This window comes from Toxotes jaculatrix, chromosome 18 (assembly GCF_017976425.1).
Source record: "Toxotes jaculatrix isolate fToxJac2 chromosome 18, fToxJac2.pri, whole genome shotgun sequence".
Classification (NCBI taxonomy): domain Eukaryota; kingdom Metazoa; phylum Chordata; class Actinopteri; family Toxotidae; genus Toxotes; species Toxotes jaculatrix.
The window spans coordinates 19,616,970-19,754,467 of NC_054411.1; the positions used below are offsets into that span (position 1 = coordinate 19,616,970).

Consider the following 137,498-nt stretch of genomic DNA (forward strand, 5'->3'; position numbering starts at 1 on the left):
GAAAGAGAAAGAGAGAGAGACAGAGAGAGAGAGGGGTCTCACATCCTGGTGTTCATTTTATTATCACCAGCCAAACACCAGCCTCTCCAGGTTTGTGAAGGATGGTTCCTTAACTTTGAATGGAGCCAACAACAACAAAAAACATCCAGAGAGCAGCTGTTCTGCTGATAAACAGCTTGTTGATGAGAGAGGTCAGAGGAGACTGGTCAGACTGGTTGGAGCACGCTAACTCAGATTCAGGTGCAGGGATGTTTTCTTGGCAGGTTTTCATACCTATCATCTATCAGATCAGCAAAAAAACATTTTCAGAAAAGACTTTTCTCCATTTACACACAAAACTAAAACCTCGCTCTGAGCTGCTTCAAGGACAAACAGCTTTAACCCCGGAATAAACTCAGAGACATGTTTTTAAAGGCTTTAGCTCCCAGGAGAAGCAGCATCATTGTGCACATACGGTCCTATTTTATGCATTAGGACAGTTTCATGTATTTTTGCTCTTCAGGTTCAACACATTCACTTTAAAGTACTGGATTCCATATTAAAGTGTCATGTCTCAGCTTTAATTTAAGTAGGTTTATATAAAAGAAGTGTGTGAGAGACACAGGCCCTTTAACACACAGTGTCCAAACTGTTCACAAGTAACTGATGTAAAACTACTCCACTTAAAGCTAAGAGCTGGCACTTTAATGTAGTATCCATTACTTAATTTCAAACTGAATTGAGTCTGAAGAAAAAAAAAAAAAAAAACTGTGTAAGAACAATGTGATACTGTTTCTCTTCCCAGCAAATGACAAGTAGAAACCACAACTCATTGTTTTTACACTCTGTTTCTTTGCACAAATTCAACAAATGGGAGATAATGTGTTAATCACCGAGCTGCAGAGGTGCTGGGAGCTGGAATTTATCTCCTTTGGACAGAAGCCGGCAGCTTTTAGCGACTGCTAACGCTGGCTTCATGTGCAGAGTGGTATGATATTCTTACGGCTCTTGGAAAGAAAGCAAATTTACCAAAATGTCAAAATACTCATTAATATTGTGATAGGTCTTCTTTTGTTAAATTAAAAAAAAAAAAAAAGGATATTGTAGAAAAACATGTCTATATCTCAAAGCAAGGTGGCAAAACTCAGGTGTCTGCACTCATATTGAAATATGTTAAACACTACTCAGCACAGGAATTATCTTGTTTTACCTCCAAAATGAAAAGATAAATAATAATAATAAAAGAATCAATCAGGATGGCCTCTGTCATTGTGCTATGTAATGTGCTACAGATAATAACCTTTCTCATGGTGTTATCATCATGTTTTGATTAGCTCAGTGGTTTGCTAATCTAACCTCATTCCCATCCCATCCCCTCAGCTGTGCCGGCTTCCTGCTGAACCATAGAGACCATGGAAAACATTATCTTCTATACATTATCACAACATGTCCTTCAAAAGCAGCTAGCATGACCGTAGCGTCTTCAGCTATGTCCCAGATCCATACTACGCATTACACACTACGCATAGAGCTTTTACTAACAGGAAATTACATAATACATGTGACATTGGCATGTCTCCACCAATAAAATGTCACAAATAGGCATCAAAATGTTTTTTCCTAAGATTTAATTGGAATTTTTTCCACATTTTAATTATTTTTTTTTCCAGCTGTAGGCTGAGTGACCAGAACCCAGCACTCACTCTGACGGTGCTTGCAGACGTCCTCCGCAGAGACGGGGGGGACCTGCTGGACCATCTGACGGTTCACCTTTCAGCACGACAATGACGTGAAGCACACAGCCATGATAGTGCTGGACTGGCTTTCGGGGGGGACCGGTCTCTGACCTTGAGTGGCCCAGAACTAAAGCCCATAGGACATCTGTGGAGAGACCTGAAGATGATAGTTCACAGACACGTTGCATCCAATCTGACAGGACTTGAAAGGACGTGAGAGGAAGAATGAGGTTCAACAGTATGGGTGATGACAGAGAACAGGAAGACACTGAACAGAGGCTGAAACCAGAGGTGTGTGTGTGTGTGTTATAAATTAAAAATATAACTTTTGTGTCGTCTCTAATCCCAGTTGAGGACAGACTTTCTCTGACTGTGTGTGGAGCAGAAGAGTCGATGTCAGACAGTGAGAAAGGTGTTATTACTGCTTTTTCAACACAGAAGTAACAGAACATGACACAATCTTCCTAATACACTTTTCCAATGATAAAGGATGGAGGCCGCTATGGACTACACAGAGCAATGATTCCAAGACAAAAGGGAGACACCGTGGCTATAGGCTACCACATGGTAAACATCTGGCGTGTCCACAGTCTATTTCATGAACCCGGAGGAAACAAATTAAAATACTACAACACCTGATTCCAGGATGAGTTTTGGAACATCTCCACCACATTTAATTTGCTCTTCTTTTTTTTTTTTTTTTTTTTTGTAATTGTTGTTTTTTTTTTGTGACAGAAAAAAAAACAAAACAAATAAAGACAACAACAAAAAGAAAGGTTAATCCTACAAAGAGACTTATTTTTTTTCAGCTCTCTTAAAACTTTCTAACTCATAAATTCCAAATGAACCAAGCCCAGAAGTTGTGACACTGGAAGCAATGCACGTGTCAGTCTTTCTCTATTTGACTAATAAAAGGGGGACAAGGGCATCGGGGTGTGTTGGGGGTAATGATATGCTGGCGGTCATATATAGTGAAGGGACGAGGAGGGAGGTGGCTGGACAGGCCCAGTCTCCCGTGCCTCGCCGATGAAGTGTCTTTGCGACAGTCTCACAGTCTCAAAGGAGGGTTGGGAGGGAAAGCAGGGGAAGAAAGAGAGGATGTGAACTAGGATGCTGCTGATGCTTCCAGCTCCGCTTCTCTCACTCCAGCAGCCAGAGGGGCTGCCCACCCCCCTGCCCAGGTTATTGGTCCTTAACAGGCTCGTTCTCCAAATCCAGATCTTCTTCCCCCAACTGCTGGAGTAATCTGGATCTACAAGTGACTGGCCGCGGAGGAGCTGCTGCAATGTCCTCTCTCCTTTTAAAAGAAAAAAAAAAAAACGGATACGAAGCAAAGATGGCGGGAGATGGGCGCTGCAGCAGCAGCAGGCTTGTTTCAGGTTTATAGGACTAAAGTGTTCTAGCGTGAGACAACGACAGCAAGGGTTTGGGAGACTTTCTCACCGGGCATCTTCCATGGAAAGACGGGTCTGAACTTGTCTCTCAAGGTCTCATTCTTTGTAAATTCTCACAGCTACGACTGACACTTTCTGCATAGGACCAGAGTCTGACAGCTATAGACACTTTTCCCTTTAAATGCAAATCTTACAACACGTTTGAGTCATTTTATGAAATATGCTCGTTTGCTATCAAATCCAAACCCAGTCAGGTGTTTAAAAGACCCATTACTTATATTTCAGCGAGTCCAGCACAGATATAGACCAGAAAGTTAGTCTAGATCTGTCAAAAGACAGACAACATACACCTTCCAGGAAGTCCTTTTTTAATTGGTTATAAGAGATAATAAAAAGCGTCACCTGTTTATTTATTTATTTTTTTCCCCCACTTTGGACAGTGCTCAAACCTGGCAACCCCAATACATGTACGATTAAGATGTAAATATATAAAGATATAAACTATGACAGCCTTGAAGTTTTTGGATAGAAACAGGGAGCTAAGCTAGGCTAACCACCTCACAGGTCTGGATGTACAAGTGCATGTAAAGCTGCACTGATCAATATTTCTATATTAGCAGTGGATCAAATGACTATGTGCTCTATAGCAGGTGTTTTTCTACTGCAGACACACACACACACGATGGTGGTGCCTGTTTATCTCCTCACTAAACATGGAAGGTGGCCAGCGTTCTCCCAAAACCTTGATGTATGTGTGAACCTTAGTACAACTACACACTGGGTAATGAGAAGAACTGAGATTAGTTAGTTTGTCCGAGTCACACAAAAAAAAAAAAATTAAAACAATTTCCACAGACTCCTCAGGGTTCCTGTTCCTGTGTGTAGATAGCTTCAGCTTTTCTGATATATCTGCTGCTGCCTAAAAAACAAATGATCTACATGGAGCAAACACGGAAATATGTTTTGTGATTTGTGTGAACTTTAAAAAGGAACCACTTTGTCTGTCTCTTGAGAGAAATGCTGAGACGCTTTGAAGTTTTGTATCCGATATGAAAAAAAGCCAAGATGGTATCTCAGAGATGAGTGTTGATGATGATAATAGTGTCTACTATACAAATGAAAAGCTTCGGTGTAGGTCTGATGCAGAGGTGAGGAGAATTGTGGGAACGGACTGATGCTGGTATCTGGCAACAAGTAGATTCTTAGGGAAGAAAGGGTTTGGGGAAAACTTTGGGGTCGTCATGACATTAAAAAAAAAAAAAAAAAAAGTAGGGGAGGTGGAGAGGTCGGGACAGCAGGAAGGGAACCGATGATAATGGCTGTGCATCTCAGCTGTGCATATGTTGCAGCCCAAATCCAAGAAGGAGGAAAGGAAAAGGAGGTTTCGGCTGTTAGCAAGACAAGAGTCTGGACGGATACGAGAGCGTTTGACCGTTCATATCGTTCATATAGTGAAGGACTTAACAGGAGCAGAAAGTGGGTGACGGACAAAGGGGACAAGGAAGTGCCAGCACAGCACTGGTTTTGGTATATTGGTTTTGGCTGCGGATGGTGGATCAGTCAGGGTCGCAGGGTGGAGGGGTGGTGGAGTGAGGGGCTCCACTGGGAGGGGCTGGGAATCTCTTGTCATGCGGGGGCTAGGAGGTCGAAGAGGTCTTTGCGGAGTCCTCGTCTTAACTGCCGTAATGCATGGTGTTGCTGGGGATGACCATCGGCGAGGCCATGGAGATGGCAGCGCCCCCCATGGTGAACTGGTTGGTGACGGGATAGTAAGTACCGCTGCTGCTTGGGCCAGACTGGCCCGTAGTGGCTCCTGCAATGGAAGAACAAATCGTTACACTCAACATTCCCCAAAACTTCCGTTAAGCTGCACGATTCACTGATTAACATCGTTCGTCTCTGTACAGGTGGACGTACCCTGGACAATTCCTGTGCTCATGATGGAGCCCATCCTGGAGTGGGTGTGGTTTACGATCCCTGTGTTCACTGTGACCAGTCACAGAGGAGAGAGCACAGTTAATGATACAACACATTTTAGCCTGTCGCCCTCTGTTTGTAACTACAAAATACAACCAATCAGATCACAGAGAGAGGCAGAGAGGGAGTCTTTTCTGAAGGAAATGTAAATGTGCGAGCTGCTGGAAACATTATATTCAGATACTGACAGAAGTTGAAATGAAAGTGCTGAAAGAGTTGCAGTTTCAGTTTAAGGGTTTAAGGACTGGATAAAACTGAAGCGTCAGCTGAAATGAAAGAACTGAAAGGGCTTGAGGATTGGGTTAAAGTTCAAGCCCGGAAAGGTGCTGAAATATCAACTGCTGATAAACTGAGCTGAAAGTGTCCTGGAATACATGAGAGCCAGGTATACAGCTGATAACATCTATAAAAGCTCAGAGTAAGGCTGTATGCCCAAATATGTCAATAGATTTGTCAGCCTATTGATTTTAAATTTTAAAAAAATCAATACATGAGGTGATTCTTTTCACTGTTTTTTTTAACTACGGAGTGCTTCCTTTTATTCTTGACTTTGTTCTGGAGGATATAGACAATGTGTCATTTCAAAGGCAGAGAGACCAGCTGTACTTCAACTACTATTTCCTCTTATGAAGTGAGCTGTCATTTGAAGAGTGAGACATGAAAGCAGCAGAAACGTCAGTAAAAGTACAACTATACACTGTCACACTTCCACATAATTGCCTCTTTACAGTTTAACCTATATTTTAGCTCGTCACGTATGAGTTCATGTCATGTCCCAGCTGTCTGCTTCTGGTACAGAATATATTGTTTCAGCCTCGTGATAGTGAAAACATCTCATCATTTTCTCCACATCATACAGTCCAAGCACTGCTCACTACAGACTTGAACAGCATTTCTGTGCTGTTTTCATCCACACCTGGTACTTTAGGCTGCACTGCAGAGTTTGTCTGTCGCTCTGCTATTTCTTTCCCACGGGATGAAGAGAAGTCAGGAGGAGTGTGATTCGTACCTAGGGGGATGAGGTTGTTGTGAGACACAGACGGGCCGCTGCCAATGACTGTACTGAGGTCATAAGCTGCAGGCATCCCTGTAGGGTAGACACACACAAAAAAACAAAAAACAAAGCAATAAACATTTACCCCCCAGATTTAAAAAAAGTGTGGACACGTGAGGCTTTATGAAATACACCTGCCTCACAATAACATTAGCCTGTAAGCCGAGTGAGGCGGTGGAGGCACCATGAACACAACCAGCTTATATTTTACAACACAGTTTAGTGTTAGGCTATGTAGCTTGTGTCTAAAATAATTAGGAAACACGTTACATGTGTTTTCATTAAAACTTGTTTGTACTTTTTTTTTCTGGTTCACACAGCAACACACAGCAAGTACAGTTTTCTAGTTTGGTTCTATTTATTTACTTTGGCAAACAAATGACATGTGACACTTCCTGCATGTATTTTTAAATGTGGAAGTAGTGGTTGGACTTAAAAAAAGTAAAACTGGACATGTGTGGTTGGTAAAGAAAAAGCAGAACCATGTTCAGGTGACGTGGTTTCGTGTAGGTATGCTGAAGACATTCGTTATATATTCGGCCTTTGTGGACACAAAGGGGACAGTGAATTGTGACACTGGCTCTGATCACCGCTGCTCACAGCAGCTCAGCACTGTTTGTCAGGACAGTAACCTCAGTGCTCCTACCACAGCTCATGCAATGTAGTGAGAAATTCCAGAAACCTTTGGATAGAATTCGATATAATTCATGATGCACACATAGAAAATGTACAATCAATACTCGGTGTTACCCCAATACCTCGAGTCTCTTAAATCTCTGTAATATTCAGGAGATTCTCTAACAGCTGGAACATCTCAAGCTGATACCCTCTGAAAAACACATGGAGGATATGTTTCATCTACCGGTGTTTATATGTGTGTTCACCTGATACAGCCATCCCCTGACTCATGCTGTAGGCTGCGCCCGTGTTCCACATATTCTCAGATGGGGAGGTGTAGTGTGAGCCAGGAGGAGGGTTGGGGGTGGTGCCTGTGTACCTGCAGATACATACACACACGACATTAGAGAGGCAGACAGTGATCCCCACCTCGACGCTGACGCAGTGCCGTCTGCATACAGGTGTGTTTACTGGGGGGAGAGAGGGGGGCGGGTCAAGAGGCCAACTCACCTGAAAAAGGGGTTCTTCAAGTCCAGGAGGTTGCTGGACTTTGATCCTGTCTGGTCCACCTGGGCAACAATACTGATGTCGTAGCTTTGTCTGTCAGGGAGGAGATGAGCTTCATATTATTTGATGAATTCATACAAATCACATAATGTGAAATGCTGACTCAGCGATACAGCAGGGTGCCTTCAAGGAGCACTTGAGAAATACACTTATTTGCTCTCAAGTTGAGAGTTAAATGTGAAGACAGATACCGCTATCATGTCTTTGTGTTAAATATGAAGCTACAGCCAGCAGCTTGTTAGCTTAGCTTTGCATAAAAGCTGGAAACAGGACAACTAGCTAGCCCGGCTCCACCTACAAGCACCTCTAAAGCTGAGAAGCTAACATGTCGCATCTCACTGTGTAATACCAACAGAAAAACCAAAACATGAAAATAGGGGAGTTTTCACATTAAAAAAAAAACTTTGTTAGGTTGCTCCTTTTCTTTTTGCACAATTTCATAAATTGGATTTCTTTCATTTCCATTTCCTCTTTTCTATTCCTTTTCTCTCTAAAGCTGCCAGTTATGCACTTCCTATTTTTTAAGTTTCCCTTACTTTTGTTTCTGTGACAGAAGAGCTGCTCTTTGCCTTTGATTTCGGGGTCATTGCTGAATTTTTAAGCATTTAAGCGAGAAACTGGCACAAAGTGGACAACAGTGCCAGAGAGAACTAAATTATGTTTAGAGTACACACAGCTATCATACCTCTTGTTTGCCACCAGCAGTGCGGTGCCAGACAGTGTATCCCCAGCCTTGGTGAAGAGGGGAGACTGCAGCAGACAGCGCACCTGGTACCAGTGGGTGAGAGGCTCTGTGGGTGCTGTGGACAGCCATACTGTCATCCTGCAGGAGGGGGCCGAGAGGGGTTGCGGTGTGAGGTTTGAGTCAGTTGTGTGGGAATAAATAAACACATTTCTTAAGATTCAGCACATGTCAAGTGTCCACGTTACACGGTGACTTACACTGATCCCATGAATGCCACATCAAACCAGAAAGCTAGGCCATGAACCAGGCCAGAGTGCATCATGTGGAACTTAAAGGGAATCTCTATCCTGTGGTCCAAAAGAAAAGGTAGGAGAGAGACATGTTCATTACACTGGGGAAGACACATTCATTTAATTTACTCACTCATATACACACAAACAACCACGCACAGACACACACACACACACACACCTGTAAAGATCCTCTTCTTTGGCCTCCAGGAAGTTGACTGTGTATTTGACCGATTTGGCCATCAGAATACGGATATCGAATGTGTCCTGTGGAGGGATATCTGAGCTCATGATACAATTTCACACACCTAACAGGAGCATAAACTTCTGTGTATTTGTGAGGTGGGTTACGTACCACAATTGGCTGGCGGAAATACTCATCCACAGCTGCCCCCCGCAGGGCAGAGAGGTCTACACCATGGAAGGAGGGCTGGTACCTGAGGGCCAGAAGATCAGAGTTACATTTAATTGCTCCTCCTTCAACAGCTAAGATCAATGTTGAAAATATAACTAAAACCACATTTTTTGGCACAATCTCAGAATAATGCTTTTGAATGCAGACAAGAAAACATTTTGAACCAAGATGAAGTTGATTCTCTGCACTGGGGGAAAACTGTGAAGCCTCTTCCGTTAAAGAAAATAATGAAAGAGCCAAACCTGCTGTAACGAATGTTACTTGTTACTGACTCAAACAGAAACCAAACCTTATTTGTGCTGCTGATGTTTCATGTAAATCACTGAAACCACAACTGTTATTTCTGCAGAAAGACTGACAGACTGACTGACTGACTGTTAGGGATGTGCCAGTGTTTATCCCAATAATCAGACACTTTCCTGAAACACTTCACACCATGTTTCCATCAGCGGACACAGCTGACTGCAAATGACTTTGACTGCAGTGTCAGTAACCCCTTTTATCCAGCCCGTTCAAGGCGGGAATATTACACCCTTCTGTACATTCTGTATAAAAGGTACAAACACGGAACGGGGGTCGAGGGCACTGTCGTTCCACCTTAAAACATGCGGCAGAGGAAGTCACAGAGAATCACATGGCGGGAGAGAGACGCCAACACTGCTGTGTTACACGTCACGCCTCTGATTGCAGAACGCTGGCATGATACCTGAAATCACACACTGTGGCAGCACTATGCCAGCTTTGTTTGGTTCCGTGTAAACAAGCAAAGACGGCACAATGAGGGGTCTTCTGTACCCCTTCCCAGTGTTATGTAACAGTGACGAATCACGGCGCTGCACTGCGCCTAGTCTGCCCGCAAAGAAGATTTGCCGCAGGCTTTACTGTCATCAGCCTGCGCCAGTGGATTGTCTGGAAAACAACAGAGCCCGTACTGCTCTGTTTGGAAACAAAGGAACGGCAAAAGGCGCTGCACACGATGGAGGAGGAGGAGGAGCTGGTAAAAAGGACCGGTGCAGCTGAGCCGAAAACAATCACAGCAGTTTTTTCTATTTACTATTGCACTTTTGACAATTACCGTTCTTAAAATACCTGTAACCTCTGAAATAATAATACAGTGACGAGCACAGTCATAGCTTCCTTGCAGTTGCCAGTGCTGTGCCCAGTACATGACCCCTTCACAAGCATTTATATTGAAATTTTAAGAAAAACTAATACACCCTGATATATACATGTCTGTTTCAAATTATACTGTGATATTAATTTTCCACGCTGCACCTGCAGAGCCTGCAGCCTTGCAGCGGACCGCTCCCACAGTCTGTTGTCCATCCTGCTGTCTGGGAAGAGGTACAAGAGCGTCCACGCCAACACCGCCAGGCTGCGCAACAGCTTCTTCCCCCAAGGCTGGCAGAATTATGAACACACTGTCCCCACAAGCAAGCCCACCCCCTTCACACACACGCCTGACCACCTCCCTCGTTCTTTTTAAATAACTCGTCGATGTCACCTCAGGACAAATCTGTTCATATAAGTGGTTGTTGGGAGAGGCCCATTTGTGCAGTGGAGCAAACCGAAAGACTATGAAATGGTTCAGGCTCCATTTTAGACACAGCGAATGACCAGGCCCCAAACACCAGACGGGGTTCTTAAAAAGTTCAGGTTCCAGCCCCCCTTTCCCTCCTCACCAGAAGTTGGCCTTGGTGAACTGCTCCATGTAGAGCTGCTCATCTGTGAAGGGGGCCAGGTGGACATCACCGATGGTGGGGAACATTTTACCTGAAACAAACACACACACACACACACACACACACACAGAAGAGGTGAGTGAACAAAACGAATGCACAGCCAGCAACTTACAACACAAACTGAGATTTCGAAGTTTCTAAAAATGAATAGTTTGGACAGGTGGCATCTCTTTGTACAGCTCAACAGCACCATCAGCTGTAGCTGCCAAAATGATCACCCAGTTGAATCAACACCACCAGTTTCAGTGAAGACTGAACATTAAGATTCACATGAAGCTTTATTACAGGACTGTTGTATTAGACTTCATTAGTTTTAGGCAGGTGTTCCTAATAAACTGAGTTTATTTTCCCCATTATCCTGTGCTGAAAGCCTCCTCACCACTGGGTTTGAGGAACTTCTTGGCATGCAGGTAGCTCTCCAACATGCGCTCATTGAACAGCATGTAGCCCATCGGCTCTGATATGATGATGTCGACCTGCTCCGGCAGCGTCACCTCCTCCACCTTCCCTGGGATGACGACCACACGCTCCCCTAAACGGTTACTGTTCACCAGCACCTGTAAGGCAGAGGACACCTTTACTAAGGCTGGAAGTGCGATTACAATGGTGTGTGCGTGTGTGTGTGTTTGTGTTTGTGTGTGTGTGTCTGTGTGTGTGTGTGGACCTCGGCATGCTGAGCCATGGTGCTGGCCTCCACAGCATAGACCTTCCTGGCTCCAGCTTGAGCTGCAAAGAAAGAGAGGATGCCCGAGCCACAACCAACATCCAGAACCACCTGGAGGAAAAAGAGAACAGGAAACACGGCGTCAGCGGCAGCTCCAGCTACATTTCCACTCAAATGCTGAGCAAAGGTTACAGAAAGTTTGGAGGGATGGACAGACTTCAGTCTGAAGGAAGTAAGCAAATACATTTCCTCAAAAAAACAAAAAAAATACAATGAGATCAGCGGCTCACCAGTCCACCACTACATGATGAAATGATATCAGCAGGACTTTGTACTAAAGAACAAACCCAGTGTGTGTGTGTGTGTGTGTTCTACTGCTTGTTTGCATGGTTCCACAACCTTTATGCTGCAGCATGTAGACAAACAAGAAGGTTTTGTCCAAACCTCCCTGTTTCCTTTAAACGTGATTTGAAATTGGTAAAATACTTTTGAAACTGCAGCTACTGATTATGGTTGGAGTCTAATGGGGGTCATTGTGGTTCAACCAAATTTTTTTTTTTAACTTCTGGAAACCACCTCACATAATGACTGGCCTGGTGAGTATGCAAGTCACCAGAGTTTGAACTTCTCTCCCGAGCTCTTTTTTTTTTTATCCTGAATACCGTAAAGTCCAGACGTAAATACCTGGACAGGTGCAGACTTTATGTGCTTCAGGAGCTTCAGCACATTAAATTGGAAATAAAATAATTGACACTATATAAAAGTCCAAAGTCTCAACTTTAATTTAAGTAGGTTTATATCAATATTTAAAGAACTGCGAGCAAGATGTAGCTCTATTAAAAAATCATCATATTTAATATTTTGTGGTAAATCCTTTGCAGTTAGTGGCTGACTCATATATTGAGCCTGAAGAACAAAAAAAAAAAAAAGTGTAAGTGTCCAAATACTTATGGTCTGGACTGTGGATGTCTTCAAAGAGAGTTTGTGTGCCTTGTCAACATTTAATGAGAACTAGCTGATTTCAAACGTACGCATCTATCCAGTGGTATAAGCTTACCTTGTCCTTGAAGTCAGTGTGGTTTTGGAGAATAGCCCGTTGGTAGGTCCCTGTCCGAACGTAGTCCTGCATCATGTTCTGTTGCTGGGAGAGGTAGCCATAAAACTGCAGAAAGAAAAATATATCAATACACGTCAGTGTTGTACAAGTCAAATCAGTAAGGACACAAACAAACAAAAAAAACCTTAACATTGTGCAAAAAATTTGATTAAGAATGTGTTGTTAATAATTCTAAATAATACCAATAATACTTTAATAAATATTCTTAATAAAAGAGGGAAAACACATCCTGTTCTCCAACAGGGATCTGTAACTCTGTAGGTCTTACAAACCAAAGACAGACAGGATTTTCTTTGCAGTGGTGTTGAAGCATATGGACCAATCCAGCTGGCATGTGAACCAACCGGCATTTCCAGGCACAGATTAGCTTTTAAGCTTTCCCGTGTGCTACAGCGGACTATCTCATTACCGATATAGTCTGTAATATGACATTAGCGAGGGCTCTGTTTGTTTGTTTGGTAGCTCCTTCAGCAAGACGAGCTGCAGGACAAGATGTGTCCATGTTTGTGAGAAGCAGGAGACATTAGCAAGAAAAGCTAATGCGTGTTGTGTGTAAAGTCTGAGGCTCTTCCTGTGCAGCCTGTGATAAAGCGGTGAAGTTCCTGCGTTATGCAAATACAGCTGAAAATAGAAATGATCTGAAATGATGACACTGGTACGCCCACAGGCACGGGATGTCTTCTGAGACCAAAACATACATTACTTCTAGGGTTCTAATTTCTTTCCTCAAAAGAGAACAGACACATACAGAGCTGGTCTGTTTGCTGTGCCCTCTGCCTTCCCAAAAAAAGTTTAGCTGGATTTCTTTTATTCCTTCATGGAACTGATTGTGGCTTCTTTTGAAAACAGAGATCATTTAAAATAAAATGGTTCCACAAACAGGGTTTGTTTTTTTTTTCCTGGCTGAATGTTTCTCATGAAAATTGTGAAACTATAAATAGTCAGTGAAATACAACGTCAGCATAGTAATTAATGGACAACTGCTCTGTGTTTGAAGCTGCAGACTGGATTCAAACCTGTCATTAAACGATGAAACACAGAGACTTAAAACGTTTTCATGTTGGAGACAGCCTGATGTCTACTGTACACACTTCCATCGTTTCTCCATCCTTTTTTTGGGAGTCCACAGAGTCTGTGTCTGTCTGTGTGTGTGTGTTCCTCTCACCTGGAAGTACTGTACAGCAGAGGACTCCTCTGTTCTGTCGCTGAAGACTGAGTGCTCACTAAGATGGCCACGACAGTTCTTCAGGAGATTATAAAAGGACTGAAAGTCTGAAGCAGAAACACACAAGCATGAACAATTAGGTCATGAGGTACCTACATGAGGCCTCCACAGGACGAGGACAAACTACGATTGCAATAATAAGACAAATAGTGTGCATATTAGCTATACAGTTCCTACGTCTTTCAGCTTTTATAGGCATGCTGCTAACACAGCCCCCCAAACACTGAAAGGCCTATGCCAGCTGAATGAAGAAACGAAATATATATATATATATATGAACATGAGGTCATGGTGACCTTGACCTTTGACCACCAAATTCAAATCAGTTCATCCTTGAGTCCAAGTGGACGTTTGTGCCAGACGTAATGAAATTCCCTCCAGGAGTTCCTGAGGACAACGCTGGCGCCAAAAATAGTGTATTCACTGTCCTATATTTTCACAGAGATACATAAATTAAGTAATGTATGCTCCTACATTTAAGGGTATAGGTGCCTTCTTCCATTTAGGCCACTGATCATGGTTCTGTGATGTTTACATGAGAAGTTATTAACCATTAAATTGAGATATCTAAAATCAGAAATAAAACCCAAAACAGCTACTGCAGGAAGTGGTTAAACGTGCACATGTTGGCTACATATCATACTCAGACACTGACACTAAATCTAACACGTCTCAAGAAGAAGTCAGGATCCTCTCCAGTTTATGAGATATGTCGGATGTGGGCATAAAGAAACAGTATTATTCTTGTTACTCTTGAATTGTGCCGTAGAGCCAGTTAATCCTAGTGCTTTCAGTGAGAAAAAAAGGAAAACAAAACTGGCTTATTTCTGTTTAAAAGAACCATTTGCCTGCTTCGTTTACACACTTGGGACATGCAAGACAGCTGTTTGATTTATGCTTTATTGTTTGGATTTTCAAACAGCACTGCTCACTTTCAACATGACAAAAGAAACTCTCATCCTCTAAGGAAGAGGATTTACTGATTACTTCAAGTTAACACTGCTTCCCCAAAACCAGAGACAGACCTGTTTACGTTACCCTAAACTCAGGTAAGATCCAGGACTGGAGAGCAGGGGAATACAGCGCAGCTCTTAAAAGTAACCTGTAATCCCACAAAGTAACGCACTGCAGTAATCATGTGACAGTTACCACTGTAGGTAGTAAGAAACTTAGCCAGACATGCTAATATTTACAGCTTATGGCCTGCTTGGCTTGTTATAGTTAATAGGCTATAATTGGACAATTAGGATTCAGGGGATTCATTGGGAAAGGGGGTGTATGTCAGGGTGAAGTGAGTCTCATTAAACCTGCTCCACACACTGTGGACGTTTGCACCAGGTGTGTAGGAAACACATTCTCACTGCTTACATAACAAACTTTTTAACACTGACTCACCCTGAGGTTATAAACAGACACAAAGCAAAGCCAACATGATGCTAGAGAGGGGTATTTTAAAGTAGGCACTGAGGAGGAACACATCTCTTTAGATACCTAAATTCTTCACTAATAATATATTTATATTATTCTTTCATTTTTCCAGTGCATGTTTGGTTACTTCTTCACTGTTAGTTGCTTATTTAGCATATTTGCACCTAAAATCCTGCAGGCGAAGGAATTCTGGCTCATGCATTGTGTTGTGTTGTGTTGTGTTACTCATGTACAGTGTGTGACAGTCGTATTGTATTGGGGAATTTTCTGTGTACCTGCGGGTGAGGAGAACTGCAGCAAGACGCTGTTGCAGCCCAGTGTGATGATGAATGACTGCTTCCCCACGCGGCTGCACTCGGTCTCCCTGGAAACCGAACACTTGAACACACTCGCCTCCTCTCCTGGAATGAAATGGAGAGGATGGAAAGAGTTAGGACAACATGAAACATACTTGCATACAGCTACTCAAATTCCCAAAAGACCTGTGCGATGTACAGTACTGCCGCTTAAACTTTACTTTGTTTGGATAAATGATCTCACAATGTCTGTTATCGTTTTTAAGGTGTCCATTTTTTTGTTCTGCATTTTGCATGAAGTGCAAAGAGACTGTGTTCTTGCTGCTAGTCACACATTTAACATTTAACACAACCCGTTCCTGTGTGGGAGAGCCGAACACAATGCAGCCTCAGCCTCTTTCATCTCCTTCCACTGCTCACACATTACTGTAGGACACGCACAATTCCTGAAATTTGGTCTTTTTTTAAAAGCTTGAAAAAAGGGCAAATCAACAGGAATCCATATGCAATTATAAGACTCAGATAATTCATTTTTAAAATGTAATGCATATGTCTAGGTGAGATTTTCCCACACCTACTGATGATATCAGTGTCTTCTGTTTCAGGATTTACATTTACATTTGCATAGATTTCTGTCTACACAAAACAGCAGGGATTCACGGCTGAATGCACTATGGGTAAATGGATGCAGCCCATGTTCTTCTGTATTTTTATAACTGCCAAAAATCCCATGAAAAGCACAAAACCAGTAACGTTAGTGAGGTTCAGTCGTTTCCAAAAATAGCTGGACTCTGTAGGTTTTAGTAAAGGTTTCTCAGAAAGGAGAAAACAGAAGTGTTTCTTCTATATATACATGGCACCGCTGAAATTTCACAACTCATGAGATTCACAGCAAAATGCGTCCAGCACAACTTCTGCTTTCTACAACACACGACGCTGACTGGGGCTCGTACGAAATGAAAGAGACCCTACCACACAACAACCACAAACACACACAAGTACGCACACACACGTATGTCACTGTTTCACAGTTCACCATAGGCTGTCATGGGTATGTGTGCAGCAGCTGGCCAGTTCACTTGGAAGAGGCAACATACTGTGACAACGTAGACCTGCCTACCTAACATTTAGGGGTAATAACTTGAGAAATGCACAAAAATGCACATGTGCAAATGAATGAGTCACCACTTTGATGCCATCTGGGTGTCAATGTGGTGCTGAAGCCTGTTTAATTCCACAAAAACAGTGCAAGCAAAACTCATTTTGCCTGCACAAAAAAAAAATTAGATCTCTCTAACTCTGACTGTAATGATCGTTGGTGTCGCAGTCTGTTTTGAGTGTTTCTGAAAATGCTGATCTCCTGGGATTTTCATGCACAAGTGGCCAGGGTTGACACAGAATGGTGTGAAAAACCATGAAATTTTCAGTGGACGGCAGTCCTCTGGAAGTGCCTTGTTGATAAAAGACATCAGAGCAGAATGGCCAGACTGGTTCAAACTGACAGGAAGGCTACAGTGACTCAGAGAGCCGCTCTTTACAACCGCAGTGAACAGAAAAGCACCTCAAACCATGAGGTGGATGGACTACAACAGCAGAAGACCACATCAGGTTCCACTGCACTCAGGTGCACCAAAACAGAACAACTGAAAGCCTGGAAAAACGTAGCCTGGTCTGATGACTCTGTATTTCCGCTCAGGATTTGGCATCAACAGAATCAATCCATGGACCCAACCTGCCTTGTGTCAGCAGCTCAAGTTCCTTAAAAATACATGCTACATGTATACCACAAGAATTTTAACCATATACTTGTTACTTAAAGTCTGTTATGTCAAACCTAAATTTAAAATCTATGGCATGCTTAATAAAGATGGCCTAAATAACATGACACTGACACGCAACAAAAGTTTACACATTTTGACTAATTACTTCCTGAAGTTCCTTCTCATGCCTGTCAGGTAACTGACAGTAAACACGATGTAATGTAAAGCTGACACTGATGTGAAAGCATGTGACACCCTTGCAGTAAAACACTGACAGAAGAGAGCATTTGAGAGTTTAGTGCTATGACATATTTCACTCTAGAAGCTGGTTTTCATACTGTGCAAGAATGACTGTGTGCTGACTGGAACAAACTCATCAATGTTATTATTGCAGTCATCTTTTCCTGTCATCACATACTTGGAGACCCTGCAAATACCTCCTGGACATACAGCAGGCCCAGTGTGGACTAATCATATAGGTCAAGATAGCTGACATAACAAAATTCAAAATCAATAAAGCTGGGAAAAGGACATTTAGGACAGGAAAATAATTGATTATATAAATATGAAAACATGGGGATTCCAATGGGCAGCATTTTATTAAGTGCTTCAATGTGTTCTATGTGTGGTGTAAGCTGGAAAAACAGATCCTAAGTTTCCCATCATGCAACTATTAATATCTTTTCATCTGAGCCTTCCTGCCTCATAAATGCCCACATCTTCCAAACTCCACCCCGGCAGTTCGGGACAGAGGTTTTCTGCTCTACGTTTGGAGTCTCATCCCAAGCTGAGACAAGCCGGTGGCGTTACTGCGGCATCATCAGGACATTACCGTGTCAAGTCTGACAAAGCTCCTCCAGAGCCGCAGAAGACGTTATACAACTGTTTCCACAAGCTGAGTAGTTCTGACTAGGATTTAACTGACTTAAAGTATATGAGCCAAATCAGAGCGCTTCTCCTTTAATGACTGAGCAGGATATTTCCTCTTAAAGTAGATCCACTTCTGATGAACACACCTCTGTTAAATGAAATGAGACAAAGCCAGTTCTTCAGCTTTCACACATCATCCCTCTGACGTTTACTTTCCTCCCTGTATTTCTGCAAGTCGGTGAGAGAAACGAGCCTTCTGTCCTGACAATATTTTGAACCTTGATCAAATGAGTCAGTGCAGCTGTTGTCTTTGAACAGAATCAGCTCTGCTTATTTTTCACAGTATGCTGTTTCCTCTTCACTGCTGTTCTTGCTGACTCAACCACACTGTTGGTGGTTTGTTCTGCTGCTCTGCATCATGGATAGATGTACCCAATTGGACAGGACGCAGCAACAAACTGACTACATGCTAGTCTGCTGCTGACAACGCAACATCAGTGAGAATAAACAGCTGTAGACTTGTGCTTGAGTGTGAGAAATGAGCCTGAGAATATGCAGCTAAATAGCCTAAATGTATATATAAGAATTAATTCTAGCAACAAAAAATGGAAACTGATGTAAAAATGTAGCTGTAGCCTGATGTACATCCCCCTGGAAAAGTAAGTACAAGCAGCAACGCAGAGCATAACAACTGCGATTGGTCCAGATGGTAGAATGTCTCTCAGTTTCAGTTGGAACTGTCTGAGGTACATGAAGAAACTCAACACAGTGGCATAGAAACCCCACCAACAACTAGTATTTTGGTTGCGTTATTATAGAGCGACACAGACACCAGTGCATATATGTGCATATAAATGTTGACAACAACACAGACACACTTGCAAATGCTATGCATTAATTCAACCCAGAAGTATAAAGCAGCCTTTCAAGGCACCCACATTATGAAGCACTTATCGTCACTGAGTGTCAGTAAAAGCACGGCAGCCCGGGAAAGGCTGGGTCCAACTGTAAAATGACAGCAACGTGATAAATAATTTAGCACAGCACTCTCACCAGGACTGGTTAATTAAGCCTGGTTAAACTAAAGAAAAAATGGCCTGCATGATAAATCAGCAATCACATTTTATTGTGTTGTAGGCTTAATTGTAAATGGATTCAATAGCCATGTTTACCCAATCAATCCACACTGAATTACCCATGATGACAAAGGAAAAATATGTTTTTAGAAATGTATTAAAAATCAAAAACTCTCACTCTCTCATTTACAAGTGTTGAGAGTCAGTGCGTTGTAGGAGCACCGTTGGCAGCAATTACAGCTTTGAGTCTTCTTGATCTTTACAGGCTTTGCACACCTGGATCTGGACATATTATCTCATTCTTCCTGGCAGATCCTCTCAAGCTCCCTCCAATTGGATGAGAGGCACCTGTGAACTGCCATCTTCAAGACTCTCCACAGATGTTCTATGGGGCTTAAGTCTGAGCTTTGGCTGGGCCACTCAAGGACAGTCAGAGACGAGTCGTGAAGCCACTCCAGTCATTGTCTTGGCTATATGCTTCAGGTCATTGTCATTCTGAAAGGTGAACTGTCGCCCCAGTTGCAAGTCAGATGCACTCTGGAACAAGTTTTCTTCAGAGGCCACCTGCCACAGCCTAATGCTTCCACTGCCACACTTCACTGTAGGGATGAGCTGCGACTGGTGTTTACCACAGACATAGTGTTTGGAGGTTCAATTTTTGCCTCTTCAGACCAGCGAATTTCTTCCCTCAGGCTCTCAGAGTCCTTTAAATGCCATTTGGCAAACTCCTGTCAACCCAGAACAGGAATCTGAGGCTGCAGGGGACACTGAGTATTGTTGCTGACCATTTTCATCCCTTTATGGCGACAGTTCATCTTCTAATGGCTACTTCCAGCAGGATAATGCTCCATGTCACAAAGCTAAAGTCGTCTCACACTGGTTTCATCAACATGACACTGAGTTCAGTTAACTTGTGGCCTCCCCAGCCCTGAATCCAGTAGTAGTAACACCTTTGGGATGTGGTAGAACACAAGGTTGGCAGCTTGAATATGCAGCTGATAAATCTGCAGAAATGATGCGATGAATCATGCCAATATGGAGCAGAATCTCAGAGGAAGGTTTCCAACATCTTGTAGAATCAATGTCAAGAAGAACTGAGGCTAGGTTTGAGAGTAAAGGAAACCCAGTATCTGTATGATGTTCTAGTTAAAGTTCTGGCTCGGAGGTAACAGTAGCCCTCAAACTTTGGCACACCTTATTTCCCAACAGCTACTTGGTCCAAATACAGGAGATCTTAATTCATAACTAAAAGTTAATTCACTCAATTTAATAATATGATATAAATGAAAATTTAAGAATCTGCCTGTGGAAAATGAAAAAAAAATTAACTAACTAACCTTTTCTACAGCTACTCTTGCAAGTTTGATACACATCTGATCTGTGTACTGCCTCCAGGAAATAGCCATGTGCGCACACTCTAACGTGTAACATGACACAAGCTTTCATCGGCTCTGCTTTTATATATTACCACATCGGCTGCTGCTGATACCGGCTCTTGTACGTATGGTTGCAGCCCTCAATACTTCAAGTACATGCCAAAGTGCATTTGCAAAATATGATTCCTCACACTGAAATCTGACACATTTCCTCACAACTCTGTAAACTGGAATGATATAACAATTTGCTAAATATGCTTCCTGCATGCTGGAAACTGAAAAACTGTTTCTTTTTGTACCTGCTGCCAAACTGCAGTACGCCAAAAGAATAGGAAGAGACCTCATGGGAGCTTGTTTGTTATATTCCTGGCTGCTTGCAGACTTTGTCAAGATATTTTGCTGCAGTTTGGTTGAGAATTAGACAATTTTCGGTTGCACATGTGACACGACATTCATATAAGTTGATAGATATTTGTTATTTTAACACACACACAGCATTGACACAAATATCACTGAAAGTTCAGTAAAAAAAACACTTAAAAAAAACTCAAAATACTCCAAACATTTGGAGGTCCAGACCTCATATATACGGGGGAACATAACACTTGAAGACCTAGGCATTACTCCTCACTGAGCTGGAATTGTTAAAACTACAGAAACATTCATTACATTCTGATTTTACAGCTGTGTTACAGAGTGATGCTTCTTTGGCTGAGTTGTGTCACAAGTTTCATTATCACAAGTCATTAAGTTATGGAATTAATGTTAGTTATCAGCAGATGCTACGACCTGCTGTTTGTCATCAGCACTGGCTTAAAGTGTGAAGACCCCACCTTTATGTGTTGTACACTGACCTTTACTTATGAGTGAGTCAGATCTCAAAAGTCATTTGCACTGGTGCACCCAAATAATTTGTCCCTCTGGCACATTATAAGTGCCAGAGTTGAGCCTGAGCTCACTCATTTCTAGTTCTACACCCCCAGATTTTTTATTTTATTTAGCTTTTAAAACATTTAGCCTTCAGACCCAACCCATGCCAACTCAAGTGACATCCTTGAGGCAATTTGTCAGACTTCACACCTTTCTCTCCTGAGACACAAAAGGTTTTACACAAGGCTTGTCACATTTGCAGTAGTACTATCCAACACATGGAAATAGACTTTGATGTGTAAATTCAATGGAGTATGGCTTTAATGCAAATATGTAGAGTGATATATTTAGAGACTTTTCATACTAGATGTTATTACGATTCTGTGGACTCCACAGCTGAGGCAACAAAGTACTACCCGAATGATAGCTTAATTAGGCACAGCTAAGATTAAGAAATTTGCATATCAGTGTCATTTTCAGCAGCATACCAGTGGACTTTTTCAGACAACCATGTCCAATTCCTTAACATCCAGTCTCTGGCGTGGTTCCACGCCTCAGCATTTCTAATGCATCACAGATGCCTAACGTTGCATTCGCGTACCCATTTTCTACATGCGTTTTCTGTTTTAAATCACATTGTTTAAAATTTTCAAGGGCCTAAATTTCCACATGTAGAAGTTAAACTTCTTTTTTTCTTTTGTGCTGCAGGGGCTGAGTGGCGCTGCCTCGGCACCTCAAACTAAAACTTAATGCAGAACTGCTTAAAGATCTACAATGAAATTCTTTGTAAAAATAAATGTGCGCTTTTCTTTAACTTGAGCATCACAGCAGTGGAGGCCGGCCGCGCCACAGTTTCTTTTCAGCGGGACATCCCACTGAGTAACAAAGGCTGCGGAGGAGCGAAGTGGCTCTGATCCTGCGTCCGCACAGGAGGGAAGAAGGCGACGGGGAAGCGTCTATTGTTCCGATGAGAACAAAGATGAATGCATAAGTAATGAGGGCCCGGTCTCCCTACGCCACCCAAAAAAAAGAAAAAAAAATCGCCAAGACCGTTTTCCCCCAAAAAGTAAAAGCTTAAAAAGTTTTATGTTAACCGCTCTGAGATAAAAACGAGCTATTGACTAAACGCAGTGCTATAGCAGCGGCAACCGCCTGGACCACAGCGGCGAGCCAGGAGTGATGCCCTCTGCTCTCGGCTCCAAAACAATCCAGATAAGCTAATTCACGAGCTAGATAGTTAAGCACCACTACACTGGTCTATTGGGGACCAAACCGAGTAAGTCCACGTAAAAACACACACTGAGCCAATTTATGTGAGAAAATAAACGTTAGTGAGCCCTCAAGGGCAAAAGACGTTAGATGCGAGGGGCTCTGATGCACGCTAGCGCATCACTGCTGAAGCCAGGCTGGTGGCTTTGTCTAAGTAGCATTAAACTACATATTACTTAGCTGCGTTGTGTGTGTTGCGCTATATTTTTTGCCGAGGCCCCCAAGGCGATGAACTTATGTGGGAGCCCAGAGACTAAAGTTAACAAACCCCAAGACCCCAACGGACATCGGGAAATTTAGAGTTTTATGGGCTCCCTCGTGACAAACAGGGGGAGGCGACGTGGTCTCTCAAGAAGGGTTAGCTTCTTGGTGGCTAGCGCTAGGTATGGCCAGATTAGCCGTATAAGCATTAGCGCGGCATAGCATTAGCAATGGCAGTTAAAACAGGCCGACCAACCGAAGAGCAGCGGCGGAAAAGGTCAACTCACCATTGGAGAGATTGATGAGGGCAGCATCTTGTGTGGTTTTGACTTCTAACCGCAGGGGCTGCTGCTCTGAGTGTCGCTGTATGTCTCCATTCGCGTCTCCGATGGAGAGGAGCCGCACGCCGGGGAACACCGAGACCGCCATCTTCGATCTGGAAGTCGAGACAGGTCGGTGGCGCTCACATCCAACCACGCACTGCTCTCTGCTGGAGGCTGCCTGGGCATCAACATAACGAGCCGCGCCAATAGCGCCACCCGGAGGGCTAAACCCGCTATTGTGTAAACACATGTGCCATGACTTCATACCATCCCGAGGGCTCTCCAAGATTTTCAGTTTCAGTACATTTTGATTAATTCCTGTTTGGTTTTTTTGGTTTTTTTTGTTTTTCAAATGCTGTGAGCGCCACAAATGAAATTCACCACCATTATAATCGAGTCGGTGAATTAACACAAAAGGGAAACACCAAAACAATACACATATGATAAAGCAAAATGGATGCAATATGATAAAGCAGTCAGTCAAAAACAAATTGCATAGAGCAATTCAGTGCAACAGCAATATTGCAACGGCAATATTTAGCACCACAAAGTCAACATGAGAAAATAAACTTAAATCCTAATCCTAATAAACATCCCACCATATGTCACTGCCAAATACTGAGAACACCAGTATGAACAGGATACAGATATATATACACACAGGTATGTATATATGTATAAATACAAATGTATACATCTATGTATACATTTGCAATATATATATAATATATATAATATATATTTTACTGATCTTTTGATTGTATTGTCTGTTAGAGCACTTCAAATTCCTACTAAAGAGATTATTTATGAGCTGTTACTCTAACAGAACACCAGAAACACAAGCATCCTTTTGACCCATTTTCATCTATGAAGCTTGCTACATTTAATATAGATGATATTTGTTAAAAACTAAGATGCAAAATTCATGGCAAATACAGCTTCAGTCACAGATGACAAAGACAAACAGATGGTAACTTTTAATGGTGAATAATAAAACTGAGACAAAATTGCACATAACAAGAGACAAGCCAGCCATAGTGTAGACCACTGAAAATGTGGGAGCAGTAGGAAAACACTGGAAAATAAAATTTTAAAAGTGCACCCCCTGATTTTGTTATGGTGGCCAAAAACTCACATATTTTCTTTTTTTTTTTTTATCTTTAATATCCAGTATTAAAAACATCCATAATTAACTGGGAGAAACTTGGAGGGACTATCTATAACAAACTCTGGGGGTGTAACTAAAATATTAAATCGCTGTGATGATTTCATCAAGGTTATCTCATTTTAATGGAATGTTATAACATTAAATGAGGTGATGCCCTGAAAAGAGCAAAAAAAAATGAAAGAAGTACTTTGCATTATTCATGAACAGACACACACATACTGCCAAATTAAGTACAAGGCACTACTACATTTTTCAGCTGAAACTGTCAGCATCATTCTGTAGCTGGCACAGTGAAAGTCTATGTGTGTGTGTGTGTGTGTGTGTGTGTGTGTGTGTGTGTGTGTGTGTGTGTGTGTGTGTGTGTGTGTGTGTGTGTGTGTGTGTGTGTGTGTGTGTGTGCGTGTGTGTGTGTGAGTGTGAGTGTGTGTGCACATGAGTGTATGTATGGTCTTGACTTCTTTATCTTCAGAGGCAGTGGGTCACATGACGGTAATCCACATCGGAATGATCAGGCATCTGTTTGAGCGTTCTGCACTTCTTCACTGTCCTAACAAGACAAGAAATAAATTTTTGCTTTAAGGGATGTGTCTTGTGCTCTAAAAGACAGCATGCTCATTGTTCAGCAGTCGCAAGAAGTACAGTAGAAAAAGTATCAGAGCAGTAGAAAAGAGAATAATTTTAGAATTAGAAGAAAAAAAAAACTACTGGTCAATTCAGGCAAAGAGAATAGAGGAGCACTCACACCTCAGAGGAGGACACATGACTTGGGAGGCCTGAAAGGGTTGTCACTGGAGGGCACCCCAGTGAGGAGAGGGTCCTTGTGGGCATTTTGCAAACAGAAGGTCTTCAGTTCTGCAGCAGCCTGAGAAACCTGAATAATATTCAGCATGTCAGGATATTTTTAAGGATATTACTTTATTCAAATATTATTTAAGGATATTATATCAACACATCAAGAGCCTGGTAATGCTTATTTATTTATTTAAGGTGCGCTCCCTGATTCTGTCATAGTATCCAGTACTGAAATACCAGCAGTTAATTGGGAGAAATTTGGGGGCACTCTTGGCACACTACAACAAAATCTGGGGGTGTAACCAACTGTGATCACAGGTGACAATAGTGGGATCATGGTTAATGCTAAAATGTAGTGTAACAATATCTCAAGTAGATAAAATACATTAAGTCAGTTATAACTAATGTCAGTCACAAAGATACAGTTCAAGTCTCAAGTGGTTGTTTGAAAATACACCAGTTTGGAGTGTTACTAATTGCAATAATCTGTGGACTGTGGAGTTTAATTCATCTGTGATTTATTTATTCTGGGAGCCCCTCCCCTACATCTTAGTGTTGGGGTGGTTAAAACACACACACACACACACACACACACACAAACTTGAGACTTGTCTAGAGTTTTGTTCTAAAATAAGTAGCCGCCCAACAATCACACCAGTCACACAGCAGCACAATCAACAAAGCTATCACTGTTCTGTACAAGCAGAGGAAAGTCTGTTTGCTACCATTTCACTGCACACCAGGAAATAGGTGAAGTTTTTTGGGAGTTAGAGACCCTGACATTTTAAGTTAGTTTGTAGTAACAGAAAAGACACCAGACACGCTGCTTTTTTTTTTTTTTTACAAGGAACATAGTGGGTAACTTTTCCTAAACTTTACAGTTATTTTACCCAATCACAGTGCTACTGCACAATTCTTGACAACACATTTTAGACCTACTGAAATTAAATAAAAATTTCTTTTAGCTTAACTAAACTCTTGGCAAGAAATAGCCGAAGATACATTCAAGAAAACGTACATTCAAAATATTTAGAAGGCTCCATAAGAAAATGTTGTCCGCTCGACTGTAGGTTTACTTTTTCTTACACTGTAATGGGTTTTACCTTGACTTCCAATTTATGAAATACCAAAGTTTGAACAGTAATTAACAGTGAGTGACAGACTAATTAGTTGCAGCACGCGCTATATTACGAGTCACACTGCGCCTCAGAGCGGAGTATCACGCGCACAGGAGCGGTCAGATGTAAAGTTTAATAGAAGTGCTGAGCTGTGTAAACTCACCTTTATCCTGTGGACACTGGCCTCTAGACGAAGCTGCTTCACTGCCTTCTGGGCGATGACTAAACTGCTATTGGCGGCGCTGTTGTTTGACATGACTGAGTCCAAATAACAGGGAAAGTGACCATGCAATCAGTTACACTAATCGTTCACTTCTAGGCTGTAATAAAACATATCTTCCGGTCAAAACTTTCAAAATAAAAAGCCTATTCACTCACTTAAAAAAAAGAGTATTTTCAGGAATGCTAATGTTTAATTAGTTGGTCAAAAGTCAAAAAGGTCTTTTTTCAGTTGCCACCAATCAACTGATTAGTTTTCTTATTTTGGGGGATCTTGTCACTTTTAATCACTTATTTATTGCCTATTTTCTCCATGCCATATTCCTATTTACCAAAAGAATAAAGTTTTGTGTATGGTTTGATACTCCATATAATGTTTTGTTTTGTTTTGTTTTGTTTGTTTTAGTTTTTAGTATCCTGTTATTTATTGATGTAGTCCTACATCTTTATGTATTTGACTTGGGCAGTTAGCTTTTACTGTACTGGGGCCCCACAGAAATCAGCCAGGACCTAAAAGGCTGACAGAATAATAACAAGAAATAAGACTGGACACACAAAATTGAATGACACTATTAGAAGCATCCATTGGTTTTCTTTATCACAATAAGTCCTCATTTACACACTCTGCAAAACAGATTTGCAGGTTAAATTGGTTAAATTGACATTCCTCCCAATTTCCGATGATGGCGATATAGTTTAGAGGTCAGTCTCCAAAACCCTCTTCCATAAGCTGGATGTTATTTACCACTCTGCTATCCGCTTTGTGACTGGGGCTCCATTTAACACTCACTGGTGAACTGGCCCTCACTCCACTCCCGCAGACAGATACACTGGTTTCTATTCATTTAGAAAAACTTCATTGGTAAAACCCCTTCATACCTATGCTCTTTGGTTAATATTCATAAGTCGCAGTCTTCATTCCAGCAGCTTCAAAACTCAGCTCATTCATACCACTCTCCTCTTTTAAGAATTCAATACAAACCATAATCCAAGATTGTTGCACTTGTTTTTGGCCATTCACCATATAAGATATGTCACTGTACATATATATACATATATCTGTTGTACATATTACATATTACATTCTCATTTTGATTGATATATATGGAAATTGTTTGATTTATTGTGATGTTTTTCTTGTAGTCCTTTGTGTTAATTACTGTTTTGTATCTGCCCTTCATGCTGCCTCTTGGCCAGGTCGTCATTGTAAATGAGAATTGGTTCTCAGTTGACTGGTTAAATAAAGGTTAAATAAAATAAACAAGAGGAGCATACATCCTGTTTTGTTTATACAACACAATACATTAGGTTCTAATTGCCTGGCGATTAGCTAATGTGTAGTAGTAGTATAATTACCAGCCTATCTCTATGGGCCATAGGTTAATTATATGTTGCAGTATTTAATAGGGAAACTGATAATAAGAACAAAGACACCCCGAACTGTTAGCTAGGTGGCGCTAATGAAATAAATCAGACGACTATCGCCAAGAAGAAGGCGGTTCAAAGGTCAAAGTGAAACTGGTTCCGGAGTATCTGAGGGGGTCAGACAGAGGGGGAGTGAAGTCTGAAAGGTCTGAAAATGCTGTTACGGGTGAGTACTACCATCAGTTTTTTCATGAACCCTCCTGTCAGCGTGTGTCTCACTGTAAAAATGGCAGTAAATGAAATCTGCGGTGACTGTTGTGACTGGTGTTTGTTGTCGTTGACCGAGTTAGCCGGTTGTGTAATGTTGCTTCATGGCATCACCTCTAAACCTGTCAGCTCCACACTGTGGTGTTACTGAGTGTTACGGAAAGGGTTTCTGCGGTGCTTTCACACCGGGGGGGGGGTAAAAAAAAAAAAAGGCAACACAAAAACGACGAGTCAAAAATAAATTTGTGGGGTTTTATTTTCATTTGTTGTTGCCTTTTTGATAATATAACAGCTGTGGTCGTGGTGACAGGCATGTGTCTGTGTGTAGCTACGTTGTGTACATAATGGTAACCTGAAGTTATCATCACAGTTGTTGTTGTTGTTTTTCCCCCTTCACATCTGTCTTTTAATTACTTTTTTTAAAAACGTTCTTAATCTATTTATGATCTTTTGATGTATATATTGCTCCTATATGTTTCTACACTTCTTGCTCTTGTGAAGTTGTCACAAAGACATGTATTCCTTTGTCTTACATGGCTAATATGCTGTTGATTGTTTAATGAGGTTTTTTTATTTTTGCAAATTTTTTTTTCTGCATGTCTGCCTTTCAGAGGGCGTTGCACATCGGAGGGTTGACACTGAAACACAGCAGGTCCATCCACCACAGTCCTGTATGGAGGAATCCTCTTATACCTATAGTTGTGGAGCAGACGGTGAGTGAAATGACTTAAACTGCTCAGCTGTGTCTGTTAATGCTGCACTGTGCACAACCTCTATACAAACATATGCCCAAAAAGCATCCTCACTCAAAGAGACCTGCTTAAAATAAATTCCTGATAACACTAGGGAAATCAGAGTAGGAAATCAATCAAAAAACTTAACAGGTTACTATTCTTGCACAATGCAGCTTTTTATTTTGGTTGGTGTTATTTAAGATTTTAAAACTTTGACTTTTTTTTTTTTTCAGGGGAGAGGAGAACGAGCATACGACATCTATTCTCGCCTTCTGAGGGAGAGAATCATTTGTGTAATGGGTCCTGTAAGTGTCCTCCTGAGTGTTGAGATTGATCAAGACTAAACATTAGATTAAACTGGATTCTATGAGATTTTTTAAAAATATGTTTTCTCTCTCTCTTCTGCTCAGATTGATGATTCTGTAGCCAGTCTGGTTATCGCCCAGCTGCTCTTCCTACAGTCAGAAAGCAACAACAAACCCATCCATATGTACATTAACAGTCCTGGTAAGAGCATCACTGAAGACAGAAGGGTTCAGGGTTAAATAAAATATATAAAAATATATAAATACTAATTACAGCCTGATCATCCTGAGTATTACAGTACAATAATAATTTGGATTCTATGTAAATAAATCAAATTAAAGTAGGAGACCTTAAAATGAGTAAACTCATTCAGCCTCTCTTATCTTTGCTCTCCCCTCCCAGGCGGTGTCGTGACAGCAGGTCTGGCCATTTACGACACCATGCAGTACATCCTTAATCCCATCTCCACCTGGTGCGTTGGCCAGGCAGCCAGCATGGGCAGCTTGCTCCTGGCAGCAGGAACGTCGGGAATGAGGCATTCACTGCCCAATGCCCGCATCATGGTTCACCAGCCATCAGGAGGCGCCAGGGTAAGGTGATCTCCCTCTGTCCATTAAGGCTGATCTGAAATCAAGCCTATAAAGGTGATTTATTTTCACTGAAACGGGGAAATAACATTCATAGTGTGCTGTGTGTTCAGGGTCAGGCCACAGATATCGCCATCCAGGCTGAGGAGATCCTGAAACTGAAGAGACAGATCAACAACATCTATGCCAAACACACGGGGCAGCCGCTGGAAACCATTGGTAGGTTGTTTACAGCTGTTTACTTACAACCCTGAAGATTGTTTGAAGAATTTCAGTGGCAGAGGGTCGAGTGCAGGCAGAGCAGAGTGCTGCTCACACTGCATGCAGCCTGTGACTCTGACACATGTAATGAATGGGATGTTTTCAGGAGTCTCAAATCTCAACACAGTGCAATGACCCAGTTCTGCTTTGGACAAATGAATATGGTGCTGATGTGTTGAGGTCAGATCTTAAACTGACTGTGGATTAGCAGATTCTATAAAAGCTCTAACATTTAAAACATGGAACTAAATGACACAAAGCTACAAAACTCAATGACGGAAGAAAAGTTATTATAGTGATTTTAAACCTGCTCAGTATGATCCAGGATTCAACCAGTGGGTTGTAAGAGGAACAGAACCATGGAGTACTGCTGGAAGGGATGGAGAACTTGAGAATTTCCAGAATATAAAAGAAAAAAAAACTGATCTTGGTAAGCATGATTTTTTTTTACATATCTTCAGCTTTGTTTCCTCTTCTTCTGCTTTTTTAGAGAGCGTGATGGAAAGGGATCGCTACATGAGTCCCATGGAGGCGCAGGACTTTGGCCTCATAGACCGGGTTCTGGTCCACCCTCCTCAGGCAGGCCAGGATGAGCCTGAGCTGGTGCAGAAAGAGCCGCCAGCAGCAGCCAGTTCCTCTCCAACTCCAGAGTCTCCAGGTCCTGAGCTGGCATCCCCAGGGACAAATCCCCCATCCTCATACAAACCTGAACCATGAACCCACCACGGCAGAGCTGTCTGAGTTCTGCAAGTACCTCCTTCAGGATTCAGTGCCTGACAGTTCCTGAGAACAAGGCCCATCCTCCATGGTGGGTTTCTCTTGTCTTAAATAGCTTCTTTCTTCCCCCCCCGACACACGTGCAGGCACCACGCCAGCCTCCTGCACAGGGACCAGAAGGTAACGTGAAGTGAATTCATCATTGGAGACCGTTTAGTTTTGAATCATTTATGAGACATTGATTACTTTATAACAGCAGCAGTAATCTGTATTTTTTGACTCCACATACACATTGTTCATTATTCAGTCCTGAAGGAAAGTGTAGTGTTTCAGTTGAGTAGATCTTAGTGCTTGGAAGCTAAAGGAGATACTCTACACAGGTTTGTTTTTTTTGGGGGGGGGGGGGGGGGCTGTTAAGACTATGGAGCCATCTTGTTCTGTACCTCCTTGCTGCAGAGACATCCACAGGACCTTGTATGACCTGTATTTGAATATTCGTATTTGTAATAAATATGAGAATTTTGACCACAATTCACAAAACGGCTTGGACTGCTTGTTTTTGAACCATAATAGTTCTTCACTCTTCACTCTGGTGTCCAAAGTATGTTAAGTTTTCAAACAGTGACAATTCAAAGGCTATGGTTTCGAATGTTTAAATTTTATTTGATTTGATAACAGGAATCAAACTTCCAAAATAGATGCCCTTCATGCAAGTGGTATTTTATATTGAACTCCTCCTAAATCTGCAGGCATCAGCACCCTGAGCCTTTAGATTAGTGAAGACCAAAACCTGCTGTGAATATAGCATGGTCCTAAATGGATTTTAGAACTAGAACAAATTACTTTCCTCTTTGACACAAATACCCACAGATATTTCTGTACTACGATACAGAACCAGTCAAAAGCTACACGTGCAACAAGGAGTGTAAACACACTGGACAAAGCCTATAGCAACATCCAATAAGGCTATGGAGCAAGCCCTCTACCACATCTGGGTCTGTCAGATCACATGTCCATGCTGCTGCTTCCTGTATGCAGCACCCCCGTCAGGAGGAGAGCCTCCCCCAGCCTCAAAGATCGTGAAAACATGGCCGGAGAGTGCATTACACCAGCTGCAGGATTGTTTTGAGAACACAGACTGGAGTATGTTATGTATGTATGTATGGAGTATGAACATCAGGACCTGGAGGAGCACACCACATCTGTGCTCTCCTACATCAACTTCTGTGTCGACAGCCTCACTGTGGACAAAGGTCTCCGGGTGTATCCCAACCGGAGACACTGGATGACTAAAGACGTCCAGCCAAAGTTCAAACAGCAGACTGCAGCAACTCCAGTCTCATGGTGCAGGAGCATGAGGTGAGGCACACACTGAGGGCAGTGAAACCCAGGACGGCCGCAGGACCAGACGGTCCTCAGGGAGTGCACAGACCAGCTGGTCAGGTAGCTCTGCTACGATACTCTCAGACAGACTGACAGCAAAACTACTGGATGTTGGACTCCAACCTGCTGCTGGATCAGAGACTTTCTATCTGACCTGGTACAGAGAGTCAGAGAGGGTCCCCATCTCTCCACAGCCCTCAGCCCCAACACCGGCTCACCCACAAGGATGTGTGCTCAGTCCTCTACTGTACACTCTGTACACATATGACTATGTCAGCATCCACCCAGACAACGCCGTCATTAAGTTTGCCGGCAATACCACTGTGGTGGGGCTCATCTCTGGTAGCAATGAGACAGCAACAACAACTTGGTCCTCAACATCTCGAAGACCAAAGAACTGATCACTGACTTCAGGAGGAGGAAGCTCGACCTGCAGCCCATCTGCATCTACAGGGAATGTGCAGAGAGGGTGCCCAGCTTTAAGCTCTAGCACACAGATGCAGACCTCCAATGGAGCTCTAACACCTCGGATACTGCTGCTCCATTGAGACTGTGCTGACATATTGCATCTGTGTCTTTCTCAAGCTGTACCGCGGCACACAAGAAGCCACTACAAATGGTCATTAACACTGCCCAGAAAATCATTGGCCATCCCCTTCCCTCCCCGAAGGACCTCTACAGCACCCGCTGTCTCAAGAGGGCACGCAGGGATTGCACACACACACCCAGGACACTGGGTGTTTAAGCTGCTGCCCTCTGGAAGGAGATTCAGGGGGCTGAGGGCAAGGACAAACAAACTCAGGGACAATAGCCCTAATCAATGCCAACACTTAGCCTGACCTCACTTGATTAGCCATGTTTCTGACAGCGGGCCATGTGCAATAAACAATGTACACTGTTTCTTTATATACTCTGTATACACAGTATTTTCATCCTGAATATATTTTATTTTATTTTGCTATACTGTGAATGGCAATTTTCCAACAAATCTGTTTGGCAATAAAAGTTAAATTTCAAATTTATTTACAGTATTTCATGAAAATCAATATTAAAAGACAGACAACAACAAATCTGAATCTGCAGATATAGAAAACATACTAATTAACAAACGAGCTACCAAAATTATATAATAAATTCTCAATGACACTCAAATGAAGTTGTTAAAACACTGTGACACCATTCTCACCAAGTAAGGATTTCAGTGCAAGAACATTAAAATAAGCAGGCAGTTAAATCCCTGGAATATAAAGATATGTGAGCCAGTGTAAAGGGTTTTAGCAATTAAAAAAAACTCACCACTGAGCTTTTCTCCTCTAAACTGTGCAAAGCAGGAAACATGAGCCCAGAAAGTAAAGTATGTGGCATAAAGAGCGCAGTGAGAACAGGTAGGAATGTCTCCAGTCAGGAGAAAACACAGGACAGAATATATTCTAAAAACACTGTAGATACAAAATGACATTAAAAAGTTCCACTGCCTGTCATCACATGAGCGAGCAGCTGTTCTTGGCCGAGGTGGTCCAGCGCAGCCAGCTGAGTTTGTCCTCACTGTAAGGTGGGTAACGCAGACTGTTGAGTCTCTCCAAAGCCCAGCCTCGCAGCATGCAGGCCCGGCGGTGGCTGAACGTCTCAAAGCCCCAGCGGCCGTGGTAACTTCCCCAACCGCTGGCCCCTGAACGGCGTAATAGAACCACAATATCAGTCAGAAAACATGCACACTGTACAGATACAAAGCAGACAACCTGCACATTCCAGTCTCTCTTCAAAATATAAAAAAAAATCAGACAGTAAATGACCGAGAAACCATGATTTCAAGGGGAAGATTCTCTGACATGATTATATGGACTAAGAATCTCCATCCATGGTATTGGCTCTGTGTGGCTGTAAGCTGGGCTAAATGCTAACATCCTTCAGAGGCGGAGGGATAACTTCATGTCAGATGGCCTAATACTCACAGTCTGAAGAGCCTTGCTCAGAGACTGCACACACACAGAACCTTTATTCCATGGTTGCACCTACCTACACCTCCAAAAGGTAGGCTGGGCAAGGTCATGTGGACAATCCCGTCATTAGAGCAGAATCCTCCGCTGCTGGTCTTTTCCAGCACTGTATTTACCACCTTCAAAAAAGGAAAGACAATGTGACGTGAACTCTAAGACAACACGTCTACAGCTACGAGGTAGGAGGCTGCAGAATCCTGCGTACTTACAGATGATTCGTCAGAGAAAACATAGAGAGCCAGCGGCTTCTCTTTACGGTTGATCAAGTCGATGCCTTTCTCCAGAGAGTCCACGGTCAGGATGGGCAAGATGGGGCCGAAAATCTCCTCCTCCATTAGGGCATCGTCTTCAGCCACGTCCACAACCACTGTGGGAGCTGAGGAGAGCACAGTGACAGAAGCCGTTACAGTATGTGTGTATTACTACACACATACTTTTCTTTTTTAAATGGTGCTGCCAACATGCTTAAATACAGAAATGATGACAGAATGACATTCACGATGGATGACGGGCAGATTCATCAAACGTATAGGAAACGCTACTGCTATATTTTAGGTTTAATGTTAGTTTGAGCATAACGCTGCTTGTTTGGAGGAGCAGCTAACGTGTACTTCACATGAAGCTTTGAGTTCAGTAGAAAACATTTCTTTGTGTCCACTGTGACTGATGTGTTCATTAATATATAGCACAGCTTACTGGTAGTTAAATATGAAAAGTTGTGTGCAAAGTGAAAAGAAACTCTTAACAGCATGTGATTGTACCCACTCTGGGAACACGGAGAGATTTAAGAGAAATGCTCTTAGAAAACTGTAAGTTATACGTTCTTTGGCACGATAGTCTTAAAAACATACAGGAAGGCCCTCTGTAATGCCAGATCAGCCTATTACTCATCATTAATAAAGCAAAAACAACCCCTGGTTTCTTTTCTTCAGTGACAGCATAATGTAAATGATTCTTCTTTCTTTAAGTATTATGAACTTGTCCTTGTTATTATTACGTCACCCAACCTCATTTGTTTGAGTTGGTTACACAACATGGAAGCTGAGGCATCCCAGATGCACCACCAGGTGTCATGCACTATAATACTGTGTGAGATAAAACAATCAGTTGTTGCATACGGTCCTGACATCCTTTGTCCGCCGTGCTGGGCTCTTACTGGGTTTATATAAAGTGATCTGAACTTTCCCTGGCTGAGAATATACTTATCAAAACTAGAAGCTGACCAGAAGCACGTTCACGTATTGATTGTCAACTGTGACCTTTCACCCCTGACTTTGGTCGTCTCTGATTGGTTAGAAAGAGTTCACTCGAAAAGCTTTTGAATATCTCATTTAGATATGTTTTGGAGCATATTCCAAATTAAAAAATGCTGGAAACATAGTTACATACTGTAGCTTTAAGGAGGTGGCAGGTTGCTGTTTACCTGTTTTTAACAGACAACACACAATATTCCTGTTATTTAGTAATGAATGCTTGAGTTTCTCATGTGTGTTTTCTGTTGAAATGTCCACTATATCTCTGTTGTACTGTTTGACACGCACACAGAAGCTCTGGGACTAAGGTAAACCAACAGAGGTACATAACAGAAGTTTATCAGTTTGGTTCAAAGTGTTGCTGTTTTCTCAGGAGCATCAAACTAAGTCATTATACTGCACACACCTGTTTCTTAACCTACCAATATACTTGTCCTCCTCGTTGCTCTCTCCTCCTATGACAACTTTGCCACTGGACTTCCCAAGCAGGTCCATAAGACGCGTCCAGTGTCGGGAGGACACAATGCGGGACAGGTCGGGACAGGTTTGCGGCTCCTTGCCATAGAAATCCTCCAGGGCTGCACGCAGCGCAGGCAGCAGGGCCTCCTGCGCGGCCGGTGAGCACAGCACATAGTCCGGAGCCACGCAACTCTGGCCGGAGTTGAAAAACTTAGCCCACACCAGGCGGCGAGCAGCAGCTTCGATGTTCACCCGACCGTATATGAAGCACGGACACTTGCCGCCCAGCTCCAAGGTCACTGGGGTCAAGTGGACCGAAGCTGCCTGCAGGATGCTGCGCGCCACAGTCTGAGAACCTGAGGGAGAGCTTGAAAAGTCAACAGCCAAAGTGGAAAGGATTCTTCCCCTGATGAACATAAACTACATCTCTACATTTCATGACAATCTGATAATAGCAGAGTGGTCTGGATCTTAGCATTTATTTACTCCTGACCAGTGTATACAGACATATCTACAATCTGATCCCTCCCGGAGGCTTTTACCTGTGTAGAAGATGTGGTCGAAGCGATTCTGCAAAAGCGCTTTGGTCTCTTCTGCTCCACCACGAACAACTGCATAACAGTCCTGTCAAATTAAGTGCCCCATTTTTAGAAAAGAATGATCCTGAAATGCTTTTGGCCGTGTGGGAAGAAAAACCTAAGATTATGAGATGGATGGATTTTATTTCTGTGATTACATCACAAGTTCATGTTACAAGCTTCCTGATACGGTTGAAAAATACTGACAGAACTGGTCACGCAACACGGAAGCTGTAGATTTAACAGAATTAAAAAATCTGGGGAATACAAAAAAAAGAAAAGCTCACAAGTTGTTTTACCTGAGACAGATACTTGGGAATGAGCTCTGCCATCAGACTGTCTGTGGCAGCACTGACCTCTGAGGGCTTGATGATTGCACAGTTTCCTAGTTGGAGACAGTAGTCGACACTAGTCACACATGTTTCTCAGGTTGTTTAATGTTGTTTTGAGACTAAATTTAGCTCGTAAACCCTCTAACCTCACTTTGTGAAAAAATAACTAATTAGAACTAAGAGTGGTTGGACACTGGCTGGACTTATATCACACTGGCTCTGAGAGACGGGCTGTTTGAAGTCTTCAAGACAGTGACCTCTGACACATGACAGTCAGCCGCAGAACAACCTTTATAATTCTTTCTTTCTTTTTCAGATTGAAGTTCTTCAGGCCAGAAAAACCAAAACAAAGATCTATGTGAGGCTAAAAAGCTCCATGGAACTGAAGGGATAATTCTATGTGCACTCCTTGCCAAGGTCACCCCTTTAACATTTGATATTGTCATTTGATTGATTGTAATATATATATACAAAAAACATTTATTATTGCAGCTTTGACAGATCATATATGGATGTGAATGATACCTGCTGCAATGGCTCCAACCATGGGTAAGATAAGGAGCTGCAGGGGGTAGTTCCACGGCCCAATGATTAACACAACTCCTAAAGGTTCCCTCCGTACAAAACAGTTATCTAGCTTTGTGGCCTGGAAATACCACAGATAGAAAAATTAAATTAAAATGAGAAACCAAACATTATCACACAAAACAATATCAAGACATCACTTAACTATGATAAACAATAAAACACAATAATGCTCCAGTTTTGATGAATCATGGTTAAACCTACCAGGTTCTTGCTGACATACTCCAGCTGCATCCAGCTTTTGAAGTTAGCGATGGCGTGGTGCAGTTCATTGATCACTATATCAATCTCAGACAGGATGGCCTCAAACTTTGGCTGATGTAGAGAAGAGAAGCAACCAGAACTGGGAGTTAGTGCTTAATGACTTGTAGCAGACAAAATAAATATCTTATATATTATTCTGTAAGTCAAACACTGAGTGTGTGCTTTTCTTGTACCATAAATGTACAAATTAAAGAATATTTAAATACAAAAGTACATTTAATATTCATCCAAAAGGTTTAAAATATGAATATATCACAACGACAAATGTGTAGCAGCTCTTAGTTTCAGAAAGTGGTTACAAGCATTTAAAATACTGAGACAGCCAGAAAGAACTGCTGTGCAAAGCAAATAAATCCACATGCTTTTAGTTGCGTTATCATGAATTGAGGAAGTAAAGCGTGTGTGTCTGTGTATGACACATGATCACAGTCTCGTACCTTTGCGAGGTCTTTATGTAAAGCATTTAAAATCTGTTCCTCGTTGTCTTTGATCATGGACAAAAGCCTGGTGAGCTGCGTGCGTCGAAACTGCTCCGGTATTGTCATTCCTGAACGAAACGACGACCTCAGCCTTTCCACAACCTGGCTCTGCTTTTCCATCCTGTCACCTGGATCACAAACTAACCGAGAAACAGATCTCATCTCTTAAAATCACTTCAAATGGAGAAATGGGGAAAAGGAAATCACATTTTAGAAGCTTTTAACTTGATTAAAGTATTCCTCTCTATAATGTCTATAGAAGGATACCTGATGGATAACCTGTACCAATTCGCAGCCCTGTGGAGCTCAGGTTAACTTGTTTATTCAAGAAGTGAAATGACTCCTTGAATATTAACCCTAACCCACAAAAAACGCCAAGTGAGTCTTCAAATCTCCGCAAGGAAAAATGGGGCTCTGGGAGGCGCCTGAGGACATATCGCAATATTTCCCAGCGGTGAGGAAAAATTTATAAAATATCTGTAGGCCGAATTAACCAGGAGACTTTACGGTTTCACCAGATCAGTCTTCAAGTATGTGGCAATTCTTAGCCATATTTGCGGGAAAACAAATAAATATAAACTGTGATATTCCTCAATGGTGGTTCGCACAACGCAATCAGAGTGGCGTGCACCCAACTCGTGTTACCGCATCACTGATGCAGACAAGCGACAAACTTACGACAAAGAGCCAGTTTGAAGCTTCCAGATGAGAGGTAATGAAGTTTTTAACCAACACTGTGTTTTAAAAAATATGTTTAATACTAATGAAGCAACCGTGCAGTTCAGGCTTTGTGAGGCCAGAAAACAAGGTTTGACTAATGCAGATCAGTCCGTGATTACCTGGGGGACCGGCAGCTGAGGAGCAGGTTAACGTGAGAACTAATCTTTCCCCCTTTTCTCTGGAGTTTAAAGGATTTTAAAAAAATATAAACTCGTTACGCAAAGATATTTATCCAAGGCTGCTAATATCTGGCAAAATGAACAGAAGCTTAAATGTAGAAGAAACACAGCAGTGTTTGGTCTACCTGTTAATCTGGGTTTGGTCTCTCAGACTGTCAGCCCCGTGGCTCCCGCTCCGCTGAATACAGCGACCTGTGTACTGTTTCCGGGTGTTGTTCTTTTTCTAACTACCGGTTCATGTTGGAGCTCCTGGATGAGGGAGGCGGAGCGGGTTTGGTCGAGCTTGAAAAACTTGCCCTTTAAAAAAAAACTTGCTAGACGAGTGAGCAAGCGACTCACAAAGTCTGGATCAGCCTGGATCTCTGTGAGTGGAATGGTCGCACAGAGGGCTCTGCAGCCCGGGTTTCACTCTCTCTTTCACCCGCAGCTTATAGTTCCTCCAAACGCATCATAGGCGCAGTGATACACTTTTTATTTATCCAGAATAGTTCATGGACACTGGGGATAAGAGGCCTGCACATCTCGTTAGATCAGATTCCCATTAAATATATAGTTATCAGACCAGTCGAACCAACAATGGTCACGTGATAGAGGAAAGGACATCTATAGTGTTGCTATGGCAACGCGTCGGGGAGCCAGGAGTGCAAAACATGATTTTTTTTTTTATTAATTAGATCCAAGAACAACGGGGGGGTATGATAGAGATATGATACTGAAAAATAACTGGACAATACAATTAATAGATTAAAATCCAATAAGGAAGTGATGTTTTCTGCATCAAGGTTCTGAATATATTACAGACCAGTATCACTCAAAGATAGGAGGTGTGAAAGGGTATTATTATAACATCAGTAAACAGGATTTTTTTTTTCCAGTAATCCACTTGGAAGAACTGGTATTTCTTAGCCCACCCCAAGTGTTTGGCCTCCTGAGAAGTTGTTAAGAAACTGCCACTCATCCTCTGAGACCGCTGCGGCACAGCCTCCCTGCATTTTATTTTATTCAGCAAATTCCATGCACTGCTTTTCGTCTGTGCATGATCTGATGCCCCTCTTTGCTTACAGAATAACAGTTTGACCTTGTTTTGGCCACTATCACACTGCAACTTAGTGAGCTGGAAACCTGATGCACAGCCATCTTTATAACAGGTGAACACTGGCTGCAAGTTCAGTGAGTTGAATGAGCCTGTGGCGAGTAAATCAAATCCACTTGATTGTCATCTGAACACTTGAAGGGACACAGATAAAGGCAATCTGACTCAGTCAGAGGGGGTGTGAGTGTGGTCTCCTCAGGGAAAGATGCATGAAAGCACAGAAATAAACATTATGTACATGTACACACAGTTTGTACAACTACAACCATGTCACAGGTCATTAAATCACACCTGACTATAAATCAGCATTAATACAAAAACTTTATTCTCACAATATCAAAATTGACAGACCTACAGAGAGTTGTAGATTAAAAGGAATTAAGAGAGAAAACAACTGAATATAGTGACTCCGACTGGGAGTCATTACATCAGTGGTATTTATTTGTGATGGTGCTGAGCAGCAGCACTGGGTATGTTAAATAGTGTCTCACATGACAAATGACAGTTAAAATGAAACATAAGAGAAAAAAAAACAGGGTGGGAGGGGGGATTGGTCATTTTGCATTCAATCCTGTAATCCTGGCAGCAACAATTATTCCAAAAAAAAAAAAAAAGAAATCAAAAACAAAGAACATATGCACTGAAGGAATTTCTTAAATGTTAAAACTGTGAAAATTCCTACATCTGCATATTTTTGGAAAACAAAAAGAACTAACTCCTTCCAAATACTTCTAAAACTAAATGACAATGTTTGTCATGAAAAAAAAAAAAAAAAAAAGCCCACGAGTGTGGTGGAGAGGAGAGAGAGAGAGAGAGCGAGAGGGAGAGAGAGGGAGAGTGTGTGTTGTATCTACAGAGAGTGAGAGGAGGACCGCAGGTGGAAATGGAAGGAGGCTGAGGGCAGAAAGAAAACAACCACCTTATGTAGCTGAAAAGAAGTGACAACAGTCATGGGCCCAGAATGAACCTCCGCCCTACACCTTTCACAGTGACTGCTCTGTCAGGCTCGGGGCAGTGCGGCAAAAATCCAGCTCGTCAAGCTGAGGCTGTGTGGAGCTTCAGAGGGTTTGGCAGGTTTTCTGTCTAACTGCGGAGAGTTCGGGCTGACAGAACCGTCCAGCAGCAGGATGGAGTGCGGCGGGTGTGAAATGGTAACGGAGGTTTCGAACACATCATGGCTGTCTGCTCGAAGACTTCACAGGAAATAGTCAGCTACTGGCTTCTTGGAGGGGATGCCCCTGGTCTCCTGCGGCGCCGCCTCGAAAATGATGAACTCCCGCTGTAGATGCTCGTCCAGCTCCAAGATGGCCGCCACGTTGCCACATCTGATCATCCAGAGAGGGACACAAAACTGGTTACCTAACCTTACACACTGCTGTCTGAAAAATACTGATAGTGCCATGTAAAAATAATTTATATTAATGGATTACACAGATAATTCTTTGTCTCTCATGCTCTAAGTTTACGAACTACGGCTCCCATAATGCTTTGGGAAATGTAACAGGAAGTACAAGTGGCAAATAAGTTCCCAAGTGTCAGTCAAACAGGACAGAACAGCGGCTCCTCACACCCATAACACACTGCACATGCTGTATTCAAACAGGGACTGTATGAGTTTGACTGTGGCTGCGTACCTGTAGCAGTAGTTGGGTGCTGACCACACAGTGAGCACGGTCTCGTTGAAGTGCCACTTGTAGCCCTCCATGACCAGCTGGTGTGCCCGGCAGATCATGTGGATGTCGTTGGCGGCGTTGAACTGGGCCACCACGTCGCTTCCAAACAAGTATCCAGCACCTCGGGGACTCACCCCCCACCCTGTGGTGTCTAGGAGCAGGGAGAGAAAACCAGGGAGGTGAAGGTCTGATTGTTAACATGGAATCAGGAGCAGGAAAAAGACTTTAGTAAACTTTGAAAATTCTTGCTGTATGCAGGGTTCACACACAGCTTGGCCATGACTTTAAACACATTTTCATGAGCAAACATTCGGTGATTTCTGTGTATACATGTAAAAAAAGGTATTAGATGTTCACCACAATAATTCCCAAGTACATCAACATGTAATTCAAATATCATTTATCAATTATCATATTGATTATCAATATCATATTGACTGTGCAGCAGCAGCTTGATGCAGCTGCACAGAAGAAATCCACAATCACTACGCAGCTGAATTCACACAAACTCTTTGGACAAACAGTCCATTGAGATTAAAAAACAACAAAAAAAACACAAATAAAAAAACCCTTAATTTTCACTACATTCATTTATTACCTTTTAATACTTTTTAAAACACAGACACCCTGTCCATGACTTTTCCAAAAAAGAATCATGTCAAAAACTGTTTCCTTGAGCCGTAATAAGAGCATGAATGGAAAAAAAGTAGCATTTAAAAGGCTCGGAAGCTTCCTGTATACCTTCAGGGTCCGACCACAGGAGGTCGCACATGGGTCCATCATGGGGCACCTCCTGTTTTCTGTCAATGGTCCGAATCTGGTCCAGTGTCTGAATGGAGGGAGACAAGCCACCGTGCACACAGAAGATCTGAAGGACAGAGAGAGGAGTGGAAGAAATCAAACGAAGGAGCAGATATAAGAGCACATCAGTGACTGAGAAGCTACTCGACCAGATATTAGAGCAGCGACACCTCCAAGTCACAAGGAGCACTAAACAGTGAAACTCACCTTGCCATCAATGATAGCAGAGAGGGACAGGTAGTCAAAGATCTCAGTGCAGTATCTCCAGACAGTGACTGAGCCGTATTTGCGGAGGCACTCGTCGTAGAAGCCGTAGACCTGGGTGATTTGCCGGGACTCGTGGTTTCCCCGGATCAAGGTTATCCTGTCTGGATAACGCACCTTCGGAGCACAGCAAGAGCAAAAAGATGAAGAGGTGAATGTTAGAACATAGCATTTACAGACAACACTAGGGGCACACAGCGACTAAACTTGATGTGTACCTTAAGAGCTAGCAGAAGAAGGAAAGTTTCCACACTGTAGAAGCCTCTGTCCACAAAGTCGCCCATGAAGAGATAATTTGTCTCTGGAACATCTCCACCAACCTGCAAAGCGGAAACATCATTAACAAGTAGATTAAAAGCTGGATATTTTAGAATTCCCATCAGAAACATATCAATGTTCTCAATACTGTCACCAGCAGTGTCAATGGGAGTAGACCAAAATCGAACTTTACCCTACATTAGTTTGTCAGGAGAGCTGCCTAACAACAGAGTCTATCAAAGAACCACAACGCAACACAATCTCTATACACCTTCTTTCAAATAGGTTAGATAATGCCACTCTATAACCCCTTTTTGTTCAATATAATTTAGACACAGCAGATATATAGCACACAAAGGCACTAAAGCTATTAAGTTTAACTGCAGCTATAAAAGTCTAACTGCAGTAAATGTGACTGCATTAAAACTTGAGTTTTGAACTGGATGTCTTTTAGGGTAGTGCTGATGGCTGTGGTAAAGTAAGCAAAACTATTTTAAACACCATTACCATGGAAAAATAACACGAAAGCGAGGATCAGTGTGTAACAGCAAACAGAAACTTACTCTAAATAGCTCTTTCAAGTCATAGAACTGACCATGTATATCCCCGCACACCTACGAGGAAAATGAGGAGAAACACGATTACCACATTTATTTGACTTTATTTAAACTCTGAGCAAACGAATGCTGAGAAAACATTACTTACTGTGACAGGAGAGTCTACTCTCTGAACATTGCTTTCTTCGACCAGAATCTCTCTGAAAACACATAAACATACATGTGAAATGTGATTTCATGTCCTACTAAAGCTCGTTAGAAAGAAAGTTGACCAGAAAGGCAGACGTTTATTCTGTTCACCAAGCTGAAGCCATCACTGTTTCACTTTGGGGTCTGTCTCTTCAGTATCAGTGCAGCTGTGTAAGACTTTACGGATCATGAGATTTCAAAACTGCTGTTTGACTCTCTGCTATTCACTGTCAGCTATGTAATAAAAGCCAAAAAAAGCCCTCAAGTTTTTATCAACATATGCTAAGTATGTTGATTTAATCTGAACTAATATCAAGAACAGGACACTATTGATATTAGTGAATTCTTTAAACATTTAGTAAATGCTATAGCACTAGAAACATAGCATGAGTACTTTTTCTTTGTGTTTCTTTATGGTACCCAAATGGACAGATAAATCCAGAAGGATGAAACTGATTGACAGAAACATCTGATTGTTTTTGGGTCTGTATTATAGGTCAAGTTGATCCATTACCTGGCTTTGGCACACAGTGCTTTGACTTCATTTTCCTTAATGAGCTCACAGCGTCTGAGCTGCTCTATCTGTCGGTCCAGGTCACTGATGTCCCCCATTGTCACACACATAGGGAGAGCTGCTTACACGCACTATGGTCACGCACTCCTCCTCTCACACACCGGGGTCACACGCTCAAATAACAGGCGCTTTATTTCTCTGGGCAATGGAGCGGACAGTCACAACAGTCTCTCTTCTCCGGAAATACACAGGGGTCTTCAACTCTTGTACGTCAGGCTCTTGCAATGAGGTTGTTCAAAATAAGGAACTGTAAAGGAAGAAACACAGTTTCCAGTAAAGTAATAGTAAAGTAATTCAACGCAACCACATTCACGTAACCAAAGAAACATGTTCCGTAAACGTCTGCTGCTTTTTAACTTTGAACCGAGTTCCCTCAAACCGGTTCCTAACCAAATGATGGGGATTATCTAATAAGAGCCAAAGGAAACTCATATAATATGATTCGTTTATTTACACAGCATACAGATGAAGAGTGCACCAGAAAAAAACTGACGTTATTCGTCCAGGAATGTGGGGCCTATGGGCGTAGCTTAGCATTGAGCTAACCATTAGCACGTTAGCTTACAGCAGCGCTAACGACGTCAGCGAACTACTGATTCTTTGATAACTTAGCCAACCATTTTGTTTGGGAATTTGTCCTAAACGTTAACGCCAGTGTTTGTCAAGTGATACTGAACGACTACACACCCTTAGAGTGCTAATTAAATGAAGTAATCTGTTGAGTTTAGTTGACGAAAGGCTATGTGTTAGCTTGCTAACTACAGCTCTCGGAGCACCTGGCTAACTTGAACAAGCGGCGTCAATACTGGTTAGCGCTTTTCGGCTAATTTCACGAGCAATGTAGCTAATGCTGGCGAGCTATAACAAAACGATAGACGAGCCGCCGCTAAATCGACGAAACAAAAGTTAAGAGTAATTACCGTTAAGTGTGTGATAGCTGAACTTTGACAGGAAGCACACATCAGTATGTTTCATTCCGTGGATTGTGTGTTTTTTCGCCGTCCACCGGCTCCTCTTCTTACCCCGGTCTTTGCCGGTTCTCTCGCTCCTGCCGTGCTCATGCACACTAACGACTTTACTCTAACTTCCGGTGTAGGGGACGCGCGTTGCACGGGAAACACGGGGGACCCTGAGCCCAAAGATAAACGATAGATAAAATAAGGGAAATGGTAAATTAAAGTCACCCCTCCTGCTACACATTTTAAAATTAAGCATTTTGCAAATCCCTAGATTTGGATTTTTTCAATAAAGGAAAGGGGAAAGAGGAAATTTAAAGACCTTTTTATGAAGGAAATTTTGAATAGACACAAATTAATGTTCAAAACTGGAGAATTTCTTTCATTATCTAAAACTCAACACAAATGTCTGTTTGTAGCTGTACAACCACATAATTCACAGGTCAAGCTCAACTATCAGCTTACAAGAAAAGCTGAAGAAATACGTTCATTAATCAATCAGCTTATTAAACTGAAAATGATTCAGCAGTTTTAATAACTGAGTAATCATTTGTCATTTTTTAAGTAAAATGTTATTACCTGGTTTCCCTAACATTTCCTAGTTTCAGTCTCTTTTTTGTGGAGTTTTGCCACTTTTCTCTGTCTCTTGTGATAGTACATTGAATATTTGGGGGTTTTGAGCTGTTAGTCAAATAAAGCAAGCAATCTGAAGACAGCACCTTGCACTTTAAATAATTGTAATGGGCATTTTTCACTGTTTTCTGATTTCTTCATGGACCAAATGATGAGACGATTAATTGAGAAAATAAGTGGCAGGTTCACTGTAATGAAAACAACAGTCCTCAGTTCTATCACAGAGCAAAATGGTATCTGAATGAAAATCTAAGATATTTAGGTGGCAGGCAGATAAGGTGTGTTGAGTGACTCACTAACACTAACATTATCTAACGCTATGACTCATGGACAAACACCATGCCATGTAATTTCAAATGACCAGAGGCAACAATCACAGTGCAGAGTATCAGAATCAGAATAACTTTTGCCTCTATAACCCTGTAATTAAGACCTTGTTTTTAAAATGTACTTCATAATGTATTTACATGTTTTATCTTAGTTACCCACTTCAGTCCCTTTTGAAAAAAAAAAAAAAGATTATGCAATTACATCTTATGTATTTAAATTAACACCAAACTTCAAAATATTTTAATTACGTAAAAATCTGTTAAAACAAGTACATGCTTATAACAATATCATCAAATTGCAGCAAAATCGACAATTCAACAGCAGCAGTATCATATAAAATGTTGGTAGTTTCAGCAGGAATGTGTACAGTGGTATGTAACTGAGACATGTTTAAGAGAAAACAGAGTGTATATGTACAAAGTATATCAGGACAATTATTATAATAAAAAACTACCATTTGTAAAATCAAATTTTAAACCATATCCTTACATGACTTTGAGAAAGTAGGAAAACTGACAGTTTCGGAACATGAAAAAGAAGAACTTGAGCAAAACGTGAGCAAAAAAAGTGCACAGCAAAGGCAAATAGTCCTGGTGACAGGCGTACCCACAACATGTTCCTATTGTTTTTTATTATTACATCTTTTCACTGACGAAGGTTAAAAGAATTAACGTTTTAAACCTCAGGACATTGTCCCTCTTTCCAGATTGTTACAGTCTATACAATATAAAATGTTAAGCCACATTTTAGTAGAAACAGTAAAAGGCATTTCTGGTCACTTTAGTCACGACCTGTTTTAATAGCAGCAGTGACTAAAAGGCAGAACAAACATTGGTCAGTTAGTTAGTTAGTAAGCAATAAGAAGCAGAGTTTTATCAGCTCACGTCACTCTGTTACTGTTATTTCCACTGTGTTGAGCCTAAAATGATGCTGTAATGGTCTTACAGCAGTCAGTATTCAATGGCTTGGAGTTCTTGGGTTGTGTCCCAGAACTGAGGACACAGAATCCAAATATAAGAATGTTATCACAGAGAATAAATATCCCACACCGTCAGTATAAAATATAAATAAAACATTTAAAATGTCTAAATTTTGTTATGTTGTCATCTAAGGTCTTGACCACCAACCATTTTATTCTAACAGTTTTGGTTTTAGTTAGCGTAGGTGATTTTGTGTAATGCCAACTCTCAATGGTAGTGAGAGGTTAACACACACTTTTCAATTTGAATACTTCAATATTGTTTTAAAAAAAAAAAAAAAAAAAAGATAAGTGAATCCAGTTAAACTCCTGTTCATCCTAAGGTCAGCTCTTGTGCTGTAGTCTGGTGTTTGGTCAGCTCAGATTGAATTGTTACTGTTCAAAACTGTTTGACAAGACAAAGATATAGTGGGTGTAATTTTTGAAAATTAACTATGCCCTGTCATTCAGAAACACTTGTGTTCAGGAAACAGTATTAAATTAAAATATAAATGTAATAAAAAGGAAAAGGATCATTATTTGTTCCTGAGCTTTGTGCACAACTAATACTGGTCTGCAAAACAAGCTATCGACATTCTCAGCACTTTCTCTTTCTGCAGGCGACAGGCTGTCAGAGCAGTGGGTGTGTGAACCAGCAGAACTCTAACACATTGTTAAGCGAGCTTTTACCATGCCTTCACAGGCTGCGATCAATGCAACTGAAAGGCCGTGTCTCTCTGGTTCACTCATGGTGATTAGGAATCTGCATTAAAAACAGTTTGTGGAGTCAATATTATGTAGGAGGAAAGTCTGCTTTTGTCATTTCAGATAAAAAAAAAAAAAAAAAAAATCCCTTAAATGGAACGCACCCACATCTTGCTTATTCATCCTGCTGGTGTGAGTGTGTGGGCTGGGTCACAGGTTACAGAAGTATCTGTGGACGGGGAAAGCAACCAGTCCAGCCAGAGCTATGCCCAGACTGTCTCCTACACTGGCAGCGGCCATGGCGAACTCCCTCTGTCTGTCTTCAGTCTGTGGGAGAAAAGACACAAGTCAGGATGGACACATACTTTATTCTTACTGTGGACCGAGAAACAACACAGCTACTCAGCAGTATACTGCTCATTCAGCTCATTGACACACACACAGAAATCCTAAGAAAGATCCTAATAAAGGAAATAAAGGTCGGGGGATCACATACAGTTCAGTCCAGCTGCTTTTCAGGACACAGGGAGACCCCCAAAATAACAAACCCGCTGACAGACAGTTGACCTGACCTCCTTGCTGATGAAGTAGAAGGTGTTGACATACGCAGCTCCACCCAGCAGACCCTCATAGACAATAATAGCAAACACGAGCCAGGCGCTGGGCAGGAACTGGTAGCCCACTGCAAACAGAAGGAACACCGCATTCACCACCTGTGGAGGTCAGAGGAGAGGGCACATGTTAAAAGACAGAGAGCAGGGCAATCAGCACTTTCATACAGCAAACAGGTGGGTCAGCAGTCACAAGCTCAACCTCTGCAGCAACGCGACAGCTTATCGAATGTAGCTCTTTGGCAAGTAACCAAGGTTTGTGGCTCATCTTTGTATTACAGATGTATTTGATATATAATGGTGCACATTCAACATATTTGACATTGGCCACTGAGTGTCAGTGTCAGTCAGGACATGATACTGAATACTCTGATAACTGTTCTGGCTTTTCTTTTTTTATTAGCAACTTGGTGATGGGGACACACGTGTGTGGTTCTATAGAAGCAAAGCAAAATGGAAATACAACATGGAAATCAGCATGCAGTGCTGAGAGAAAAGGGACTTGCAATAGTTATAAACCCAAGTAATGATAACAAATACGGCAGAAATAGTTAAGGTGATTACAATAAATGAAACTAAAGGCGTACATGTAGTTATCCTATAGGCCTCAGTGAGCACCAGACTCTTCTATCGTCCTTTGTCATCAGCTTAACTGCTGTAAAACAGCATTTTTCCATGACAAGATCAGCTCTGCTGCAAACACGAGGAAATTATTTTCCTCTTTCAAGTGCCTCCTCCACCCTCAGCCTTCTCCACCAGCCAACGAGACAACGGCCGGAATTGGCCGGTTCACAGAACCACCTAAATGTAATCCTCTGATTAAGGATGCGTCACTTACTGCGTTTCTCCCTCTGACTGAGGAGGATGTTTCCAAACTTCTGCTCTCAATTATTCCCTCCACTGTTCCTCTGACCCACTAGAAATCTAACTCAAGTTGGAAACTGCAGGCTGGTCTCACTCGTACCTTTCCTATTTCTATTTCTCACCTGTAGCAGAGAGAGGGCCCACAGATTCCTGATCTTCACACAGCACAGGGAGGATCGAGACACCAGCACACCACACTGGTACAGTGTCTGGTACCTGAGAACACACACACACAAATCAAAACCAAACTCAAGTCTCAGTCTGACGATTTAAATAAAGTGATTCCTTCAGAGCAATGTTCCAGTGAAGTTAACTGACCAGCGATACTGCTCTGCATGGGACAGGAAAAAGTTTGGGAAGTACAGGAGCTCCATCTGCAGAAGGAAACATCAGCATTATTCTAGGTTCCATATTATCACCTGCAACATTTTTTTTTTAATGCATGGAATCTACTTCTCATATTTCCACACAGCCTAGGCCAGAAGGAAGTTTTCACAACATGCAGTAAGATAAATGTGATGCCACATAGCAGCAGAGAACTCACCAAGCCCTGGTTGATGAAATACTCAGCAAAGTAAACCAGCCCCAGGGGAAACACGAACTTCAGCAAGCCCTATTCACAGGAATCAAGAGGAATAATCGTGTGAGCACACAAATAATCGAAGACTCCAGTTTGATGTAAATGAAGCGGACACTTACTCTGATGATGTGGAGTTTCTCTGTGAAGGTGAGAGGTCCAGTGCTCCTGTCCTCTGTGACATTCAGGGGGAAGAGAACATGGCCTGTGTAGTTATTCCTCAGTTACTGAACAGCAGTACTTTAAAATAAGAAACAGTGTGGGGGCGCTGTGGGAGAGGAAATCAGCAGCCTCCATTACATTACATATTACAAACGTGTGGTTTCACTGTGGAGAAGCAGCACAGACACACTCATTCAGACACTGTGCTGGTGGTCCGCTCACTTCAACATCCATTTATAAGGATGAATTAAAACTCAAAGATGAACTCCAGCACTGTCTCCATGCTTATTCATGTACCTGGGGCTGATACCTCCTGCTCCTCTCCTTCTGAATCATCCATCAGCTGCCGTCTCTCCTCTGAGCCCACAGCTGTATACTCCGTCTCCTTGTTTTTCCACTGAGGTAATGAAGGTGGAGGAACCAGCAGGACAAAATAGCTGGTGAGACAAAGCCAAGGAGCAGGACAACAAAGAATAAGAAGCAGGAAAAACTGAAAAAGACCCAGATGCTGCAGTAACACCTGTTGTTGACAACTTTTAGTCTCACTAGCATCATGGCTTTATGGATGATTGATGGCTGTTGGTCATCTAGACCACAAATGTCTCTGTAAATTTGCTACAGGGACCTGCTGGTCCCTCCACCACAAGATGCACAGAAATAACTCTGGTGATGCCCTGACTCCTCCTCTAGCACCATCATCAGGTCAAATACTTCTATTTATGACTGAATACCTGCAAAACTTATGATATTCCCATCAGCCTCAGCTAATTATCAAACTACGGTGGTGGAGAAGAATCAGCAAAAATCAGCATGTGAGCGTGTTAGCATGAGAGAAACTGTTGGCAGAGGTAGAAGCAGAGGAGGTCAGCCATCCAGAACATGATGCGTCCTAATCTTGTGACCTGTTTAGTGAGTAGGCAACAGTGAAACTATGCCCTATTTATCATTGCTTGGTCTGCATTGTTAGGCACTACCGTGCAAATGTTATAAATCCTTATCAGGTCTTTATTGTCTGAGGTACAAATTTAGAAGATCGTGACAGAGATTTCATAGAAAACTCGTTCTGTACGTTGTTTCTACGTGTCATTACACGTAAGCGTCCCTGGGAGGTGAAAGGTTAAAGGAACTGGGAAACACTGATTAGCGAAGACAAGACACACAGAATTATTTATTTTTTTTTATAATTGTGCTTGTGCCTCTAAATCTTACCTCACCAACATAGCAAATGGGATCACCAGCATAATGAGCAGAGTGACCTGGGGTGACAGGCCAGCTTGGGTGAAGGCTGAATAGAGCAACGCTCCAAAAACACCAGCACCACCAGTACCTGAGCCCCAACCTCCCAGTACATCCCTGAGGAAGGCACAAAAAAAAAAAACGATGTTCACAATCTAAAACTTAACATAGTCAGAAGACACATCATTCTGTATTTAATATCCAATAACTTCAAAAACACTAACACGAGGAACACACACACACACACACACACACAGTTTGTTTGATCATCAGCAGCTTCTTGATATCGCTGCTGACAAGTTAGCGAGTTAATGATGAGGCGATAGTAAAATTTATCTCTCGTACTTTCAGATAAAATCATTACGGACACATTATTGTGAAACTGCATTTCAGCTGAGAGGAGGGATTGTTTCAAAGCCTCCTCCCTGAAAGGTGCATTCAAGGAAACTCCAGCATCATGGGATTTCACCGTCAAGTGCCTGAAAACATTTACTTTACTTTGGTGGAAGACTGTTTCTGACAGGGTAAGAGATAAATGGATGAAAAGGTAGGAATAATAAAAATTTAAAAAAAAGAAAAGATGTGTTTACCTGCTGAAGAAGACGGTGAGAGAGAGGAAGGACAGTTCTCCCAGGCCAGCACTGACACTGGCAAAGACCACTCCTACAGACACAGTGTCAGAGGCAGAGAGAGTGGAGGGGACGGAGGGAAGGACAGAGGTGGATTTAAAAAAGTAGCTCTTATTCTTTTGTTTTTACCTTTAGAATAAAGCTGAATCAAAAAGTGTTTGATTCAGTGTATTTAATAAATATAGCTGTGAAATGGCACCTGAATCACTAACCCTCAGCTGTGTCAGTTTATTAGGAACACCTAGCTAAAGCTAACTTAATACAACAGTCCTGTATTAAACCCTCCTTCATGAGGGTTTCTGTGCTCGGTTTCTGTTGAAACTGTGTTTGATTGAACAGTGTGATCATTGTGACGGATGGAATTTGTGTTGTGGTCGAACTGTAGAGAAGTGCGTCTCTTTAGGTTAGCCTTTCCTCATTGATGTGAACGGGGTGGACAAAATAATACGAACACCTGTCACCATAATGCAGTGCAGTCCAACAGCACCACAGACAACATCCTCCACAATGATCGTACCTATGAATCAACACTTCTGTTGTAATAGCCTGCATTAGCTTAAGCAAGGTGTGCCTAATAAAGTGACAACTGACTCCATGATAAATTATTGGCATAATTAGATCCAATCATGTTACTTCTCCTACTTTACAATTGCTCAGCAGAGTCTAATTTTCAATTTGAATTCTGGATTTCTGTCTTTGAGCAAAGGTTCACAACACCGTGAGCATTAAAACCTGTTAATTATCTTTATTTTGTGTTATCCCTGACAGCTGCAGAGTTGCACAGCTGTAATTTTTTGTATCACTAACATGCATACATATTTTTTTTTTTTTCCACTTTTTTTAAAAAGTGCATTATGTGCTAATGACAGTCCGTCCTTCGCTACATCTAATTTACTGATCGGGTGATACAGCGCTGTCAGAAAGATTTCTAGAAGCAGGTCAAGATAAGAACAAACTGGTATCATGTTTCTGTGGAACGACCACAGCTGCTGCCACTGAGATAAGAAGACCAAGAAATGAAACCGAGGCCAGCGACTTCTTTAAGCTGTAGCTAATCCATCTTCTGAATTTGGTTTCACCACAAAGAATGATAAAGGCTATAACTGAAAGAAGTAATTGCTCTGTGGCAAAAAAAAAAAAAAAAGAAGCAGTGGCTTTACCCAGTATGCTGATCCAGACAGCTGAAGAGAAGGACACAATGAGGAAACTTGTGGCTGCCATGAGGGAACAGACCAACACTCGGAAACTAGAATTAAAAACAGAAATCAGGCAGGAAATTTGTAAAGTTTAGGTGGTACAAAGACATTAAACAACCATGTCTGTATTTCTTTTACTCTGTTAAAAAGTTACTGTCCAAGGATTTAGGGACTGCACTGTATACAAGCCAAAGACACACTTCAGACAGTCAACCAGTCTGCATGTGCTGTAAATAAAAATAAAAGTTAGGTTTCAACAGGAAGTGATGACTTTATTGATGGCTGCTTTACAGAGATATAACAGTAAAGCAAGATGCAATTAGAAAATAGTTTGGTTTTGTTTTTTTGCCTTGTGTTTCCCCAGTGTCAGGCTCGAGAGAAAAAAAATCTGCAACCTTAAAAACTGTTTTACCAAATTCACTAGTGGATTTGGATTAAATCACAGAGTAGTCAGCTGTAATCAAAGCACCAAGATTTTTATAAAAACGGTTGGAAGTAAAGATGATGGTCTTACCCATAAGGCAGTTTGTGGATTACAAAAGGAGCAGTGAGCTTGATGACAAGTGTTGGGAGGATGTCAGCTAACAGCACAGCCTGAGAAGAAAAGCATTAAAACTCTCAATCACAGCTCAAACAAATGTTAATAAACCTTCAACACAGACTGAGACACTGAAACCTGAGCCGGACAAAAGAACGACATTCACTCTGTACAGTGAATGCTGTGGGTTTTCTTCTCCTTGTGTTATTACTGTGGAATAACTATAAAAACGCAATGTCGGCTCATAACAACATGAGATTCTCTTGGACTAAGAGCTGTAAGGAATTTCGTTTCTTGTAATTTCATTTCAAGTTTTATTCCCATATTGGTTTCGGTACCTGTTTAGTCATTTCATTGTTTTTGCTCTTTTAAAAACAAATTTAAAGACAGACAGCAGAGGAAAGCCCTGCCACACTGTGAAACACTGTTAGACCCTTCGTCAGCCTGCAGACTGACTGAGGTCATTCAGGGTTGTGTTGTGAATCTCCATTTACCGCAGTAGAGACAGGATTGCAGTCATAGCGGCTGCTGCTGTTGCTGCTGCTGTTCCCACCTTGGAAATCTGCAACCAGTGCGGCCGGTGTCTCGAATAAAAAGGGAGAAAAGTGAATCATTTGCTTTATTGTGCAAAAACAAATTAATGCTTATGAAAAAAAAATAGAACACAAATAAGCCTTCTTACAGGTGCTGTGGCGTTTTGTGACTCTTGTTTTTTGAGGATGTCATGGGCCGCGCTCAGCATCACCACATAGGCAAAGTTGTTGCACAATCCGAGGAGCCTGAAGAGGTAATCAGAAGAAGAGACTGATAACACAGAGCAAGCAGATTCACATTTATCTGACACCTAAACCACAGACTGAGGGGGGGGGGGGGGGGGGGTCTTTGAGAGAGCAGCAAAAAAAAAAAAAATGTAGATCTAAATCATTTACTGAAACCGTAAACAACATTTTAGAAAGCTGATATTTTTTCAGATTTTTGTCTTGTACACAGCCCCTTCCTGTATTTCAGTTTTTTATTATCTATTTAATGCTTAACTATCTTGTCCAATACCTGAACATTATTTTTTATATGACTTTATAGCAAACTTCTTAATGTATCTGTTAGAACAGTGTCTTTAAGATTTTTTTTTTTTTCAAAATTTTTATAGAAAAGAAGTAAACATGACTGAGACCACAATGCAAACTTTCAATACAGGATGGTTTTTGATTCTTTATTCTACTGACCTCTTTCACCTGGTACTCAGAAGGAATCGGAGTTCACGATACCCAACAAAAAGGACACAATGAACATAACTCCAAATCTGATTCCATGAATCTCCCTGCATGTTGCACTAATTCCTCAAAAACAGGTCGGCTCCTCCTGGAATTTTCTAATAACCTGCTGGTATCTCATACTTTTCTGATTGCCTCTGTCAGCTTATCACGACAAATAAACATACTTCCCTTTTCTCTGCTCATCTTGCTGAGTATTGTTTGTTTGTTAATATTATAATGACATTTTACTAAATGAAACTGTTTATCGTTTATACATTTACTTCTTTCTTTACTGAAGTTGTCAGGAGTTATAAGGTTATTGTTTCATTTCTTAAATGTTGGTCAGATCAGGGTGTGTGTGAACAGTAAGGCAGCACGGTGAGGAAGCTGTGGGCTCTGTAGGTCTGCACTTTAGTTTCACATACAGACACACACTTTGTGTGTAGTACTGCATACATGCAGTCATGAACACTGGTGGCATCAGCTGACAGTATTAGCATTCTGCTTCTTCAGTGTCAGTGTCAGTGGTTTTGAAAATTAAACCTTCAGCTTGTTGAACACTCACCAGAATCCCGCCCAGTTGCGCCGTTGTGTGCAACGACCTATAAACAGTAAGAGATAAACAGTGGTCAGGCCTCGGGTAACGATAATGTTTGTAATGTGATATGAAGTCAAACTAAGAGCTGACAGATAACGGACTCACCGTCAGCGTCAGGGCTTTGAACGGGGTCTGCGTTAACGCTGACAGTCTGCTGCATGTTTGCACGGAGCCCAGGACAAACTACAAAAAAAAAAACCCCGCACGACTGAGACAAATCACCGCTAAGATAAATAAAACATCGCACACCAAACGTTCAGCAGCTCGACAATCTTCCGCGGACACGGGCGGCAAATTCACCACTAAAAACCAGCCGTATTTTCAACGAATTCAGCTTCCTCTTCCATTATTATCAGTACTGTTTACTTTGACGCCGTCACATGACGGCAGGGTGTTTCATGCTAATAAATTCGTGCAGAAACAAAAGCTACAGTGAACGTTCCGGTTCGAAGACGCTGTTCAGGGGAAATAAAACAGTTTTCGTTCAGTTGTTTGTGCAAAAACAACATAACATAAATAAAACTAGTAGTATCACATAGCAGTGGTATGCCTCCATGCGGTTGGGTGCCTGTTTGTAGCAGATGTAAAGGTTACGGGTGTTTTGTAGTGATAATGGAAATATTTGGGAAGGTTAGTGTTCGGTGTTTACAAGAAAAACTTACACAAGACTTCACAGTGTATAATATTCTACACATATAATATTCTGTAGCAGAATATTATATGTGTATAATATTCTGCTACATTACACTGTGTTATCAAGCTTCCATTATACACAGTTACAGATGTTTAGTGGAAAGTAACTAAGTACATTTACCTAATTACTGTGGTTACAAAAAGTTTTGAGATTAGCAGAGTATTTCCATTTTATGCTGCTTTATACTTTCATTGCTCTACATTACTGTTGTTTTTACACTGTTGGTTTTGTTTCTGCACATTTTTGCATATTGTGTGCATGTACACACATGTACATACACACGTGTATGTACATGTGTGTCCTAGAGTGTGTGTATGTGTGTGTCAGTGTGCATATGTGTGCAAGAAGAAATGTGTGATCTCACTGATTGTGTGTGTGCGCTATACTGTATCTGTATCTGTCTTGTCTCTACTGTGTTTCAACAGTTTTGGGTATATCACCAATTGATCCCGGTGAAACGTTGCTTCGTCTCACTGTGTAGTATGTATAAGGCCGAAACAACAAAAAAGCTACTTGGCTTGACTTGAGAGCTCTATTACTTGGTTGAATTTATGTTCACATAATTCATACTGGTAACTTTACTTTAAAATAATTTGAGTTAAACTTTGCACAAAACTATTTAACACAAAAATGTCCCCCCAGGCACATTTATCTTTTTATGGTTAAAAAGATGCTTTCAAGTGCTGGCTTTAAAATGAGTAAAACAGAGAATTCTGCTGTTACCTTTAGCCAGAATATTCTACTTTAAACTCTGACAGTGCATCACATTCACAGAGCTAATGCCTTATTGCAGACAATATAACCTTATTAATCAATGCAGTACAACTGTGAGATGAATGTAATGGTAAGAGTAAAATATTTCTCCACGTGGAGCAAAACTATAAAGCCATCAAAAGTGGAAACACTCAAGTAAAAGTTCCAGTGTCTTAATATTTTACTTCAGAATACTTGAGTGAATGTACTTTGCTGTGTGCGCTTTGAGCGGGAAAAGGAAGCCTGATAGTGCTGATAAGGATGAAATCTCTCCAGATGTGTATATAAAGCTGCAGCTGCTCCGTCGTAGCCTGCAGAGCCAGTGCATCACTCTGTTGCAGCCATGGCTTTCTGCAAACTACTCTCCATGCTGGTACTGATCCACAACACTGGAGGTAAGAAAGACAAACACCATCCATGGCATCGTGAGAACATTACTCTGTGCTGATTCATCTGTCTTCACTGTCTTTGCTTCATTTTGTCTTCTACATGTTGAAACTCTAACAGAACCTGTTCTGTGACCCTGATACACTGATAGAAACTATTTTACAGCAAAACCAGTGACACTGCTCTGTGATTATAAACCGTTGTTAAGTTATTGGTGGTTGTTTGACTAATGCTGATGACCGGACTTTCTTACACTTAGTTTGATCTGTGTATTTACAAATGCATTACTGCCTGTAACACTTTGTTGATTTAAAGAAACAGATCATTTTGGGGAGTCTACTTGCTTTCTTGTTAAGAGTAAGATGAGAAGATTGATGCCACTCTTTTTAGATAGAGTGGTATCGAGCTTCTCGTCTAAATCTCGATGACACAGCACCGCTTCCCAAAATGTCCAACTCGTCCTTTGACCCAACATTTCAATATGTCAAACCTGTGAGACATCATGGCTAAATTCTGCGTGTGGTGCAATTTCAAAATATTTTGGGGAAAAAATCTATTCTTTTCAATGCTTCCACCTTAACATAGGCTTTAGAAAGTTTCATCATTTCTTTTCCAGGTTTGCTGGGAGCAGAAGTGAGTAGCTCCATCATTGGGGGACAGGATGCTGCAGAGGGCAGGTGGCCCTGGATGGTGCACATTAACGTCACATCTAAAAGCGGTGCGAGGTGGCGTTGCGGCGGCACCATCCTCAACAGTGAGTGGGTGCTGACCTCTGCAAACTGCTGGGATACGTAAGTGTGTGTCTGTCTATAGGAACTGAATCCCACTATAACAGCCACTATACAGCCTGTGGCACTGTGAAGTGGTACAACATCGTGTTGAAAGGAAGTGATTATTGTACAAACAATGTAACAGTGGTGAAAGAAGTATTCAGATCCTTTAGTGAAAGTACCAATACAGCAGTGTCAAAATACTCCAACAGCATCTTACTGTTGTAGCTGCTGGAGGTGGAGTGAGTTTGAACAACAGAGGACAGATCTGATTAATGGGAGAGAAAAGAAGGAAAAAAACTAAGTTCTGGTTCACAAATGTTTTTCTTCTTTTTTGGAATATCTTTGATTTTTGGTGAGATATTGGATCATTCCAACATTTATTGAAATGAAATAAAGTCCATTAAGTTCAAGCTCTGATAAGCAGCTTTGATAAATATCATCATTCTAGTTGTTAAATACTGAAGTCATACTATAAAAAACACTGCCCCAGTATTTGCTAACACCTTAAGCAAACTCGTACATGTGTGTTTGTGTTCCCAGTGCCCGAGAACCTGTTTTGCGGCGATCAATGATTTTTATCGGAGCACACAGCCTGCACAAGGCGGCTGAACGTTACTTGGGTATACTTTATGTCATTCCTAAACCTGAGTATCGAGCTGTGGGCAAAAGCTATGTCAACGACATTGCTCTGGTGAAGATGAAGAAGAAGCTGACATTCTCAGAGCGGGTTCGCCCAGTGACTCTACCCAGTGAGGGCGACACCTTCGGCGAATCATCTGAGTGTTGGCTCACCGGCTGGGGAGACATTGGGAATAATAGTAAGTTGTATACACAAAGTTGCCTGTGACATAATGTATAAGGACAAATGGACACATGAGTGAGTTGCAGATTCATAGGAGGTCATGTGTTGGACTGTTGCTGGACCAGGAGCACCAGTGGCCACCTGGAGTCTTAGTGCTCCTGAAGTCTGTGTGCTGTGGTTTTTGTGTAGATTTAAGATCACTTTCAAATTAATCAGCATCTGTTGGTTCCCTCCAAGACATAAAGCACACACTTGGTTAGTTTAAGTCCAGAAATTTCCATAAATTCTCCTCTCACAGCAAAGTTAAAATACGTTTTTAGAAATGTTTGCAAATTTATTAAAAATCCTGTTTGCATCAGTTGCATCCTGTTTGCTTTAATTATTCTCCAGATGTGTTTAGGATTTGATTGAAGTTCACATGTGGTAAAAGGCATTGATTGGACAGTTTTAAAATCTAAAATATACAAAACTGTGTCTAAGAATAGACCAGGGTATAACCCATGCTTTGAGCTTCAAAAATTGGGAAATGGAAGATTTCATGTGCATGTAAAGTGAGACTGGAGTGACGATTCACCTTTCAATAACCCAAAGCATACAGCCAGAATAACAAGAGTTCCTAATGTTTTTCACATTAAAAGCCTAACCAAAGCCTAACCAGTGTGTGTGTCTCCATGCAGTTCCACTGCCGGCTCCAGAAACCCTTCAAGAGCTGAAGATTCCCATCGCCTCTGAGAGCACGTGTAAATCGAAGTATCCTGAGGTGACTCCTGACATGCTGTGTGCTGGGGACGTGGGGAAAGATGCCTGTGATGTGAGTTTGAACATTTTACGTCGGCTGAAATATACTGTAAATTCAAAAATCTTTCATAACATAACAAATCAATGCATTATATCAGCGGGTGCATCTTAAAATGTAGTTACGTGTTATTTTACTAGTTTAAATTTGTATTTAAAAACATGATGAGTGTATAAATAAAATAATGCATCTTTTAAAAAAATAATAATAATTCTGGCTCTTAAGCTTTTTGAGTTGTGGCCTATTAAAGCAGTGTCTAGTTGGGGGGCAGCTTGTCACTGTGATTTGTTAGCGTTTCCACTAAGTGCATTTTGCTCTTAACACTGTACTGTACTGTACCTACACAGTACTTTCACTGAAGTAGGATTTTAAATGCAGAACTTTTACATCTAATTGAGTATTTTTAAATTGTTGTATTGATACTTTTAATTCAGGATCTTATTCCACCATAGACAGTGGATCTTAAAAGTCTGGTAATATTATTGACCTGTTCCTCCGGAAATACTCCACAAGTTCAGATATGGAAGCATGGATGCAAAGTGTAAAGACTGATGGTGAGACATGATGGTCGTGTGTTTCTGTGGATTTTTTGTGCTCCACAGGGGGATTCCGGTGACCCCCTGATGTGTCGGGCAGCTGGTGGCTACGTGCAGGCGGGCATCATGAGTTATGGGAGCCCTGATGGTTGTGCTCTCTCAGGCAGTCCCAGCGTCTTCACCCAAGTGTCCAAGTATCTCGAATTCATCAATGCCTACATCCACCACGCCTAAGAAGCCTCAGCTGAAGTCTGAACTTCCTTGGATCTGAAGCTGTGCAGTCTTCTCACCTAACAGGCCACCTTACTCTTTAAAGCTTCTCTCCTGTGTTGTACTGTCAGTCCATGTGTTTCTTTATGCTGATGAATGTACTCTGGTTTCATCAGCTAAACACTTTGCATTAAAGCTTTAGAGCATTGATTTTTGTGTCTTGCTCAGTATCTGTTCACATGCTTCAAGCACATCAACAAAAACAGACACGTACAACCATCAGCACAGAGCATCAAACATTCACTGAAGTAATACACTGAAGCATTCTCCTCCCATTTTCCTGCTGGGCCCACTGAGATATGAGATACATTATGAAGACAATAAATACAACATTACAAACATACAAAGTGATAAACAATAGAAAACAGTTTTCGTTCCATTATTTGTGGCTTTGCAGCAGCTAGCAAGAGCAACAACAACATAACATAAAGAAAACTAAAAATGCTGCATAGCAGTGGTATGTCTCTGCACGGTTGGGTGCTGATGTAGAAGTTATGGGTGTTTTGTAGTGATAATGACAATGTTTGGGAAGGTTAGTGTTCGGCGTTCACAAGCAAAACTTCATCACCCATGGCCTTGACCTTTGACCTGTGACCCCCAATACATATTGACTCCACAATCCTTCAAAATATTCTTCAGATATCGCATTACCATGCAGAACATAAATGTGGTCATAGTGACCTTGCCCTTTGACCTTTGACTCCTAATACCTCCTAAACCTAATACCTCAGGCATAATAATAACATGTAGATATAAGAAAATAAAATGTTATTTCTAAGCATTTATTAATGACAGTGACAGCTCCTCTTAGAAAGCACCTAGAAGTTGTATATAGACAGTGGAAATGCCTGATAACATAATATAAGGTGTTATCATATATGGTGCTGTGTCTTCAGACTTTAAACACATTGATTTAAACCCACCTGTGAATATTTTGTGCAGTTAATAAGTGTTTTATTACACACTGTGAGAATTTGGTGATGTGTATAATATTCTGCTACATTACACTGTGTTATCAAGCTTCCACTATACACAGTTACAGATGTTTAGTGGAAAGTAAGTAAGTACATTTACCTAATTACTGTGGTTAAGAACAGTTTTGAGATTAGTTGAGTATTTCCATTTTATGCTGCTTTATACTTTCATTGCTCTGCATTATAAATATTGAAATATTGTGCTTTTGACTCCACTACATTTAGATTTTACACAACAGAGAATATGAGAAGCTTTTAAAATATAACGTACTGTTAAAGATTAATAATAATAACTAGAACTTTCAAAGGTCCTTAAATGACCTTACAACTACATTATGGAATTTCATAAACATTTTATTAAGTGTTCATACACTGCTCATAAATATTAAAGTGGGAAGGATAAAATGAAATGTTTTGCGACAACATCTAGGACCTGAAGAAAACAGAAATAAATAATAATTAAATAAATGATAATTCCTTGTTTTATTTCTGGGGTCAGAACAGGCAGTCGAGCTCTAATACTTCATCAAGTTTATGTTCTCATAATTCATACTGGTAACTTTAAAATACTTTGATTTAAACTTCTAGCTTAACAACTTCGCTTAACACAAAAATGTCCCCCCAGGCACATTTATCTTTTTATGGTTAAAAAGATGCTTTCAAGTGCTGACTTTTACATGAGTAAAACAGAGAATTCTGCTGTTACTTTTAACCAGAATATTCTAGTTTAAACTCTGACAGTGCATCACATTCAAAGAGCAAATATCTTGTTGCAGACAATATAACCTTATTAATCAATGCAGTACAACTGTGAGATGAATGTAATGGTAAGAGTAAAATATTTCTCCACGTGGAGCAAAACTATAAAGCCATCAAAAGTGGAAACACTCAAGTAAAAGTTCCAGTATCTTGATATTTTACTTCAGAATACTTGAGTGAATGTACTTTGCTGTGTGCGCTTTGAGCGGGAAAAGGAAGCCTGATAGTGCTGATAAGGATGAAATTTCTCCAGATGTGTATGTGAAGCTGCAGCTGCTCCGTCGTAGCCTGCAGAGCCAGTGCATCACTCTGTTGCAGCCATGGCTTTCTGCAAACTACTCTCCATGCTGGTACTGATCCACAACACTGGAGGTAAGAAAGACAAACACCATCCATGGCATCGTGAGAACATTACTCTGTGCTGATTCATCTGTCTTCACTTTGTGTCTTTGCTTCATTTTGTCTTCTACATGTTGAAACTCTAACAGAACCTGATCTGTGACCCTGATACTCTGATAGAAACTAGTTTACAGCAAAACCAGTGACACTGCTCTGTGATTATAAACCGTTGTTAAGTTATTGGTGGTTGTTTGACTAATACTGATGACCGGACTTTCTTACACTTAGTTTGATCTGTGTATTTACAAATGCATTACTGCCTGTAACACTTTGTGGATTTAAAGAAATAGATCATTTTGGGGAGTCTACTTGCTTTCTTGTTAAGAGTAAGATGAGAAGATTGATGCCACTCTTTTTAGATAGAGTGGTATCGAGCTTCTCGTCTAAATCTCGACGACACAGCACCGCTTCCCTGCGTATGGTGCAATTTCAAAATATTTGGGGGAAAAAATCATTTCTTTTCAATGCTTCCACCTTAACATAGGCTTTAGAAAGTTTCATTATTGCTTTTCCAGGTTTGCTGGGAGCAGAAGTGAGTAGCTCCATCATTGGGGGACAGGATGCTGCAGAGGGCAGGTGGCCCTGGATGGTGCACATTAACGTCACATCTAAAAGCGGTGCCAGGTGGCGTTGCGGCGGCACCATCCTCAACAGTGAGTGGGTGCTGACCTCTGCAAACTGCTGGGATACGTAAGTGTGTGTCTGTCTATAGGAACTGAATCCCACTATAACAGCCACTATACAGCCTGTGGCACTGTGAAGTGGTACAACATCGTGTTGAAAGGAAGTGATTATTGTACAATGTAACAGTGATGAAAGAAGTATTCAGATCCTTTAGTGAAAGTACCAATACAGCAGTGTCAAAATACTCCAACAGCATCTTACTGTTGTAGCTGCTGGAGGTGGAGTGAGTTTGAACAACAGAGGACAGATCTGATTAATGGGAGAGAAAAGAAGGAAAAAAACTGGTTCACAAATGTTTTTCTTCTTTTTTGGAATATCTTTGATTTTTGGTGAGATATTGGATCATTCCAACATTTATTGAAATGAAATAAAGTCCATTAAGTTCAAGCTCTGATAAGCAGCTTTGATAAATATCATCATTCTAGTTTGTTAAATACTGAAGTCATACTATAAAAAACACTGCCCCAGTATTTGCTAACACCTTAAGCAAACTCGTACATGTGTGTTTGTGTTCCCAGTGCCCGAGAACCTGTTTTGCGGCGATCAATGATTTTTATTGGAGCACACAGCCTGCACAAGGCGGCTGAACGTTACTTGGGTATACTTTATGTCATTCCTCACCCTGAGTATCGAGCTGTGGGCAAACGCTATGTCAACGACATTGCTCTGGTGAAGATGAAGAAGAAGCTGACATTCTCAGAGGAGGTTCGTCCAGTGACTCTACCCAGTGAGGGCGACACCTTCAACGGAGCATCTGAGTGTTGGCTCACCGGCTGGGGAGACATTGGGAATAATAGTAAGTTGTATACACAAAGTTGCCTGTGAGATAATGTATAAGGACAAATGAACACATGAGTGAGTTGCAGATTCATAGGAGGTCATGTGTTGGACTGTTGCTGGACGAGGAGCACCAGTGGCCACCTGGAGTCTTAGTGCTCAATAACCCAAAGCATACAGCCAGAATAACAACAGTTCCTAATGTTTTTCACATTAAAAGCCTAACCAGTAAGGGGAAGACTGCAAGAAATATCACCTCCTCCTCTTCACGTCTATGCAGCTCCACTGCCGGCTCCAGAAACCCTTCAAGAGCTGAAGATTCTCATCGTCCCTCAGAGCATGTGTAAATTAAAGTATCCTGAGGTGACCCCTGACATGCTGTGTGCTGGGGACGTGGGGAGGGATGCCTGTAAAGTGAGTTTGAACATTTTAAGTCGGCTGAAATATACTGTAAATTCAAAAATCTTTCATAACATAACAATTCTTCTGCATTAAATCAGCGGGTGCATCTTAAAATGTAGTTACGTTTTATTTTACTAGTTTAAATTTGTATTTAAAAACATGATGAGTGTATAAATAAAATAATGCATCTTTTAAAAAAATAATAATAATTCTGGCTCTTAAGCTTTTTGAGTTGTGGCCTATTAAAGCAGTGTCTAGTTGGGGGGCAGCTTGTCACTGTGATTTGTTAGCGTTTCCACTAAGTGCATTTTGCTCTTAACACTGTACTGTACTGTACCTACACAGTACTTTCACTGAAGTAGGATTTTAAATGCAGAACTTTTACATCTAATTGAGTATTTTTAAATTGTTGTATTGATACTTTTAATTCAGGATCTTATTCCACCATAGACAGTGGATCTTAAAAGTCTGGTAATATTATTGACCTGTTCCTCCGGAAATACTCCACAAGTTCAGATATGGAAGCATGGATGCAAAGTGTAAAGACTGATGGTGAGACATGATGGTCGTGTGTTTCTGTAGGTTTTCTGTGCTCCACAGGGGGATTCCGGTGACCCCCTGATGTGTCGGGCAGCTGGTGGCTACATGCAGGTGGGCATCATGAGTTATGGGAGCCCTGATGGTTGTGCTCTCCCAGGCCGCCCCAGTGTTTTCACCCACGTCTCCAAGTATCTGCACTTCATCAATGCCTACATCCACCACGCCTAAGAAGCCTCAGCTGAAGTCTGAACTTCCTTGGATCTGAAGCTGTGCAGTCTTCTCACCTAACAGGCCACCTTACTCTTTAAAGCTTCTCTCCTGTGTTGTACTGTCAGTACACGTTATTTATGCTGATGAATGTACTCTGGTTTCTTCTACTAAACACTTTGCATTAAAGCTTTAGAGCATTGATTTTTGTGTCTTGCTGAGCATCTGTTCACATGCTTCAAGCACATCAACAAAAACAGACACGTACAACCATCAGCACAGAGCATCAAACATTCACTGAAGTAATACACTGAAGCATTCTCCTCCCATTTTCCAGCTGGGCCCACTGAGATATGAGATACATTATGAAGACAATAAATACAACATTACAGTTAGTCAATATTTTACCTCAGTTCTCCTGTTTTCTTCACTTTATTTATCAGGGAAATTGAACATTACTTAGCATCAGTGTGATGTAAATGTTACACATTTAGCCAAAAGGCTCATTTTCATCTGCAGTTCATGGGCAGGTTGATGTAACACATTAAGGAAACAAATAAACAGACAGGATGTAGCTCTGAAATGATTCTGAATCACATTTCTCAGTTGAACTCTCTGGTAGGAACGGCAGCGACGGTGGGCTGGTCCTCCAGTCTGGTTCAGACTAAAATATATCAACAACTACGCGACTATTAGTCATTAAATTTTGTCCAGATACTCATGGTCTCCCAGAGGAGGTCAAATGTGCATTGCTGCTACTTCTTCACATCAATCTCAGCACTGTCATCTTCTAGTTCTAAATGACCAGCAAACAGAAACATGAATGTGTAGTGTTTCATACAGTCAAGTATTAGAGTATTATGGTCTTAGAGTACCGGTACTCAGGGGGACAACTAAAGGTAACTCCAAACAGTTTCCTACTGCACTTCCACAAAGTTGGTGATGTTACAAAAGACAGATGTTAAAAACTTTCTAACCCTGAAGACATCAGCAGGGTTGTTTTCTCCGACCCGAGAAGACAGAGGTCTTTCCTGAGTCACAGAGGACAGTGTGCAATTATTTTCATAGTCTGAGTAGATGTAACCATGAAGAGTAAACTGAATTTCAGGTGTAAAATCAGTGGACTGTCTCTTTAAACTCAAACAAACCAACTCCTGAGTCTTTAATGATTCAAACTTGCAGCTTTTTCAGCCAAAGAGATCTGAGAGAAATACTGCAGGCTAAATAGAGCTGAACTGTGTATGAAATGATGAAAACATCCAACATGATCAAATATTTCCACAGTAGCTTCAATGAAGAGATGACAGAAGATGATTTAGGATACCAGAGATGTGAGCCAAACAGTTTGAATTTAAAGAACCTTTAAATGGCCATTTTGTGGGAAAACAATGACTTTAAGAGGTTAAACAGAGCTGGGCGTTGATAGACTTTGCATTAACATATTCTGAACTTTTTTATTTGTCTCAAATCTTTTAGGGAAGACTATGTCATTTTATCTAATCACAAGGTCAGGGCCCTGTTTCAGAACCACATTTGAATAAAACTATAAAAAACCTGTGGCAGGACTAATGTGTTACAATAACAGTACGGGCCGGTTTCTCAATCTCTGGACATTTATCTGGAATAAAGTGAAGCTGCCATGTGTTTTGTACCTGATATACACTTTGTGACAAGATTTTTATCCAATGCAAACAGAGTGGGAGGGACCATGGGGATATGGGCAGAAATGGGAACTGTTTTTGGATTAAGTCAACATGTATCATGTAATATATTAACAATCAAACCAGAAAAAAAAACTCTTGACTTTGACAGAGCAGTGTAGCACAAGGATTTAATTACAGGAGAAAAAAACCTGCAAATAAAAAGCCGAGGCCTGAATTATCAGTCAGCTCACTAACCTCCCAATTTAGATAAAGCAAAGACTGATATCACAAATTTTGAAGGCTCTGCTGAGTGTTAAGATAAGCAGCTTCAAATGCTGCTGATTATTGCCTTATTAGTCATCACTTCATGCTGATAAAAATGTGTCGGTGGAGCACTTTGTTCTTAATTTAAAAATGCTTTTTTAAAATATATCAAAACATCATAACCGATAACTCGAGCAAAGAGGAGGTTGAGCATGAGAAACAGTGGATGCTTCAGCCAGCAATATCTCTTCACATCCTTAAACAGTGGTTCATCAGCATTTTTAGTCTGACATATCTCCAGAGCCCTGTCAGAGGAACTTAAGTACACTTACATCAAAACAGCCTGCCCCTGCAAAAAAAAAGCAATAATGATAATAATAATAATGAAAAAAGCATTTGACTTTATTTCCAAAATACTGCTGTTTCAAATCCTTCTCTCTGCAGCCAAGAATAAAACTCTCGTGGAGAAATACAGAATAATTTATTTCATTGCATTTACCTTAGAATTGCCAAATTTAGAAAAAGTATGCTAAAATCTGTCTAAAAATACCCATTGCACTGTAAAACATGCTGGTTCCCTTCATCTCTCTAAAAGCAGTGTAGTTTTAGTTAAGACCTCACTTACCATCACCTTTTCATCCTATATTTAAGAAGGTGATAATAACGTGGTGGAAGAGTTTTGTTAGCATTTTACTTTACTATGAAATGGAGGATTGATTTTTTGAATTAAAAAAAAATAAAAAATAGAAGTAAACAAGTTGACCAGTGTATGTTGTTTAGTTATTCCAGACTAATGGAAAGGAGCTCAAAATATCTAGTTAACTCCTATCTGGATAACAATACAGTTATGATCTGTTGGATGGATCTTGATGAAGTTATCTTGGATAAGTGAGCTTTTAGTTTGAAAAGGAGTGTATTTTTCCTGATATATGACCGGCAGCCTAAAGTCCCAAAGTAACAAAACATGCCAACCAGCTCCAGTGGATTTTGTTACCTCTGGACAGAGGCTAGCTATTTGCCCCTGTTTGCAGTCTTTGTGCTAAGCTAAGCTAAGCTACATGACTTCCATACAGACGAGGGTGGCACCAGTCTTTTACTCCAGCTCTGGGCAAAAAAGCAAATGAGTGTATTTGCCAAAATGCTGAACTTAGTACCTGTCTGTGCGCTCAGTACAGAGATGTTAAATCTTTAGGTTAGTTTAGCACGGAACTAGAACCACAGGAAAAGGCTAGCCTCCATCAAAAGGTAGTCACCAACACACCCAAAGGTTGTCTGATGCACAAGTTCAATGTGTAAACAAAGTTTGTATTTTTCACTTTTGATGGAGCTCGGCTAGCTTCTAATCTTTGTGCTAAGCTAGGCTAAGCTAGGCTAAACACTTAGATAATGAGCTTATCTGGCTGTAAGATGAATAACCTATTTGTCGTGGTGTTCATTTCCAAAGGTCGTCACTGAGCTCAGACTCTCAGACAACAGCAGACGGAGCACCACTTTGATCTTCCTCTCCCTTTTTTCCTCTAATGAGCTCATAAGTTCATATCTAGATAGGCAGTGGTATTTCTCATCAAAAGGCACATACAGTCAATGCACTACAGGCAAACCTAAAACCCCCAAAAATAAATAGTTGAACTAGTCAGTTGAAGATGCAACTACATTCAAGACCTTAAATGAAAGCAGTAAAATCTGTCAGGTATTTTCTGCATCAGTCTGACAGAAAGCCAGCCTTTACACTTTGGTGGCCCAATAACAACTTGGACCAAAATAAATGTCCAAAACTTATCCTCACACAATCTTTCTTATAAAAAAATAATAATAATAAAATGACAGAATTAGTCGAGAACTAATTCATTGTCGTGTCCCGACTCTCCTGCCGAGAAGATTCTAATTATTGTTCTGGAAACCCACATGATATAAAAAAATATTTCTTTTTACTTTATGGTTTTGGTTTGGTGATCAATGTCGGTACAGCTGTTCTCCAGTTGCTTCCTGGAGAACAACTGTCATTGAGGTTATTTAGCAGCGGTGTATACTTTCCTGTACAATGTCCTGACTAATCATTGGTTACCTCTACATGCACACACTAACCTGCTTACCTGAAGTTTTTACCCTCTAATTGCACCTTTCTTTTACCTGAATAAACACAAGAACTTATTCGTTGTGTTCATCACCAGCAAAATGAATGGAAGCAGGTCCACACAACAGCCTTCCTGTACTGATCTTTACTATGACGAACATCTGAAATAAACTGACCTTAACTGGGTTAGTCTGACTTTTAAGAGTGACAGCTCAGAACCGTATTAACAGCAGTATGGTCTGTGCATGTAGAGATAGCCGTAGTCCTGCTCATAGTGGCAGATGTGCCTGTGACTGCTCCTGCGGCTCTGTACTTGACTGTGGGACGGATGGAGGCGAGCTGTTGATTTCCTCTGTCTCTGTCGCTGAGACGTCCTTCCCGTTCTCCTCGTCAGCTTTCCGTTTCTCTGCCTTGGTCTTGAACCTCAGCCCGTGACCTGTCGACCCCAGATGATAAAGATTATACTCAGTATTGATTCGTTTTATTTCTGAGTCTGTGAACTAACAGCAGCTTTTTTAAAGACTTTTGTGTAAAACTCAGTCACTCTAAAACACAACATGGATCAGATATATCAGTGATAAAACAATCAGCCAATGGTCAAAAACAGCACATCATCTGACACTGATATCTGTGTGTGTGTGTGTGTGTGTGTGTGTGTACTGACTCGGACAGTCTGCCACCTCCTTGTAGGCCTTTTTCTTACAGCAGCCTCGACACAGGTTGAAGACACATTTATTTCCCTGCAGAGCAAAATAAAACAATATCAAGTGCTTAGGTTGAATCAAACATATGAAGGGTCTCACTGAGTCTCTGGTAAAGTATAAATACATAATTCAACACATACAGAATATCCTGCATAGATGAGTTTACAAAGGAACAAGTCTTTAATGGAAATCCTTTCAGATATTCATATTTACTTATTTACTATTTTACAAACTTTATCATTACAACTTAATAGATAGTAATAAACAGCACTGAAGTGACTGACTTTTTTCCATCATTGAGCTCCACAATGATTCTACTTTATGACAGACCAGATAAGATGTTATTTACTACACGGACACTGTTGTATTTACAGTGTTGTTGCCTGCATACACTGTGCTGATGAAACGAGTAAATGATTGGTCTTCTTTCAAAACAAACTAGTTAAAGTGACTTCGTGCAGCTTTGTCAACCTACTTCTTTCTGCTTGTGACTTTAAATTGTGGGCAGCTGAGCTGCTGCTTCCACAAACTGCTGCCTGCAGCTTTATTTTGCATCGACGTAACACTGACACTCTGTTGGGTTAGTGAGGATCTGTGACACCTATGACGGCAGCTAACTGAAGCAAATGATATACAAATACACGCTGCCTTTAAACTGACTGCTTACCTTTGGGTTCCCACACTGGTCACATTTGATGTACTTGGCTGTGGACAGAAAGACGAGGGACGCTGTCAGACTTTGTATCGATCAAATAAGGAGCTCAGCATTTTGAGCAGCGAGTGATCGGACTCACGTTTCTGCTCGGGACAGAAGTTCTTGTTGGGGTTGCGGGATCTCTTCTTCTGCTTGTTTTTGGAGAGTGTTTCGGCAGATCCATCAGAGTCCTCCAGCGCTCTCTTCTGACACACAGTCTTCTTCACCTCTGAACCCTGGCTGTTACCGTTGGCAACTGGCTCCTTTGGCCTGTAAAGTGCAGTCAGTCATCAGTAAGATTACTGTTTTTAACATCTGTCAGGATAGAAAATCCTTTGATAGGAGGTGTACTGATGTGGTGTACTGAATGTTATATATAGACCAATGAAAACAGTGCAGTGACTCACAGTGGTCTGACGTATGGCTGGCAGATCCAATGGGGGAAGGGCAGGCTGCTCTCCTTCTCCTCCACATCCTTCCCTTTGGCTATCTCCTCCTGTATGAACACACATGCAGTTATCTGTGACATGTTATATATATTTATATAGACAGAAACTTCAACTTGATTCAGACTATGGTGGGTAAAACACACATCGAGCTTCTGATTATCAAACTAACTTTACGATGGTGTTAAGTTTTTCCTCTCACATCGCCTCCCGACTGTAACTGAGCTGCAACACGCTGATGAGTTAGCTACGCTTACCTGGCAGCGCAGCCTCAGCTTTTTGCTGACATCAGCCAAACCTTCGAGGTTCTTCACCTTGGCCAACTCCTCCCTCAGGTCCTGGTGGATCTGTAGCCTACACACACACACACACACACACAGAAAAACACACACAAAGCTGCAACTCAGCATATACAACGCATGCAGACAGGGTCAAAAAGTTCCGCTCCTTGTCAGGTATACAATGGGCAAGATGTATGCCTTGAGCAATGACTGTATGTAAAGATGGACAACGTGTCTACACCTCCTCCCACTGTACAAAAATGAGGCCAAAATGTCCTGGATACGGGCGCTGCCATCTTGCACTGGTGATTTGGAGCCAGAGTTTGGCATCGAGGTCCCGCCCATTCACCCAACAGACTCAGCTGTGAGTCAATCACAGCTGCCAATCACTTCACACCTCCTTTTATACATTCAATATAACCATTATGCAGCCTTGCTAATTAAAAAAAAAGATGAAAGTATGGCTACCATGTTATAAACTTTAGGGATTTGAGAGCTAGACACACATTCACAGCACACCAATGTTGCCTTAACCAACAGGAAAACATCTGTCAGTAAAGTGGGGGTTGTTTTATCGTCAGCCCAGTAAAGTATAGGCAGGACAGACATACGTGTGGTGCCAGAGCTTGAAGAGGTGGGCTCGTACATAGGACAGAGTGCAGGGAGGATACTTCTTCACCACCTCTAGATACTCCTCAGCCATCTCCCACACTGGGGGGTTGCGGCCCTCAAACAGTGCTGGGTTATGGAGGTTCCCTTCTAAAAATAAGACAACCAAGAAAACAGGAAGTCATTTCAAAACAAGACATAACCTTTGCAGGAATGTACATTATACATATCATCTATTAAAACCATTGAATTAGGAACAATGTGTGTAATGGACACACACTTGTTACAAAATGAGAAACTACACATGCATCCCGAACCTGCACTCATAACTCCCTGCACCCCCGTCTCCTGAATGCAGCGCTCCACATCACTCAGGTGCTGGATGTTGCCGTTAGCAAACACTGGAATATTAACTGCCTGCCTGTAGCAAAAGCACAGCAAACAGTTCATGGAAATGATTTATATTACAGGACAAGGGAAATGTGCAGCACGATGAGCCACTTAATTTGGATTTTATATTAAAAGTACTGGATGATGACATGTTAAATTATTAAACTCAAACCATTTGAAAGGCTGCACAAATGTTCAGATTAAATATAGGACAGTGAATCATTCGAACAAAGTGGTGGTAGCTCACCGTACGGCCTTGATGTGCTCCCAGCTAGCGATACCTGTCATGGCTCCTTTCTGGTCTTTGGTTCTGCCATGCACTGTCAGCAGCTGGGAAAGAAATGAAGGAGGCAGGGGTAGTTATGGGAAAACAGGTTTGAGGAGGCTGTGTGACTGTGTGAGTGGAGCTGAACACAGTGGAAAGGGAGTGGACTCTAAAATCATCTTAAAATCATCACTGTGATCATACCTGACATCCAGCTTTCTCCAGCATTTGGGCGTAGCGGACTGTCCTGTCGATCTCCTTGAACACACGGATCTTACATGTGATGGGCACGGACAGCTTTTCATTGGCCAGCCTGACTGTAAAATAAGAGTTTGATTTGTACAACCAAAAAAAATCATAAAACAGTTATGAGATGAGGTGTGCTTTTTCAGATTATTAAACTACTGATATTTCTGTTGTGCTGTTATGTTTACTGAACCCAAACACGACAAGACTTACTCATTTTCTCCAACAGCTCCCATTCGTCTTGTAAGAAGACTCCATAGTGCCCTTAGAAACAAGCATCAGAGCAGGTTAGTTGACCTTTTATGATGTCGTCCGCAGCGTTAGCATCGATGTCTTTTCTGATACAACCACTGCGTCAGATTTTGAGGGTTAATTTCTGTATAAACTGTGCGTACCTCTCTTAGCTATCATCTGCGGACAGCCCAGGTTGAGGTCGATAGCGTCGCAGTAGTCCTGGGCCAGCAGAGCCGCCTCAAGAAACACCGCTGGATCATTGGCACAAAACTGACACACAGGGAATAAAACTCTGGGATTTACATTTAACATTACATGATTAACAGTTTTAATGTAAGTAACATGCCTTGAGACAAGGCCTGTGAACTCGTGGGATTATCAAAAATGAAATACACGCCGTGGGATTTCCACCATCACTCCAGTCTGCGGTAGGTAGGTCCTCACCTGTGTGATGAGAGGTCTGTCCTCCTCACAAACCTCATTGTAGAGGTTTTCTCTCCTGTAGTTGGCGTCACGGACAAATACCTGGGCATGTAGCATGGGGGTGTAGCAGAGCTGGGCACCATGCCGGCGGCTCAGCAGGCGCCAGGCCAGCTCGCTCTGGTCCACCATGGGTGCCACCACAAAGCTTGCTCCTTTCAGGGTATTCCTCCAGAACTCAAAGCCCTGGAGCTTGGCCATCGTAGTTGACTTCAACACACAAGAGAGAACAAGACCTCATTAAAGACCCTGCAAAGATGCATCTGCAGGACATTTATCTAAGGATGCAAAAAATATAACCTTGCAGGAGCCTTCAGGGAACGTTCCCTTAAGGTTACCAGTTTTCTAGGGCTTTCTATCTAGTCTTCTCTTTTATTTTGATATGACGTGGATAAGTTACTTAACATACACAAAACAACCCATAGTATTTCTTGGTATTTAAGTTAGTTAGACAGTTTCAGACCAGCAGTAACATGAACCTCCATACGCATCTCAAGTTCCTGACAACTGGCCACCAGTTTAATACTGAAGCCATCTGAATATTTTCAGTTTAGCAAATTTTACATGTTTGTGAACAGACTTAAGTCATGGACGTCGATGGCTTAAAGCAGAATACCAAAATATAACGATGTCTGAGGGTAACTTGCTATTTATTACAAATAATATTAAGGGTGAGGCTGGCTGCTCACATGTCCAGGTGGTCTCCAGCGTTGCTGTGTTTGACTTTGTCCTGTCTGTCTCTGTACTTGTTAGCATGTAACTGGTTAGCTGTGTCTGTGCTGTACTCTCAGCTAGCTAGCACAGACATGTGGCACGTGATGCACCGCCGCAGTACACACCACTGTAACGACTCTGACTGAAGATTTATCACAGTTAGCTTTCTGTGCTCATTGTGCTCTGCTCCGGTTATGGTCTAACTGTAGTGATCAACATAAACCAAGATGAGTTGGTTCACCTGTAATTGAGTCAGATTTGAAGTCGATGGCTGAATCCCAGTGTCCGGACTCCACCGCTCGTGCAGACTCGCTGACTTAACGGGCGCGTTCCCGGGAAGTCCACGAGTTCTGAGAGCGGTCCAAACCTGCACAGCACATCAAGTCCACGAGGGGCCCGAGGTGGACTTACTTCCGTCCCTCAGAGAGTCCGCACAGGGTGCACACTCCAGCAGACTTCACTCGGAACATTACCCATAATCCACAGCGATGTGGACGTGACGACGTAACAAATAAACAAATAAGTGTGGCATTTTTTTTTAACTTACTTTTTTCATTCTGTTGTATAAGTCATTTAGTGTAGTAAAGCTTAATATTACAAATACAGCACAACAACAGGCTGAATAATTTAGATTATTTTTTTTTTTAATTGCACATGCAAATGTTGGTTTTTGTCCATCTACGGCGTGAGCATCCTCAGCTGAGGGGTTGATGTTAATATACTATAGTGTTCGGCTGCTCATATAAAGAGAACATTTTACAGCACATCCCGACAACATCTGTTCTCATTACTATGTACCGCAGAACACCTGCGCAGTTCAAGTTTCTTGTGTGAGTCCCGTTAAGAACTGCTGAGAAAACACACCTTGACATGAGTTACAGAATCACACATTACAGTTTATCTGCAGGGAGACACGTGAGGACTCTTCAGTCTCGTTTCGTAACACAACAGGCCTGCAGGCTTAACGAGCACTTGGGCACTGTGGCAATTACACCACAAGAGGGGGCAGTTGACCACTCTCTTATACTGAAAGTGTGGGCAACATCTCCCCTGCATTCCTACAGCAGCACTGTCCCACTCTGGGCAACGCTGAAATAGCTCCGGTGAGAAACTTCCTCTTGTTCTTTTTCTTCTTCGTCCTCTTATTTTCTGATTTGTTACATGATCGCCCCCCTCTGCTGCGGTGTGTGGAGCAAACATGAAAGTATTCAGACCCTTTAAGGTTATTTAATTAAAACTAAATATAGAGCTATTTAAAATACTCTGTCAGCAGTAAAAGCACTGCATTCAAAATGTATGGAGCTGCATTTATTTGCATGGTTACGGCACATAATGTAACACAACAGCTGAGTGAGTGATGCATCTGTCAGTATCCATGGTGAGGGGGGATTTCTGCTGGGAAGAATAGTGAGTGGGATTTTATGTGAAGTGTCACTCAGCTGAGGAAAGGGCCACGGTGTTTTTTTTTGCATCATTTAACAGGGAAGCTGTTCAGCAGGACAATCTACCAAAATAACTGCACATTTCAGTTTGTTTTATGGTTCTATCTTATTACATATAATATTACATCTGTGATTTTTATTTTTATATGTTTTAAATGATTTCATTCTAATGTAGGCAGCGCATTTAGCTCAATTTCACACTGTACTTTGTTTATTTTGTTATGTCCTATGAAAATGAGACTCATTGGGATTTGAGTGTACAGTATATATGTGTATGTGTGATAAAACTGCAGCAAAACAGGGGTTAAGTGTATAGTGAACATTCAGCTGACAGTGTATAAGGTACACTAAAGCTAAAACTAAAGTAGTCTAACACAACAGTCTTGTAATTAATCCTCTTTCATGAAGGTTATAATGTTCAGTTTTCATTGCAATTATTTCAGAGAGATGTTGATTCAAAGGCACGATCAGTTTGGAGGACATAGTCTGTGGTGTGTGTATAACAAGTTACCATATAGAAGCAAATAAAAACAAACTTAAATGCGTACTTATTTTGGTAGATTGTCCTGCTGAACAGCTTAAACGATTCAAACGAAAACACTGTGGCCCTTTCCTCAGCTGAGAGACACTTCACATAAAGTCCCACTCACTATTCTTCACTGTAGAAATCATCCATCACCATGGATACTGACAGATACATCACTCACTCAGCTGTTGTGTTACATTATGTGCCGTAACCCTGCAAATACCACCACCAATTAACAATAATGACAAAACCGATAAATTGATGCATGCCTGCAGTATATTATCATGGAAACAAATCGACTGAATCTAGGGACAAAGTGGTGTTTTCCATTTTTAATGTAACTTTACTACATCCTCTAATTTTTAAGTCTACCAGAAACACAGGCCATTCATTTGAATGATGTTTCCTCCATTCCTTTCATGAGAACAAACTGTTTTTAATAGTATCTGAGGAAGCTTTTTTTTTTTTTCAGTAACAGCCATTCAGTGTTTTTATAATCAGTAATTACCTCTGTCTGTTGTCTGTGTCGTCCTCATCATTCATTCCTACACACTGGATTCAAATGACATTCACATGCTCAAGGGACAGGAAACAATGCAGCATGTAAACCAGTGTTGCTGCTTATAATTTTATCATATTGTTATCACCCTCACTGTTGACTCTCCTAGAGCCATGTCTACCTCTATTTTCATCAGCCACTTCTTAACTTTGTCTGGCCTATGGTGCTGCAGGTAGTGTACAGCCGGTGTCACAGGCTGGTGGTAGGAGCACAGGCAGGGAGGACCCAAACCCAGACACCCAGGAGGAGGACTGATGATGATTATGATGCATTGTTAGTATCATCATAATACAAACTTCTGTTATTTTACACCCTAGATTTTCCTTTCATATGCTCAGCCACTGACAATCATTGTCTCTCTCACAACATTCCATGAAACTTAAAACACTCCAGGTCGTAAATAAACAAAAATGTCCTTTAATATTCGATTTTACTGAAACACACACATTTAGTACAGACCCTACAAAGCATGTAGGCAACATGGGGAGGAAGCAAATCCAGTGGACAGTTTAGAGATGCTTCATTAAAGTCGTGTTTTTGCCCTGTTAGCAGTAAGCCCATCCTCTGGTCTGCAGACACATGCTGCAACTCTGATACTTGATCTTTTCTCTTGTGCAACTCAAACACCACAATGAGAACTTAGTGCTTTTTTGGGGGGGCAAATATAAATTACACCCACACCTAAGCTTGACAACAGTTAACCACAGACACAGACACAGTTAAGAGCTTTTCAAAGTCTGACGTGTTTCTCTTACTGTATTGCAAACTCGGGTTTAAGTACGACTTTTCAAACGTGTCTTTATGATAGTAAATAACTAATGGAACATGGTGATGTTCCATTACATGTATACATAGTTAATACCATTAATGAGGAAGGAAACAGATTCACTATTAGACCTTGAGGATACACGCAATATGATCTGGAGACTGAACTAAATATAAGCATTTAATCACAAGAAAGAAGAGTCTGCTGCTGGGGTTTGAATGAGCGTTACCGCAAGGCTGCTGTTCTAACAGTTTGGGACTTCAGACAGGATCATTTCATTTTTTTAATTTTAATTACTTTATTGACTCTTTACAAACCATTAATGCTGTATTCTAATCTGTGATTGTACAGATGAGGGTTGACCCAAATACTGAACACATACATTCATCATAACTTACTCGTGATAATTACCAAGATGATTTTATTGCCTAGCCTTACTTACAATGTGTTTATCAGTCTCCCAGTACCTAATTAGTTCTCTGTGGTGTGTGGCCACTCAGCCCCAAGCCCAACTCTCTCTCCTGAAGATGTTGGTCTTTAAGAACAGGTTACAAATATATATATACTTTAGTTTCAGACCCTGCTGCTCCCAGTAACCCCAGCTCTTCCCAATTTTTACCTGATCCCCCCCCCATGTCCACCTGCTCACCTGTCCCCTTTCCCTCATCGGCTCCCTAGTAAAAGTACTTTGTCCGTCTGCCTGCTGTTCCTGTCTGACTCTTACTGTCCACTGCCTACCTACTGACTTGCGTCTCTCCCAAGCCGTTACCTGCTCTTGCCTGAACTTCCTTTAAATAAAAGTGAATTATTCAGTGTCTCTGAATTGTTTGAGTCTCTGTGTGGTGCTCTACAGTGCCATATGTACATGGTAGTAAAGCAATGTAATGTTGTGTACAATAAGGCATATCAGACTCTGGCTACATAAGGCAACACCTGTTCAGGCCAGGTCACACCAGTGTTACTCCTGCAGAAATAATTATTTTCAATGAAACTGACTCAGTGTGTGTTGTGTTAGTGGTTAGCCCAACACATAATACATTTATTGCACCAGATACAGCTAAAAGCTCATTTCCATCTGTAGTTATACACTTTCCATAACTACAGACTGGGATTTGCTGACACCAAAAATATAGAATATGACCAACCTTTATTTGCTGGTGGCTACATGAAAATAAAACTTTGGACTTGTGATATAAACACAAGGCAGTGCTGTGACCGAGTGCTTCTATTGTCTAGTATTCACCACCACACTTTAAAACATCTAGTGATAAAATATAGTTAACATATTAAGGATTTCCTATGGCAGTGATACTGATTACCCCCCTGCAAACAACCAACATGAACACTTGCACATGAACACACAAACTGTATGACAGGAAAAGCACAGCTAACCAACAGGGTGCTCATGGGAACACTTCAAAATGCACTTCATCCTTGCCATTGGATTTTTTAAAGAAAAAATAAAAAATAAAGTGTGCATAGCCTGCAAGTATAATCCTGTCCAACATCCTCCATCCCCGCTCACAGGCATGTTTCAGGACTGATGGCCGTGTCACCATTCTGTTGAGGCTCTTTCAAGAACCTTTCCACTTCCTGTGAGTCTACTGTTACGCTCCCTGGCCCGATCTCTTCTACCTTCTCATTGTCTCTCTCCTCCTCGTCCTTTAATTCATTTTTGGCCTCCTTCACAGTCTCCTTCTCTTGTTCCTCTCTTGCTCCTTTCTCCTCTTCATTGTTAATCTCTGCAGGTTTACTGAGCACCTCCGTCTTGGCATCGTCTGTCACCGTGACGTCCTCCAGCTTGTCTGCTGGTGCTGAAGACTTTTTTCTGATAAAGAGGATGTTACAAGTAGCCAGAACCACAGCTGAGAGGACCACCTCGCTTCCTGCCAGCAGGAAGACATACATGTAGTTCTTGGTGGCATCAAGAAGCCGGCCTGAGACGCAGGAACGAGACATGAGGAAACAGATGAGAGGATAAAATGGGAGAACCACACAGATAGATAAAATCAAGAACAAGTGGTTATTCTTGAGTAACTCCAGCCAAAACGAATAATCAAATAACTCTTAAACTTTCTCTTAAATTAGTTCTGTCCACTAGAGATGCCTGTTACCATCAGTCCACTCTGAGCCTGGAGACCAGAGGCAAAAATTTAGCTTATTGTCGCTCACTTTCAAATAGGTCGGACACTCTTGCAGTTCTGGTGCTTACTGACCTGCACTTGGTGGCCCCACCAGCACAGCAATTGCCTCCATGAGCAGGACCAAACCAATGGCACTGGAGAACTTCTCAGCACCAACTATTGCCATGAGAACCTCGAACTGCAGGGCTCCCACCATGCCGTAGGAGATGCCAAAGAAGATGCAGAATACGACCAAAGATCCATAGTCCTTGGCCTGGGGACAATTATGAAATAACAAAAAGGAAAAGCAAACCTAGCGTGTTTAGGTTTTATATTAGTGGGCTTAACATTTTCCCTCCAGTTCATAACAATCGAACATTCACATACCTGTGACCCAATCAGGTCAGTGACTCCATTGAAGATCAAAGCAAAGCTGAAGAAGTAAACGCAACGAGGCCGCACCCATTTCAGTCCGGCAATCACACCGCACGTGGGCCGCGCGAAAATGTCAATGAAGCCCAGGATAGTGAGCAGCAGAGCGGATTTGGTGTCCTCGTTACCCAGCTCCTTAGCATAGCCCACAACAAACACAGGGGGCACAAACAGCCCCAGCACCATGATGGACGCTGCTACAGTGTAGATGACAAAACCACAGTCTTTGAAGACAGAGAAGTCCAGCAGCTTGGCTTTGGGCTTCTTCTTCTTCTTCTCTGCTCCCTCTGTTCTGTCTTCCTTGTCCTGTTCCATGTCATTGGTCTGAAGGGTCTTGGGGGCGACCAGAGGCTTCATCAGGGCCCCACACACACAGCAGTTGAGTAGAATGCCACCCAAGATGAGGAAGCCCCCCCTCCATCCATACTGGTACTGAAGGATCTGGCCCAGTGGTGAGAGGCAGCACAGAGCCACAGGGCTTCCTGCTGCTGACAGCCCATTGGCCAGAGGACGCTTTTCACTGAAGTAGCGGTTAAGCATAATCAGAGAGGGTTGGAAGTTCAGGGCTAACCCCAGACCTGCAGCAAAGGAAAGCAAGTTTTATTACAGTTACTCATCATTCATTTAAACTCACATTTAACCCTCTAACAACACTGGATCCATTGTTTCTGAAGGGAAAGTGTTATAGTGTTACTATCTCAGCTCTGCACCACTGGAGGTCAGAGGTTGCATTATTGTACTGGAAGGTGGGAAAGCCTCAGCAGACCGTCTGACCTGTAATAACCCCAGTGGAGAGGTAGATGTGGATGATGCTGGTGGAGAAGGAGGCAAGGATCATTCCCAGAGAGGCAAAGAGGCCCCCCACCATCATCACTGGACGACAGCCGAAGCGGTTCACCAGCACACTGCACAGAGGACCTGGACACAGTGTGATGAACGTATAAGACAGCTTTGGACGCTTAGACACATTATTATTACTAGACACATTAGTAATATAATAATTTGAATAAATATATAACAGTATAATAATCTTTGTGTTAATATTCTATGTTTGTTGTATGTGTATATTATACTGTAGAAGCAGCAGCCTACCTGTGCCATAGAGCATGGCCAGCAGTATGGAAGAGATCCAGGCAGTGTCGCTGTATCCAACCCCAAACTCTCGGATCAGTTCTTTGAAAAAGACACTGACTGCTTTTGGGAAAGCGTAGGAGAAGCCTGTGATGACAAAACAGCCGGCCAGCACCGCCCAGCCCCACCCTCCATCTGGAGCCTTCACCCCCCCTGTACCCACGTCCACCGCCACGCCTCCCATGATGCCTTAGGGTTGTGTCTTAATGGAGGCAGATAGAGAAGCTAGAAAAAAATATGAAGATGTCAATAAGCAGATGGATTGAGTTTCTCTGTAAATGTATTTAACCACAACTACTGTCTATCAGCTATAAGACTGAATATATTCAACCACAGAGATCTGTGTAACATTTAATATTGATGTTTAATATTACCAACATTAAATTAACTGTGACACAGTCATGACTGAAATTCAGTCTCCACACAGGTCAAACCAACATGTCACTTACTATGGACAACTCTTCATTGTTTATCTCTAGCAAAGCTGTAAAGATGCATCTGCTCATTCCCCATCAGCACTGACCACAGTAACCACAGTTATGGTGAGGGCCCTCAGAGAACGGGCAGGGTGACCGGTGAAGGTGGTAAACAGCCACAATAAGCAGCTAGTGATTTAGGTTCTCAGAACCATCTGGGATCTTCACACACGTATGTATGTATGTATGTATGTATGTAGGTGATGTGATTTGATGAGGAGTAACCTGATTTGGACCTAAAATGAGTGGACCTGCACAGAGTGCCATGTGAGTTTATCTGGGGTTTAAATGTGCCCTGTGTAGGACGTCCTTCAGAATCAAAAATAAATGCTTCTGCCTTAAGACACCTGAAGCCACCTTTCAGATTTAACGCTGTTTGAGGAGGTTTACATCCTTACTTACTGTACACAAAGTGTTCTCTCAGTGTTAGGACAATGGAGTGGGACAGTGATCCTGAAAACACCTGAACCTGACCATGTGTTTTACTTGTTCATCAGGCTGAGAGTAAGAAGAAACAAGCAGGAAGTGAAGATGGCCGCTGACGTCTGTACATCGAATGCTTCAGATGTTCACAAACCTATTACATATCATTCATGACTTCATTAGCTTTGTAGCACTGTTCTCATTCATCGGGCCAAAATCTTTTCTTATTATCCTTAGCTGCTCTAATGCTCTCACACTGTTACGCTAAAGAAGCTTTCTGCCGACTTAGTTGTGGAAAATACAATCAGTTCTCACTGTGACATTGTGAATTGGAAAACAATGAATACCAGTAACAGCGTGTCTACGATTTTTGGCTTGAAACTGTGAGCATGATCTCATTCAAACACCCAGTCAGTAGCAGCTGAACTGATTTTTATTTCCCTCATCACCTCCAGTCAGTCTGTATTTACAAGCCAACAGTTACAAGAACAACAAGTCTGATTTACCAACACACTGTATCCTGTTATGTTCTGTAATTTCCCCCGCACTGTTGTCGGCCCCTGTGATTTATAGCTCCACCAAGTCTCTGGAGCCAGATGTGGTTTTTACAACCACAACAACAGATTAACACCTCAGCCAAAGAGCTCAGGCCAGAACAGCCAGCGATCCAGTGTCTCCAGGTACGATGATAATTTGGAGCCTCACACGCTGATGGGAAGGTGACGTGACCGGACTAACTGTGGATCGCCAGGCGCTGTGTATTTCGGTCAGTCCCTGGGGCAACATGCTGCATTATTTACACAGTCATAAGCAGCTTTGAAGTAGGTCATTGCTGGGAATATTGTTTGGACTGTGATATATTCTCATAAAAATGTCCTCTGTGTCTCCTTGGATGGCAGATAGTGGAGTCGTCGAAGTTGCATCTGTGCCACAATCTGTGTGATGCTGTTTATCAGGAAACAGATACTGATTTTGTTACAGCAGACAGCAGTGCCGCAAAGTCCTTAAACGTGTCCCCAGGACAATGATGACGATTTCGGACTTTACACAAGTGAGTTTTAAAACATTAAGAGGGAGCTGTGGAAATCTGGGGACACCACTGGGTGCATTAACAAAATGAGGAAATGTGCCTTTAGGCCTTGACGGGTAACAAATACAAAATACAGAAAAGACATTCACTTCAATTATCAGCATTAGTTTTCCACAGGGCTGATGCACAGTATATACAGTTTCATGTTGTGTGTTATGTAACTTTACAGGCTGCATGAATTCAGCCCCAAGGTGTTAGTCAAGGCAGGATCGTTGTGTGTAGCTCAGATTAGTCTGCCTTCACTTTTAACCTGACCACACACCCCGACCCTCACACTGATGAACAAACAGTGAATTGTCACTTCATTATATCCAGTGAAGACAGCAGAGCTACTGTAGCGTCCCCCTCAGCTCTACAGGGGGGGGTTCAGCTTATTTTAGCTCATTGATTTGATGCTTTGGTTCAGTCTTACTCTTCTCATCAACCTCATTTCAAGCAACATGAAACTGTTAACAGCAAAAAAAAAAAACTCTGACAAACCCACTGTCACTACCTGTCCATAGATAAACAGCAGACAGGCAAGGTTGGGGACTAGCAGAAGGATTTAAGCAGATAAATAAAGATAAAAATACAGCTGGTGGAGATCAAAACTGAGCAAAAAGGAAAGTGGCCAAAGCAAAGCTTGTTAAAGCAACCATCCACAAAGCCATGTGACCTGTAAAAACCAGTCATTAGGATCAAGAAAATGAAGAATGCACTTTTTTTTCAAGTAATCATACCATGAACAAATCCAGTAAAAAAATGATTGTCGATTACTTAAGAAAAGGTTATTGATAATAATTGTAAAGCCTAATACTCTTGGGGGCTCAGTCAGGATGCCGCTGGTCACCTTATTTCACAGCTGTGTCACGACACATACGGTGGCTGGGACCGCGCGAGGAAGAGTGCATTAAAAAGGCCAAATCACGCGATATGACGGATGTTAACGGTCCCAGTTAGATATATATAAAAAATGTGGCTATTAATATATTCATGAGTCACTATAACTGTTATAGACGCGTCCCTGCTTTACTCTCACGAGTCCGATGCCACAGACCTGCACGTGCATCTAACAGGACAGATGTGATTGTATGAGTCGTGATGTCAGCGGCCCCCAAAAGCAAAACGCGCACGGGGACATCTGTTGAGTATCTTACCGGGTGATGCTGCTCAGGGCCGGTGTCTCCTTCAGCGTCCTGCCTCAGCACCAGAGCCGCGTTTCTCCGCACGTCTGCCTGCAGACCATCAGCGGGGCAAAGTGGGGCTGGGCTGCTGCTGGGTCCTAACGCCTCCACATCAACGCGTCCTCACTCTGCAAGCAGGGGCGGACTGACAGCAAAGAGCAGCCCGGGAACTGGCTGTGAGGAGGCCCCAGTGTGATACAGCATCCTCCTCATGTGGCTGAGCCCTGGTTTAGGTAACAGACACACATACCGACACACAAACAATGTTTTCACACATGTCAGACTGACACATACACAAAAAATTATTAAACATTAAAATATTTTCTGCTTGTTCACCTGCACTGTTTTTGTGATTTTATATCCATGAAATTCAGAAATAACAAACGTTAGCATTTGTAGTTTGCCACTGTTTTATGTGGGTTGTAAAAAGTATGTGAACCCACATCAACAAAAGCTAACTGGACAAAAAAAATCATCATCATCATCATGGAAGGGAAAATGAATTTCCAGGTTTATTAAAGTATATTTCAGCATAATGTCAGGGCAGACAGTATAAACTGTGAAAGTAGCTGTTCATGTACATTATGATCTTACAGTAAACATGGCTGCAGGATCAGCCCTCCACCAAATCTGACCCCAGACAGCCTTGTGAGTTGATCCCTGCTCAACCAATCAGAGCGTTTGCTGATGAATAGTGGTCTGTTACTGCAAAAAAACCACCAATAATGTGCGGCTGGGACAGAAGAAGATTTCAGAAAAGCAGGTGAAAATCAAATTATAATCAAATCAGCACTGTTTTGTTGATTACACCATTACAGTAGTGTTTAATAGACACAGAAACAGCAGAACTATAAGTATTAAAATCTGGGAACTTTAAGTTAAATAGTTAGATCAACATCATTTTATTAGTTTGGAAAATGTAAAACTGAATGAACTGAACTTAAGAAAACAAGCTGAGTAAACTTAGGATATGATGTTGAATGGACTGTTCAGTCACAGTTGTTACAGTCAGATCTGCTTCCTCTTCACATTTTCTCAGTTTAAAAACAGTTCTTCATTTGACATGAAAAACTTTAAGCTGCAGCTGCTGAAGCCATTTTGGGCTGCTGCTGGTCACTGTGTTAAAATCTCAAGACTAACCTTCACCTTTGTTAACACTGTTTTCATTGTTATGAAGAGAAACAGCCATGACACGTTCACATTGACATTAAGTCAAAGGGAAAAGATGAATTCACTCCACTAAATTCCTGTATGAAGTCTTACTGTGTATGAGCCGCTCCCTCAGATGTGTGTACATCCATTGCTGTTGTTTCCCTGATGCTAAAACCTTGTGACAACACTTTTTTTTTTTTTTTGGAACTCTTCGTTCTTCACTCTTTCCCTCTGTATAAAACACTTAATTTATATCACTTTGTTGGTAAAAACACACTAAACCTGATAAAAACAGAGTGAAACTCACTAAAAAGGCCAAGTTGTTGAGCTTCAACACTTAAGAAACAAAAAATTATTCACAGAAATGTGAAAATATTTTGACCTTAACTCTGGTGCTCTTTCTCTCGACTGTTGCTGGGCAACGTTGCACCGTCTGTGCCAATTGCATAAAGAGCTCGGGGTGGGGGGAGGCATGGGGAGGGGGTATGTGTGTGTGTGTGGGGGGGGGGGGGGGATTAGGGATGTTAAAATCAAACAAGTCAAGTTCAAATCAAACAAGATTTTTTTTTAAAACCTCATTTTAAAAAATTCACATTAAACCAACATAAAGTGGTTTTATTATATTCAGAAAGATATTTGCTTGATTGACAGGTGTCTGCCTCTATCACAGTCAGCTCCACCCAGGCCTCCTCCTCCTCCTCCTCCTCTGTGACCAAATGCTGGTTTTCTTCTTTTCTTCTATGATCAGACACCATTTCCATGTGTTTCTACTGTGATTATATAGATATCAATGTTGCATATTAATCAAAGTTAAACAGCAAAAGACAAAAAAAATGATGCTTGTATTTCAGATTTTCCCTTTACCAGGTGGCACCCAGCCTTGGTCCCAGTGTGTGTGTGTGTGTGTGTGTGTGAGGTGTATTTGTGTTGTGTTTGCGTTGATCGGAGGCTTGCGTTGCATCTGGAGGTGTCTTTGCCTGTGATGCTCTGACTGACAGAGTGTTAATAATCAGGGAATAAATAAACTGGTGCGCCGTTGCTGTGGAGCGGAGACTGTGGGTTGCTGACGTCAACGCTTCCCCCTGCCTCGCTTTACCCCTGGACAGGGAGCATGTGTTTGTGTGTGTGTATGTGTGTGTGTCTGTGTGTGTTTGGCTCACCCCAGCATGCTTCATACAGGCATCTGCCCCAGGGATAACACTCAGGATGACCTGTGTTTTAAAAAGGTACACCTAGAAATCAGCTTGATATACTGCATCCAACCATCACGAATCTTAAAGCTTGTCGTCCGGACTGAGCCCTCACAGACTTTTGTCACACATACAGAGACGTTTTCAATGTCATCATGATCAGATCAACTTTGCGAGGGTGTCGGACCCTGAAGGGACGGCTGCATCCAAAGGTGACTCTACCGCACTCGCTTACTTAAAGGGGCGCGTTACCGGGAAGTCCACGAGTGCTTAGAGCTGTCCAAATCAACAATTTATGATCTGAAGCAGACTCTCTAGCTGTCTTCTAGAGACATCACCTGACTTTGCTTGGAAAATTACCCATAACCCACTGCAAAGTGGACATGATGATGTAATAAATAAATAAATTCATTTTGTTGTATAAGTCAGTTGGTGTGGTAAAGCTTCATGTTGCACATACAGACCATAAACAGGCTGAATCATCAGTTGGTCTTTGTCCATGTGTCCATCTGTTGTGAGGATCCTCAGTTGAGACTTTTATGTTGATGTAATATTGTGTTTGGCACAAGATGCTGCTGATACCTCCGTTCAGAGAGAGACACTGAAGTAAATAACATGGCCGCTGATTTCAGCTCATCTCCATGGAAACACATGAGGTCTTTAAGTCCAGTTTCATAGAGCATTTCATCCCCTCGTGGTCCAGTAACCCCACAGACGTGACGTGATTTCATGAAACATTAATGTTACGGATGTATCTGCAGTCCCCCCAAAGAATAAGTCCTCAGGTTTAACATAAGAATATGATTGGACAGCTTAAAGTCACGGTTTAAAATCTCCTCTAACTTTACAAAATTTAAATGATCTTATTTAACTGTCACAGCTTTTCATCAGTCAATACAAAAAAAACCAACAACAAATACAAGTACTTATTAATTTATTTACACAATTTTAAAATACACAAATACAGTGGTATTACAAGTGAGGAGCAAAAGTCGTAAGGTGGGAGTGGAAACAAAGAATTCCCATGAATCCACAGTGAAGAGATGCATTATGGGACATGAGCATCCATCTCCACTGCACAGTTAAAAGCAAATTGCACAGGTGGTGACAAAAATAAGAACCGAGAGAAAAGCAGACATGACAGACTGAAAAAGTAAACTATTATCCCACATAAAGTGTACTTGCATTTATCATAACCATCATCAGTGAGACAAATAAGTTAATCTTTTTTTTTTTTTATGTTTTTTGGTTTGTTTTTCAAGCCCACAGGTGACGTACATTTAAAAGCTGCCTCAGCAGGAACCTAAATGAAGTGAAGAATTCCCAGTCCCCTCCATACACTGTCGTCGTCATCATCATCATTTGAAACCTTACAGTTGCTCGTACGAAGTGGCAGAGTAGGCACATCCTATACACAACAGAACAAACATGTACAAATTACCACTACAACCCCCCCCCCCCCCCCCCCCCCCCCACCCCCCTTCAACTACGGAAATCGGCCTACGATACTTGGGAAACCAGTCTACGAGATCAACAATTTTCTACTTCAAAATTTGCAGGATTAATTGGTCGCATCGCTCGACTGCTCGTAAAAAAAAAAAAAGTCTCCTCTACACAGAAAGACGCAAATCACCGGAGAGAGCCTGCGTGAGGGCTTGTAGCTGTGGTACCGCTGGAACTCAGCTGGGACTCAAGCTGTGACCTCCTTTCTTAAAGACAACGCTCAGTCCACACCTCCAAAACCCCCTCACCTCCATTTTAAACTGATGGACGTGGAAACACAACCATCTATTCGGGGGTTTTGGGTGGAGGGTGGGGGGGGGGTCAGTCCCTTGTATCTCTCACCTTATTGTGCTCCATCGATTCCAGCTGTTAAAATTCACAACAAAATAAAATGCAGTGTAATTCTAAATTGAAAAATAAAAGCACTTGTACCACTGGCATTAGCTGTTTTTTCTTTGTTTTTTTTTAAAATCAGGTAGTAACGGTTACAGCTGTTTATCACATATTCACGGTTTATTCTGTTAATTTAAAAAAAAAAAAAAAAAAAAAACATAACAGGAAAGCTGGGAGACCGGAGCTCCCAAATAATTCGCCAGCTCACGTCTAATTACTTTGAAGCTCAACTTGTGGAAACCTGGGTGTATCTGTTCCAAATTCTAGGCAATTTCGTACTGTCCTTTCACGAGGCTGTGGGGACAAATTAAAAGAAGAGCGGTCAAAACAGAGGCAGCCGAGGCTGAGATACAGGCCCCCCCTCCCCACACCCCCTGATCTGGGTCCAAGCTGGAGGAGTGAGCCTTTAATGCTGTCAGCTGTCAAAGACATGTCACCTAAACTATCTTTACGTTCTTGTAGGTTGTAGGTTAGCTGTGCGCAGTGCGACCACGTAATAAAACGGTGTGTAATGGCACGTACTCGAATATGAAATGACTTCGATCGGGATAAGGCTGGAAGTAACCAATCAGGACGCTGCCCGGTTCGGAGCAAACTCCCTGAAGAGCAGTTTGTAGTGTTTAATACGATGCCATTTCGCCACTTCTCCAACATAATCATGCAAATCGACAATTACAAATGTTTATGCTCTGTCCTACAGTTGTAAAGCTGTAAATTGCATTAAGTATCATTACACTGGAAAAGACTAATACATATATATCTATATCTATTTCTATATATACATATAGATATATATGTGATATAAAAAAATACAAACACATACCCCTTTGAGCTTGTATAACCCTAAGACAGAACCACACAAACACACAAAAACCACGTCACTATGCACAAAAAAAAAAATCTATATCCATTCAGCGTGGACAGATCGACATCTCGACTATTTCACTGTTCCATTCACAGCTTTCCCCAGCAGCACACTGCAGTCACAACCTGAAGACAGAAAGAAAAAAAACAAAAACGTGCTGCGTGTTTTTCAATTTACTACGACATCCTGGTTCCAACGCACCTGAGGAGGACAAGAACACTCAAACTGTGGGATCAGCTTGGAAAACAGAACGTTAATGGGAGCTCTGGTCCCACGTGAAAAACAGTGTGTGGGGGAGGGGGAGGGGAGGGGGGGCTATCCTACCTTTAAAATTTTAACTTTAAAAGAAGAAAACAGTTGATTTACGGTTATTTAAAGAGTCTTTCAGGACACAAAGTAGAGCTTAGGCACTGTCCTTCAACACTGCCATGATGGATCACGCGTCTTCTTGATTTCAGAATTGAACAAAAAAAACATAAAATAAAAGTCCCACATACTATTCTCAATAACTAAGACTCATCATCCTCCATCTTCAAACCCTTGTAAAGTCTGACCAGTGGAGCTGGTGTAAGAGAAGGTTTAATGCTAAAGAATAAAAACAAGTAAAACCAAAGTTAAAAAAACAAAACAAAAACAAAACAAACATGATGCCAGAGAAATGTGAATCCATGGCTTCATCAACAGTAAGGAGGAGGAGGAGGAGGAGGAGGAGTGTTTCCCCATCTTCCATGGGAGGAGAAGAAGGGAGGCTCTGGCTGCTACTCTGCCCAGGTGGTTAAGGCAACCGAACTGTACTCCACCCGCCCGTCTCTCTCTCTCTCACACACACACAAACACACCCCTGGTTGTGTAACTCTTCCTCTGTCAAGTGAACAAGAGCGCAGCCAGACTCTTGTGCATGGGTTGGTAGTTCTCTGTGTCATTCAAGAGTCCAGTGTAGGTGCGTGTGTATGTGTGTGTGTATGTGTGTGTGTGTGTGTGTGTGTATATTGTGTGTTGAGGCCTCCATGGTGCATGGGTGGATGGGAGGACTTCACCGTGGAGCTGCAGACTGGAGGCCGCTCGGTGTGACCCGGGACAGAGCCTGAGGAGGACAAACGGAGAGCGTCGGCGTTGTTATGATGTCAACAGTCGTTTCTCACTATACGAATAAATGATTAAATGAAGGCAACATCAACAACAACACAGTGGGCTTGTTATAAGTGTTACAGAATCAGTCACCGTTGCTGAGGACAGTTTTTTCTTTGAAGCACTTTGTACTCAGAGTGAGGTCTGTGGTTTATCCTGAGTAAACCAGAACAACAACAAATGAAATCCACCGTTGACAACAGATGACTGTGCTGCAGTGTACTGATGTCAGGCTTTTCTATCTAAATTAAACTGCCAACTGTTCCAGACAGCTGCCGCTCAGTGTTTGATTCCTTTAAACCGTGATGAAAACTCTGAACCTGAAATGGTTCATTTAACAGTTGACTTAAATCTTAAGACTTGGTAAGCTTTTCATTTTTAGTGAGGACTGGCTTTTCCGCTCTTGACCTCTAGGGGGAGCATTCGGTCTATGAGAAGACAGGCTCATCAACAAGAGGAAGCACTGAGCTGGAATGCCTACCCACAGTGCATGACGCACCCCTCCACCTCTTAAAAAAAAAAAAAAAAAAAAGGAGCAAAACGAAGCAAAAACAAAATCAGGTCAATCATCCAAGAAGTTTTCTCTGATGAAGACTGAAACCAGTAAACCGCAGAGAGCTGCTGGGGTGTTCGCTTTGTTCGTCTGTACACAAGAGGACAGAGGAATATTAAACCCTAACTTCGTTTTTTTCTCTCTCACCACGTTCTGATGTTACAGAACAGCTGTTACTTGGTTGTTTCCTGTGACTGATTCATTTTGTAAAACAGGAAAAAAAAAGGGGGAACAAACATTTGGTACGAGTGAAAAGGGAAGTGCTTTGTCCTAAAACAACTGTCAACAACAAAGATCTGTTCCTGATGGTACATCCTGTAATATACAGTTCCTGTTGTTGAAGCTGTGTCAGTGTAAAGCAGCTGAACACAGATTATTTACTTTACAATTTTCAGTGTTGTTCAAAGCAAATTCCTCCATTTGTTCTTTTTTTTTAACTCAAACCAAATGAGGAACAGAGAGCTCCATAGGTCACAGTTACGGATTTCATGCATTGCACAACTTTGTGCAGATTTTTGTCTCTGTGTCTGTGTGTGTGTTACCTGTGAGGTGGACATGCGGGACGTGTCCTGACGTCCTGTCAGGTCTGAGGAGGAGATGTTGACAGGTGCTCCGCGATGAAGACGCATGCTCACTTTCCTCTCTTTCTCCATACCTGAAAGACAGATATTACAGTCAGTGGGTGGAGAAGCTGAGGGTGTAGAGCTTTTAGTGACATTGCAGGCTGGAAAGAGGCAGGCAGCTGACAATGAACAGTGAGGTGTGGCTGTAGTAAAGTAACATTATGGTGTCATACTTGACCCTGTCTTGACTGAAATTTGGCCGTGTGCGCGCTGACCTGTGTGTGAGGCGGGGTTCAGTGGGGAGGGGGCGGCGACATCCTGAGCTGCCCTGGCTCTTCCTGAGGCAGAGGCCATGCCCCTTGCTCCGGGGTTCCTACTGTGTCTCAGCCTCTCCTCCCGCTCCCGACGCTCCCTCTCGGCGTCCTCCACAGCCCTGTTGGCACCCTGACAAAACACACAGAGTTCCAGGTTTGTGAGCAGCTGTTACCTGCTGGCTTGAACAGCCTCTAACTGAACTGCATCGGCATCTGTCCCACCGTGCCAGCTCTCTCTGTCACACCGACACCAGTGCGGCTCAGTGACTACCTCTGTAGCTGGCTTAAAGGCAGGACAGCAACGCCCCGTTGGACATTAGTCATCATGCAAATAAAATGCAGTTACAGTACATACTCTGATCACACACTGATGTCAGCAAGAATGCTGCTGTTCTGGTCGCAAGCTAAACGTAGTCCAGCTCAAGGGAGTTTTGAGTCTGGATCGTGCAAGTCCCTCGGTGACAGGGACAGAGATGACAAGAGTGAATATGAATCCCTGCCATGTGGTAATACAACTTACAAATTTGAGCATATTCCAGTCAAAGACGTAGTCATAGGAGAAGCCCTGTCTGTGGAAGAGGTTCCTGAAGAGCTGGCGGAGATACGAGTAGTCGGGCTTGTCGTCGAAGCGCAAAGAGCGGCAGAAGTTCAAGTAGGTGGCAAACTCCGCTGTGGAGACGGACGAGAGAGGACGAGAACGGTCACAAACGCACGCAAGTCCACACTGACTTCCACCTCTGAGACAAAAAGCTGTGATAAGGCTGAAGCACTGAAGAGGGAACAGTAAAACATACATGGGTAGCCTTTGCAGAGGACCTCAATGGGGGTGGACATCTTCTTCTCGCTGATGCGTTCGTACTTCTGCCTCTTGGTGGCTGCTTTGAGGCCTTGCCACGGCAGAGAACCCAGGTTGAAGTACATGAGGACGTATCCCAGTGACTCCAAGTCGTCCCGTCTGGACTGTTCTGTGGACGCACAGAGAGAGAGAGAGAGAAGAGAAAGTCAGATCATGGTTTCATTAGGATCTGAATGATTTATCCATTCATGGCATGAGCCAGTTTATTTTGTCCCTTTATAGTGGTGTCTTACCAATGCCCAGATGTGTGTTTATGGAGGCGTAGCGGGCGGTGCCGGTCAGGTTCTTGTTCTCGCGGTAGGGGATGTGCTGGTGCGTGCGGGCGTCGCGGTACTTCTTAGCCAGGCCGAAGTCGATGATGTAGACCAGGTTGCCCTTCTTGCCCAGTCCCATCAGAAAGTTGTCTGGCTTCACGTCTCTGTGGATGAAGTTCTTGGAGTGGATGTACTCGATGCGGCTGATCTGAAGGGAGGAGAGGGAGAGGATCCCATATCAGTATGTGAGCGAATGAGGAGCTTGGCTCTGAAGACCTTACCTGCACTTCTAAGTTTAGAAACACTGGCTTAACAGCCAGAGTTGGTTTTCAGACGCCATGAGGGTCCGTTCTGATTCCCAGTAGAACATCTTAGGTCAGTTAAGTCGGTCCTGTTATTTTAATAAAACCCTTCTTATCCTTCTCAGACTATTATAATGCTCTGTATTCTTGTTTATGCTGAGAAGCTGTGGCTTGTCTACAATTAAATCTATATTCTGCTCAAGTCAGCACTGCATGTGTGGCAACAGCATGAAACTGGCCTCAACCGTTTCCCTGAATCTAAGTGTCTGAGTGATGGCCGTGTTTGCAGCCTTCACATTAGTCGTGACATTAGGCAATCCCCTTCCCCCCTTTCGTCTCTCTCTTCCTCTCTGGCTCTCACCATCTGGTCGGCCAGCAGCAGGACTGTCTTGAGGCTGAACTTCCGAGAGCAGAAGTTGAACAGATCCTCCAGACTGGGCCCCAGCAGTTCCATCACCATCACGTTGTAGTCGCCTTCGGCCCCGCACCACTTTATCGTCGGAATGCCCACTGGAGGACAGGAAGGAGCAGAGAGCAGGGGCTCAGGGTTACATGTGGTACTTCTTTCGTTCGCACATTCAGCTGACAGCTGATTATTTTCAAAGTCAGGAGCAAATAAAAAACAGTGGCTTCTGTGTTTGTTTCTTTCCAGTAAACTGTTCCTCCCATGTGTCTGTGGAACCATGATGGACTGAAAACCATGCATTATTGCTTATGAGTCATGAACTTCCTGGCAAAAAGCTGGACTTGGTATAAAGCTACAAGTAACTTTGAACCAATGTCTGTTCAGTGCTGACTGTAGTGATTCATCAGGGGCTGGAAAACAAGGACCTGAACTGTGTCTACCTGAAACGCTCTCCCCTCAGCACCAAATCATGGACTGAAGACTCTGAGTTCATATCTCAGCTATTGGATTAAATCTACCATGAAACTTACACTTGTCATGATTAGAATTAGTCATCACTGATAGAGATTCTTACATTTCATAGCTCAGTTAAACAAAGTTACTGGACATTTTCTGACTGGTAGGAATATGTCTGGAGTAAGCATTATTCCTAATGCTCGTAGGCAGATGTAATCATGCAAAGGGGAGGGAGGGAGGGAGGGAGGGAGGGAGGGAGGGCACTGTGGGTAGATGAACACTTACAGTTCGCTGCAGTCAGCACTGAAGAAACCTAACCACATTTGCTAAAAGTTACTTTCAGCTTTATATGAAAGCTTTAGTCTAATCTAGAAATATAGAAGAGCGTATCTGCTGATGCTTACTGATTGAGGAAATCTCTACAGCTCTCTGAAATCATCTGGGAGCTGAGACCAGATCTTAACACTTAGGAATGCAATGCATAGCACCTCTTTAAATTTATATGCACACAAAGCACAACAGTATTACAATTTTAACATTTATACCTAAAAAAATGGCTGCTACGGGCCAGTTTAATGCTAAGGTAGAGAATAAAAACAGCTAAAATTCAATGGCTTGATCATGGACACACCGTGCGTGTCCCCGCACTCAGGAGGGAGTGTTAAGGCCGAGGCCAGCTGGTTTAGTAGTAGCTGGTAATTAGCTGACGTTGCCAAGGCGGAGAGAGGCCATATGGCATTTCCTTCTACAGGCAGACAGCAACAAAATGCTGCTGCTCAGCACCTAGCACTGCACGCACACGTACATACACTCTGCACTAAGCTATTTATATACAGACAAACGCAAATACAGTCTGGGTCAGCCGCCATGCCCCAATAAATCCTAACATGCTGGAACAAAAATACAGATGCATGTCTGCGCACCGTGGAGTCCTGACAGGGACAAACCACCTCTTCTACAGTACATGCTCAGTCAAGTAGACTTGTTTGCTATTAAGATAGAAGGGAACAAATGAAGCCAGAGTGAATTCATGAGACAGGAAAGTAAAACTAGTTTAAAGAAATAGTCTGAAGCATGTCACTGCTTTCAGTGTCCATCTGAGCAGTAAAGGACACTGCCACCATGTAAAGCTCTCTGGTGACGAGTGTCACTGGAGAACGCAGTTGTCAGTTTTCTTCAACATGTACTAGAGACTAACGGAGCTGGTAGAACATTTAAATATACACACCCCAAATTTTTTTTTTTTTTTTTTTAGTTCCCAACGGCACTGTTAACCTCCTGTTCACACTTAGTGACAGTCAGAGGCCTGCAGGCATGTTCTGAGTGGAGAACAAAACTCAAACACCCAGCTCTGACTGGGTTTCCTGCACGCCAACAACTGGTGCCTGACAAGTAGTGCAGTTCCTAAGGACTGTATTTTTCAGCCATGCCAGTGACATGGCAACGTCAGTTTGTGACAAAAAGTTCATTACCTTTATTCCAGCAGGGCTTATAATTATATTTAGACACAGATGTTTCTACAGAAATATCACCTCTCGTAATGGGACGGTGTAAGAGAATATCTCAGATCTCAGAGTATGGACTTTATTCCAGATATAAGAAAGGAGAATAATTAGATGTATTAATGTCGATTTGGATCGCCGGGCGATGCTGCCTCTTTCTCCTGCTGGCACTGTAAAGAGTGTACAAATGAATTATCACCAAGGATTCTTGGATCATTTTCTAATGATTTACAATGATGGATGGATGCTGGCTTACATTTTTCTTGTGCTTTTAAGTGAGCAGTAGTTCAAAAAAAAAAAAACACCAACAACATGCCATGCGTGGCGGGATGTGTGTACGTGGTGTGTAACAGTGTACAGTACCTCCACCCTGCATCATCTTGTAGATTTTGCTCTCTATGTGGAGCTGTGGGTGTTTGGTCTTCACACATTCCAATTTGATGGCGACCTCGTCTCCAACGGAGATATCAGTACCTGGACAGAGACACAGACAGACAGCCAGATGTTAGCTGCAAAGGTCACACGTCGCGTAATATTGTTTAACATTTACATTTACTTACAAAATTAACAGTATGTAATCTGCAGCAGGGAGTATGGACAAGTCAGAGGAGCCTTCCTGTCAGGTCATTTATTTGGTTAATGTGATTTGAAGATAATAAACAGTCAACTGATCTGTCAACAGTTTGATCGCAGAAAAGAAAAATACAAATTACTTAGGTGGTGATTAAAGTGCTTGTTGGGTACACAAGAATAGACGGCGGTTAACACAGCAGTGTGCACTATCTGTACCCTGCTCGTCTTTCATGTATCTACTTGCATGCGAAACCCAAATTCCTCACCCTCATTCCACGTCCACCTCTGACAGACAAGAGGATTTTTACAAAGCGTCAGCCTGTGAGTCCGCTCTGTGCTGCTGCTCTGTGTAATCGGACAAATCACCGCTTCATCTGGTTTCTTCCTAAATATGGTTACAGGGTTCAGTTTCCCCTCCACACCAACAGAGCAACGGGACACCGGGTTACATAACCCGTACTTCACACACTTATGATCTCATATGAGCAGCTGCTCAATCATGTTGGCGAACAGCAGAGCACCAATGGAGCGTCCATTGATTTCTCTTTGTGATGTCATGTGGGTGGGGGAAGAAACCGGGGTGGGGCACACAATTAGGGCCGTAACTCCACACCATCGGTGATCAACTCTTAAAAGGCAGTTTTACAAGTGCGTGAGGCAAATAATGCACTGTAAGTCTTTATTATTTTGTTTAGTTAATTCATTCAGTTCATATTGCTGCTTATTCTGTTTCATTACACTGGAATTTGAATATTAAGCAACATGAAGTAAATATTTTAAGGCTTAAATTTGACTCCAACGACACACAATGTCTATTATACTTTTATAGACTGAATTATTGAGAGAATAATTGATAGACTATCAATAATTCAAAGAGCCATTACTTGTAGCCCTAACATCAGTGTAAGAGGTTTGTATTTGTATTAAGCACACTGTTCACTCTCACAGCCTCAGCAACTTTACAGCGCTGAGTCTGTGTGCCACTGACTGACAAGTAAATAAGTAAAACTCTAATTTAGTTTGAGTACAAACACACCCAAAGGCGCTTACAACACATAAAGACTTGTACTTCCAGTTTCTGCTTGGCCAATCTATCAATCAATCAATCAATCAATTAGCAACACTGGTGAAAATGTCTGCAAAGGCTCTTCACTGTCTGAGCAACACATTTCATTTTGTTGTCTGCTTTCTTGCACTATAGGAATGTGATTTGTCTGGACAGATTTCTCTGGGAATGTAAGCCCCCCACTGATCTTCTCAGAGAGGGGAGGTGTGTGTGTGTGTGTGTGTGTGCTACTGGTATGACAGTGTGTGTGTATGTGGCGTGTTATCTTCCTCAGTGGTGCTGCTGGCGAAACATGTTCAGACTCTTCCCTCCGCACTGGTTCAGAACAGGAACAGACAAACTGGTAAGTGGCAAAATCTTCAGTACGCACATATTAAGTTACACCCTGAATCCCACATGGCACTAAATTATAAGAAGGAAGTCTCCACTCAGCATTAGCATCCTTCCAACAGTTTACTGCCATGAATGCAAAACAATGAAACAGTATCTCATGCCACTCAGTCACACCAGTATTTGCATATTAATCATGGCACGAACTTGAAACGATCAAAGTGAACACAGAAGCCTGGCTCTAATTAAAGTTATTCTGAAGTGTCACTTAGAAATTCACAGCACACACACGCGCAGAGGCAGCGCGATGAGATGGATGATGTGATGCAAGGGGAGAAAGACCGACCACAGAATGCTAACAATCTCCTTTCCAAATACTGTAGCAGCATAGAGGGGGAGGTGTGAGCGAGCAGAGGCCAACGTACTGAACCTCAACTGCAGGACCTCTGGTTCAGGACCGGGACCGTAACAAACCAAGCCTGTTAGGATGTGTTCATGTTCAAAAACTTACTGAATGAACCCTCTGCGTTGTAAGCGCATTTAAAAAAAAAAAAAAAAAAAAAAAAAAAAAAAACCTCAGGCAAGGTTTCTCTTCTTCAAACTTTCTGCGCAGTAGTTGGCTGAGCTGACGTCAACACGACCACAATAAACAACATCACTTTTCACACAGTCAAACCACAAAGTTCTGCAAGCAGAACAACTGAAAGGAGGCACCAAACCGCCCCATCGTACCGAAAACTGAGTCACCAGCAGCATTAGTCTGAGCATGTCTGAACTTCGCTGTTATCGTTACAGCTCTAAAACAACCTCACTGTTAGTTTTACTCATATAAGTGGACCCATCCCTTTTAGCATACACATGGATCCCTTTCAGTTTACCTAGCAACAGCCCGGCCTGTCACTATTTGAACAGATACACACTTTTTTTTTTTTAATTCTCCGTGCTTTAACATATTTAATCTGAAATTAAATAATGGATACTACATTAAAGTGCCATGTCGCCACTTTGATTTGAACAGGATTACATCAGACTGCACCATAAGCAATTTGTGCAGTGTGTGTTAAAAGGGATATGTCTCACCATCCTTTCAATACTGTTGCAAACAATGAGCGTATATGTGTATATATGTGTGTGTGCGTGTATATATATAAGAACCTGCTTACATAAACAGTCTAAAACTATCAAGATTTTCATTTAAAGCATATTCTGAGCCAAAAACGTGCCATGACACAAAAGGGAAAGTCAGTGAGGTGTATTTGTTTTACACACATCTTAAGAAAACCCCCCAGTTGAGGGCGTTCGGACAACAACAAAGACAGCAACCAGATTTCTGCTTGTTTCAGCATCAACCAACTGTGCACATCACCCACCAGATAACAGCAGATGAAGCAACAGACGGACCAATGGGAGAACTCGGTGGAAATACATCTGACTCAGCCACCTGACTAACCGCTTACGCACACTTGTGTGATTATTTTGTCACGACAGTCATGTCAAAGCCTTGGAGACAGATAACCAAGCCATCCTACCAGTTCTGAATATTTGACAGTCCACATTTGAAGCCAGTCACAGCACACAGAGTACAAGGATTCATTCCAAGAGCTGACCTCACCTCCTCCTCCTTCCTGCCAATAACAAACAGCCTCTCACACCAATACAAGCAGAATCTGTACACTAAAGACAGCCCCAACACACCAAGCTGCTCACACGTTGGCAGAAATAAAATGAGAGCCAGAACCTGGGTTTATGGGGCCGATGTGGGTTTTAGGGAGTAAAAAAAATTTTTTTAAATCCAATACTGATTAGTTGGCCGTTGCATGGCAGTTTGCACTGTCTCTTTTTCATAAATCTTTTTTTTTTTTTTTTTTAAAGAGTTCCACACAGAACTTTTGACGGCTGGAGTCTTTGACTTTGTATGTTTGTTTTTGCTCAGCAGCATTTAATCTCACAGCGGCTCACATGTTTTACCAGCATCTGCTAGTAACATGCTCTTCTTCTGTTGTTCAATAGCGGTTGGCAAAAAAGCTTTTAGCTACATTATTTCCACATAGTAACATATAACTTACTACCTGGTGCTGGTAAAAACAATTTTATTTCGAGCTCTAAAAAACACACTGCATAAACACACTGTGCAGGAGTATTAACACAGGACTTGCTTTTCGTTGGAAACCTTAAATGTAAAAAAATAACTTACTACTAGCACACAATACCACCATCCTGACTTCAAAAACATGAACCACAGGGTGGGTCAGGCACTTCTAAAGAACCTCACACTGTTCAGGCTTATTAACAATGTTGCGTAACATTAGTCACCAGCCACTCAGAGTGATTATGTAAGCAGCTGGCTGCTCTCTCTGTCAGTCCAAACAACAAGTCATGTGGAAGACAGGCTGGATCCAATTGATGGATTAATTAACCTTCCCTCTTTTGTGGCTGTGTTTAAAAGGAACACACACAGGCTGACCAGTTTGCTATCTTACCCAGAGGATTTTTTTTTTTTTTTTGTTTTGTGACGACAACTTAAAACTACTCATTTATGCTTGTACTACTCATATGAACACACGTGAGCGCTTCTAATTCATAGATTTTTGGCAAGAATATAAAGCAGACCATCTACTTTTGCACTACTCTTCAAAACCCCTGCTTCACCACAAACTAAAGAACAGATTTGAAATTAGATTTACAAGTTTGTGTTTCCCTTAAGACCAAAAAAAAAAAAAAACACACACACCACTAAAAGTGAAGCTGAGATCTTGCAGAAAACAATGACCACAAAGGCTGTTTAGAAACAAATACCTCAACTATAGCGCAACGGCAACTGGGTGCTCCACCATGACAGCGTGCCCGGTCACAGCTCAGTGAAAACATGATTTTTTTTTTTTTTGGATGCACCAACAGAATCGTTGTTCCCCACCTTACAGGTTCGACTCCCTGAGACTTCTTCCTCTTCTTCAAAATGAAATTCAAGCTCAAGAGTCACTGTTCAGTCACAGTGGTGGAGACGTGCTTACAGAACCAGACTTCCAGAGAGTGTTCTAAGCATGGCAGGAGCGCTGGGAGCAGTGTATCACTGCACAAGGTGAAGGTGACTACTTCACAGGGAACGGCAGCCAAATTTAAATCTGGTTTTTGCTTGTTGTAGACACAGTCTCATGCGTTATTTGTATTAAATGTGCTAAAATACACAAAACCACAGGTAAGTTCTTAAAACAAATAAATGGGAAAACAAAATATGCACTCAAAATATTGCTAATGTGCATTTACAGCACTGTGATACTGAAACCATTCAATTATGTGACAATAACAATTCCTGTGAATTATGCACGACATTGCAATTTTGTTCAATCATAGTACAGTTTCCACAAACATCTCATATTTACCAACAAATATTACTGCTGAAGACTGTGCAAGGCCAAATGAAACCAGGGGTAAATTATTTGTACAATGTGCAATGTGGTGGTGGAACACAAGCAAAAGTCATTGATAGACAAACACTTTTCTACTGTAAAACAGCCCAGGAGAAAGGCGTGGACAATGGACAAATTACCATGACAGAGGCTGAAATAATCAAGAGGAGTTAGATTAAATGTGTATTGTAACATTAGTGAAAAATATATCACAAACTCATCAAGACATGATTGCTTGCTGTGTGTCAAACTGTGTGTCTGTGTGTGTGAGAGACAGAAATAAAAAAAGGATAAAAAGACTCAGATAAATGTGAGAACATGGTGTGAAAGCTTTACTGAAAATATCAAGTTGGATGTGATGAAATCAGGCATTTAAGGGCCCAGCAATCACAAAATAAGGCAACAGAATATTTCTGTAACAGAAAAAATGCCAAACATTAGCTAGGTCCAGTTTCTCACATTTGAATATTTGCTGTTCCTATGGTAAATCATTAAACTGAATCACTTTGGGTTCTGCACTATTTTCCAGTGTTTTACAGATGTATAATTCATCAAATGAATCACTTGAAATAATTATGTTTCCTTAACATTGTGTTCATTCTGACAAAACTGAGTTTGTTTACTAATGTGTTTGTTTAATTACTAAATATCATGTTCAAAGTGTATTTTGAGAGACACTTTTGTCACTATGGCACTATCTATAATATAACATGTTATTATATTAAAGCCATACTGTGTCTGAGTCCTAAGGAGCCACACCGGGGGTATTGTTCTCTGAAAGCAGAACATGCTAGCGATGAAGTGATCAGTCCACAGCCTATAAAAACACTTCATGAATTAACAATGTCTCTTCTCTGCTGTTGTTCTGATGACTAAGTCTTAAGCTCAGAAATGTGATCAGCTGTTCACAACCACTGTTGCCAAGAGCAGTGGAACGCTAACACGGCCATCAGAGGATGCATTCAATAAAGGTGGCTGACTCGATGTCAGGAAGACGTCTCTGAGTTTTAACACATCCAGTGGATATTCTACTTAGATAGATTGGGAATTTTTTGAGGATTTAGGTTTTCCCAACCTTTGTACCTCAAATACTCAGAGCTCGGTAATGATGGACTTCCCATTTTAACCACCACTTACAACATCTGACCAAACCACTACTTCAGAATGCTAATTGCTGCCAGCACAGCTCATGTAGGTCTTTTAAACCTTTGTCTTCATTGAGAGATAGCATCCGATCAACTATTACAAAGACTATCAAATCAGTGGGTGACAGGCTTTGGCACTTTGTAGATAACACTGAGTAATATACGAACACCTCTCTTCCAGCATTTAACAAGCAGCTGGATTTTTTTTTTTTAAACCATCACAGAGCTTCCAAAGTCCAAAGGACCTTCACTGAACACAGAAGACATTCTCACACGTTTAATAACGTGTTATTCTCAGATGAAACTCAGAATATTGAGATTAAACCATGTAAACCTCACAAAGCCTCTCAGGAAAAAAGCTCCTTTCTGAGAACCGCTGATGTAGCTAGACTTCGGATATCTCTAACTAGAAACAGAGGAGGAAACTGAACCTGCCTGTTTGTCACCAGTAGTCACAGGGCATTTAACAATTCGGTCAACAAATAATAAAACCTATGACCTGGTTGGTTGTTCTTTTCCCGGACAACAGCTGCTGAATAAAGGCAGGGAGGAAACACAAATATTAGCTAGTTAATATGTGAGGGTTTAGCTTCTCAGCAGTCGTCGGTTTCCATCCCTGTCGTTAACACGGTTCATTCGGACATTGATTTCACAGAATAACAGACAAAATGTTCCCCAAATCGAGCACAATGAACGAATACATCGTTTTTCTATTCTTACAACATAACAGACGTTTTTGTTATAGCTAGCTGCTTTGCTGCACAGACTGCTAGCTTGGTAGCTAACGCTGCGACCACCAAACACTGAACAGCTGATTGACCATCAGCTCGTTTTGGAAACCCCGGAAAGGAAACCAGCTGACCAACTCTTACGGCTTCGTTGCTGTAAAAGGACACAAATAGAAACACTATATCGAGTTTCTTTGACTAGAACTTACCCAGGTAGATGTCCCCAAATGATCCACTTCCAATTTTCCTGCCCAGTCTGTATCGGTTTCCTACTCTCAACTCCATGATAAAGAAGCTGTGGTCGGCTAGCAAGCACGCTCGCTAGCTCCAAAATATCAAGAAAATGTTCAGGTTTAAAGCCCAAGTCTGTTTAGAGGAAGAATACGCAAAATATGTAAAACACAGGATCTCTCCAAGCGATGAACCGTCTCCTGTGTGTTGTCTCCGGATGTAGTCAGCTCTCACAATCTTTCGCCACTTGTTTTAAAATACTCCAAACCTCATATGGTGGTAATACGGTGCTTGTTAAAAAGGTTTAAGTGTGTACTTTATGCTCTCACTGTTTTTGATATGAATAGGCTTTCATTCTCCACGGATGAAGACGGATTTTGAGGAGCTAGCGTATACCAGTTATCTCGGATCTTCTCCCTCTGGCTGCTGTCTGCGTCTATGGCTGGCTCTGCTTCTTCTTCTACTACTTCTATGAGAGTTTTAGGGCAGTTGACGTCCGCGATGTTACATTACTGCCACCTTCAGTTTTTGTTCTCCCTCACTATTCAAAGGGAAAAAACAGGTTTCTTTAAAACGAAAAACTGCCGGTTTCCCTTTTTCCCACTGTCTGAATAATTTAAAAAAAAACAATCCGAGAAAAACTAATTTAAAAAAGTCTAAATTAGTTTCACTTTTCTATGTTGTCTTTAAGAATGAAAAAAGGAAGGCAGGTGACACGGAAGTAAAAGTAAATACAAAATACAAAATAAAAGCCAAGATAGGTAGACAGGCTACATAAATGAATATCTTTCTGTTTTGTTCTTTTCATTGAGACATGAAATACACTTCATGAAACTTTCAGGTGTTAAATAAACCTCCCTTTGTCTGTCACTAATCTTGCACCCCCTCGTTTAACTAGAACTAGAGACCCATGGTCATGTCATGGCTTATGCATTTCAGACCTGAGGTTGTAGTTTAGGCTCCAACCAACAATGAAAAACACCCATAAAAAGAGAACATCTGCTTGATCATGTCATAGACAATAAAGTTATTTGGCATTCTATTAGTTTGTGAAACAGGGAGCAATAATTTGGTAACGTGGGGACATCTGCTGGTCAATTTACTTTTTGGGAAGGATCACAGGCTATTCCCTCATATTATGAATTAGACTGCAATTCAAGATATACTATTATTATTACTGCAAATTGGATCTTAAACCACATTTGGAGGTGGTTTCAAATGTTGGATGCTTTAACTGCTCAAATTGGATTTCAAAGTGTCTTTTTCTGACAGTCGCAACACAACACCCCATGATGATATCAAATCCAAAGTCCAGAGAGAGAGCAGAATCCATGCTACTATCAGAGCGTTATCAGTGTAGCTACGTCTACTTCGTTAGCACATCAACCCAATGCTGATAAGTTGGTTGTATCTGGACACACAAATCCAATCTGATCACTTACAATTAACAGTGTGGACAGTCTGTCCTAAAGAAAGATCTGATCTGAGAAACAAATCAGATTTGCCTGGAGTCTGAACAAAGCCTTATGTCTCCTTGTGCTCCAGGATCACTTCATTGTCTTCCATACAATCTACAAACTCCACCAGTCCTCAGTCTCCCTCAACCCCTCTGCCCCTGTGTCTTTCTGAGGCATATTTTTGGCACTGACATAGTATGTGAATTACTGACTCCTCTGACAATTCTCACACAGACCAGACGGATGTTTATCAGTTAGATGTTATGTTTTATTTTGCCTCGTGTTTTCCAGACACAGTCTTGTTATTATATTTTCCTCTGTTGTTTTTTCCTTCGTCACAATGTGTCCACTTCCCTTTGAATTGCAAATTTAAAAAAATTAAATTTCAGGTAACAGACAAAATGAAATACAAAACCTTTTCTATGGCCTTAACTGTTTGACTGCTTGCATTTCCATTGATTTAATTAGTTACGATCCCTGCCCCACTTTTTCCTGTAGATTTTTTTTTTTGTGCCATTTGATTTATTGATTTATTGAATCACTCATTCATTCTGACTTTTAACAGGCTTCTTTTTACATACTGCTATTGAAGTATACATCTGTACACTTTATAAGAGGCAGGCCTACTTAAATCCTTTACTTAATACATGTTATAATTTCTTTTGGAAGATTTTATCTCATAGTTGAAATATAATATTTGCTGCTGCCTGTTGCTCCAAAGGTAAAGTTGAAGATTCCTATATTGTTGTTCCATAGTTGTCTGCTAGATACTAATCGACTCATCTCCTTGAAGTAAATCTCCCTGGTCCTGCACAATAAGAAAAGATTGCTTTCTTTATCCTGCAGACCTCTGTCCATTCTCTCATGTTAAGCTGACTAAAAAACATTATAGTGACAGAATAGTGACAGAGTAGTGTACTTTATGGACCGTGCACTTTTATTCTGAAGGGTTGACGTCGGAAGTCTATCGCTGTCGTTGCCGGTAAAGGACACCTCTCCGTTTCTCTGTTAGTACAGTTTCAACTTCGTTGCGTTTACGGCTGCATCCGATGCAATGGCACTAGTAGAGGATGGAAACGCGCATCTCAGGCGAAGGAAGCGAGAGGGAGAAGAGGACAACGATGATGTGGGCGAGAAGAGGAACAAACCTGAACCCAGCCGGTACTGGAGGCTCCTCAGGAGAACGGCTTTTCACTTACTTTCAGTATCTCATGTCAGTAGAGAGTCAGTCACTTGAGCTGGCTCTGACCCAGAATGAACGAACTAGTCTTCTCTACTAGTATTTTTGCGAATTTAAGACGAATTAATATTGAACATTGGATGCGATGTCGCTGGGAAGTGCCCGTATAAAGCCTCAGTGCGGAGTCCAAGACGCAGGAAGTCCGCCTCTGCAAAATATTTTCCATTCTCCCGCTAACTCTGCCTTTTTATGTCAAAGTAACCGTGAGCCGTATAAATGAAAGCATAACAACTTTAAATAGCCTAGTGTTATAAATTATATAAACTTTCATTCTTTCCAGACAAAAGTAGAGTATGTGTTTGTGTTATAGCCACATATAGAGCGGGGGAACCGAGACTCTGTCCAACTTTGTTTGCTTGGTAGGTGATCTGTGTCAGGCCCAGTACAGATCTGAAGATGGGCCAAAGTCAAAATGCATAGATATACATCAACAACATCTACTTACAATAATCAAACCTACACACACATTGCTCTTACTTATTAATTCATCTCATTTAATTCACTAGCGGTCAGTGACACTGGTCTTCAGAGATGGAACATGGAGGAGGGGTGAGGGTTGAAAGACAGGGTGAATCAGTGAGGTGAGTGGAGGGTCATGGAGGTTAGGACATCATTGTATGTTGGAACAATCTGGAGAGAGACATTGGAAGAGGGAGACAGATCAAGAGAAAGAGGCAGGTAAATAACTTGAGGAAAATCAGCATCCAATGGAAAATATCTCAATGAATGTGATGTGCAGTGCCTCTCATGGGTCGACATCCCTAAACTGTGGAGAGAAAGTAGACTCAAAATTGTCACGTGCATCACATGATCTACAAAGGAGCAATGTGAAGACAATGTAAGACTATTGTACAAATGCACACATCACACAACCTGACAGCTGTCCCTGCCAGGTAAATGTCCATGTTTTTCCACACCCAGACACCTGCAGTTTATAATATGATGAGATAACCCTGATAACATCACCATGACAACACTCAGGCTACCCATGTGCAGTACAGCGAAATCTCATTGGTATTTAACACACCACCTTTTACCTTCACCAGGTTGGAGTCTTGTTTGGATCAACCCATGGATTCAAACAGCGTCCATGAAGTCATCAAGTACACACCCCCACCGCTACCAGGTTAGGCGACTACACCACCATTAGTTCACCTTTACAGTCTGAACTAACCCGAGCTGCAGTTTATGTCTTGATGTCCAGACATCAAACCGTCTCACGCTTCTTTTACCTGCTGTTTGCTGTTCTCTATCAGCCAAACATTACGATGCCGATACCACCGAACCAATCAGCTGCGCTCTTCAGACTTTGGATGAGCTGCTGTCATGGAAAAAAAGCGAGGCGAGCCCGTTTAACGTGGCAGCGGTCCCTCTGGCATCCCGGGAGCCTCCTCTGGCCAGCTGTCCACGTCGGACGTTGGTGTCTCATGACATGATGGGCGGCTACCTCGATGACAGGTACGAATCTGTGTTGAGGGCTAAATGGAAACACCTATGCATGCTGAGCGTCTACAGGTTTTCAATACAGGGAAAATACTGTATGTACTGTATATGGGAATGGATAAAGAAGGGCATCAGTGTTCCTGGAATGTGAGAACAATGTTGGGGCACATAAATCCTGTATGCATGATGATGGGTTCCATGTTCTGCTTTCTTCTGTTGTTAAGGTTCATCCAGGGGACACACTCAGAAGCTCCCTACGCCTTCTACCACTGGCAGTACATTGATATTTTCAACTACTTCTCACACAACCTGGTGACGATTCCTCCCGCCGTGTGGACCAGTGCTGCACATAAACACGGAGTTCTCGTTATCGGTGAGTGAAAAGGCTCAAGGCTGGAATTGAATTTTAAATCACGATTTTGAAGATTTTGGTGAGAATTTGAGAGGACAGTTCAGTTCTGTTCGAATCAGGCTTCCTGTCTTCATGTCCGCTCTGAGGTATAAAATGTCCTGCTGTGACTGTCCTGCTCCCCAGGGACTTTCATCACAGAGTGGGCGGATGGAGCCAAGGCGTGTGAGGCCTTCCTGAAAGAGGAGGAGTCGTATCGGGCGGTAGCTGATAAACTAGTCCAGATCAGCCACTATTACGGCTTCGATGGATGGCTCATCAACATAGAGAATGCCCTCAGTGTAAGTGAAAGACTTCTACGGTGGTGATCACCACAGCACTGGCATTAAAAAGTATCAGCGTCTAAACTCTTTGAGTTGACTGTTGTTCTAAGATCTCAAGTTTTTTTTTCGAATTGGGACAGTGAAGACAAACAGTAAAGAGAGTAGGACAGTGACATGCACCAAATGGTACTGCCAGCAAGGACTCATACCAGGGACTTTCTGCTCGGGGGGCACTCACGCCCGTGTGGTATGTGCCCTAACCACCCAGCTATCCAACCGCTCCCTCTGCGTATTAGTTAACATAAGTGTGTCAGCACTCGGGGGGGGGGGCATGTTAGCATGCTGTGCCTACCTAGCATGCCTGTAGACTCTTAGTCTGGTTTAATTTTCTAATAAAACCAACAGTAATGCTTATTCATAATAATACTAACAATACTAAAACTGAACTGGTCAACAGAGCAGAAGATGTAACGACAGCTGCTCAGTGTTTCCTATTGGTCTTCTGTTCAGCATGTTGACCTTTACCATGCTGTGACTGCAGTATGTCGTGTAGCACAAACACATCATGTGTGCTGTCCTCTGCTTTGCAGGAGGTCGCGGTGAAGAACACGCCTTTGTTCCTGCGCTACCTGACAGACCAGATGCACGAGCGGGTCTCCGGCAGCCAGGTGCTGTGGTACGACAGCGTGACCGAGAGCGGACAGCTAAGCTGGCAGAATGAGCTCAACCAGTCCAACAGGTAGGGACATGTCCTCTGTGGTTTCAAAATAGAGCCCAGTATAAAGTATCTTTAGTAACTGGACAAACTGTCCATAACAGGGTGTTTTTCGATGCCTGTGACGGTTTCTTCACCAACTACAACTGGGCCGAGGAGAACCTGGAGTGGATGAAGGACTACAGCGGGATCCAAGGCCGCCAGGCTGATGTCTACATCGGGATAGACGTGTTTGCCCGAGGCAAGGTTGTAGGAGGAATGTTTGAAACAAATAAGGTATGCACTCTGGATAAGGTGTGCTTTATCTTTTATGAATAACCAGGCAATAGCAGATCATTGACAGTGTGCATCTTTCTGTGATGTTTGTCTTCAGGCAGTGGAAATCATTCGGAAGCACAACTTCTCTGCAGCCATCTTTGCTCCAGGCTGGGTGTACGAGGCCCACAGCGATAAGACCGAATTCCCCAAGAATCAGGACATGTGAGCTCCAGACACACTGACACACTCCAGGCACACACTGCCTTCAATACACTCATTGATCTGCTGCATGTCAGTCAGTGGGAGAAGACGAACACATTGAAACTGAGATTGTTCCTGAACTTCCTCCAGGTTCTGGGCTCTTCTGTCAGACTACCTGTACATCCACCGGCCAGCCTCGCCTCTTCCCTTCATCTCCTCCTTCTGCCAGGGCTTTGGGAAGGCCTTCTACTGGAGAGGAAAGGTACTGCAGGAGGTGGAGGCTGGAATCAGATGATATTACTGTTACAGCTTGTTAATGCCAGTGATCATCACTTTTCTCAAAGATACTTCAAGAAACTTCTTGTTACAAGATAAACTGCGAGTAGAAAAACAGCTTTGAAAAAGTCAAAGGCTGTTAGCGTGTAGCGTAGCATGTAGTGTAGTTAACGTTATTTGTTCAGTAACATTTCATAATATAAATAAAGTTTTATTTTTCCGTGCCTGTTTTGTGTGTATGCAGCATGAGACGGGGAGGAGCTGGTTCAACCTGACTGCCCAGGAGATCCAGCCCTTGTACTACCGTACGGAGCTGGAGGGCCAGGGCTGGCTGAGGAGCCGGGGCTGCTCGGAGGACGCCTGGAATGGAGGCTGCTCGCTGCTGCTCGATGGCCTCATCCCTGTCACTCACACGGATCCACTCCGTGCCAAGTGTGTGTTCTCTGTTCACCTTTTCATGCGGGTGGAAAATGAAAATTTGTGTAACGAATCCTAAAACACACAAGTCTAGCAGCCCATTCACAGTATACCTGTTGTTTTCATTGGGTCTGTTCTCTCAGAATCTTCTCCCTCCATGTACCCCTGGCATCCAAGACCCTGGTCACTCTCATCTATAAGCCATCTGCTGGGATCACAGTCTCCCTGGAGGTGAAGACAACAGATTCCAGTCCATGCACACACGTGGACATCCAGGATGACAAACGTGAGTTTCTTACACTCTGTCCAGATTTCTTTTTCTCTCCCTCTGTTATGTTTGCCTCACTTGATTCAGTACATTTTCCTGTAATAATGGAGAGAGTTTCTGTTCATTCACTTTTTGACAGACTTCCATTTAGTCACTCGCCCTCACACATTTTAGCGGGCTAGCTGAGACACTCAGCAGGTTCCTCTGGCCGCCACACAAACCCAAAAGGAAACAGATCCACCTCCATGGGTTCGATGCTCACTCACCTACATGTGTTTTTGTGTGTCTGCAGTCACCAGCGTGTGTCCTGAGGTGTTAGATGAGGGGCATGAGTTGATGAGGCAGTTCTCTCAGCTTTATGGAGACTTGAGTCCAGATGGTTGGACTGTCAGGTAAGACTCACTAACAGCCACGGGGCGTGCACTGAGGGTGCTGCAACAGCCCCACCTCTAGGTGTCACTGTCCCTTTTTATTGTTTTGCTCTCAATACAATAAAAAAGTCCTACAGTGTCCTGTGGTGAAGTTATTGATCTGTTGGGTCAGAATAATAGAAATGATAATAATAATAATAAACTTTTGAAGCAATGGTACAAACTGATTTAAAGAGGAAAACAAAGATTAAAGCAAAACCACACAACCTTTAAAAGAAGGATCTGTTAAAGTAAAAAACCAGTAATTAACAGTTCCAAATATAATTAGAACAACAACAAAATAAACAAGCAATTATAAGAAAGCTCAATCAATGAAATAAGACAAAGTCCAGTTAGGTAAACTATAATGAAATCTAATTAAAAAGCTTAAACAAGTGTAAAATGTGTTACTGATCGCGTGAGCCTCAGATGTTCAGGCAGGGAGTCCCAGAGCTGAGGGGCCCTGACCGCAAGTGACCCTGACACCTTTAGTCCTGAGCTGGGGCTTAAGAAAAGCCAGAAGAGCCCTGCCTGAGGATGTGAGGCTGCGCTCTGGCTCGTGGAGCTGCAGCAGTTCAGCAATATAACAAGGAGCCAAGCAATGAAGTGCTTTAAAGGTGACTCTAAAACTGACAGGTAACCAGAGAGAGGGAGGGCTGTGTGTGATTAATAACAAAATCAATGCAGCGTTTGAGCAACGTGACAGACTGAGCGATCCCCAGGTGGCCCCTTTGCTGGAGACGTACAATGTCCATCCAAGAAGAATTTCTAGAGTACACTTACTCTAATTCCTGGTCTCTCTGTGTCCTCCTCATGTCACTGTGTGCAGCTGTTCGCTGTTGGAGCTTCAGGGCTGTGCTATGAGAGAAGTTGGTGTCAGCATCCAGCGGAATGGGGAGCCTCAGGACACAGCTTTCAGCTGCAGGGTGGGAGAGATCATGGTGAGACAGTCGTTGTCTTCAGTGTCTCCTCTCACTGTCTTCACTCACTAGTAAATATAGCACAGTTGTTCTAATGCTTCTTGTCTGTCTGCCTCTGTTTTTCTCTACAAGCTCCTGGATGTAGCCGGTCTGCAGCCCCCCCCTGAGCTGGTTCAGGGCCTGTGCATCTATGACGTGGTTTGGCTGCGTGGTGCTGGGACCGTGCCCGAGTCCACCTCTCCCTGCCTGCACCTCAACGCCACTCTGCGCTGGGACTACCCGACCAAGCTCGTACGCCACTTCAGGGTGTACTGGCGACAGCTGAGAGGGGCCCCGGGTCAGCTGGTCCTGGTGGGACGGGCGTATTCTAATCTTTTTCGGGTGACGGAGCTGGCAGTGCCCGAGCCCCCGGGTTTACTGGAGCTGGTGGTGGAGCCAGTGGTCAGGAAGGGCTTCCCAGTCCCAGAGAGCCACTGGGGAAGAAGAAGCCTCAGCTACACGGAAGACGTCACACAGTGACTTTAGATGAATGTTACCAAGCTGCTGCTTCTTGACTCTTTTATAAAAGGTGCTGCAAACATCACTCTGATGTAAAACTCAACATTTCCAAGTTAAAGCGCTTCAACAGCTGGCAAATTTTCCTCCTCCTCACTTCTTATTTGCTTTTGGCTCAAACAGTCAGGAGGACGGTTTTCGAGGCCCCTGTGACGACTGTTGACAGCATAGCTGACTGTCCTGCGCTACCTATCTGCTCAGCTACTTTTATATCTGAAGGTCAAATTTTAGACTTGTGAAGAGAAGGTGAAGCGGGAGTATTGACCAAACGACATGATGCACGTGATGTAAATCTGCTTGAATCGTTCTGTGTCTTTCTTTGTTTCACTGACTTTAACCGATCACGTTTTCCTTTAACAAAAAAAAAAATCCCAACTCAGCACCCACTGACTTGATTTTTCTTGAGCTTTCAGCCATATCACACTCCTTTCATCGGGACTATAGATGGAATCATTGCACTGTCTACATATTCATGCAAGACTCTTATCCTTTGATTGAAGAATGTATAATATGGCTGAAAGCTCCAGAATTGTAACTGGATCTCATTTTCTTTCTTTTCAAGAGTTAAATGAAAGTACTGATACTTTACATGTCTTGTCTATACAGTTCATATAAAGCTACAGCCAGGAAACAGCTAGCTTGGCTCCGCCCAGAGGTGAGAAAACGTGCCTTCCAGCACCTCTAAAGCTCACCAATCAACACGTTATATCATGTTTGTACAAGCAAGTGTTGGTTATGTGCTGGATTTTTTCCTTGGCTTGGGCGCTGGAGCCTCTGCTGGTTTCCTGGCAACCTCACAACAACTACAACAATACTCCAGGACATGACGTTACTATACGTATACATGTCAGCACAGATTATACTAGAGAACATCATGTGATGGGATCACACCAGCAGTGACGCACGTCAACATGTTGATGGTCTGACCCATAAGAGCTCGGTTGTTATCCCATCACACCGTGGTCTGTAGTTTTACCTCATTTTTTATAGTGGACAGGAATGAAACTGTGACACACTGATCCGTGACCGAATTCATACTGTATGTCCAGAGCAAAAAACAAAATATATACATTTCATGATATAAACATCAGCCAGTGTTTCTTTCTTCTTATTCAAATCATTCAGTGTGGATTTATCAGAAAGCGATAACCTTAATTGGCTAAAACAATATGTCAGTTAATTAGCCTGATATGGTTGAGTTGTTTTGATTTAGCAAACACTAGCCATCACAATTATGATGGAACATTAAGCGTATAAGGTTATAAACATATTATCTGAGCAGCCTCCACCCCCCAACCTCAACCCCCCACACACTTTCACCTTTCTCACCCCTGATGAGTTTGCAGCCTTCTTGAAACTGTCCCAGAGAAGAGAGAGAAGAAGCCAGTGTTTACAAAAAAAAAAAAAGACACATTTAGTCTTTATTGGGTTTATGGTTAAAATTTACACTCGTCGTTGTCGTCGTTGTAATCATGGAGGACTGAGATTTTTGATTTGGTTTAGCAGAGAGTGATTTATAAAAAGAAAAAAAAAAGGGTCATGTGATCACTGTGATTGTCAGAGCCATTCCAGCTGGCGTCAGAGAGAGTGGATCAGGCCTGCTGCGTGATCATCTTCATCATCTGCAAGGCCATAGGTCCCTGGTCTGAGGGAATCTGTCACCACAGAAGAAATAAGATGACACTGCTATGTGGAAATTATATTTTTGAATTCTTGTACAACTGATGCTATTCCTCAATCTGCTGATCACCATTGATTTGCTGCATCATTGTGCCCTCAAACATTTGTCATTTCACATAAAGTTTGCCATCTTGAATTGTCTAATGCTTAGTGAAGATCCTTATCCACCACACAGGGGCGCTACATTAAAGCTGTACTGGTTTTAGTAGATAACTCGTTGACAGTATGCCCCATGTTCAAACAACCTTTTATCTGTGCACTTGTTACATTCACCTTCAGTTTCACAAAAACATGTCAGGCCTACATTTGTCCACTTTGTGCTATTTATTTTTTCCATCTTTGAGACTGAGAGTGGTGTTCAAAGATTCTTTCAAACATGTTTGAAAGAGACATGATTGTTAATGTCCAGACCTGCAAACTCAAGTGGGATGAAAAGGGCAAACTTTGCTCTGAGACACGCAGCTGCTTTCATCCTGCACAAGCAACTCACGTTATAAATAACTACACCTCAAAGATTCAGCTTAGATCTGTGATCACCTGTTGTCGGGCAAAAAAATAAATAAATAACATAACATAAAATAAAATAAAATACTACAGTATGTAAAATTTCCATAAATGCCAACTATAGTCCCACACCCCCAGACTTTAAAATAATGTAAAAACCCAGAAAACCTGTCTACAACACGACAGTGTCTTACCATGTGACCAGCTCTGAGGATCCAATAGAAGGCAAAGTTCTTGTAGGTCTTGTAGAAAGCTCCGGTAATGCCCGGGGAGATGGGGTCATCCAGGGGGGTCCACTTCAGCTTGTTGAATGTAGGCAGCCCCTCCCACGTCAGCCTCTTCACCCACAGCTCCTGCCCTGTGGCAAGGAGGACAGATTCATGTGGCACAGCTGAAATTCAACCACCTCTACCATGAGCTGAGCAGTAGGTAATACGCTGACTGACGTACCCATGGTGTCCACTATGAGGTCCAGCTGTCCATTATAGACGGTGACATTGACTCCAGCGGTCAGCAGCTGGTTGACTATGTCCACCACAGGCTTCATGAAGTCTCCTGCCATGTAGCTGAACACCTCCTCTGCCTGGCCTGGACACAAGGCAAGACAGGAGAGGGGGAAACCACACATGAAGGACTAACAAAGGACAGATGGAGACATTTGTAAAGGGGACATGAAATTCTGATTCAAGAATGTACTGTATGTCAAATGACAATCAGAGCTGAAGGGACAGAGTCCACTGCTCAGGAACAGTACCTCCCCAAGTGACATTCTGGGGAATGATGCCCAGTTTCTTCCTGATTGGTCCATTCATCAGCTCACTCAGCGACTGCCTGTAGAGCGGATGAATGTGGCGGCGTGTCTGTAACGCTGGTGGAAAGAAGAACACGTCCCCTCTGTGTCATCAAAACCCCGTTAGCTGTTCTTAGTTAGCCGTTCTGGACGCACTCGAGTGGCACGAGGTCTTACCTATGTAGTTCTCTCCAGCGGAAGACCGGAGCTTGTCGTTCGATTCCTGGGTGAGGATGTTGTAGAAGTTGACTCCGTTGGTGTTCTGAGAAGAAAACCAAAACAAGCCCACATCAAACCTCATGGTCCCTCCACACATCAAGTCAGAGAGGCTGTACACAAGCTGAAGCTCAGCAGAAGCTGGGTGATACAACAGGACAATGACCCTAAACATTAAAGTAAATCGACTACAGAAAAACTTCAAACAAAGAAAATCTGTGTGTAGTGTAAGAACATTGTGTTTGTCTGTACTCGTTACTTAAACGAGGATCAGATCACATTTTATGACCAGTTAATGCAGAAAACAGGGTCAGTATTTCGGAGTTTACAGCACAGGCCTCAGCATATACGCTATATGATGACAGACACTACAAAAAGTGAAGCTGTTTGTCCAGAGCAGTGCAGTGTGTTGATATGTCCTCTGCTGTGAGTCCTCACGTGTACCAACCTGCTCCACCACGGTCTCGGCTACAGACCACAGCTCAGTGGCTTTCTGAAACTGCTGCTGCTCCACGGCTTGCTTCACATCCTGCGCCGCACTGTTGACGTCCGCCAGGCCCAAATCATCCAGCAGGGACTACGCAGCAGAGAGAGCACAGTCAGAGGGAAAACTCAACCCACTTGCTCAACCCATATTTTTTTTTTTATTAATTTTTTTTTGCCTGTTGTTTGTTACTTACAGTTGTGTAGAGGTACGGTCCCCACGTCATGACAGAGTCTGTGGATGAAGCACAGAGCAGTTTGCTCATTTCTCCAAAGAAAAGCTAAAGATCAACACTACTGTCTCTTTTAAAGAGGCTCTGATCAATTTAATATTGGTCTGTTATTGGCTAATATAGAGCATACAACAAAACTGAGTTTGCACCCCTGATCAATATCACTAAAATGTTTAATAATCACAAATCCTGTCCATTTAAAACAGTTTTCATTGTTGTTAGCTAAAGCCCGTGAAGAAAGAAGTTAAATTCATTTATTTATTAGATTTTAATCAACTTTTATGTTTAAGAAAAAGCTGCAACAAAAGTCAGTACATCCTTCATTCTTTCATTTTGTTTTAGAGATGTTCTGCTTCTTCACAGATGATTCTTTTCAGCTGCTCTTTGCTTTTTTTGATGTTCTACCTTCAAAACTTGTTGGATTCAAGTCATGTTAGGAAATTCCTCTCCTGCCAAACTTCCCATGGCTGGGACTGATCTTTTCATTCAGTATTTGACATAAACAAACTTGCAGCCCCATATCAGTTCACCCCCACCTCCACTGCACCTTCTGTTACTGGTAGTATGGCTCTTCCTTTACCTCCTAACCACTGCTGCAGCTGTGTTCAGCTCATGTTCCTTCTTCATCTTTATGAAGTCTCACAATCTGGTTTCATTCTGGTTCAGACAGTCTCCTCACCATGTGGAGCCATGTTGCATTAGACACAACCCAGGACAAAAAGCTGAGGAATTTGTTACACTGATCGCAGGTAAACTGATTTTGGGTGCACTGAGGTTGGACTTTGGGGCTCCATGTTTTCAAAGTAGTCTTTTTTTTTTATTTCTGATTACACATGAGATCAAATACCCTACAACTCAACTAAAAAATAATACAATCACTGTGAGATAACACAATTTGAATGAATCATTTATTATTTTTGTAGTACTGAAAAAGGGTGTATTCAGCTTTGTTGTATACTCTCAGTAATAACCCCTGACACACTCCGACTGTATGACGAGAAGAAATTCACTAAACTTCCTGCTGTTCCTTGGGTTAATGTTACTGTCTGGACTTCTGTGGAATATTGTCTCTCTTTGAATGTCACAGTGTATTTTACTATCCAGTATTATTGTGTGTAGCATCAACTCTACAGACCCCTGAAATTCTCTGAGTGCAGCAAAATATGACACAGAGTGTGATCTAAGTTGTTTCAGTACTTCCTGGTCCTCGTGTACAAGCAGCAGTCGTCTTCCTCTGATAACAACCCACCGAATTCATTACAGGGCCAGACTGGTGTCATAACACGGGTTTGAACTGGTCTGAAGACAGAGACCTACGGCGAGTTTAACTGTGTAATACACATGGACTTTGGTGGTCTCTTGATTAGCCACTGTGAGCGTGGTCCAAAATCCAGATGTGTAACATTCCTGTAGGGTGGTCATTGATAAGAATTGTGTAGACAGGCTGAGGTATCAGAGTAAAGACTGAATGATACTGACCCAGAGGGGAAATCCATGAGTCTCCAAGTGCCACACCAGCAAAGCGGCACTTCACTGTTCCTTCTGATATGGCCTGAACCGACAAGAGACACGGGTTAAAAACACATTGCCGGGTGCAGATCTCTGTTTAATTTTCTTTTCAATTAGAAACTGTGATCTATATCACAAAGACAGAGAATATTCAACCACTATCTGCTGATCAGATTATCTTATGTATGTAAATCCAAACTAAACTACAATCTGAAATTTCACAGACCTGAATCTAGGTCCTGTATCTGGGGACAATTTCACAACTTTACGGATGACATTTCATGAGTGTCACCTGGAGACCATCTTGTGGTGTCAGTGGTGAAATGGAACACACTACATGTGCTCTGTAGTTTTACCCAGTGTCTTAAAGTGGATGCGAATGAATGACTGAATCTGGGATACAATGATCCGCTACTTAATACAAATGAAGGTCAGGGGCGTAAACCCTAACCCACACACACACACACACACACACTTCACATGAAATTCACAATGCCATCTATTTGTTATGAGAGATTATTTTTGTCACAAATAATTGATTTCTATTCACTATTCTATTTGTAACCTGGGTTAAAATAACACTGTTTATTTCTTCTTCTACTCTAGAAAAACCTGCTGACTTGCAAGCAAACACTAAAATGTATGGTCATGTTATTTTGCCTGCTCATCAGTCATATGACAGTTCATAGCGGGGACTTTCCAAAATCAGTGAGCTGACGTGAACCTGAAGGAGTCTGACTAGTCTGACTACAGAAGCACTGAACTCACCTTGTTGAGCTCCAAGGAGATGGCAGCTGCCATCTTTCCTCCATAGGACTCAGAGAAGATGTAAAAGGGCATGTTCTGCAGAGGGTAAAGCAACCATCGGTTAACACTGAGCTGAAACTCACTGTAAAAAGCTCCGTAAAGCTGAGAGGAGCTGCACATTCAGATTATAATCCTTATTGTTTTAGCAAACCAAGCTGAGGTGTTCTTTGTCCTCACTGAATGGGATGGAAACAGTTTTTTTATGTCACTTTTAGACACAAGCTCCATAAGTTTGTTAAACCAAATTATCATAGCACTGAAAAGTGGGTCGCACCATTACGATGCCTGTCGATCTCAGTTGTGAGCATCCAGCAGGCTTACCTGGAACTCAGCCTTCTGAGTAAAGAAGTGTTTAAGCAGCACCAGCATGTCTGAGGCCACGGTGGCCACATCGGTGGCATAGCCGTCGGGTTTGTCCGTGTAGCTAAAGCCAGTGCCCACAGGGTTGTCTACAAATAACACACTGGCTGCCTGTACCTGAAAGAGCCAACACACACACACACACACACACACACACACACACACACACACACACACACAAAACATCAGCTTGTTAATCTCTATTTCCTTCATTTCAACATGTTTATAGACTTAATCTGGAGCATTGCTACAATAAAAGTTACAAAGGGAATTATCCATTATGAGGTGTGTGTGATCTTTGTGACCTATTAAAAAAAAAAACACACACACACACAGAAGCTAACTGAACAAAAGGTCAACTACTCTAAACCCTAAACTCAACCATCTTACCCAGCTTGTCTTTCTGGGCTTTAGATCCCTGTCCAAAGGTCCAATCTCCTCAAAGTTCCCAAAGCCAGTTCCTGATCCTCCTGGTCCACCCTAAAGACACAAGGACACATGTCATGTTCAGACAGTAAGAGCAGAGGTGCTATTTCATACAGCAAAGGTTATATACAGCTGTGTGACAAGGGACAAAGAATATATTTTTGAAGTGAAAAGATGTAAATACAACCTCTGCAGCAAACAAACCATTCTTGAAAAGCTAACTTTTTATTTCACGGTTGTTGTTTTCATCAAATGCTACATGTTTTCAATCTGGAAGCATTTTGATTTCTTTTAATGGCCTCCTTTGCTTTGTAGGCATGAATTAGCTTCATGTCCAGACTTCTGGAGGGAAGGCTCCAAACCCCTTCATGTAAGTTCCCCCTTCTGTAGTTAAAAACAGAAGCAGCACTGCTGTTGCTCATTCAGTGTCATCACCAAAAGCCTTTTTTTATGGCTAACTGGAGACATGAAACAGGAAGCTTCCTGTTCCAACCCAAAGTGTTCCAACAGACAATGTTTTCTTTGTGTTTCAGTTCATTTCCATCAAATCCTGTGTGTGACTGGTAACCATTTTAAAGGCCTACCAGTGTTTTTGACTTTCGAATGCATCCTCCTACCTTAGTTTGCAACAGACATTAGTTTTCATATTTCTGTAATTTTCACATGATATGAAAATCAGCTTGCAGAGACTTAAAGAAGAAGAAGAAAGAAGTTCAAACATGCAGAAACACTGATGTGGTCCTTTAAGGTTTAAAGCTGTCAGTAAAAATCAGTGGACCTGATCGTGTCCTACCTGCAGCCACATGACCAGAGGCAGGTCTGTGTACCCAGCAGACGGACTGTCAGCATAATAAAGCCACCAGAACATGTGGGCCCCACCTCTCACTTCCACATAGTCCCAGGCCTCCTTGCCTGCCAGAGGACTGGGGAGCCCTGCATAGGATTCAATTCAATTACAATTAATAACGAGCAGCATTAGAAACAGGGCAGTGCACTAGACCATATTATTTAGAAGAATCGTCTGAATGGAGGTTAAAGTGCTCTAATCCGACTGTTTGTTAGATTCAAGTTCTAGATCTGTTCATTCAGCTGTAACTTGATGAGGACAAACAGCTGCTGACAGCAGAAGATGAAAATAGAGATCAAACAGATATAAGTTTATTGAAAGATCTATGACAGTAACCTCACAGTCTGACCCAATAACAGTCTAATGAAGCAAGCATAATAATTCAACGAATGTGAATGGTAACTTTTTGTGTATTTTAATGTGAGGTAAAATATTACATAGAGTACTGTGTGAATCAGTGAACAGTAATTTGGTAAACTGTGGGGGCCTCTGCTGTCAGTGTTGTTATTTTAGACAACGCTGTTTGGGAAGGGCCACAGGATATTTACACTGAATTAAGCTTTAATTCAAGAGATGTCACTAAACACTGTACCACACACTTGTTGGATAAAAGATATTTCATGTCTAAATGAAAAAAGAACAAATTAAAACGATTTGTATCTGTCTATTCTGTGCTTGTATGTTACACTTTCTCCACTCTATCTTCTTGGCTTTTATTTTGATATGACAGTTTTTACTTCCGTGTCATCTGGTCTGTCTCTCTTGCTTCCTAAATTCAACATGGAAAAATGCCGAAAGGAATTTGCAAATACCAAAACTGGACCGTTTTTAATCTGGTGTCTCGTTCTTTTTTTAAATTCTGATAACAGTAAAACTGTAAAACTTTTGCTTTGAAACGAGAAAAAAACAAAAACAAAAACGAAACCTCCTGTACGTCCCCGGACCTTTCCCCCTCAGATCAGGGTTAACAGACTCAAACAGAAACACGTCTCTGTAGTAAGCCACTGTTGTAAATAAACAGCATAAACAGAAGCTTTGGTTCCGTTTAGCAGAAGCATCATCTGAGTCAAAGCGTAAAGTAACGCGAATCTAATATTAGTTTGTTATTTGTGACTTTACTGGCGTGAAAACATTACATTTAAACAATTATAACAGAAACAAATACAGACCATAAATCATACCTTTATTGACGGCAATAGCGAGTAAAAACAACAACCCAGAGGCTGCTCCGATAGGGCCCATTGTTGAAGCGTTATTTTGTGAGTGACTCTGTTCTGTTTCATTACCAGTCACATGACCACAACCGGAGTCAGCTGACCGACGTCGAGATTTTTTTTCCCCTTCTAGCTCTTTCAGTTTTAAAACTTAACGTAGCAAAGTGTTATTGTGTAGATTAGTTACCATCAACCTAATGAAGAAAATAAATAAAATAAAATAAAATAAAATAAAATAAAATAAAATAAAATAAACAGGCAAAATAAAAGTCCAAAAGTTCAACGTTTAAAATAAGTTTTAAAATGGATTTGTGTAAAATCAACTGAGATCAGAAAGAAAAGAAAATACATTATATATTTTAAAACCTTTCTGAGCTGGAAATATTAATATTAGACTGGAGCATCCTTATCAAATATAGGCTTATAAATATAGTTCTCCTTAACACATCCATGAGTGTTGGGCTACAGGGCACCATGCAGATAAGCTGTGATTGCCACTCCACTAACTGTAAGACCTATTTGTAAGATGTAAGATTATATGGCAGCCCTATGATTGACTGCCAACTGTTCTCTGCCTCTCATTTATTGTCAGCCTGACCCTCAGGTTTAAGTGGATATAGCTAACCGATGGATGGATAGGTGTAAATCTATTTGAGCTCTGTACTTTAACACAACACCAACATTTTGACAGAGAGACTGCAGAAAAATAACAGTGGGCCTCAAATTCATCCTTACCTCAAATGCACAGACATTATATTTTATTTGATCTGTAAAAGACCATGTACAATATTAAACATACATGTTACCATCACATGGTCTAAGCACATCTCACACATCATCTCAAATTCTCAAAGCCCAGAGGATGATGTTTCTCCAGTGTCCTACAGTGATGATACTCAATTAGCTTTTTAACGTTTAAGGTTTGTTTGTACAAGGACTGGAGTGGTTTAATGTTTCTCCTCTCAGCTTGTCATACAATAGGACACATGCGAAAGGATCATTGCCTGCATAAAAATCTTGGCTGCAGCCACAGAAAGACAGAACCTAATATGTGTAAAATCCAAAGCATCCTCCATACCAGCTGGTGGCGCTAACGCACCAATTCGTTGTTTATCAACCGCCAATAAAGTTCAAACAAGAGGAAGAAGAAAGGGATGTGGAGGAGAAAACCTCGGTGTTGTCGCTGTCATGGCTGCCGGCGGTAACAGCTTCATCCGCGTGCGTTTATACTTTGACTATCCGCCGCCCGCTGTCATCGACTGTCGCATGTGCTGGCTGCTCGTGGACCTGAACAAGTGTCGCGTGGTGGCGGATCTGGAGAGTATCATCAAAGAGAAGTTTGAGTACGGTCCCAGGAGCATCCTCAACCTCTTCATCGAAGACTGCTACCTGCCGCACACAGAGTGCATCTATGTGGTGCGCGACAACGACAGCGTCAGGTGCGCGTGCTGTGACATGCTTGCTGTGTTGACAGTTCAGGGCTTACACCTGGATGAGCTTGTGAGGTTTATGTGGCGTAACAGGTATTAAAGGCACGTGGAGATATGTGGGGTCCCAGGCAGAGGCGAGGATGGGGCCCCCGTATCATCACCTTGTAGAGGAACTATGGTTGCAAATTCTTTCTTTCTTTCTTTCTTTCTTTCTTTCCCTTTAAAGGGTAATAAAAGTTTATTACCTTTAAAGGGAGTCACGCATAACACATTCAACCCAGTCACACTGTCGTCATGCAGGGACTCAGAGTGTGAGCTCTGCTCCTCGTGAGTTATACTGGCTGTTCACAGGAAGCATAAAGGTGTCATGGTTGTATTATAAATATTCTACATTGGGGAAAGTTACTGTGTCTGTGCTACACAAGGTCAGTTCAACACAGTAAGTACAAGGCCTTTGGAGGACACACACAAATGTAATGCTCCTAGAGGACTTATGTAAATCTAGTCCTCTTCTCAGGTTCTCTGAAACAAAAGGAAGATCAGTAAATGAAATGTATCTAAGACACGGAAAACCAGATTTCGTCTTTTAAAGATGTGTTCCCGTTTTCCAGGGTGAAGGTGGACTTTGTGGCTCAGGTGAACGGGCACAGCAGCTGTCCAGATGCGTCAAGTAAAAGCTGCAGAAAGAGACAGAGACCCACAGAGGAGGAGGAGGAGGAGGAGGAGGAGGATGGGCCGGGAGGAAATGGAGTGAGCGTGAAATGGAAGGAAAAAAAGAGGAAAAAAAGGAGCAAGGAGAGCCTGGAGGGGGCCACCAAGCAGGCTTCAGGCGATGAGAGGAAAAAGAAGTCGCAAGGAAAACGCACAGAGAAGAAGAGGAAGAAGAAGAAGAAGACAGAGGAGAAAATCCCTGCTGCCACCCTTAAACCAGCTGCGTCTGCCAAAAAACCCCCAGCTAGTGTCAGTCAGCCTGTTAAAAACACTAAGAAGCCCCCAGCAGCACAGGCAAAAACTCCCAGTGTCTCCTCCTCAGATTCCAGTAGTAGTGAGGAAGATGCAGCTCCCAAAAAGCCAAGTGCCCTGAAAGCAGCCCCCAAAACACCCTTGACCACCTCTGCTTCCAAACCACCTCCAAACACCAAACCCACCCAGACAAAATCACACCCTACGTCATCCTCCTCCTCAGAAACGGACTCCTCCTCTGATGAGGCCCCCAGCGTAAAAACCACAGCACAAAGCAACCCTTTATCCTCCACGGCTCCGAAAAGTAGAATAAACAATAACTCAAAACCTCTTCAGGCTCCTTCTGCTCTGCCGTCCACAAACTGTGCACAGAAACAGGCTCCCAGCATAACCGTGGCTCCTGGCGACAAAGCTGCGGGGCCCTGTGACTCAGACAGGGAGGAAGAGGAGATCGAGCTGGTTATCCAAAAGCCGGTGCAGCCGCCGGGGTGGGGTGTGGGCGGTCGGCCATCCTGGAGAGGATGCAGCCGGGGAAGAGCCAGGCGTGGTGGTCCTGGAGATAGGAGAGGAGGTGAAGGGAAAGGGCTCGTCGGAGGGCAGGCCGACAGCTGTGAGTTCAGCTGTAACGGGGCGAAGGAGCCATGCTACCAGACTGATTCACTGACCAACATGTCAGTGGTCTTACAGGTCTGTCTGCATGTGTCTGCACCTACGAATACATGTACATGTCTGTGTAGCTATTAGAGGTTCTTTTAATGTAGCCTCTAATGTTAAATGATGAAATAAGAAACTCTTCTTGGCCTTGGATGTAATCCTGGTTTAGATTAATATTATAGGTAGTGAGCTAGTTAGCTGTATATATTTACAGCTTGTGTTTCAGCAGACACACATTTTATTTAATCCTTACACTTTTTGGTTTTGGAAACACCAAAAAAAAGGGACAGCACGCTTTAAACTATTTATATACAGAGTATTGTATGTACATGGTGATTGTATTACCTGTCTATTATAAAATACTGTGTATGAAAAGTGATCCATGTGAATAATCTCTTGGCCTCCTGCATGTGTCTTTGTGCTGTAGAATGGAGCAGAAAGTGCCCCCAAACAGGACTACAGCTCTATGCCCCTGCTAGCTGCCCCTCCACAGGTGGGGCAGAAGATTGCCTTCAAGGTAAGTCTGCCACAGTCTTATTAGCTACAGCATCTCTGCTGGTTTTTAAATCATAGAGGGGCAATGCTAGTGTTAACTCCTGCTGTGTCACTTTCAGGTGTCACGGGTTCTTAGTAACCGTTAATGCAGCCATAGTTACTGTTTGCTTTTTAGGTTGTTTTAAGATTAAATGATCATTTTAGATGTACCACAAATGCAGCATATGCATATGCATATGCCACCAACAAAGGAAAAGCAGTAGTATTAAATCATTCAGTGCACTAGGTTTAGTCAAAGTAAGAGACTGAATTATCTCCTAACATAATACCTGTGTGTGTTCACAGCTGCTGGAGCTATCTGAGAGCTATACGCCGGAGATATCAGAATATAAGGTGAGGGTAATTACAGTAATCTAAAATGATTATCGTGTTCATGTTGTTGGGAAGGTTCGTTCACACTGGAATCACAACACCAACCATGTTACTGTTCATTTTAAGGAGGGAAGGATTATGAGCTTTGACCCAACAACCAAACAGATTGAGCTGGAACTGTTTCACGCCTCCCAAGGTGAAGATCATTTCACCGCTGACACATACACTGTTAATCAGATTTTAAAGCGCCAAGTTCATAGATAATAAGCCATCATGTGAAAGACGCACATTTGTGATTATTCCTAACTTTCTGCATCTCTCTCTCAGCCCCTGTAGAGCCTGGGAAGTTTGACCTGGTCTATCAGAACCCTGATGGCTCAGAGACAGTCGAGTACGCTGTGTCCAGAGCTGCGTGGGTAAGCATATAGTTTCTGCTTTATTTTGTCACATGACAGATTTCTGTACTTTGCTTTTTGTTTTTTGTTTTTTCAACAGTTTGCAGCTGATTAGCTGAGTTGATGAGTGTGAAACTCTTAACGAATAACATATATAAATTATATGTTATGATATAAATTAAATTACAACTGGTCCTCACAGACTGCATTGTGTTTGGCTCTCTGTCTGTATGTTCTACTGCAGACAGCCCTTACAGTGACACAGGCAGTCAGCACAAGCAGTTAAACCCCAAATCTTTCCTTCGTCTCTGAGCCCAGGTCTTAGCCATTTTCCTCTTTCTAATTACTCATCCTAACAGGAGGAGGGTGGGGGACTGACAAAAACAGCTGCATAAAGTTTTACTTATTGGCATTTGTGGTGGTGTTTGTGCTATAGTTACCTGTAATATCCACACTCATCTTGTTTTAATAATTGTGTAATCCTAGTAACATCTTTACTTTCCTCCCTCAGGTGACAGAACGGTGGGACTCCCTGCTGGAACCAAGGCTGATCATTTAAATCTGACTAAACAGTGAATTTGTACTTTGTATATTGAATCTGTGAGTTTGACAGGGAGTCACTCCATCACGTGGCATATGACAGCTGAATGGTATGAAAATGGAGGAGATATGATTATGGTTCATTATATTCTCTTCTCTGTGCTTTTAACTAAGGCAACGCTTTGCACAGAAGAGCTACTGCATAGCAAAGTGCAGTGTTTTAAGAACTGATTTTTTTTTAAATATAGGAAAACCTGTTATTTTAATACATGGGTGAAATAGAATTGTCTCCAGGACTGGGACATTGTACAGTGGTGTGACTGTGGACATCAGTCTTGTATAAACTGTTTTCTAATAAAAAAAAATAAAAAAAAAGCATTGTCTTTCTTGGGTAAATGCTTATTGTATTATTCCAATGTGGAAATGTTCGGTTTTCTGGAAGCCCATTTCTGCTGAGAAAAGTGGTTGTAGCAAAAGTAGAAACTAGAAAATAGAGAGAGCTATTGGAATAGATACAATTCCAAATGTCAAAGTAAGGAGCTGGTGAGTTAGATTTTTCACTTTTTAGGTTTTAATTATGACACTGAGTCATAAGTTTGAGGAATGGCAAATCTAGATTTATACCACATGGTTTTATACTAACAGTAATTAATACGGTACACGCACCTTTGGATGTCTGTGAAAAGCTCAATTTAACATTTTAATTTGGTGGAAAGCAGAAGTCGGGCGGTAACCTGCGGTCTGTGTTTTTTTTTAAGTCAAATGTCAGATATAACATTACATTGTACGCAGAAACACGTATTTCAGTTGGTCTCATTGACACAGGTGCGTCATTTTGAGGTGACTCACCTGTGTCATTAATTGCTGGGCCGGTGACGCAATGCCCTCGTCTCCCAATCGTAAATCATCGCCATTTTCCGTTACCTCTCGCGGCTGTGGAGCCAGCGATAACTGCTTATGTCACAGCAGCAATCGGCAGCAGTCGGTGTCCGGCGGAGCTGAGCGTGAGAGCGATGGTGGCGGCCGTCGTTCCTCTTCTCTTACCGTCCATTTGATTTAGAGAAACTAGGTCTCCCGCCGACGAAGCCGGGTCTGCGATGGAGGGACATGCTTTTCCCGACCAAGAGCAGCTGTTGCAGTTTCTGAGGAGGCTCAAAGAGGTGTTCGACGTGTGTGACGAGGATGCCGACGGTTTCATCCGGGTGGAGCACTTGGTGGACCTCGGTCTTCAATTCGGTCAAGGAGACGAGGTGAGAGACAGCGAAGGACTGGGTACCTACAGACAGCCTCTTCACATGCGTGTCCTGTATTTTTTACAAACGGTGGCCGTTCACCTGACAGTTTATATGGTTTATTAGTATCAAATGGCGTCTGATAGACCTCATAAGGTCCTGACAGCCACAGACAACCTGTCCTACGTCTTAAATGTCACAGGTGTGCTGGAGATGCTAACACGTAGAGGCTCATTACTCAGACGGTGGCTAGTAGCATATTTGTTAGTCTGTTACAGATATAACAGATGTGTTTGCTTGTTTGCTTCCTATAAATTCACATTGTCTCTCCGTGTCATGGAGTGATGCGTGTTTCCATGTGTTTGTCATGTTATGTAAATATCAGGGACGTGGGGGTTAGAACAGAACAAGCCCACATTTGAAGAAAATATATATATTTTTGATTGAATTTGGAACAGAAACATTGGCCTTGATATTAAAAATGCTGTAAAATCAAACCTACATCTATCTATCTATCTATCTTTATCTATAGATATAGATATAGATAGATAGATATCAACCTGTACAACTGGCAGTTTCACTACTGATAAATAGTCTCAATAGACCAGAATGCAATGCAGCCTCAAGACATGGTCCTGCAGGGTCCTGCACAGTTCTGACTAGAGCCCTGTTTGGTCCATTGTGTGACGTTAGGAGGTTTAGTCTCCTCTGGGGCCTCCGGGGGTTTGACTATTAGCCGAGGCAGGCAAAGGGTTTGCAGATTTGGGAGATGTCTTAGGATCAGTGTTCATTGGCTCATCAGAGACCAGATGCAACAAAGTGAAATGACTTCGCTTTCTGTCAGTGTATTCCGCTACGTGAGTGACACCACGAGGCCTGGATCAGGCAGCAGCTACTGAAACAATCTGGTTTAAACTGGGCAGAATTGAAATCTTTTGCTCGTCGGTCTACACTCCTAACCAAATAAAAATGAAGAGTTTTTTTGAACATCTGTGGAGAGACCTGAAGATGGCAGTTCACAGACACTTGCCAATTAATCTGAGGGAGCATGAGAGGCTCTGCCAGGAAAAATGGGAATAAACAGCCCAAATCCAAGTGTGCAAAGCTTGTAGAGATTTACCCACGAAGACTCAAAGCTGTAAATGCTGCCAAAGGGGGTTTCTAAGTACTAAATTAAGAGTCTGAATACTTTTTTATAAATATGAGATTTCAGTGTGTGCTCAGGGTTTATAATGAGCACAGGTGCAGTGAGGTAGGAGCAGAGATATCCCTTAGATGTGAAGCCAAATACCGTATTGATCTGAAGGTGTGTTTGGACTGATGGCTGCAGAGAGCTGTGTCCAAACATGCTTGCACAGTTTCTCTGCCCAGCGTATCAGGCTGCTCCAGTCCATGGGTTGTTTACAGACTGAAGGTGTCTTTGTAATGACATGTAGATGCATAAACATATGTCATGTAGCCTCTCTCTGCCTGTTGATGGGTTTACAAGCATTTCAAGGATTTCAGACATTGCAGCTACGACCAACACTGAAGTTTTAAGAATTCTTGGATGTTTGTCAGCCAAATCTAAATCGTGGTCGTCCATTAATCACAGGGTTGGTGGTTCGATTCCCCAGCTCCTCCTGTTGAAGCATCCTTTGCGCAAGACATGATGAAGCACAGTCTTTGTAGTAAATTGGCTAAATCATGCACCACTGACTTCCTTTACATACAGGGTGTCTACCATCCAATACCTCAGGCTGCACCAGCTTATGTGGACACTGTTGTGTTGAGCACAGAAGAGACAGAAGCTGAACCCAGTTGGGGAAATGGGAGGCAGGAGCAGATGAGGCGGGCTAATTCCTGGCTGCACTGATCACTTCACATAAATGATATCTAACAGTGAGAGTGGATTTTCTTTGAAGCTTTCTTGGCGGCTTAACACCCAGAGCGCATCACTAAAAATAACTCAGCCACGCTAAGAGGGAAGCTTCGTCTTCATCTTCTTCCTTCCCGTCCCCCTCTCATATCTCTGTGTTCTTTGTCACCATGGCAACGGGAGCTTCACAAGGAGCCTATGAGCGGATTGGTTGTTTATTAAATAATGAAACGATCCGCCTAGCTGCTGAAAACTGCCTATGAGATGATGCTCTGCACCAGTCCTGTGTTTACATTTGTTTCATGAGGAAAGCATTGTTGCATCCAGACTCATCCGTTTCTATGGTGATTACTTCTCTGCAGTGAGAGTCAGAGTCAGCAGCACACAGTCTGGAACAACATCTTTATTCCTCATGTTTATCTTACAGTCGGACACAGCTACTCCTATACTGCACACACACACACACACACACACACACACACACACTAGGCATTATTATTGCACTAATGCAATATTTATCAGAGCATACATAATGCATTTTATATGAACGCTCGTTCTTTCTGTATTTATTCAGTATTATTTGTACTGGGAAAGTTTGTTATGTATTTATGATACGTGGACACAGCATTTCGGGCACAGCTGAATTTCTGTGGTACAGCTGCTCAGCCGCTTAGAAAATGCAGGTTTCATATTCTTGCACAGTTGCGATTTCTATTTTCTCTCTCCTACTTCTGTACAGTGACACTTTTTGGATTCTTTTTTTTTGCAAAACAAGTGTGAGGCAAAGGCATTTGTAAATATTTGCCATATAAATGAAATTGACTGTCTGTTCCAGGTGAAGGCGTTGACCAGGTACCTGGATCCTAACGCTCATGGGAAAATCAATTTCAAAGACTTTTGCCATGGAGTGTTTGCTATCAAAGGTAAGAAAAGCAGACGTGTGTTAAATACTGGACTTGATGCGTGTGTGTGTAATGAGCTTTAGAGGAGGTGCTAATTGACTTTTGGCACACCTTTGGACAGAGACAGTCCAGCTGTTTCCATCTCTTCCCTGTGTCTGTGCTAAGCTAAGTTACTTGTTGGCTGTTTGTTTATATCTATGTGTCGTATTCTTTCTTTCTTTCCTCCCTTTGTCTCGGTCCCCTCCTGTTAGGTTGTGAGGAGATCCTGAAGATGGCTGTGGGTCCTCGCAGTGCCACCTCCAACCAGCCGTCTGTTACTGACAATGGTTACATTTACCAGGTGCGATCTTTTCACTGTCCCCTCTCTCACACTCTGTCAGTGAAGCTTTGAGTCTAATTTCTGACTTTAAGATGGACGTATTATCAACATTTCCATAGCGTCGTTAGAAGTAAAACTGAGATTCAGTTTGATGTAATTAATGTCTCATTTTTGACTTCCTGTCTCAAAAATTTCACCTTACCTTTGTAATGTCACATCTAAATTTGCAATACGTGCATGACTGCTCAGCTAGAGATCTGCCACAACTGAACAGTTGCTTAGCAACAAGAGAAAGTGTGAGAGAGAGAGAGAGAGAGAGAGAGAGAGAGAGAGAGAGAGAGAGAGAGAGAGAGAGAGAGAGAGAGAGAGAGAGAGAGAGAGAGAGAGAGAGAGAGAGAGAGAGAGAGAGAGAGAGAGAGAGAGAGAGCGTGCTGCTTGCTATGTAGCGGCAAGGACGGGGAGACCCTCCTAAATGGAGTGCAGGCGGCACACGAGGCAGCTGACATGACGCTGGTCTTCATCACATGATAAACAATGGATGATGATTTGAGGAAACTGGTGGTGGCCATTTTTGAGGACGAGTTATCACAGGATGAACCAGATATATCAATCTGAACAATGGCGTTTTATTCTACCAGCTGTGTAAGTCGATCAAATATCCTTTGATAGTAAGCACCATAATGTCTGTGCTTTAGAGTCACACAGAGAGAATAAGCCACAGTACTTGTATTACTGTATACTATGTATTGTATGAATGTTTCTCCCTTTTCTCTCTTTCTCTCCTCTCTGTGATTTCTAAGGAGAGTGTGTAAGTGTATATCGGTGAAAAGCCTCTGTAGTGTAAACACACGTCACCAACCAGCACTGTGTTCACCTGGTTTTCTTTTAGGCACAGTAGTGACTTCCTAATGTGTTGGCTTGTTAACAGGGAGCACACAACAAACTCTACAGTTAATTGTGTGTGTGTGTGTGTTTGTGTTCTGTAAGAGTGAGACAAGGTGTGTACCTCGCCAGGCGCCTCAGTGGGGTGGAGCCAGACAGGAATATTTATTATTGATAACAGACTGATGTGAGGCATGCTACATCTCACTCTGTGTCTGATAAATCAACCCAGGAGACCATGTCCAGGTCAGATACTGGAGGTTCCCATGTAGTTTTATCAGAACATATGAAATACTACGGCTCTGCTGCTCCAGTGAGGAAAATAAGGCCTATCTCTAGGATGGAAGGGGTTCAAAACATCTGATGCACATCTGGTTTAACAGGGGTTTGAGGTCATACAATCCACTTTAAGGGCAGATTTTTAGAAGTTATGTAATTACATGTAAAAGGTGCCACATCTCTCTTCGTTTTTCATTTTTGACTCTGGAAAGCAGGTCACAGATTATTCAAGCTGAAATATTAATTGACCTCGAGCTTTGAGCCACTGGAAACAACTTAGATGTAGTAGACCGTAAGGAGGGGTGTTACTGTTGGAGCAAAATGTTTCACACCATATTTTTTTCCTTTGAATTAAAACAAAAGTCTGAGGAAATTAATCCAAAACTCATAATATAGACAATAAATGACCCAACAAACAGTTTATTGTTCCAGTTGCTAGCCACTACACTGTTTCCCATATTTCGAACTTAACGACTGCACAGCAGTTCATTTAAAGTTTGGCTGCAGTTCAGCTGAGCCTGTGCTTGTTCTGTTGCAGCAGCCAGTGTTTTAAAACGGTTCGATACTGATCAGTTTGACTAAATGTCTATAAACAGAGATGACTTCGTGCTTAGCCCTGTGGTATATTGGTATCTGGAGTATCTTCCTGTGAAACACACAACACATGAAAGCTCTGTCCCTCCTCTTGCCTCCATGTGTGCTCATTTACTGACATACAAATGTTTCATTTTCTTTGTTTGTGTAGAACGGCGAGGCCAGGCTGAGCACTCCGATTATCATGTGTACCCGCTCCTACCCAGAATGCAATGGTTACAGTGAGGGTTGTGGTGCTGATGGGGAGTGTGACATGGACAGCAGCGCTGAAAACGCCAACAGCTCGGACTCTTTGGACCCAGCACGGAAAGACAGGTCAGTCTCCACAGTATCTTGAGAGTAGTAAGTGAGCATTGATCATGTTTTCAGGAGCTTGATTTGAGTGTGTGTGTGTGTACTGCAAACTTGCTTACTCTCAGTTAAGGGATGATATCCCCAGCCTGGAGTCAGAGCTCTGGGGGAGAAAAAAAAAAAAAAGGATAAGCTGCTTGACGGCTCTGTGTCCTTAGCTGCTGCCCAGCCAAGCTGTATTTTGTATTGCTGTCTCAGCTTGCCCGATCACTCACCTCCCTGATGTCCCCGAGAATCTCAGATTCTGCAGCAATACTCTTGAGGTATACTGGCACTGTTCATCCTGAGGGTCCAGCAGGCTGAGGAGAGTGACCAGTCCTCTGAAAGCGAGCTGGAAATGTCCTTTGCCTGGACATGCATCACTCAGAAAACTATCATCCAATCAGAATTGGCTGACCGACGGAAAGTGCTTTGTTCTTGCTTGCAGAGAGGGGAGATGGAAAACTATGCTGAGGCAGGTTTTGGTACTTAAAACCACAAATCTCTCATCATATGGAAATCAAAACTTCAAATAAAACCCCAGAAAAGTATAAAATATGGACCCTTTAAAGCTCTTTGGACAACCAAGGTTCATTGTTCTTCACAGGCCCCTTTTCTAAAAACTGACTTTGTCAATTATCATTATTGTGCTTCCCATGCAACACCAGCCAGCTTATTGGCTCAGCGTCTGCGTCCGTCATCTCTGGGGAGGAGCAGTTTGAGGACTATGGTGAGGGGGAGGACGTAGATTTCATTCCCAGCAGCCCTTGCCCTGAAGATGACAACCGAACAAATGGCTTCTCAGACCTGGGATCCTCTCTTCCCTCGAGGTTGGTGGTCGAGCTTGATATGTACACCCTAAATCACACATCACGTTTGGTTTTCCCAGCAGGTCTTTTTAGTGGCAGACATTTTGATTTGTTGTGGAGGAAAAAAGCACAGATCGTAGTAATAATAAGATGAGCCGTGTCCCTGGAGTACGCCAGGTACTTTCTCACAGTTATATATTTCAGTAATATATATTGTTTTATCCTCTGTAATTGCAGCGCGGGGCAGACTCCTCAGAAGATGCGGCAGCTGTACAACAGTGAGCTGCTGGACATCTACTGTTCTCAGTGCTGCAAGAAAGTGAATCTGCTCAATGACCTGGAGGCTCGGCTTCGAAACCTGAAGGCCAACAGGTAGATCACAACACTCACACAATTTTTTTTTTGTGTGTGTGTGTGTGTGTGTACAGTAGCAGTGGTAGAACTAGCAGTAGGAAGAAGAGCAGAGGTAGTAGTTGTAGTGGTGCATAGTTGTAGTGGTCAGACGTAGTCGTACGAACAGTAGGTGGACTGATAATAAAAAGCTGTGTGTGTGTGACTCAGTGTCTCTCTTGTTTCAGCCCTAACAGAAAGATCTCCAGCACAGCGTTTGGACGGTGAGTGACCCGACCTTCTCACTAATGACCATTCAAATTTGCATTTGCATAGAAACGGGTGGGGGGGGGGCAGCTAATCACTTGTGACAGATCACCGTAACAGGCTCAGCACTTAGCAGTGTGATATAACAGAGCTCAGCTTTTTGAAGCTGACACATCCTCTGTGTATCATCATCATCTTGTTCAGCGGGTAATAACGTCTATGCCTTTGGTTTCCAATGCGTCCTCCTCTCCTCTCTCTCTGCAGTCAGCTGTTCCAGGCCAACCACAACGTGTTTGGGTCCAGTCAGGGCAGCAGCACAGAGGATCTGTTCACGGACAGCATAGACTCCTGTGACCTCGACATCACAGAGAAAGTACAGCCATGCACACAAATACCAACTGGCACATTATTGCACATTACACTTGATTCCATCACACAGTTCCTGTACAGTGTGTTATTTAGTAGGAATTGTTTCACACATCAGTTTTATATTAACTGGGTTCTTTGTTCTGTAGCAAAGGGAAAAAAAAGGTACATTTCTTTTTCAGCATTTTGATTGGCGGCGGTCTCTGCTGTCAGCTCTTTGTGGCTCGGCATAAACCGATGACCTTGTCTTCTCCGCCTCTGAGGGGAAATGCTGACATGTTATGTAAAACACATGTACTGCTGTGTTTAAGTCAGCGGAGTAAAAACAAGAGACTGACAGCAGACTCAGCCTCCACCTTGTGTACATTGTCGCAGACATAGAAGGACACTCTAATATCTGAGCCCCCATCAGTATGTGTGTGTGTCTTGAAGGATGAGTTAAAAACCTGGTGTCCTCCCTCAGGTCAGTTATCTGGAGAAGAAGGTGACAGAGTTGGAAAGCGACAGTCTGGCCAACGGTGACATCAAGTCTAAATTCAAACAAGAAAACACACAACTAGTCCACAGGTAGGAAAACACACACACACACAGACACGCACACAGATACAGAACCCTTTATTTATTCATATATCTATTTATATTTAGCTGGCTTCACGGTAAGTCAGTTTTTTCCTATGTGGAATATTAGTTTTTTGATGTGGAATGTCAATAAAACAACCATATTGTGCCTGTATTTGAATTCACACACGCATCACATAGATAAGTGTTGCACAGGTGATATTGTGTGTGACTGATGTTTTCACATGTGATGTCTGACATTTCACTATCCCATGTACATGTATTTTTTTTCTTTCTCTCACTGTCTGTCTGTGTTTGCATCCCAGGGTTCATGAGCTGGAGGAGCAGGTGAAGGACGCAGAGACGAGAGCAGTCCAGAGTCTGGAGGAGGAGACCAAGAGGCACCGGGAAACTTATACCAAGATGGAGAGAGACAGAAACACAGAGATGGACCTGCTGCGGAACAGGTAACCTCATCAACAACACAGCATGAGGTGAAACTTCCACTATCATCCAAACCCTGAAAGGTGTTTCTGAGCTGAGAGAGCTGGAAGTTATCACTACTACGCTACTACTGATATCATCACTGCAACTGAGTTTTATACCATGGGAGTGAAGACATTTTGGCCCGTCCTCCCTCTCCTACACACCTTAAAATGGCTTGTTTGTATGTGTTTGTGTTTGTGTGTGTATGTGTGTGTGTGTTTACACAGGGTACACCAGTTAGAAGAAGAAAATGGAGAGATGAAGTTAAACGTGTGCAGACTGAAGTCTCAGACAGAGAAACTGGACCAGGTGAGTGTGGCTCACTGAAAGAGTCATTCTCCTTTATTAGAATTTGGGTTTTATTTTGAAGTTGTTAGGTATTTGTTGTCATTGGGTGTTAGGTATTTGTTTTTAAAAAAAAAATTGAAGTAAAGGGAGAGGGAGTGGTGAATTTGCTTTGTCAGCTTGTTTTCTGCCCTGTTTCCTGTGCAGGAAAAGCAGAAGATGACAGACAAGCTGGAGGACACAAGCCTGAGGCTGAAAGACGAGATGGACCTCTACAGGAAGATAATGGACAAACTCTGGCAAAACCGCCATGAGTTTCAGAAGGAGAAGGAGGCCATGCAGGAGGTAAGGCTCTCTGGATAACAGATAACTCACACGGTCAAAGTTTAGGAGTTCGATTTAATCGAATCTCCTCCCTGCAGCTGATTGATGACCTGCGCCGGGAGCTGGAGTACCTGCAGCTGTTTAAGCTGGAGATGGAGCATCCTGGGAAGGGAAAGAGCCTGTCGGAGTATAACGCCAAGACCAGGGAGATTGAAATGGAGCATGAAGTCAAGAGACTGAAACAGGTTCACACATGCAGCACACACACTCAGACATTAACTTGTCTACATTTATTCCCAAGGGTTTGTCATACTGTACTAGCTGTTCATTGGCTCCTTCACAGAAATCATCAGTGCACATGAATTCATATTTTACAGGCTGCAAGTTTGTTGTGTCACAGATGACAAGGGTTGCTTTCAGATTCGTTTTTTTGTATTTAGAACTTTCTGATACTTTACAGCACAGCGTGTGTTCGCCACACCTCAGCTACAGCTTAAAGGAAATGTTCTGTTTGCCTCCATAGGAGAACCATAAGCTGCGGGATCAGAACGACGACCTGAACGCTCAGATTCTGAGTCTGAGTTTGTATGAGGCTAAGAACCTGTTTGCCTGTCACACCAAGGCCCAGTGTCTGGCAGCCGAGATCGACAACGCATCCAGAGACGAGGTTCGTCTGCTGCTGCTGCTGCTGCTGGATGGATGGATGTGCTGTGGATTTTCGATACGATCGCCCTTCTAATGCATGTCTGTGTTTCTGTGTCTCTCAGCTGGTGGATGCTTTGAAGGAGCAGGAAGAGATCAACCTACGTCTGAGGCAGTACATGGACAAGATCATTCTGGCCATTCTGGACCACAACCCCTCCATTCTGGAGATCAAGAGTTAAACACACACACACACACACATGTTGAAGTTAAAGTCCCCACCAGGAAATGAGAACAAGCATACACACTGTGGAGCAGTTTGCATCTGAGCCTCATGCTAGCGCTAGCTTGATTTCCACAACTTGCATATTGTGGCTTTAAAATCTCAGTCCTGATTGATTTGGCAGCATCTTTGGTTACTGCAGTTTAATACCACAGATTTCTGCAAACACTGTTTGAGCAGCTACTTTGTGCATACTGTGTGAGCAGTCACTCCTTGTAAAATTTTAAACTGGTTTGCTTTAAAAAAGGTAGAAGTCTTGTTTTGTAGATGCATTCACAGTTAGCTCTAAGCTCTACGCTGCTTTTTCTGACTGCTTCACAGTAAAAGCCGTCCCACGTTTCACCAGTTACACACACCGAATGAGAAGCAGCAACAGTAGGAAATGTCCAGTTAGCATTAGCTGTAATTTAACACAAGTGTGATACAGAATTAGAACGAACAGTATCCTGAGAGGCTGAGATTAGTGAGATCAGATTACAAACAGTAACCCTGGATTCACTGTTTGAATCCAGCCCGGGAATGGCAAACCCTGCCACTACCGATTAAAATGGCTTTATATAGAGGTAATTACTGATGTAAATACATAAAATGGCTATTGCTGGAAAACAGAGACCATGAACAGAGTCAGAAACAGGGTGTGATTTCATGAAAATCATAAGTTTTGTAACTGTAAAGTGGGACCCAAATGATGTATGTCCTAAACGTTTTAATACTCACAACTGACACTGAGAACGAGAAATGTAGTTGCACAGGTGTACACACAGTCACACGCGCGCACACACACACACAAATGTACTGTACTGTATG

The 137,498-nt window shown here is 42.2% G+C and overlaps 15 protein-coding genes across 23 annotated transcripts; 6 read left to right on the forward strand and 9 right to left on the reverse strand.

The window, feature by feature from the left end:
* Positions 1-1,571: 1,571 nt before the first annotated feature.
* Positions 1,572-23,062, reverse strand: carm1 (coactivator-associated arginine methyltransferase 1). Of its 2 annotated transcripts, none has more exons than XM_041063046.1 (16): positions 22,897-23,062; positions 15,167-15,292; positions 13,404-13,510; positions 12,179-12,283; positions 11,122-11,232; positions 10,837-11,014; positions 10,398-10,488; positions 8,656-8,737; positions 8,482-8,567; positions 8,268-8,357; positions 8,011-8,148; positions 7,269-7,358; positions 7,025-7,137; positions 6,096-6,173; positions 5,027-5,095; positions 1,572-4,922 (listed from the first exon to the last, which is right to left on the reverse strand). In XM_041063046.1, the coding sequence occupies exons 1-16, from the start codon at positions 23,036-23,038 to the stop codon at positions 4,783-4,785; spliced, it is 1,746 nt and encodes a 581-aa protein (XP_040918980.1). In that variant the 5' UTR covers positions 23,039-23,062; the 3' UTR covers positions 1,572-4,782. The 2 variants fall into 2 exon arrangements, with proteins under 2 accessions (XP_040918980.1, XP_040918979.1); XM_041063045.1 differs by having other exon boundaries at positions 6,003-6,173.
* A 1,372-nt stretch (positions 23,063-24,434) lies between these two features.
* Positions 24,435-26,311, reverse strand: si:dkey-204f11.64 (uncharacterized protein LOC100537752 homolog). Its single transcript, XM_041062772.1, has 3 exons — positions 26,174-26,311; positions 24,845-24,971; positions 24,435-24,647 (listed from the first exon to the last, which is right to left on the reverse strand). The coding sequence occupies exons 1-2, from the start codon at positions 26,264-26,266 to the stop codon at positions 24,846-24,848; spliced, it is 219 nt and encodes a 72-aa protein (XP_040918706.1). The 5' UTR covers positions 26,267-26,311; the 3' UTR covers positions 24,435-24,647; position 24,845.
* A 1,420-nt stretch (positions 26,312-27,731) lies between these two features.
* LOC121197946 (caseinolytic mitochondrial matrix peptidase proteolytic subunit) lies at positions 27,732-30,999 on the forward strand. The gene is made up of 7 exons (XM_041061725.1): positions 27,732-27,820; positions 28,473-28,574; positions 28,829-28,900; positions 29,006-29,102; positions 29,304-29,491; positions 29,602-29,707; positions 30,240-30,999. The coding sequence occupies exons 1-7, from the start codon at positions 27,809-27,811 to the stop codon at positions 30,464-30,466; spliced, it is 804 nt and encodes a 267-aa protein (XP_040917659.1). The 5' UTR covers positions 27,732-27,808; the 3' UTR covers positions 30,467-30,999.
* A 205-nt stretch (positions 31,000-31,204) lies between these two features.
* Positions 31,205-38,918, reverse strand: aldh3b1 (aldehyde dehydrogenase 3 family, member B1). The gene is made up of 10 exons (XM_041063355.1): positions 38,821-38,918; positions 37,755-37,936; positions 37,258-37,368; positions 36,994-37,114; positions 36,436-36,521; positions 36,101-36,182; positions 35,522-35,914; positions 34,056-34,222; positions 33,866-33,965; positions 31,205-33,518 (listed from the first exon to the last, which is right to left on the reverse strand). Exons 2-10 carry the CDS (start codon positions 37,914-37,916, stop codon positions 33,331-33,333), a joined length of 1,410 nt encoding a protein of 469 aa, XP_040919289.1. The 5' UTR covers positions 37,917-37,936; positions 38,821-38,918; the 3' UTR covers positions 31,205-33,330.
* A 1,172-nt stretch (positions 38,919-40,090) lies between these two features.
* Positions 40,091-45,165, reverse strand: LOC121198725 (serine/threonine-protein phosphatase 4 catalytic subunit B). The gene is made up of 9 exons (XM_041063025.1): positions 45,025-45,165; positions 44,045-44,351; positions 43,490-43,541; positions 43,348-43,398; positions 42,745-42,846; positions 42,470-42,643; positions 42,203-42,329; positions 41,423-41,612; positions 40,091-41,113 (listed from the first exon to the last, which is right to left on the reverse strand). The coding sequence occupies exons 2-9, from the start codon at positions 44,152-44,154 to the stop codon at positions 40,984-40,986; spliced, it is 936 nt and encodes a 311-aa protein (XP_040918959.1). The 5' UTR covers positions 44,155-44,351; positions 45,025-45,165; the 3' UTR covers positions 40,091-40,983.
* Positions 45,166-46,233: 1,068 nt separating this feature from the next.
* On the reverse strand, positions 46,234-55,720 carry cln3 (CLN3 lysosomal/endosomal transmembrane protein, battenin). Of its 3 annotated transcripts, none has more exons than XM_041063411.1 (16): positions 55,456-55,720; positions 55,318-55,354; positions 54,182-54,278; positions 53,994-54,083; positions 53,476-53,555; positions 52,926-53,011; positions 51,727-51,799; positions 51,110-51,253; positions 50,198-50,337; positions 49,861-49,913; positions 49,706-49,774; positions 49,480-49,535; positions 49,284-49,377; positions 48,259-48,399; positions 47,851-48,013; positions 46,234-47,744 (listed from the first exon to the last, which is right to left on the reverse strand). In XM_041063411.1, the coding sequence occupies exons 1-15, from the start codon at positions 55,508-55,510 to the stop codon at positions 47,897-47,899; spliced, it is 1,332 nt and encodes a 443-aa protein (XP_040919345.1). In that variant the 5' UTR covers positions 55,511-55,720; the 3' UTR covers positions 46,234-47,744; positions 47,851-47,896. The 3 variants fall into 3 exon arrangements, with proteins under 3 accessions (XP_040919345.1, XP_040919346.1, XP_040919347.1); XM_041063412.1 differs by having other exon boundaries at positions 46,234-48,013; positions 55,456-55,533; positions 55,651-55,692; XM_041063413.1 differs by lacking the exons at positions 55,318-55,354; positions 55,456-55,720 and adding an exon at positions 54,723-55,199 and having other exon boundaries at positions 46,234-48,013.
* Positions 55,721-57,059: 1,339 nt separating this feature from the next.
* On the forward strand, positions 57,060-60,511 carry LOC121197916 (tryptase-2-like). The gene is made up of 5 exons (XM_041061680.1): positions 57,060-57,192; positions 57,801-57,975; positions 58,498-58,775; positions 59,437-59,570; positions 60,158-60,511. Exons 1-5 carry the CDS (start codon positions 57,141-57,143, stop codon positions 60,323-60,325), a joined length of 807 nt encoding a protein of 268 aa, XP_040917614.1. The 5' UTR covers positions 57,060-57,140; the 3' UTR covers positions 60,326-60,511.
* Positions 60,512-62,341: 1,830 nt separating this feature from the next.
* LOC121198679 (tryptase-2-like) lies at positions 62,342-65,307 on the forward strand. Of its 2 annotated transcripts, none has more exons than XM_041062960.1 (5): positions 62,342-62,466; positions 63,009-63,183; positions 63,696-63,973; positions 64,235-64,368; positions 64,939-65,307. In XM_041062960.1, exons 1-5 carry the CDS (start codon positions 62,415-62,417, stop codon positions 65,122-65,124), a joined length of 825 nt encoding a protein of 274 aa, XP_040918894.1. In that variant the 5' UTR covers positions 62,342-62,414; the 3' UTR covers positions 65,125-65,307. The 2 variants fall into 2 exon arrangements, with proteins under 2 accessions (XP_040918894.1, XP_040918895.1); XM_041062961.1 differs by having other exon boundaries at positions 64,957-65,307.
* A 1,610-nt stretch (positions 65,308-66,917) lies between these two features.
* Positions 66,918-74,609, reverse strand: dus1l (dihydrouridine synthase 1-like (S. cerevisiae)). Of its 2 annotated transcripts, XR_005896360.1 has the most exons (15): positions 74,389-74,609; positions 73,398-73,643; positions 73,115-73,223; positions 72,933-72,983; positions 72,678-72,790; positions 72,456-72,538; positions 72,136-72,239; positions 71,821-71,968; positions 71,186-71,282; positions 70,890-70,978; positions 70,583-70,752; positions 70,456-70,493; positions 69,749-69,824; positions 69,269-69,520; positions 66,918-69,204 (listed from the first exon to the last, which is right to left on the reverse strand). XR_005896360.1 is itself a non-coding variant. In XM_041062959.1 (14 exons), the coding sequence occupies exons 2-14, from the start codon at positions 73,632-73,634 to the stop codon at positions 69,354-69,356; spliced, it is 1,482 nt and encodes a 493-aa protein (XP_040918893.1). In that variant the 5' UTR covers positions 73,635-73,643; positions 74,389-74,609; the 3' UTR covers positions 66,918-69,353. The 2 variants fall into 2 exon arrangements, 1 of the variants encoding a protein (XP_040918893.1); XM_041062959.1 differs by having other exon boundaries at positions 66,918-69,520.
* A 4,352-nt stretch (positions 74,610-78,961) lies between these two features.
* Positions 78,962-81,310, reverse strand: slc16a3a (solute carrier family 16 member 3a). 2 transcript variants are annotated; one of them, XM_041062906.1, is made up of 6 exons: positions 81,088-81,310; positions 80,770-80,913; positions 79,951-80,573; positions 79,657-79,837; positions 79,130-79,377; positions 78,962-79,093 (listed from the first exon to the last, which is right to left on the reverse strand). In XM_041062906.1, the coding sequence occupies exons 1-6, from the start codon at positions 81,308-81,310 to the stop codon at positions 78,962-78,964; spliced, it is 1,551 nt and encodes a 516-aa protein (XP_040918840.1). The 2 variants fall into 2 exon arrangements, with proteins under 2 accessions (XP_040918840.1, XP_040918839.1); XM_041062905.1 differs by having other exon boundaries at positions 78,962-79,377.
* Positions 81,311-87,537: 6,227 nt separating this feature from the next.
* On the reverse strand, positions 87,538-103,644 carry csnk1da (casein kinase 1, delta a). Its single transcript, XM_041061817.1, has 9 exons — positions 103,174-103,644; positions 96,079-96,189; positions 93,713-93,861; positions 93,029-93,257; positions 92,734-92,904; positions 92,460-92,608; positions 91,901-92,069; positions 91,605-91,717; positions 87,538-90,465 (listed from the first exon to the last, which is right to left on the reverse strand). Exons 1-9 carry the CDS (start codon positions 103,247-103,249, stop codon positions 90,415-90,417), a joined length of 1,218 nt encoding a protein of 405 aa, XP_040917751.1. The 5' UTR covers positions 103,250-103,644; the 3' UTR covers positions 87,538-90,414.
* Positions 103,645-105,623: 1,979 nt separating this feature from the next.
* Positions 105,624-113,461, forward strand: engase (endo-beta-N-acetylglucosaminidase). The gene is made up of 14 exons (XM_041063108.1): positions 105,624-105,813; positions 106,939-107,018; positions 107,149-107,350; positions 107,560-107,708; positions 107,871-108,025; positions 108,598-108,746; positions 108,827-108,998; positions 109,096-109,202; positions 109,332-109,443; positions 109,702-109,889; positions 110,018-110,160; positions 110,435-110,534; positions 111,382-111,493; positions 111,605-113,461. Exons 1-14 carry the CDS (start codon positions 105,707-105,709, stop codon positions 111,989-111,991), a joined length of 2,163 nt encoding a protein of 720 aa, XP_040919042.1. The 5' UTR covers positions 105,624-105,706; the 3' UTR covers positions 111,992-113,461.
* scpep1 (serine carboxypeptidase 1) lies at positions 113,436-121,185 on the reverse strand. The gene is made up of 13 exons (XM_041063109.1): positions 121,064-121,185; positions 119,829-119,968; positions 119,000-119,089; positions 118,571-118,726; positions 118,211-118,285; positions 117,413-117,485; positions 115,898-115,935; positions 115,666-115,794; positions 115,179-115,263; positions 114,966-115,079; positions 114,662-114,799; positions 114,406-114,569; positions 113,436-113,682 (listed from the first exon to the last, which is right to left on the reverse strand). The coding sequence occupies exons 1-13, from the start codon at positions 121,122-121,124 to the stop codon at positions 113,620-113,622; spliced, it is 1,326 nt and encodes a 441-aa protein (XP_040919043.1). The 5' UTR covers positions 121,125-121,185; the 3' UTR covers positions 113,436-113,619.
* Positions 121,186-122,251: 1,066 nt separating this feature from the next.
* On the forward strand, positions 122,252-126,407 carry coil (coilin p80). The gene is made up of 7 exons (XM_041061717.1): positions 122,252-122,535; positions 123,138-124,176; positions 124,571-124,660; positions 124,984-125,031; positions 125,137-125,206; positions 125,338-125,426; positions 125,917-126,407. Exons 1-7 carry the CDS (start codon positions 122,285-122,287, stop codon positions 125,962-125,964), a joined length of 1,635 nt encoding a protein of 544 aa, XP_040917651.1. The 5' UTR covers positions 122,252-122,284; the 3' UTR covers positions 125,965-126,407.
* A 635-nt stretch (positions 126,408-127,042) lies between these two features.
* rab11fip4a (RAB11 family interacting protein 4 (class II) a) lies at positions 127,043-136,650 on the forward strand. 3 transcript variants are annotated; one of them, XM_041063021.1, is made up of 15 exons: positions 127,043-127,195; positions 129,871-129,958; positions 130,189-130,277; positions 132,163-132,330; positions 133,014-133,171; positions 133,388-133,522; positions 133,729-133,764; positions 134,012-134,120; positions 134,577-134,680; positions 134,998-135,138; positions 135,385-135,466; positions 135,650-135,787; positions 135,865-136,011; positions 136,290-136,433; positions 136,534-136,650. In XM_041063021.1, exons 1-15 carry the CDS (start codon positions 127,043-127,045, stop codon positions 136,648-136,650), a joined length of 1,809 nt encoding a protein of 602 aa, XP_040918955.1. The 3 variants fall into 3 exon arrangements, with proteins under 3 accessions (XP_040918955.1, XP_040918957.1, XP_040918956.1); XM_041063023.1 differs by having other exon boundaries at positions 133,053-133,171; XM_041063022.1 differs by having other exon boundaries at positions 132,163-132,326; positions 133,010-133,171.
* Positions 136,651-137,498: the final 848 nt, after the last annotated feature.

Excerpts from the sequence above, each read along its gene's own strand:
- carm1 (XM_041063045.1), bottom strand. The coding sequence starts at position 23,038 with ATGGCGGTCTCGGTGTTCCCCGGCGTGCGGCTCCTCTCCATCGGAGAC. Across the intron at positions 11,015-11,121 it reads CCATGGCTCAGCATGCCGAG|GTGCTGGTGAACAGTAACCG; the intron begins GTCCACACACAC and ends TCTGCCTTACAG. Across the intron at positions 8,149-8,267 it reads GTGGCATTCATGGGATCAGT|GATGACAGTATGGCTGTCCA; the intron begins GTAAGTCACCGT and ends CCCCTCCTGCAG.
- si:dkey-204f11.64 (XM_041062772.1), bottom strand. The coding sequence starts at position 26,266 with ATGTCAAACAACAGCGCCGCCAATAGCAGTTTAGTCATCGCCCAGAAG. Across the intron at positions 24,972-26,173 it reads CCAGTGTCCACAGGATAAAG|GTTTCTCAGGCTGCTGCAGA; the intron begins GTGAGTTTACAC and ends AATATTATTCAG.
- LOC121197946 (XM_041061725.1), top strand. Across the intron at positions 29,103-29,303 it reads TATGTACATTAACAGTCCTG|GCGGTGTCGTGACAGCAGGT; the intron begins GTAAGAGCATCA and ends CTCCCCTCCCAG. Across the intron at positions 29,492-29,601 it reads AGCCATCAGGAGGCGCCAGG|GGTCAGGCCACAGATATCGC; the intron begins GTAAGGTGATCT and ends CTGTGTGTTCAG.
- aldh3b1 (XM_041063355.1), bottom strand. The coding sequence starts at position 37,916 with ATGGAAAAGCAGAGCCAGGTTGTGGAAAGGCTGAGGTCGTCGTTTCGT. Across the intron at positions 36,522-36,993 it reads GGTTGGAGCCATTGCAGCAG|GAAACTGTGCAATCATCAAG; the intron begins GTATCATTCACA and ends GTCTCCAACTAG. Across the intron at positions 35,915-36,100 it reads CGACCACATCTTCTACACAG|GTTCTCAGACTGTGGCGCGC; the intron begins GTAAAAGCCTCC and ends GCTCTCCCTCAG.
- LOC121198725 (XM_041063025.1), bottom strand. The coding sequence starts at position 44,154 with ATGTGTGTGACAATGGGGGACATCAGTGACCTGGACCGACAGATAGAG. Across the intron at positions 43,542-44,044 it reads GCACTGTGTGCCAAAGCCAG|AGAGATTCTGGTCGAAGAAA; the intron begins GTAATGGATCAA and ends ATGTGTTTTCAG. Across the intron at positions 42,644-42,744 it reads TTCTTCTGCTAGCTCTTAAG|GTGCGTTATCCAGACAGGAT; the intron begins GTACACATCAAG and ends TGTGCTCCGAAG.
- cln3 (XM_041063411.1), bottom strand. The coding sequence starts at position 55,510 with ATGCAGCAGACTGTCAGCGTTAACGCAGACCCCGTTCAAAGCCCTGAC. Across the intron at positions 54,279-55,317 it reads CGCAACTGGGCGGGATTCTG|GCTCCTCGGATTGTGCAACA; the intron begins GTGAGTGTTCAA and ends TTACCTCTTCAG. Across the intron at positions 53,012-53,475 it reads ATCCACAAACTGCCTTATGG|TTTCCGAGTGTTGGTCTGTT; the intron begins GTAAGACCATCA and ends TTTTAATTCTAG.
- LOC121197916 (XM_041061680.1), top strand. The coding sequence starts at position 57,141 with ATGGCTTTCTGCAAACTACTCTCCATGCTGGTACTGATCCACAACACT. Across the intron at positions 57,193-57,800 it reads ACTGATCCACAACACTGGAG|GTTTGCTGGGAGCAGAAGTG; the intron begins GTAAGAAAGACA and ends TTTCTTTTCCAG. Across the intron at positions 57,976-58,497 it reads TCTGCAAACTGCTGGGATAC|TGCCCGAGAACCTGTTTTGC; the intron begins GTAAGTGTGTGT and ends TTGTGTTCCCAG.
- LOC121198679 (XM_041062960.1), top strand. The coding sequence starts at position 62,415 with ATGGCTTTCTGCAAACTACTCTCCATGCTGGTACTGATCCACAACACT. Across the intron at positions 62,467-63,008 it reads ACTGATCCACAACACTGGAG|GTTTGCTGGGAGCAGAAGTG; the intron begins GTAAGAAAGACA and ends TTGCTTTTCCAG. Across the intron at positions 63,184-63,695 it reads TCTGCAAACTGCTGGGATAC|TGCCCGAGAACCTGTTTTGC; the intron begins GTAAGTGTGTGT and ends TTGTGTTCCCAG.
- dus1l (XM_041062959.1), bottom strand. The coding sequence starts at position 73,634 with ATGGCCAAGCTCCAGGGCTTTGAGTTCTGGAGGAATACCCTGAAAGGA. Across the intron at positions 71,969-72,135 it reads GCAGGGAGTTATGAGTGCAG|AAGGGAACCTCCATAACCCA; the intron begins GTTCGGGATGCA and ends TCTTATTTTTAG. Across the intron at positions 69,521-69,748 it reads GGAGGTGGCAGACTGTCCGA|GTCACGGGCTGAGGTTCAAG; the intron begins GTCAGTACACAC and ends TGGGGTCGACAG.
- slc16a3a (XM_041062905.1), bottom strand. The coding sequence starts at position 81,310 with ATGGGAGGCGTGGCGGTGGACGTGGGTACAGGGGGGGTGAAGGCTCCA. Across the intron at positions 80,914-81,087 it reads GGCCATGCTCTATGGCACAG|GTCCTCTGTGCAGTGTGCTG; the intron begins GTAGGCTGCTGC and ends CACTGTGTCCAG. Across the intron at positions 79,838-79,950 it reads CTGACCTGATTGGGTCACAG|GCCAAGGACTATGGATCTTT; the intron begins GTATGTGAATGT and ends AATTGTCCCCAG.
- csnk1da (XM_041061817.1), bottom strand. The coding sequence starts at position 103,249 with ATGGAGTTGAGAGTAGGAAACCGATACAGACTGGGCAGGAAAATTGGA. Across the intron at positions 93,862-96,078 it reads CAAGATGATGCAGGGTGGAG|TGGGCATTCCGACGATAAAG; the intron begins GTACTGTACACT and ends CCTGTCCTCCAG. Across the intron at positions 92,070-92,459 it reads ACTGGAATATGCTCAAATTT|GGTGCCAACAGGGCTGTGGA; the intron begins GTAAGTTGTATT and ends GTGTTTTGTCAG.
- engase (XM_041063108.1), top strand. The coding sequence starts at position 105,707 with ATGGCACTAGTAGAGGATGGAAACGCGCATCTCAGGCGAAGGAAGCGA. Across the intron at positions 108,999-109,095 it reads GAATGTTTGAAACAAATAAG|GCAGTGGAAATCATTCGGAA; the intron begins GTATGCACTCTG and ends GTTTGTCTTCAG. Across the intron at positions 109,203-109,331 it reads TTCCCCAAGAATCAGGACAT|GTTCTGGGCTCTTCTGTCAG; the intron begins GTGAGCTCCAGA and ends AACTTCCTCCAG.
- scpep1 (XM_041063109.1), bottom strand. The coding sequence starts at position 121,124 with ATGGGCCCTATCGGAGCAGCCTCTGGGTTGTTGTTTTTACTCGCTATT. Across the intron at positions 115,936-117,412 it reads CTCATGGATTTCCCCTCTGG|ACTCTGTCATGACGTGGGGA; the intron begins GTCAGTATCATT and ends CTTCATCCACAG. Across the intron at positions 115,080-115,178 it reads CGCTGGAGAGAACTACATAG|CGTTACAGACACGCCGCCAC; the intron begins GTAAGACCTCGT and ends TCTTTCCACCAG.
- coil (XM_041061717.1), top strand. The coding sequence starts at position 122,285 with ATGGCTGCCGGCGGTAACAGCTTCATCCGCGTGCGTTTATACTTTGAC. Across the intron at positions 124,177-124,570 it reads ACATGTCAGTGGTCTTACAG|AATGGAGCAGAAAGTGCCCC; the intron begins GTCTGTCTGCAT and ends TTTGTGCTGTAG. Across the intron at positions 125,427-125,916 it reads CTGTGTCCAGAGCTGCGTGG|GTGACAGAACGGTGGGACTC; the intron begins GTAAGCATATAG and ends TTCCTCCCTCAG.
- rab11fip4a (XM_041063021.1), top strand. The coding sequence starts at position 127,043 with ATGGAGGGACATGCTTTTCCCGACCAAGAGCAGCTGTTGCAGTTTCTG. Across the intron at positions 133,523-133,728 it reads CGAAACCTGAAGGCCAACAG|CCCTAACAGAAAGATCTCCA; the intron begins GTAGATCACAAC and ends CTCTTGTTTCAG. Across the intron at positions 134,121-134,576 it reads ACCTCGACATCACAGAGAAA|GTCAGTTATCTGGAGAAGAA; the intron begins GTACAGCCATGC and ends GTCCTCCCTCAG.